The sequence below is a fragment of the Tenrec ecaudatus genome, chromosome 11 (assembly GCF_050624435.1).
Source record: "Tenrec ecaudatus isolate mTenEca1 chromosome 11, mTenEca1.hap1, whole genome shotgun sequence".
Classification (NCBI taxonomy): domain Eukaryota; kingdom Metazoa; phylum Chordata; class Mammalia; order Afrosoricida; family Tenrecidae; genus Tenrec; species Tenrec ecaudatus.
This window is the reverse complement of record NC_134540.1, coordinates 15,448,808-15,570,703: the sequence shown is the minus strand read 5'-3', so window position 1 is coordinate 15,570,703 and position 121,896 is coordinate 15,448,808. Positions and strand designations below refer to the sequence as shown.

Here is a 121,896-nt window from a genome sequence, read left to right as displayed (position 1 = left end):
AAAATCCTAGAATTACTGATCACATGTGCTTTCAACAAAATGTTCAAAGCAGAAAGAGTTGGCTCTTGAAATTGTTTTTAAAAAATGAGTGCTAAGCAAATTGGTTGTCCATCCACACAGTGGAGTATTAATCAAAGATAAAAAGAAAGAAGTTATCGAGTGTGGTAATTACATAATCTGGTGTCACTTTGAGGATTAAGAGTGTAGGTGTAGAGTCTAGCCTGTCAATCAGGATACAGCCAACGAGGCCTCTCTGTGGGCATGGCCTTCTCCTGAGGATTCTGGGAACTCCTGTATTTCCTCCTTGGAGGCTGGAGACAGTCTCTCTACATTGACCCACTGAGAGATGCTCTACTGACCAGACACATGGAACTGTACTAGAGCCTCGCAACCAGAGAAGCCACATGGAGAGGCCTGCCAGCGCTGTGATGCTTACAACGCCATTGGATCCACAAGGCTTTCCACCCACTAGTCTGTGATCTTTCTGGATTCGGCATCATTGCATTTGTTTTGTGAGTCTGAAGAGAACTTTATAGATTGGTATCAGACATATGGGCTCATAATGGACTTATGATGTGGACTGCGCTGGCATGTTTTCTCAATATTCAACAGCTCTTGTATATAAACCCCTTTTTGTTGTTGTTGTTGTTGTTTTCCTCCTGTACAATTTTAATATTAAACCTCTTTTTATATACACATATAAGTGTCTATGGATTTGTTTTTCTAGTCTACCCGGACTAACACATCAAGCTTCAAAAAGATGTGAAGGAACTTTACATGTATAGGGCTGAGTTAAAGAAGTCCGTCTGAGAAAGACATATATTATAAAATTACAACTGTATGACATTATGGGAAGAAAAATCCAACAAGAGACATGGAAAGAACAGTGAAATGGATGTCTTAGGCAGCTTAGCCTAGGGAATTGGGAAGTCCATTTACGCATGCCCAGGAGAGCCAGCATAGGAAAGCTGGATTTTCCCACTGGTGGGTTCGGATGGGTGTTACACCTGGAGCAGCCCACCTGGGCCAGGTGATTGCAATTCAGCCAATGGGATCGACCTGGGGTCGTTCACCACACCTCCCCAGGGAACCCTTGAAAAGGCAGGGACCGGAAGGAAGAGGGGCTGGTCTTGCTTGGGTGGTCTGGTCGTCTTCGTGGGAGGAGAGAGATCCTTGCATGACCTGGGGCAGTCTCTGCCAGGCCACATGGTCAAAGGAATCCTAATGGGTGCAGCGTAAAACCTGAAACTTCTTTTAACTCTCATTAAATTCACTTGGATCACGAGCCCAGCTTCGGCGTGAAATCTTTCTCGCACGGAGCCAAGGACCGAGGCTGAAATCTAGTCCCGGAGAGAGAGACCTAACAGATGTACACGGCCAGTAACTGATGCAATGTTTATCGGGAGTGGGAGGGGTGGGAAGGTGAGGGGAATTGGACAGTAATCAATGAATGTGGGAGAGGGGAGGGAGCATGAGACCTGATGGTGATGATGCATATACAACTGTTTTAAAAGGCGATTTAACTACGGAAGTATACGATATGCGACTATTATATCAAGAAAACTGCTAAAGAAGAAAAGAGACCAAACCTGACCAACCGTGACCCTTGATAAAGGAGGCAGAGCGTTTGTTTAGAGGGCATTAAGTGTATGTTAATGGTGGTGAAACCATTTGGAGAGGGATATCAATTATGGTTGTACAACAAGAAGAGTCGAATCGATGGCACGGAGTTATACATGGAGAAGCTGTGGAATGGGAGAACGTTTTGCTGTGTAGAATTTTGCCTACAATTGAAAAGATTAGTCACACAAACCGCAAGGAGGATGAGGAAGAAGGAAATGTTCTCAAACAAATTGTGGCAGAGATTCTACAACTCTCTTGATATGTATGACCGAACTATGGAATGGCAGGACATGCGGATGAAGTGCCAATAAAACTGTTAAAAAACAAAACCAAAAAAACAGTGCTAGTTAGGGGCTAGGCCCCAGAGAGAAGAGCGATGGATGAGTACTAGGGTGAAGGCTAGGGCATGGCCATGTTGCAATGATGGACTCATGACACTACGCTTCTCTCTTCACCCGTGGAACCATACCGTGCAAAGGACCATAATGTAAACTATGGGTTTTACGTAGTCACACAGTAGCGCATCAGTGACATTGTAATGTATCTGTCCTGGTTAATCAGCTGTAACAAAGGTCCCTTACCCATGTAAGGGGTTCAGAGTGAGAGAAGTTGTGCGTAGAGAGGAGGGAAAGGGTGTATAAAACTCTCTGTCCTTTTTGTGCAAGAGCCCTTGTGGGTCAGTGATTACACGTTGGACTTCGGTCCATGGGGGCAGCAGGTTGAAACCACCAGCAGCTCCACAGGGGAAAGACTGTGCTTTCTACTCCCATAAACAGTCAGCATTCATTCAGTGGCAGCAACTGCTTTACTCAAAAGCTGTCTGTAAACCCCTAACTGCCGTAAAATATAAGGTCTGCTTTTTAAATGAGTGCGTCATCATGATCTATTTCAATGTTTGTGAGCTGTAGAGTGTCCAAAAATCATACCAATTCTGAAATAGTTCCTTGAAGAAAAAAAATGAAGATACAAAACTTAAGATAGAGTGAGATCCCTGTGGGATTATAAAGAGACTTTTCCCCAGCTTTGTCTCCCCCAAGGACATGCCAAACATCAGAGGCTGGTTGCCAGCACATGGTGGGAGGTCAGATGCTTAGAGACATCCTCCCTGGAGGCAGTCAGTTGCCAGACTACTGACTGGTCCCACCACTGGTAGGGCCCACTCCCTGCTGTTAAGGACAATGGGCTACTTCTTCCTAAAGGCTTGGGGCCATCAGTCTGGTCCCAGAAAGTGAGGTTCACAGTCTACTGATAATGGTTGCAATAGTGAGCCAGAGAACAGGTCAAACCTGCTCAGTGATATCCAAAATTAAGCTGCCTCCCTGAATCTAGGATTCACCCATCTTGTCACATGTGTACCCCCAATACCTCACCTTCCTATTGCGTGGGTCCCCCTAGATTATCCCCCTCTCTTTACTGTATTACATATAGCACAGCCCATTCCTGTGACATATCTTTACCTGTAATTAGGGGGCTTGCACACCCCTCAAAGAAATATAAGCCTGGGTTAGCAATAAAGAGGTCTCTCTCTCTCCGCTTCCCCTTCCTCTCCACCAGTTCCTAGCTCCCCTGTTCCCTTACCCCTTGTCCTCTTTCCCCTCCCCCTCTCTCCTGCTCTCAGGTCTCCCATCTCCATATGTACCACCAAGTGGGCTGAGGTGAGCATGTTACCATGAAATGTGTCTGACTCCATTATTTCAATCTCTTTTATCTTTCATGCTTGCTATGACTTTATTATAATCTCTATGTATAGATTTTATTATATTATTTTATTTATATATTATAATTTACATATACCCATATATTTTAACCATACAATTGCACCTATCCGAGCCGCGATGAGTTGTGGGGGGCTGGCCTTTCCCCCACAGGTCCCTATTTTTTTAAAACAAAAACTTTATATGTAGATAATGTGAGGCCTCGCTGGGTCCGTGTAGAATTTTCACCTTTTAGTTAGGAGACCGATTCCCAGCCAGGGCAGCTCATGTGTAGTAGCTACCAGCAAACTGTGAAAGGAGGCTGGTCAGCTGGTATGATGCTGAAAGAGTCTCCATGGAGATTCTGATTAAATCTGATTAAGACAGACCAAACAACAGCCAAACTCACTGCTCCCTTTGAGTTTTCAAATGTGTCAATCTTTATGGGAGCAGAAAGCCTCATCTTTCTCCCAAAGAGCAGCTGGTGGCTTCAAACTACCGACCTTTAAGTCAGCATCCACTATGTGGAAGTTAATAGGATTTTATGTCAACTTGGTAAATAGGTCTATGGGTGGAGTCTAGCCTGTCAATCAGGTCACAGCCTGATGATGCCTCCTTGTGGGCGTTGCCTTCTCATGAGGATTCTGGGAACTCAATCTCTCTCTCCCTGATGGTGAACCACACTCTCTTTCTATTTCACTTTCCTGCTGTTGAGACACTTAGAGAGATGGAAGAGCCACGTGGAGACCTTCCCCAGCCCTGAGTCATGGCCACCCTATAAGATGGGGTAGAAGTGCCCATGTGTGTGTGTGGCTGGTGGTTCCAAATTGCAGACCTTGCACCCCAATGGGTAACCCACTACACCGTGGGGGCCCCTTTAAGACACTGTGGGAAGAAAGAAATGGCAAACTCCTTCCAAAAATCAGCCAATGAAAACCCAGGGGATCGCAACAGTCCATGCCCATCACGGGTGACATCGGTCCGGGCCTCATTTTGTCTCTGGTGGGGTGGCAAGGAGTTGGGGACAGCTGGATGGCAGCTAAGCACCAACACAAGGCACATGTGTTGACAAAAGGATACGTGCGAAGGTATCCAATGGGAGTGACGTGGACAGAGATGGGACACTGGCAGGGGTGGGGCGGGGGGTGGTAAGGCTACGTGGAGCGTCTATGTGGCATGCGTGTTGGAAAGTGTTGAAGTGTTTGTGTGTACATGTGCGTTCCCATGGGCTCTCACTCTCACCGTCCTGGATAGGTAGAAAGCAGCTAACTGCCTGGCGTTTCAAAATCACCCTCCATCTGGAAAGTATGAGTTGTTCTCCAACTCCAGAGAGGGCGGGCGGAGCACAGGGGAACACAAAGGAGTTTCAGAACCACTTCCAGGTCTTGTCAAAAAACTGACCCCCAAAGGGAATTGTACCCGTTGGCAGCAAAGTCACTTTGAACAAAACACTTTTTCTTTCAATTATATCCACTTTCCATCGCTTTTTAATTTTTTATGGGTTTCGTTTTGTTTGGAGTAGAGGGTACTAAAACATGCTCCATTTCCTGCGGCTTTGGGAAATAAAGAGCAAAGACCTGAAATCGACAGGATGATCTTCCCCAGTGACACCGACCTGCTGGCACATGTCAAGCCTCTCCCTTGGGAGAGAGCCACCGGCCGGCACTTGCTCTCCACATGTGCCCTGTCTCCCCTCAGACAAAGGTGCGCCACCGAAAAGCCACACTCACTGTTGTCACACTGTCATTGCCGACTCGGGCCACCCTAGAGGACAGGGTAGAGCTGTCCCTCTGAGACCACAACTCCTTATGGGAGTAGAAAGCCCTGTGTTTCTCCCGTGGAGAGTTCGGTGGTATCCAGCTGCTGACCTGGCAGTGAGCCGCCCAGTGGGTGCCTCACAGCTGTGCCCCACGGTGCTCCTGGACAAAGGCCTGAGGCAGCTGAGCATTGGCCACCAGTCCCACCAGGAAAACCTACGGCAAGAGCGCGGGGCTTGTGATTTGAGGACCGTGTGTCTTGTGTGATGGGAGAGGACATTGCCTCGGGAAGTCAGGGCCACCCGCTTCTCTTCCAAACCCACACCAATCATCACATGAGTCACCTTGAAGCTTGTTTTATTGTAAGGAGAAGTGATTTAAGAATTCGTTTAGGATTATCCAGTAAATATCTACTGAAATAGGAGACCGAGGCTACTCTACAGAGGAGTTGAAGTGCGTCTTCAAATAGAAAGCTGAAATCTTCATCATTTGCGCCCCGCCCCCCCCCCCCCGCCCCCTCCCCAACGAAAGTTTCCACTTCCCCTGCTGAACACTGCCTTGCAGCAAGTCAGAGGCAGGTTCAGTGAGGGGCGGCTAGCACAGTACAAAGGTGTCTAGGCTCTCACAAAGAAAAGTCATTTCTGCGGCGTTGCTCCTGCAGCCTCCCTACCATCTCGTTGCTGGTCCTGCACCAGCTGTGGGGTTACTCTGCTTGAGCTGCCTGTAATGGCTGGCTGCTCAGTCGAAATAGATCAGACTCCCTAGGCAATGGGCTGGCTACTTGCAGGGGGAACCTCAGGCTTTCTGGGGAGCCTTCTTATGGTTGTCGTAGCAAATCCCCCCAATGCCCTCCAGGATGTTCATGGGCAGAGGAAAGACAATAGTGGAATTCTTCTCCGTGGCCACGGTGGTCAGCGTTTGCAGGTACCGCAATTGCAAAGCAATGGGGGACTCAGCCAGCACCATGGAGGCTGACTTGAGAGATTTGGAAGCATTCATTTCGCCTTCGGCTGCCACGACCTGGAACGACAAGAAAGAAGCCAATTCAGACACAAAAGTTCACTCCTGTCGGTGAGTGGATTCCTCCAACTCTTAGCTGGTACCCTTAGGATCCACTAAGCTATTCAGCTCACTGCCATCGAGTGGATGCTGACTCATAGCGCCCCTACAGGACCGGTAGAACTGCCCCTGTGCGTTTCTGAGAGTGTAACTTTGCACGGGAGTAGAGAGCCTCGTCTTTTTCCCATGGAGCAGCTCATGGTTTCAAACTGCCAACTTTGAGGTTCGCAGCCCAATGCATGGCCACTACACTCTTTATGGTGCTGGCGAAGAATATGGAAAATACCATGGGTTGCCGGCAGAACAAACAAATATGTCTTGGAAAAACTACAACCAGAATCCTCCTCAGAAGCAAGAATGGCAGGACTGTGTTTCCCGTGTCATGGCCATGTTATCAGGAGAGAGCAGTCCCTGGAGAAGGACATCGTAGCTGGTGGAGGAAGACCATCAGCATGATGGATAGGCACAGGGCTGCAACATTGGGCTCAGCTGTAATCACGCATGTGAGGCTGTGCAGGACCTATTGCACATAGGGTCGCTCTGAACCAGAACTGCCTTGAGGACACCTAATACCAAGAACATATTGGTCCCTTTCTGTCCACTTGCACTTTGCTTCCTGAGGTTTATCTACTTACTTCTTTTGCAAAGAAAAGCATTTCACATCCTTATGGGATTAGAGAGATGGCAGGAGGTTGCAGGAAGCGGGAGAGAGCTTTAATAAACCGTGAGTCCCTGGATTCAGGAATAAAAACACCACCTTGAACACAATGTCTATTTGGCCATCTATCCTGACCATGTTCTTGGATACCTGGCTGCTTCGTCATCTTGGCTGCCTCGTTCCTCTTCAGGGAGTCTGAAATCCAAGTCCTGAACAACTGACTTGGTTGTTGTTACTTATCACGGAGATGGTTCCATTTCATTCTGTTGCCAACTGAGTGTCATGCACACCAAGTAAGATTCGTTCCTATTCTTTCCGCTCCTGATTACAAATAAGTAGCAAGTGCCAGTCTTGATAACAGCCACTGGAAATCTTTTAAATATTGCCACTCCTCTTCTGGTCTGTAGATTTTCCAAAGAATGGCTTGGAACTTGGCCACAACCCCAAGGGGGCGGCTGGGGGTGGGGGTGGCATTCACTGCAGCCATGGCCAAGTTTAGGTTTGGGCTGCTGAAGCTTAGCAGACAAGGTAAGGGGGTAGAAAAAAGCCACGTAAATACTGCAAGAGGGTCCAATAGAGCTTCTCCGCTCAATCTCACGAGAGGCCTTGGGTGGATGAGAACCTCCAACCTTTCAACTAACAGCCAAGCATGCTATTTATACTTCTTGATCTCAAGCTGTTTCTTGTACATATGGGAGTGTCACTGGATTTATTTTCTCGTCATCCTGGCCTGACCAGGGCAGACCTGCCCGTGGGGGTTTCTGAGACTCTGTGACTCTTGACAGGAGTAGAAAGTCTCATCTTTCTCCTTCAGGACAGCTGGTGGTTTTGAACAGCTGACTTTGCAGTGAGCAGCCCAACGCATAACCACGATGCCACCAGGGCTCCTTGATAGGTCATGACTTGAGCGGTTAATTGAGAGGTTCAAATCTACCCAAGGTACCTCAGAAGTGTCTGTTCTTTTCTTCAGTCTACTGCTGAGCCCTCGCAGCTGCTGAAAATCTACGGATTGCAGGCCTTCTCCAAACCACACGGAGGTCACCAGGAACACAAATCAAGTGGATAGAAAAGAATGTTTTCCTTGTAATAAAAATGATGGTAAGCCTCGCTTTCCTGCTTCAGCGCCTCCTTGTCTGCTCCCTGGCAGGCAGCTTGCCTTCCACGTGGTGGCTGCTATTGAAGTGTGAACAGCACTTACCCTGGCCCTGGCTTCCCTCGTAGCTTCGGCTTCGGCCGCCATAGATCTCTGCAATTGCAGTGGGATGCGGACGTCTTTGATCTCCACGCGGGCCACCCGGATTCCCCAGAGCTCTGTGGCATCGTCCAGTAAGGTCTGTTTCCGAGTCAAAATAAACAACAGTGACCAGAAGACCGGCGGCACGATGTGAGTTTCTGATGTGTTTTCTATTGGCAAGGGAAGTTTCCCCCTTCCCCCTCCTCTGGTAATGACTTCACACAAGTAAAGGAGGCCCAGTGGTACTGTGGGTTAGGTGCTGGCTGCTACCTGCAAGGTGGGTGGTTCAAATCCACCTGCTGCAGCTGCTGGAGACCCAGGAGGTTGTCTGGAAGCCCTACAGGGGGTTGCAATGAGTTGGGAATCCCTGGAGGGTGGATCTGTCTACTATGTTACAAGTATTTTGATGAGACATGTTTCAGAGGGGAGCTACCCTGGGGGTCACATTTTAGAGTTAAACTCAGGAAGGTTTCAGAAAAAAAACCTGAAAGATCTTGCAGAGGGCAGCCTCCCACCACTACCTTTGCCCCCCATTCCTAAGGAAATAGAGGACCCAACCATTCCTAATTAAATGGAGGATCTCCATCTAGAGTTGAGCCGACACTCCAATCTAGCTTTCATTGATTTCAGGAAGCCAGCAATGACTGCTTGGACTCCTAGACGGACCTGGACTTTGACCTGGCCCTGCCATGGCCGCTGTGCCTCTTTGGACCAATTACTTAACCTCTCTGAGGCTCACTTTTCTTATCCGTGAAAGGTTTCCTTTCGAGATTGTTCAGAGGTTTCGAAGTAATATAATTTAGCTTTCTTTCGGTGCTTGGCAGTGACTCCATGGATGTTGTTGTTGGGTAAGTTTGAGAGGTTCTAAGTCTTTCTCTGGGGCCAGTTTCCAGTAGGTGGTTGCTGTTGTGAAGTCATAGCGAGGTATATATAAATATATATGTATGTATGTATGTATGAATATTAATTAAGCAGAAGGAGGCCCAAATAAGGAAAGCCTTTTTCCTCTGCAAAATCTTCGACCCATTGAAGCGGTCATGCTAGGTTTTAAGCATTGAACTGTGTCCCCCAAAATGGAATGTTGTAAATGCTAACTTCTATTCCCCTGGTTATAACCCCACTTGGAAATGGGTTGTCTTTGTTATGTAGGTCCACTTGGAACTGCTGAGATTAGAGAAACAGTTAAAAACCAGTCGCCGGTGAGTAACTCAAGTAGAGCTGTGTTCTGCTTCGTAGAGTTTTCTTGGGCTTCTGAAGCCCTGCTTTACATGGCTGGTCAACTGTCTCAACAATAGGCTCAAACGTAAGAACAATTGTGAAGGTGACTCCTTCTGTTGTGCTTAGGCTCTGCTGTGACACCTACCACCAACAAGGACAGACCTCCGGGACTTTCTTCTGAGGGACTGCTGGGTGGACTTGAACCTCCAACCTTTGGGTTAGACTCTTTGCACCACCCAAGGACTGAGACTCAGGTGAAATGAATGAAAGATGCAGGTCATTTGCCCTTGCTCTCTTTACCTGAATGCTATGGGCAATCTCTTCACGGCCGGCCAAGATCTGGGACAAAGTCTGCGTCCCCAAGACGTTTCTCAGCGTGGTCTGGGCCAGCAGAAAGGTGGCTTGATGGACATCGTTGACGTTGGCCACTGCCGAGACGGCACTGTGGATCCTGTAGTAGACGACTCCATCCACTTGGGTAGTCACGGAGTCTCTGGTGAGGATCTATGGGACAAGAACAGCGTGAGGGCACATGGAGTACATTCACAGCAAGTGACAACTGGATTTGGGGCACAGCAATTGCTCAGTGGCAGAATTCTGACCTTCTACCTGAGAGACCCAGGTTCAAGTCCCAGCCCATGCACCTCATGGGCAGAGCCACCACCTGTCTGCCGGTGGAGGTGTGGGGGGTACTATGATGCTGAAGCGGTTTCAGTGGAGCTTCCAGATTTAGATGGACTAGAAAGAAAGGTCTGGTTATCGACTTCTGAACATCTCCCAGGGCAAGGCCTACAGATCTCACTCAAAAACTCACTGCCGTCCAGTCAGTTGTGCCTCGTAGTGACCCTGTAGAACAGAGTAGACCTGCTCTGTTGTGTTTCTTTACAGGACCCGACAGCCGCCTCTTTTAACCTAGTACATCCCTAGAGATCTCTGGATCACGCGGTCCAATATGTGGTGGGGCTGGCGCAGGACTGGGCAGCGGTCTGTGCCTGGGTTAGCCTTAAGTCAAGGGCAGCTAACAGCCACAACCTCATGCTGCCCCAGCGGTTCTCAACCTGTGGGTCACAACCCCTTTGGGGATTAAACGACCCTTTCACAGGGGTTACCCGATTCATCACTGTAGCAAAATGACAGTGATGGAGTAGCAATGAAAATAATTTTATGGTTGGGAGGTCACCAGCACATGAGGAATGTATGAAAGGGCCGTGGCATGAGCAAGGTTGAGAACCACTGGGCTAGCCAGTCCAGGAGCTTCCTCCTCTGGAGACAGGAAGAGAGGGTGGACCTGTCGTGATAACTCTTGCTACCCATCATGAAAAGCCTGTCTTGGGTTGAATATCATGTCATTCTAATGAATGGCACAAACTCTTCCACCCTTCTACCTTCACCTGTTTTTGTAACAGTTGTATAGGATGCTGACAATCTCTCCCCACCCCTCCAGGGCCTCTGGGGTGTGGGTAAGGAGAACAGGTAATTCCAACGTAAAACACAGCACCCAAACTCGGCGCGATACACAGAAGTAGACCTCGAGGTTCCCTGAAAAGAACAAGCTTTGCTTTTCAGAACTCGTCCGACTTGACGAACAGCAGTGCTCTTTAGAAAACATAGATGGCACCAGAGACCGTGTTCCGTCTCAGGCAGCTGAACAGAGACCTGGCCTCTCAGAGAGGGTGGCCACAGTCATGCTGCGGGATTTACCAAGGAGCCTTGGAGCCCATGAGAGGTTTCCAGTAGCATCTTGGAAGGCAGGCAAGCCTGTCAGGGTTTATAGTAAAGCCAGAAAACGCCCACAGTCTGAGGCTTCTGTGATTGGCACTGAATTATACATTCAGGCTCTGAGCGACTTCCCTGGGGAGTATGGAGACCTTCAGCCTGAGAGTGGCCCTCAGGCCCCTCTGGAAGTCCCAAAAGACCCACTGGCCCCCAGCTGCAGCAGCTCCTGGACGAGGGAGCAGGAATCCCAAGCACGTGGAGACGCTGGCTCTCTGTCTATCCACGTCCTCATCACGTTTCCTTTCCTCTTCCGGAGGCATTTTGACGTGAGAGGGTCGGGTAGTTACCAGTTAAACCCTATTTCTGTTTCCAATTATTACTTTGGACCATTTAACAACAGTGCCTCCACCACTGGTGGCGGTGGTGGTGGAGGGGGGTGTTATTGAGAGTCTCGATGCAGGTGGACCACGGGTACAATCTCTGCCCTTTCTCCAGGCTCAACCCATGTGCTGCATCCAAAGATTAAAAATAAAAAAATCAAAAGCCCAAACCAGAGGGGAGGCAAGTACATGTTACTGGGAGAAGTTTCTGAGTGGCTGATGGAGAGGGTTGTGTCCTAACCACAAGGCTCCTCAGGGTCATGAACGCATCGTACTGCCCCTGTCCTCCTGGCCCCTGGTCTCGTCCACCGTGTCTTCCCCCTCTCAGCCATTCCAAGTTTTCCAGTAACTCAACTTCTGGCCTTGGCTGCCATTCTGCACGACAAAGCACAGACCAGTTCATTTACTCCCCGCCCCCTTGAAACACCTAATGTCGAGTTTGCATTGGCCGGGCGAGGGGAGGATGCAGGTCGGGCTCCCGGGAGATCTTCAAGCACCGTTACCTCTTGCGGGGGAATGTTGCAAGTAATCGTTCGGAGATCCACTTTGACAAACACGTCAATGCAGGGCAGGACGAGGATCAAGCCTGTGGAAAAGAGAGCACACTGTTAAAGTTCACCTCATTGAAAACCATCTCAAAACTGGTAGCTGTCTCAGACGTACTGCCCAAACTCACTGGCTCGTGGGCATCCTATCGGACAGGGTAGAGCTGCCCCTGTGGGTTTCTGAGACTGTAACGCTCAGGAGCAGGCAGCCTCATCTTTCTCCCCTGGAGCGGCTGGTAGTTTTGAACTGCTCACAGCTGTAATGAATTGTCTCTTAGCTAGGGAGTACATTATTATCAAGGGGTTATGAATATTTCTCAGGTGTTCTTTAAAATAGGCACCTATAATTGGGATATCCCCCCCATCGGTCAATAATAACTAAAGGGCAAGGACTCCCTAGGAAACTATTTTTAATAAGAAGCTGAAGCCCCTCAACAGTTCATTTTTAGATTAAAAAGAAAAATCTCCTTCTCTCCAAGTCTTGAATAGAGCATTCATTTAAAGGGACACTGCAGACATTTATTTCCCTATAATCAAGGTGTCCGCATTAAAAGTTTCAAGCAGCAAACTTGTGACTTTGAGTGTCAGCGACTGCTAGGATCCATCGTCATCGGCAGTAGCACTGAAATGAAAATCTGCCCCGGGTTTCAGATTTCCTGGCGCCAGCCTGCGGCTGAAACAAGCACTTCTACTTCTAGTGTTTTCCTTCAAGTGAGTGGCATCCTCCCAAATGCAGACTCTTCGCTTCACCTGGGTTGTGAAGGATGGTGGGTGTAAGAAAATTTGTTTGAGGGTCTGATGAATCCTTCACACTACCTGGGTGAATCTTCTTTTTCAGCATGAGTTGCAAAGATTAGAACCCAAAGTGGTCAGCAGGATGGGGGAGACAGTCAGCTCCTATTTATCAGGAAGGTTTGTGTTCTTGTTTTCAGACTCCAAAGAGTTTTTTGAGGTTGAGTGCCATGCAAAGGCCTGAATCGCACCAAAGGACAAGGCTGCAGAGGGGCTTGCTTCCTCGCGGTCCTAAACGTTTCTAAACCATGGGTTGCCTCTATTCCGCTCCAGCCAGCCCAGGACTGGGGAGTGTCTCTTAGGGATTTGCCTAGGTGTGTCCTTGATGGACAGTCCCAAGGGCTGCAGACTCCTGAGTCAAGCCTTAACACTCATGCCCTGCCTGCCTTGGTCAGAGGCCCTGGACCAATCTTCTAAGCTCTGCTAGCTAATGTAATGCATGTGCCCCACTCACAGCCCTGTTACTGCTTCTAAGTTGCACCTGTCACTGGGATGTATTGTTCTGCCACCAACCATACCTTGGTGACAGCTTCCTTTGTTCCGTGCCTATGTAACGAGCTTCCTGACTGAATCCACAGACTCCGTCATAACCTTGTGTTGAGGGCCTTCCTCCTCGGGATGGTGTGTCTGCATCTTTGTGTTGTCTTTGCCCCTTTTAAGACTTTTAAAATATGCTTCTTAAATTATATTTGAGATTGGGGTCTCTTTTGCACCCTAAAATAATACTCAAGAAGTGACATGTTGAAACCAGGGGTTGCTCCATGCCAAGAGGCCCCCTACAGGAGGTTGCTACAGAGAATCAGGCAAGCCCAGCCAGTCATAAAGGCTAGAGGACATGCACAAATTCAGGCCCTTGAGCCAGGAAGCCAGTACACCTGGGTGGGCCGAATCTAGGCCAGGTGGACTTAATCAGCCAATGGAGTCAGCCAGTACCATTGACCACGCCTCCCAATGGAGGGTCCTAAAGAGCCGGAACTTAGAGACCGGCTGCTTTGCCTTCTGCCCAGCATGCTGTGGTTTCTCTCTTCTCTGGCCTCAGGGGCACCACGTGTGGGTGTGCAGTGCCCTGAAGGTGCCCATGTACTGAACTGTAAAACCTGAAAAAATCCTTTATAAAACTCACTTGGATCACAAACCAAGCTTCAGTGTGAATTCTCTCACATGGGAGGCCAAAAATCGACTTCTTTCCCACCCGAGGAATCTAACAACATCTCCTAGCACCAATTAATCGTTTGATTACTGGAGAGTAAGTAATCATTTCCAAAAGAGGAGAGGTTTTCCATTAGCATTTGGATCACTTCCCTCTGGCCCTTAGGGCATTCTGAGGTAACTCTACAGCCCCAGAGGCACGCATGACGAGAGTGGCTATCGTGGGACGGTGAGTCGGAAACCTTCTGGGAAATTCGCTTCCATGAGCTACCTCTTTCTCTGGCGTCCTCTCACCTATGACTGTGCTGCCTCTGCAGAGCCAGTTGGATTTGAACTGGCCGTTTTAGTGCCGCCAGAGGCAATAAAGCTGGGAAGGGGCCCGCCCTGTTCTCTTTGACTTCACTCGGATGATTCCAGCTCTTCAGTTTCCACCAATTCTTCATAACATCCTCCTATGTACAAATACGCCTGAAACAATTGACGCATGCCATGTTATAAGAGCTGTAAGCACCCCGATACAATGATTTTTAAAAGAACGTCCTTAATTGATTCTTAGCGTCTTGCTCTGTGGTACTTCGTGAAGTTGGGCAAACAGAACGAGGTTGTTTGAATCGACCTCACCTGGAAGCTTCTGTTAGAAGTGTTTACTGTGTCCTGTATGTCACTAACGACCATCGGAGTGCAAAGCAGAGAGTGTCACAGGGAAACTTCCAGCCCCCAAAGATCTCACCACCGCCAAGTGGCAGAGGGGAAAATGTAAGCAAGGGAACCATAACCGCTCAGTCATTGAGCCCCCGCCGACGCATAGCAGCCCTAGAGGCCAGGGTACACTTTCTGAGACTAACTCTTCACGGGAGTTGAAGATGCTGTGCTTCTCCCTCAGAGAGGTTGGTGGTTTTGAACTGCTGACCTTGCAGTACAAAGTATGATGCATAACCATTACGCCAGGGAATCATAGCAGGAGGCAGAGAACCTGTGTCATCAGAGAAATACAGCTAAGAACCATAGTTTTGCATGTCTTCAAAGATGCTGTTTTTGATAGCCCCTCTTAAAAATATTGTGATGAACCAAATCGAGTTGCCTTTTGGTGACGCCAGAGGAGTCGTATATTAGAAGTTTTATATGAGTCAAACAAATAGGGTATGAGTATTAAATCAATATCTTATTTTTAGAGGGTTTTTATCTCTCGACTACCTTCCCACAACCCTTTCTTATCCACTCTTATCCGGGGTGACTTCATGGGTGTTACGCATGAAAAGAGCTGCCCTCCACGGGGTTTTCAGAAGGATTGGTATTTTCAGTAGTCCAATTTCCAGACCTGTCTTTGGAGGCACCATTGAGTGGACTAGAACCTCCAACCTTTCAGTAAGCGGCCAGGTGCATGAACAGTTAGCACGAGTCAGAGACCTGGTGCCATCTCTAAAAAGAATTCTCTTCCTCTGGCTTCTCTTCAACTTCAGACCCGGTGTCTACTCTCTGTGTGGGATTTTCCTGCCCAGGCTGGTGTTCCAGACTGTGTCTCTCCTTTGCTCTTCCTCTTCCTCTACCTCACTCTGCACTCTGGTCCTCAGTCTCTCCGCAAAGACCCTCCATCCCTATCTGAAGCCAAGTGTTTGCCCACGGTGCCACGCTCTGCAGGAATAGTCAGGCACCAGATGGCATGGCATAGCATCTCAGGAAACACGGTTAGAACACGGGCTTCTTCTCTAGCCTCTCCCTCCCATTCCCTACCAACAGTGACATTTAAGAAGGCACCAAGACGCTGGAAAGAAAACAAGGGGCCAGAGAAACGAGACGCTTGGAAACGGTACAACGAGAATGGAAAAAATGATGAGGTTGACACCTGGTGAGAAACACAACCAAGGCCGGTGAACAGATTGTATGGAAATTGCTAAAGGAGAACCTCACCCGCTAGGTAAACTTTTGCAGGAAACAAAATTATATTTTAATAAAATAAAATAGTTTCATTTGTTTTCTAAACAAGGAAGAGCCTGGTCAGTGTTGTTTCTCCACTTTCTCCTGGGAAGGATGATGACAGCCTGAGAAGAGCAGATTCTAAGGAACCTTCTGGAATGGAATAGTATGGAAACTTTAATGAAAAACAAAAAAAGCACCCGCCATGTCTTGTTACATTAGAACTACCATGTATTTGCGCGCCAAATTGGGATCTATTTGCTCAGCATCCAAAGATATTCCATGTCCAAACATGTGACAAGCTGATTATGTTGTCTGTCTGAGGGAACTTGCTAAAGGGTGGAAGTCCGCTGGAGCACCGTTCCAGGCTAACACCTGCGGATTAGCCATGCATAGGGCTGACCCCATGGCAACTGGTTGGGTGATTCTGTTGGACAGAAAGACAGTGGCTCCAGCCCCCCGCCCCCCTGATTTTTCTTCAGCTCTTATTAGGTTGCTAGTTAGGGACCAAGGAGGTTGTCGCCACATGCCTGCAAAGGGTCCCAATACAAGGGTTGGAAAGAGATCAAACACACTAATTGGACACCTATTCAAACTGAGCATGCCCAAACCAAGCCCCCTAGTGCAGGTGAGACCCATGCCTAAAGCCACCTAGACCCGTGACATCGTGCAGGTGTGGCTGAACTCAGCCAAGAGGGTCGACCAATACCTTCAACCATGGCTCCCCAGCTAGAGGCGTGAACTACCCCAGCTGCGGGAAGGCCTGGCCTCTTCACTCTGCTTCTCTTCAGGGGCAGGCGGAGGGTGGAGGTCTCACCCCCCTGCCTCGGGACCCACATGCACTTCGTCTCCGGGGACTCCCCAGTGCCCCATGTGTGGGTGTTCTTTTCCATGTGGTTCCTGGTGCCCAGCTTGAACCCCAGCACGGCTTCCACGAGGCTCAGCATGCTTTCCAGAAACAGCGTGTATCCTTTTGCGACTGTAAAACCTGAAACTTTTCCGTTCCTTCATAAAAACTCACTTGGATTATAAAACAGGCTCCAGTGAGAACTTTCAGCATGCGAAGCAAAGAACCAGGGTACAACCCACTCCAGAACCCTAACACTCTCAGTAGGCACCACTGGGGGCAAGCCTGGTGGTAGTCTTCCCAGCAATAGGTGCCCGCTCATCTTTCTAGGAGCAGCCCCAGTGTCATACCTGGCCCTTTGGCTTTGTTGGCTTGGATGCGTCCCAGTCGGAACACAACAGCTCGTTCGTACTCCTTAATGATCTAAGGAATTAAGAGAGAACATTTAGTCTTAATGGCTCATCAGCTCTTAAGGAGAGCCTGCTGTATTTCCCAAGGCATTACCTTCAAACACATCCATATGGAAATGGGGAAGGTAATGATCATCAACAGCATAGAGAGGGACCACAGGATCCAGCCGCAGACGCCCAGCCGTTTACTGTTGATGCCTAGGGGACATGAAGGAAGAAGCCTGTAATGGGCGCGGCTCTTAGAAAAGCAGTCAGTACCTGGGAGAAGGCACTGATCAGAGACTGGCCAAGGTCACCATTGCTGACAAGGAGAACACGGTCATGAAGGTCATGAAAAGGAACAAACATGAACACAGGCAAATAACAGATCTCCCTTTGTGTTTAAAAATTAAAATTGACCCGCCTCTCCCAAGAAGAACCTCACGGCAGCCAACAGTGGTATTTACCATGAAATTGATAGGGTTTATCATTCGCAGCACACTGTATCAGCACTTAAATTCTGAGCACCCTGGTTTACCAAGGATGACGATTGTGAGGATGGGGCAGGACCAGCAGTGTTTCCTTCTGCTGTGACGACAGCACCTACAACAACATAGGTGGAAGTGACAGCCCCAAGTCCATGTGGAGAGTCCTCATGGAGATTGGTCTCCATTGAATTCTCTCCTATAAGGAAGCAAGAATGGAGACGGCCATGACCTCAGGCAGAGTGCATAGGAAAGTAGATGACCTCCACTCCTCTGCAGCCATCCCAGGTAGGTGTAGTCTCTCCTGAGGGCTTACCTAGGTGTGTCCTTGACGGAGGGCACTGTACTGAGAACAAACAGGGGTCAACTAGTCATGAGTCGAGTCAAGCCCTATCAGTCGTGTCCTGACTGCCTTGATCGGAAAGCCTGGAACAATCTTGTAAGCCCTTCTATCTCATAATGTACATGTCCCAATCAGGGTCCCATTCCCCCATTCCTGCTTCTGTGGTCCCACCTGTAACTGTGATCATGCCTGTTTCTATCCTCACTAGGTACTTTCTGGTCTTTTTGGTTGTTGCATTCTGATGCATGAAAGATCTCAGCTTGAGATACATTTTTAGTATTAATATATTTCGAGGACAAAAGTCCTTTAAAAGACATACGGAGTTAGTTTATTGTGCCAACCTGGCTGATTTACACATGTGGGGTTAATTGAATGGCACAGGGATAAATGGCTCAGTAAGCCTCGCCTTTCTAGTTCTCGGGTCTCTTGCTTTCTGATGGTCGGACCAGGGTTCAGCTGCCTTAGGCAGTTCCCTGATTCAGCTGGCAAGGCTCACTTCCTGCAAGACAACCCTAAGGTGAAGTAATATGGACCTACCCCAATGCAGCCCTGGGTGCTGGAGCAGCCGTGAGGAGACCCCTGCCAGCGCTGAGATGCTTACATGCTCACTGACTCGGCTTTTCTCCTGCAGTCGGCATCATTGCCTCTGGTTTGTGAGATGGAGGAGGACTTTGTGGATTGGTGTTGGACATATGGGTTAATGTTGGACTTGTGGGGTTGGGCAGCACTGGGTTGGGATGTTTCTCGATGCGCACTTAACCTTTTCGTAAAACTCTCTCTTATACATGAGTTTCTGTGGATTTGTTTCTCTAAAATATCCAGACGAACTCACATAATATTAGTAATCGGAGCTTTCTTTAATCACCCTTTAGTCCTGGAAATGAACTCATCCTCATGGATCCCTGCTCAGCCAAGCAATCGACAACTTCAAGTGACACTCATGATGTAAGCTCACCTGAGACTAGCTGACAGTTGAAGGTCACAAGGGAAGCATCGATTTAAAGACAAAGTTCAAAAGAGTTAGAAAAGAAGAAGGTAGGAAACCAGGAAACCAGAGGCAAGTGGGACCGAACAGTATTACATTGTGTAGACTCCAATCAAGGAGATGAAACAAAAAGTGTAGGAATTGGATCATGGAAAACTGATACAATGTGCAAGCCTTCAACCAATTCACAGAAAGTTGGAATGGGGGGATGTTAAAACGGAACTTGTTTACATACTCAAAAGTTTACATTCCTAAAATATAACCTTTCGGTCACATTGAGATAGGTTGGAGTGTCATTCATGAAAGAAAAAAGACATAAGATCTTTGTTGTCTTTTGCTTATTAATGAGTTTTTTTAGTTGTTAATTGCTGTTTTGGGTGTCTGAGCATTCTGACCCATAGCGACCCTTTATACCACAAAATGAAACACTGCCCAGTCCTGTGTCATCCTCACAATTGCTATTATGCTTGAGCCCATTGTTGCAGCCACACTGTCGATCCATCTCCTTGAAGGCCTATCTTTCACTGACCCTCTATTATGCATAATATCCTTCTCCGGGGACTAGGATATCATGCATGATGATAACATGTCCAAAGTACATGAGACGTAGTCTTGTCCTCCTGGCCTCTAAAGAGCATTCTAGTTGTTCTTCCTTCAAGATGAATTTGTTTGTTCTTCTGGCAGGCCATGGAACATTCTCCAGTTTCACAGAACAAAACACTGCCTGGTCCTGGTGCCATCCTCCCAGTGGCTGGTATGCGTGAGTCTATTGTTTTTGCCGTTGTTTCAACCCATCTCATTGAGGGTGTCTTTTGTCTTTGTTGATCCTCTATGGATGTGCTTCTCCTGTGACTGGTCACTTCTGATGATGCATCCAAAGTTAATGGGCCGAGGTTTCCAATGATATTCCTTTGTGATCTGTGGAGTTGGGGGGGTTTCCTGTTTGTGTGTTTAACTTTTTGTTATGAATTGGGTGAAGGTTTACAGAGCAGATTGTCTATTCTACTTGGACAATTCATACGCACTTTCTTCATCTCATTCATTGCCATGCCCCTCACACAGCACCCCTCGTTCCACCTCCCCTGTTTCTTGCCTCCTTCTCTCCTCGCCCTTCGGAGGAGAGCCTTGTCCTTGTCTTTATCTCAAATGTTGGATTGCTCTAAGATGCAAGTATCTCAACCAGGATGGTTGTTCCCCTTGTCGACTGTGTATCTGTTGTGTGTCAGGTCTATCTATAGTGTGTCTGAAAATTGAGCCATAGGGATGAATTCAGTTCTAGACCTGAAGGGTCATTATGAAGGCCTCAATCTGCGGGGCCCCAACAGGCTCTCTTCCACCAAAAGCCTAATCTCTTCTATGACTTTGAGTTTTGTTCCACCTTTTGCTCCCATTCTATCCAGGACCTTCTAATGTGATCCCTTTCAAAGCAGTTGATAGTGGTAGCCGGGCACCATCTAGTTCTTCTGGTCCCAGGGTCTTGGAGGCTGATGTTTGCATGATTCCTTGGCCTGTTAGATTGTTTGCATGCGTCTTTAATTTTCATAGCTCTCCATTCCTCCAGACAGGAGGCGATCCGTATCTGTACCTTAGATGAATGCTCAGTCGTGGGGTTTTAAGAAAGACGCAGTGTTTTTATTGGCTGGTGTGGGGAAGTAGGTTTTTCTCCTTATTTCATCTACCTGGTTGATATTTGAAATGCAGACAGCATAGCTCGCAGCGTCGCAGTAACATGCAAGCCACCACAATGCAATACTCTGATAGGCAGGAAGTGGGGACTTAGTGTACCTTGGGTATATGTCCATGCCAGCACAGAGAGATCAACCTCTGCCTTCATTCTGTATCATAAGCATGTGTCTCAGTTTATTAGAACAAGTGTCTGTAACTTGTTCTAATAACATAACTTGTTCTGATCGATGTAAGGCTGCTTTCAGGAGCTCCGGTGATGTAGTGGCTTGCATGTTGAATGGCTAACTGCAAGGGCAGCTGTCTTAAAGGCTGTTTCCCACAAGCAGCCATCTAAGTGAGATGTCAACAAACACACCAGCCTGCGTGATCCAAGGATGGTGAAGAATCAAATCCAAATCTGAAGAATGGAAGGGTGTCAGAGCTAAAATTGTGAACACCTCATTCGCAGAAGACTCTGGGTGACAGAGGAAGCCCCAAATCCATTTGCAGGGTCCCCACCTGGACTAAGCCTCCAGAGAATCCCTCTGATCTTAGTTGAAGGATACGAATAGACTTATTATCAGACGGAGAGCATTGTTAAGTTGATTATGGGAGACGTAGTTAAAATGTAATAGCTTATCATGTGATATCCCTTTGGACTCATTTTAAAGTTGTTTCAATTAAAAAAAAATGAAGGGGGAACCCATGATTTAAACTAAGGCTCTGGTGCATTCCCTCTGACCAAAGACCGGGCATGGGGACAGCCTGGCTATCGTGCAGAGTGCACTGGAAAGAGGATTGTTGCAGATGCAGTGAGGTCAAAATGTAGCACCCTGTCACTTGATCTCTAAAACTTTTAATACTTTCTGCTTTCTTCTCAATTGATGATTTTATCTGTTTGACTTTGCTTTTGTTGTGCATTTTTGTTTTGCTTTTGAATGTTTTTCTGAAGATGAAATCCAGGAGAGACCTTAAGGTGATTTACCTCCGTAAATCTACAGAGATAGTAACTGGGTTCATGGCTCCTTAGGGGCTATGCTTGAGGGTAAGCTCTGCCAAGACCTGAACTGGTGGAGAGAGGCGAGGCTGGGCTGTGATTAATCTTCTGAGACGTACACCTGGGCTCTGGGATTACCCATGTCTCTGCTGTTCTGAGACTCGGTAGAGCCTGGGGTGTCATTAGCTCTGGTTAGAGTGAAGTGCAGTGAGAGTGAGCTCCTCCCTGCAGGCTCCATGCCTGGTAAGAGCCCAGCATGGCACTGTGGGGGACCACAGGCTCCCAGCCCAGCAAATCTCTCACAGGCTGCCTTTGACGTCGCCCACCCCCTAGGAGCGAAAGCCAGGAGAAGTGGATTTGAGAATTACAAAGATAACTGAAAGGACAAACTGGGGCTGCGTGGCAAAGGACCATCCGAAAGCCCAGATACCTACCATCTCTGACTCTGCCCAAACATGGCACCTTCCAGATGCTGAAAGATGGTGGAACTGGACCGGGGCAGCCGTCCACAGAGTGCTGATGACAGCTCATCATTTTCTGCTTGATGTGATATGGGAAGGTGCTATGTTCTGTGGGTAACTGTCACACGGCCATAGAACACTAATCACATGCTGGCTTCCTGGGAGAGCCGTGGATTTGGGCCATCCTGGTCAACCTCCCCGGTTTCTCATTCAACATTCATTCACGTAATGTAAATCTAAGGAGTTGCGCGCACCCCAAGCACAGCGACAACCCGTCTGTAAGGGGATGGACATTTGGGTGTTGCTGTGAGGCTGAACAAGTGTCAGCAGAACTTCCAGGTCAAGACTAAGAAGAAAAGCCTGGCAATCTGCTTCCCCACAGTCAGCACGGTTGTGCAAGCTCACGGCAGCTAACAGCCACAGTCATGTTACAAGGTGTCCGAGGTGCAGGTACCAGGAGGTGCATGTGTCCAAAGTGCAGGTACCAGGAGCGAACACCAAAGAACGTGTCTTGGAGGATGAGAGTCTAACAAGGCACAGAGATGACAGCAGCGGAGACAATAGAGACGAGCCAGTCCACTGCTACCCTGGGCTTACTTCCAGGAAAGTTCAGGGCTGGTTAAAAAAAAAAAAAAAAGTGGTGACATCCCTTCTGAATGTGGTGGTGACAAAGAGCAACAGCATGCTTCCCAAATACCCTCCTTTCATTCTGCAGAGAGGAAGGGGGAGCGAAACCCAGGGAGCGGGAGGCCCCGCTGTGGGGCGTCAGGTGCAAGGACTCTCGAGATAACCAAGACCAACCCTCCTCCTTCCATGGTGAGTGCTGCCATCACACCGCCACCCTCGCAGTCTTTTTAAAGTCAGGTGACACCCGCACGGTGCTCGGACTGGCAGCAAGGCTACAATCCTGATGCATCATTTCTTCCAGCAGGGGCCAGTGCCATCGTGGCTCCTTGGATTGACGTAGATGATGAAGCCAAGCTGAGCTTCACTTGCGGAGGCATGTCTCTGGGGCATGGTTACTGGCACTTGGACACCACTCAACGTCACCAGGGGAGGCTCTGATTCTCCCCGGGGACCAGGGGTAAACACTCAAAGTTATTTGCCTGAGGCCAGGAACCAGAGGAGAAGCTCCCCAATCACTAACCCCACCTAGATGATATTCGAGGTGGAAATGGATTTTAGTAAATTAAGTGTGCTAGGGTGACTAGGTGCACCTGACCAAGCCCTGGCATCTTCAATCCCCTCATATTCACCTGAAAGCTGGGTGGCGAATAAGGAAGGCCGTAGGAAGCGATGCATTTGAACTACAGCGTTGGCAAAGAATGCCGACCCGGTCACGGACCGCCGGCCCCATGGTCAAATCTGTCCTGGGAGGTGGACAGCCTGAATGCTCCTTGGAATCCAGCGCTTCAGACACAGTCCTTGGACAAGGTCTCAGGAGAATCGAGTCTCTGAGGAAACACAGCATGCTTGGCAAAGTGGAGGGTCAAGGAAAAAGAGGAAGGTACTTCATGAATCGGGCTGAAGGAGGAGCCGCGATAATGGGCACAAACATAGGGGTGACTGTGAGGACAGGGCGGGACGGCGCAGTGTTTCTATTGTACGTGGGGCCCCTATCAGAACCTACTCTAAGATCCTGAACAACGACCACAGAGCGGTCTGTTGCTGACTTCCCAACTTCGTCGAGGCCATCAGTGTTTGCAGACCAGTTGAGTGACTCAACTCACTGCCAATAGCAACCCGAGGTGTAACCGCGACCCTACTGGGCTCCTTAGTACAAGCTCTGCCTCCATTCCTGCCTTACTGTAGATGGCTTTTTCCTTGCGGAGCCGACAGCTGTTTACAAGTAGCAAAACTGTGCAAAGACAACCAAAAAGCTTGGCGTACGTTACTCATCTGGGAAACGAAAACTTAAAAATCAAGCCCAGGGTAGCAGTGGACTGATTTGTCCCTATTGTCTCGGCTGGTGTCGTCTCTGTCTCTTGGGGCTTGTGACTCTTGTGTCATGGCAAAAACGAAAGGCTGATGAGCCCAGCTTTCCCTCCTGTGCGGAGCACCTGGGATTCCCATCTGCAGTGTGGGGAGTGGACATGCGTACAACCACAGCGTTTGCCAGCATCGATCGAAGTCACGTATGGTGTACATCTACTCAATGAGTCAGCATTCCACTTGTTGGGGAGACCTGGGAGAAACCAGTGCTCATGACAATTTAAAAAAAAATGTCGAGGACGTTCACTGAAACTTTCCTCATCAAAGCCAAGAAATAAAGAGCAGCCCAAATCTACCGAGTGCAAAAGGGCCGGATAAAATCAGGGTAGAGCCATACAAAAGAATCACATTCAAAACATGAGCAGAGCACACTACTGCCACAGGCCAAACAGGGTTGCCTCTCATCAACAAAATACGGAGCAAAAGAAGCCAGACATGAGAGCACATACCTTTGGGATTCCAAGTCTAAGAGTCTATCCCATTCGGTTTCGTGTGCGTGATCCCACTCAAGGACAACCAAAATGAATCCATGATGTGAGAGGGTAGGAGGGTAGCCATTTCCGGGTGGCGAGACTGGTGATGGTTGGGGTACTAACTGGGAAGGAGCCCCTTTTAGGGAGCTATCAGATATGTTCCATATCTTGATTTAGGCGGTGATTACACATTGTTGTTAGCTGCCAGCACATTAAAGGGCAACTCCTCGGCGAGCTTCTGTGTACCAGAATGACATTTGGCCCAGTCCTGCTGCATCCTCGTGATGTTGGAATCCGTGGTGGGGAGGGCTGAGTCCGTGGTTGTGGCTATTGAGTCAATCCCGCTAACTCTCAGCTGGACCAAACATGACTTCCTTTTCTTAATATTATTGTACCCCAAGTTATTTTACTTACGGTACTTAGGGGGGGACCCCTTGCTAAATGCAGTATCTGTGGGATTTTACATCTTATCCTTTGCTCACAGGCAAATAGGCTCAATGCAGATGTCACCTAGAAGGGCCAGGGGACTCTGAGCATCTTCCCTTATTTAGCTGACTGTTAGTGATTGAGGGAGGCCTGGTGGTATAGTGGTTACCCACTGAGCAACCACCAGCCACTCCTGGTCCATCTACTCCCATACAGAGTCTCAGAAATGCACAGACAGTTCTTCACTGGCCTCAGGTCACAATGAGTCATATTGACGGTGGCAGTGAGTTGGGGTTTTATTTATTTTTTTAGTTAGTGATTAATAGTGAGGCCCTGCCATCAAGGTGCTCAACAAAGACATCCTGAGGCTGGCCTAAGACTAAAGGAATCTGACTGTTGGCTTCTCTCTCGCTCTCACTCTCTCTCGCTACTTTCTTTCTGTTTGCTTGCTCCCGGTCAACAAGTGTTTCCCCCTGATTACCAGTGAACCTTGAGTTAATGTAAAAACATTCTATACATAATTTCCCAAGGTGAAAATTCCAAAGTAAGAGTACATATTCTTTCTGGAGTTTGATCTCAAACACTGTTGGTCTCCTTGCTGGTGGCACCATTGAATAAAAGTTATATTTCTTCTCCCAATTGGAATGACAAGATTGGCTGCAGGGCTCCAGGGCAAAGGCCTGCCTTTCAGGTGACAATGCGTTCAAGGTGGATGACACGAGATATATAAGGACTGGTTGCTGTTGTTAAGAGCCATCAAGAAACCAGTTGAAACTCCGCCCAGTGCTGCTCCATCCTCACAAATGTCCTTATGTTCGAGCCCAACGTTGCAGCCACTGTGTCCGTCCATCTCATCGAGGCCCTCCTCTTTTTTCTGTGCCCCTGCTGCCCCTGTACTTTACCACGCGTAGTGACTGCCCAGAGACTGGTCTCTCTTGGTAACATGGTCAAAGTACGAGACACAAAGCCTCGCCATCTTTGCTTCTACAGAGCACTCTGGTTGCATTTCTTTCGAGGCAGCTTTGTTTGTTCTTTTAGCAGTCCATAGTACTTTTAATATTCTTCATCGTAATTCTAAAGCCTGTCTTCTTCCTTGTCTTCCTTATTCAACGTCCAACTTTATCACATACATATGAGGATATTCCAAACACCATGGCTTGGGTCAGGTGCACCTTTGACCTCAAAGTAACATCCTAGCTTTTCAACACTAGAGAAATCTTGTTGGGGAGAGGTGGGGGAGGGGAAAGGGGAACTGATATCAAGAAGTTCAAGAAGGAAGAGAAGGTTTTGAAACTGATTACAGTAGCAATTGTACACTACTGCTTGATAGGACTGAACTGTGGAATAATATGCTATCTGTATTAGCTCCCAATAGAAGGGTTTTGAAAAAAAATTAAATGAAATTAAGCCTTGTGCTGCAGATTCACTCAATGTTTGATCTCGTGAGCACTGTTTCCATGAACACTGACTGTGATCCAGGCAAAATGAGATCCATGATAGCTTCAGTCTTTTCTCCATTTATCATGATGTCACCTATTGGTCCACTTGGGAAGAGTTCCGTTTCCTTTACATTGAGTGTAGTCCCCACTGAAGGCTGCAATCTTGATCTTCATCAGCATGTGCTTCAAGGTTGTGTCATCTGCATCGTGCAGGCCTTCCACGGGATAGCATGTCCCAAACCAAACCCGCTGCTGTCTGCTCAATTCCAACTCCCAGAGACCCTATGTAGGATTTTTGAGGCTGTAAATCTTTGTGGGGGCAACAGCCTCGTGTTTCTTCTGAAGAGCAGCTGGTGGGTTTGAACCATCCACCTCGGGTTGAGCAGTTCAAGGCTTATCAGACAGCACCAGGGCTCCTTTGGCTAGTATGTAGGGTGGAAAAGTCACTGCCTGCTCCACATTCTCAGAAAGAAAACAGGAGGGTGGACACCCTTCAGCCAAGACACCCATGAACAGGCAGGGCCAGTACAGAACAGGGTGGACTCAAGGTGTACGCCTCTACTGAAAAATCAGATCCCACCATGCTAGTCACTCAACCAGCTTATGTCTTCATATCCTCTCATTAGTAACGTGAGGACAATGGCAGTGGTAGTGCTGTGGGGTTCCATGAAGGAATCATGAAGCCCTTCTTAGCGTCCAGATACCTCTGACTCCTCGTGTGTGTCCAAGATCTGGGAGGGCTTCCAGGACTGGTTTTGGGAGGCAGATCACCAAAATCTGGCTTTAGAGGCACCTTAGGGTGACATCAAACCACTGACCTTGTGTTTAGCAGCCGAACAGGTTGACCCATTTGCACCATTGGGAATGGCTGCCGTGAGAACACACCCTGCTGCAGAGACAGCCACCACCCAAGGTCAGCACACTCTCATGTCCTCTCACAGTCTTTGCACAGGCCGCTCTCCACTTCCCGCTCCACTCCCTCAGCTCACCCCTCACCTCCTGTCGCTGGAAGGATCTGCATCGCACAGGGACCCTCTTCTGTGCTCCTCTTCAGAAAGCCATCCCACCCCTCACATCCTTGTTCAAGGCACGTGGGACTGTTTGGTGAATGCATGCCTCCTCTCTGCATATATTCAGTGCTCTGCGAACAGACATCTGCTCCCACCGCCAGCACCGATACAAAGTCGATGGTGAATTCTTTCAATGAGTGAATGAATACATGAAGGAAGGAATGGCCCTGGACACACCTCTAAGCATCAGAATGATGCTCAACTGCACTGCAGAGTTATTAACCTGTGTAACGGTCCTGGCCTGGAAAGGTGATCTATGAGATGAGAATCCTGTTTTCTCTCCAGAGAGTCAGTCATGCCAGAACTAGATGCCTCCCAGATGCCTGCTGTCCTGCTACCCTCAGCCCCACCACACCAAGAGGAATTGTCTCCTGCCTCCCTTCCCACCTTCCCCTCACTTCTATCCAGTCGATTCTCACTCCAAGAGACCCTATAAGACATCGAAGAATTGTGTGCTCTCCTCCCAGATACAATCGCTGAAGACAAATGAAGACAAATGAAGAAAGCTAATGGTACCCGGCTATCAAAAGATCTAGCATCTGGGGTCTTAAAGGCTTGCAGGTAAACAAGCAGTCATCTAGCTGAGAAACAACAAAGCCCAAATGGAAGAAGCACACCAGCCTGTGTGATCACGAGGTGTCAAAGGGATCAGGTATCAGGCATCAAATAACAAATAATCATATCATCGTGAATGAGGGGGAGTACATAGTGGGGACCCAAAGCCCATCTGTAGGCAATTGGACATCCCTTACGGAAGGGTCGCGGGGAGGAGATGAGCCAGTCAATGCAGTGTAGCAACGATGAAACATATAACTTTCCTCTAGTTCCTAAATGCTTCCTTCTTCCCTGCCCCCCACCCCACTATTATGATCCCAATTCTACTTTACAAATATGGCTAAACCAGAGGATGTACACTGGTACAGATAAGAACTGGAAACACAGGGAATCCAGGACGGATGATCCCTTCAGGACCAGTGCTGTCAGTGGCAGATACTGGGAGGGTGGAGGGAGGTGGGTTTGAGAGGGGGAACCAATTACAAGGATCTACATATAACCTCCTCCTTGGGGGATGGACAACAGAAAAGTTGGTGAAAGAAGATATCGGACAGTGTAAGATATGACAAAATAATAATTTATAAATTATCAAAGGTTCATGAGGGGATAGTGAGGAGGGAAAGGAAAAATGAGGAGCTGATGCCAGGGGCTTATGTGGAGAGCAAATGTTTTGAGAATGATGAGGGTAACGAATGTACAAATATGCTTTATAAAATTGATGTATGTATGGATTGTGATAAGAGTTGTATGAGCCCTCAATAAAATGATTTAAAAAACAAACAAACTCCAGCCTATAAAACTCTCAGGGGCAGTTCTACCCTGCCATGCAGGCTATGTATGAGTCAAAACTGACTAAGCAGCATAGAGTAACATCCAGTAAAATAGAAGGAATTTGTGACTGAAAATTGAGGTATATATTTAATTTCATGTTTTATAAGTTAGAACCATATATTAACAAAAAAGATCATGGTAAGATTTATAATAAAATATATATAATAAGATGTATAATTAGAACAGGCAGGGAGGGAGGGGGAAAATTGGAGCTTATATCAAGGGCTCAAGCAGAAAATGTCTTGGAAATAAATGATGATGCAACATATGTACAAATATACTTGATACAATTGATGTATGGAATGTTATGAATGTTATGAGAGTTGTAATGAAATGATGGGAAATATATATATATATATATATTTTTTTTTTAAAGACATAGAAGAACTGACCTTGTGGGTTTCTGAGAATATAAATCTTCATGGGTATAGAAAGCTTCATCTTTCTCCCACAGAGCAGATGGTGGATTTGAACTGCTGACCTCGTAACCCACTAAGCCACCAGGATTTCCTCCCACAGGTCTTATTTCACCTGTTATTTCACATTTCAAGCTCTTTCTTACACATATATGAGCGTCACTAGATCTGTTTCTCTAGTAAACCCAGCCTAACTCAATAGGGTTATGTATAATGATGATGAATAGAAATACCCCAAATGTACATTCATGGAGGGATAATTAAACACACCAGGATGCATTTACTCCATATAATACTGTGCATACCTTTTAATGGTTTACAAAAATATGTCAAAGGCATGAGGAAAATATTACAATGGGATATGAAGCGAGGAAAGAGAAGTAGGATAAATCACACGGACAGTGTGGGCCCAAAGAGTGGAAATACATGTACCAAAAAATAGGTTGGAAGAAAATTCAACAAACTACAATTTGAAAGCATTTACTTCGGAGGGGAGAAAGCATGAGTCATTGTTCTCTGTACTGTTCTGAGTTTCTGTAATGTCTTAACACCTTTAAATTTCCATAATACTGTGAGAGATCATTTGAAAATATTGGCCATGCCCAGAAAACAACGACCAGAGTGTTGTTCATTGACTAGAGCAGAAGCGACGTGTAGGGTCGCCTTCCCTGGGCTCAGGGAGGTAGCTTTAAAACCAGCCCTTCCCTTTCTCTTTATCACCTGTAATCCTTTTGCCTCTCGCCTTTTTCTTTAAAAATTTTTAAATAGTTTTATTGTCACATGCTTCACATAGAATAACATTTAATCCTTCCATCGGGGGGCCAAGAGTTACGCCGTCATCACCGCAATGAATTGCAGGACATTCTCTTCTTGTACTCGGTGTTGGTAGCTCCCAACCCCACCCCATTCCCCAACTTCCCTGGCCATGCCGCTCAAGAATTACTAATCCAGTTATTGTTTCCGTACATTTACCTATCCTGGATGTCATAAACCGAAAGTCATACAGGGCACAAACAGGAAGCAAACAACAACAATGACTGGACAAACCAGGGGAACAGAAAGCGGAACATATTAAACACTGAAACAGATAGATGCTAATTAAGTTGTTACATTTTAACCAAACCGCATTGACTTTACACTGTTCGCTTATAGGATTCACCAGAGGCGGAATTCACAGGGATGTAAGGACCCTGCACGTGGATTTCGGGCTCCCCCTGTCATCCATGGCTTTCTGCAAACCAGCGTTCACAACTCCCGCCCTGACACCATTCCCTCCTGCATTTTTCTTGAAATGGTGCTCGGAGCTTGCAGTTAGGAAACCCTTCTCAGGGAAGGGGCCAGTTGCTCTGCTCAGAGTGGTTCCACAGTCTTTCTACCTCCCGAGAGCCTCTTTGTCTGCACCCCACTCTGCCTTCTGGAGTCCTTCCTGGAAGTCCTGCTGGTGGGGCGCACGGGGTAGGGAGGAGTTAGTTAAAAGTTTATTGGGCCAACCTGGCCGATAAACACATGTGGGGTCAATTGAAGGGCTGAGAGATAAATGACTTCATCAGCCTTGCTTTTCTAGTTCTCGAGTCTCTTGTTTCTGATGGTCAGGCCAGGGTGCAGCTGCCTTAGCCAGTCCCTGCTTCAGCTGGCAAGGCTCACTTCCTGTATGACATCCCGGAGGAGAAGCCGCAGGACCTACCCTGATGCAGCCCTGGGTGCTGGAGCAGCCGTGTGGAGACCCCTGCTGAGATATTTGCAGGTTCACTGATTTGGCTTTCCTCCTGCAGTCAGTATCATAGTGTGGGCTTGTGAGATGGAGGATGACTTTGTGGATTGGTGTTGGACATATGGCTTAATGGGTTAATATTGGACTTGTGGGCTTGGGCAGCCCTGGGTTGGGATGTTTTCTTGATGCGCAATTACCCTTTATATAAAACTCTCTCTTATACATGAGTTTCTGTGGATTTGTTTCTCTAAAGTACCCAAATTAACACAGGGGGGTAGGAGCCAGGTTCTGTGTTTAACCCAGCTCTCGAGAAAGAGTCTTCTGCTTATTCCATGTTAATAAGACGTAAGTGATGGAGGCTCCAATGAACTCTCAGCACAGAAAAGGGTGCGAGAGAGTTTCAGAAAGCTTATTGCTGAACTAGGAGCCTGGGCGTGGGCCAAAAGGAGACATCGTGGTTACATGTGGGCCTGCTATCCGAATTGTCAGCAGGTCAGAAACCACCAGCAGCTCCGGAGAAGATGAGGCTTTCTACTCCTGCCAACAGTTGCGGTCTTGGGAACCCACAGGGGGTCAGTGTGAGTCAGCATTGGCTTGAGGGCAGCAAGTATGGAGTTTGGTTTGGGTGCGAGGGAAAAAAGGGGTCCTGGGCTGGAATGGGTGCTAGCAGGGACGTCAGCGGTTTGAAACCCCCAGCCTCTCCAGGAGACAATGATGAGGTTCTCTGCTGTATTAGAGTTTAAATCCTGAGCACCCTGGCTTGCAGAAGGTTATGGATGACAGGGGCAGCCCCAACTCTATTTTCAGAATCTCCACACGATTAAGCCTCCATTGAATTCCTTCTTCTCGTGAACCAAGGATGCAGATGTTCTTGGATTACAAACTGCACCCCCCCACACACACACACACACATATACCCTACCCCAGGCATCCCAGGGAGGGACGGTCCCTAAGGGGTTGCAGAGGTGTGTCCTTGGTGGACAGTACTTGGGGGCAAAGAATCATGAGTCCTGGTGATCCAGCCAACATGTCAGAGGAGAATGGGCTTCCATGGGGTGTTTGATGCCTGGTGTTTTCAGAAGTCAATCGCCAGGCCTTTGTTCTGAGCTCCCTCTGCGTGGATGTGCCCGTCCAGTCTTTAAGTTTGCACTGCCCAGGGATGCCAAGGAATCAGATAGTCCGTGGGTTCCTTCTCCATTTGTGAATGGAAACCACTGGGGAGTTTGAGGCCCGGAATGTTGTCTTGTTTAAGGCAGAGCCCTGGTGGCAGAATGATTATGAGCTGGGGTGCACAATCTGCAAGGTGAGCAGTGTGAAACCACCAGCCCGCCCGAGGGAGAAGGACTATAAACAGTAAGGACTGTAAACTGTAAACAGCTATAAACAGTTACAGTCTCGGAAACTCGAAGCACAAGAGCACTTCTTCTCTGTCTGTTAGACTCATTATGAGTCCATGTTGACTTGATGGCAGTGAGTTTGGTTTTTTTGGTTTTTTGGTTTTGTTTAAGGCAAGCAGTGTCTGGAAGGGCAGCTTTGGGGAGAGCTCACGCTCAGACTCCAAATGACACATACTTCCTTCGGCGTCTCAGTGTTGCTCCGCCGGCTGAGTGGCTGCCAAGGGGAAGGTTGGAGGACAGAGTTTGCATGGAGGTGAGGCTGCACCAGGTGCCAGCATTTTCCTGTGACTTCCTGTACTTTGTCCTCCCTTAGTTTTGAGACAGACTCCTCCTAACCACTGTAAGGCCATCATGTTGACTGCTGAATGACCTGCCTCCTTCCCCCTTCCATCTCGGAAAGTCCCACTAGTGATTGATTTTAGAATATACTCTCATGTCGAGATCAGAGAATTGTAATTAATAAAATTGTTCCTTTTGAGGTTGTAGCCGGGAACCAGGTTGTTGTAATCAGTGCTGTACCCTGTAACGCTCACTAACTCTAAAGAATAGTAACACTAATTTTTGCTTTCTGCTTCTGCCCACACTTGCTAAGTCCTAGACAAATGATAATTTTTCTTTTCCTTCAAAGATGAACTGAAATGTCCACTCGGGACTGCAATCAAGGAATCGCTTTTAGATTCTTTGTGTTCTGATTATAACCAAATGAAGAATCTTCTAAATTATTAAGACATTATAGAGGCTGTCATTTATTTGAACCCGCAACAGTTTCAATCTTGCAATTCCGTTAGAATTCATGAAGAATGACAACCTTTGCTGTTTCCCCTTTAGAAGTTGCAATTAATCAGTCTCCATCTGAAGGACAGAAATCCCTTCTGCTCCATCTGCAGCTGAAGTGCAGACCCACCCCTCCCAGCAAAGGCAACAATCTGAAAAGCAGACAGCCTATCTCATGTCACACACACACACACACACACACACACACACACACACACACACCTTGCCCTGTGTATAAAACATCCCTGAACCAGCCACTGCAAGAAGCACGTTGTGTTGGACCCAGTCTACACAGTCTTCATTGGGCACTTTGCTGTTACTGTTGGCTCCCACCTGGGAAGTTCCAACGCATACCACCCCGGGTTCAGTGGGACGCAACGCCCCGGTCTTGCGGCAGCCTCCTGAGCATTCCATGTCTGAGCCCATGGTTGCAGCCACTTTCCAACCCATGTCTTCGAGGGCCTTCCAGTTTTTTGCTGCCCCTCCACTTTACCATGCACGATGGCCTTCTCCGGGGACGGATCTCTTCCGACAACACGTCCAAAGTATATGGCACGAAGTCTCACCATCCTTGCTTCCACAGGGCACGCTGGCTGCACTTCTTCCCAGAGAGTTGTGCTGGTTCTTTGGGTAGCCCATGGTACTTCCAAGATTCTTCCCGGGCACCATCATCTAAATGAATCAAGATTCTTCCTCGCCCTACCCCCCTTCTTGAAAGCCCAACTTTCTCACTTGCATAGGAGGAGACTGAAAATACCATAGCTCGGGTCAGACCCACCTTAGTCCCCAAGGTAACCTCCTGCTTTTCAACACTTTGAAAAGATCTTGCACGACAGACCTACCCAACGCCATCCATCGGTGCTCTCTTGCCTGCTACTTCTGTAAGCGCTTGCTCGATGGTGACTCCTAGCAAACCTGCTGGACAGGGCAGAACTGCCCCTGTGAGTTTCTGAGACAGTAACTCTTTACAGATGTAGAAAGCCCTGTCCTTTTACCCAGCACGCAGCAAACACTCTCCCTGTCCCATCTGTTCCTGGCTCATGCATTGGCTCGCTGGTGACAGGCTGCCTGAGTCATCCACTTTGTGCAAACAGAGGCACCTCGGGAAGACCCGCCATTGACAGCCCTCTGATGCTCAGCTCTGGTCTCACACACACAGGCGCTGTGGGCTGGGGCCTCTGAGGGTCCGCACCGACTGGCTGGTCGTTTGGGTTTTTTTAAGGGAAAAAACATATTTAATTCATTCATAGTATCACCATATCAACAATGCAATGAACATAAAACATGACTCCAAATTATGGTATTAAAAAAAGAATAAAAACAAAATATGAAGTTTGAGATTAAAATGCACACATATTAAAAATATATTACATGAAAACCTATAAATCAATAAAGCACTGACATTGAATTAATTGTGACTCATGGTCACCCTCTAAAGCAGAGTAAAAATGCCCCTGGGGGTTTCAGAGACTGAAACTTTTTAAAAATTTTAATAAATCATTTTATTGGGGGCTCTTACAGCTCTTATCACAATCCATACATCAGTTGTATTAAGCATATTTGCACATATATTGCCATCATCATTTCCAAAGCATTTTCTTTCTACTTGAGCCCTTGGCATCAGATCCTCTTTTTCCCCCTCCCCCTTCATGACCCCTTTTATGAACACCAGAGAATAGTCACTTGCCCAATTCACATTGGTTTCTCTTACTGTGGGGGAGGGGTCTCAGGAAGTTCATGGGGACATTCCTGTATCCTTCGCCCAATGTTTCCATGAACTTTTGGAAGCCGCCTGCTCTTCTCATTTATACTTTGATAATGCCAACTGATGTGTCCTTGAGTTCGCACCTGTCTCAGGTCTCCTTTGGCACCGCTGCTCTCGGCAGTCACCCTCCGGTGCCTTCTGGCACTTGGTGACCTGTGTGCAGAGTGGAGTCGCTCCAGAGGGTTTTCACGGCCGCTATCTCAGAAGTCAATCAATCATCTTCCGAGCGGCCTCTCAAACCAAACCAAACTTGCTGCCATCAAGTCAACTCTGACTCATAACGACCCTATAGGACAGGGTAGAAGTACCCCTTTGGGTTCCCAAGACTGTAAATCTTTACAGGGGTAGAAAGTCTCATCTTTCTCCCATGGAGTGGCTGGTGGATTCGAACTGCCGGCCTAGTGGTTTGCAGCCCAATGCATAGCCCACTACACTGCCAGGCCCCTAGAGAAATGTCTACACAGGTTGAACTGCCAACCTCTCTGCTAGTGGGCCAATACTTACCCTCCAGGGGACTTCTCTCTGACAAGAAGACAACCCAACCAGACACACCACCACGGGGTCGAGTCCAACTCAGAGACCCAAACGTGGGTTTCTGAGACTGGAAATCTATATGGGAGCTGACAGCACTGTCTTTCTCCCTCAGAGCAGCTGGTGGGGTTGAACCATCAACCTTTCCATTAGCCGCCCAATTCCTCACCCACAGCACCAGCAGGACTCCTTTCTTTGACAACCAATACCAAAAACCAAACTCTCTGCCATTGAGTGCGTTATGATTCACGGCCACCCAACAGGACAGGGTGGAATGGTCCCTGTGAGTAACTTTACAGGAGTAGAGAAAGAGGCCTCTTTCTCCCACAGAGTGGCTTGTGGTTTCAAACGGCTGACCTTGTGGTTAGCAACCCAATGCTTAGCCTCTCTGGAACCAGGGCTGCTTCTTTGACAACAAACGGAGACAATAGCAGGGATTAGGGAGAATCCAGACTCCAGAACTAATTCACAGGAGGGAGACACACACACACACACACCACCACCACCACCACCACCATCATCATCATCATCATCATCATCATCATCACCTCTCTGAACCTCAACAAGCTTTTAACCAGGCCCAAGCTCCCTCATGCCCACACATCCACAGGAGCATGATGAGAACATTTGAAACACTGTGTGAAGGACACAGAGACCTTGGGCGAACGTCTGCTGCTGGAAATGACTTGCTGACCAGCAAGGTTCCCGCAAACCTTCCATTTGTGGAAATCTCAGCATCTGTAAAGTGCGCTAAAGCAAAGCCCCGTGACGCATGCCTCTAGATTCGCTGCTAGCATTTGAGGTAGTATTTGCTACCACGGGCTACGCTTTTGCTTTCCCAATCTCTCTCCATGTATCCAGCAAGTTGCAGCTCAACCAATTTTCCATGTAATGTCACTGGGTGCTATTTGAAACTGGAGCCAACCTACCCTCTTTGACAGACCTTTGCTATTTAATTGAAAAGTTCAAGGTGTATTAGAGTTTAAATACTGAGCACCGAGTTTGCAAAGGTCTAGGGAAAGCAGCCCAAATCCATTGTCAGAGACCCATGTGGCTTAAGGCTCCATTGAATTCTTTCTTATCATTACCAAAGAGTTAGATCAGCTTGCCCTCAGGCAGAGTGCTTCATAAAGGAGATCACCTCCAGTCTTCTCTAGCCAGCCCAGGGAGGGGCAGTCTCTCTTAGGGAATTGTGGGGTGCGCCCTTGATGGAGGCTACCTCAGTGGGGACAGAACTGAAGGGATCGAATAGTCATGAGTCATCCCCGCCCAGGCTCGCCCTGAGGGCCCTAGTCAGAGGACCCTGGACCACTCTTGCAATCCCTTCTCCATCATGGTCCAGTTCCTGCCGCTTTAGTGCCACCTGTGACTGTGATATATCGATCTGCCACCAATCGTGCTTTCGTGACAGTTTGTTGCCCCCTTCCACACCCTTTTTTTAAAGCTCTGTATGTCAACATACCTCGGGTGCCATTTTGACCTCCTGCTAATGGCCTCCTCATCTGGATGATGTGCCTGTCTGTGTCTCTGTTTTGTCTTTGTCTCGGTCTTTTTTTTTTAAGACTTAATACGTGTTGTTATTGTTGTTAGGTGCCACTGAGTTGGTTCGAAACCATAACGACCCTATGCACAATAGAACGAAACACTGGCTGGTCGTGGGCCATCCTCACAATTGTTCCTGTGCTTGAGTCTGTTGGTACAGCCATGGTATCAATTGTCTCTCTGCGGGCCTTCCTCTTTTTCAGTGCCCCTCGGCTTTACCAAACATGATGCCCAATACCAGGGACTGGTCTGTCCTGCTAACGTGTCCAAATTATATAAGACTCGTCTGCCAGTTTGTGGAACTCTGGTGGCTTGTGTGGTGCAGTGCGACTGGAAGCGATGTCACAGGCATCTCAAATGCCAATTGTGTCACCCAACGTGAACAGGTTTCAGCCGAGCTTCCAGACTAAGAACAGACAACAGCAGCGCTGAAAGCCTTGTCTCCACACTTCGGAGGAAGGAGCCTCTGAAAATTGTGTGCACAGCTAATATGTGGTCTCCTTAAATTATATTTGCGATGGGCGTCTCTTGTGTTGCCTAAAACAAAAATTTTAAATTCCATCTGGAACTGGAAAAAAATGCAAGTTATCTCTATCACCGTTCAAGAAATACATTGAACCAGCAGAGACAGTCAGGCCACACTCGGGCTTTACCTGAAATGGAAGCCAATCACTGTACGCATTAATCCATCCCAGGCTCACTCAACAACGCCGCAGCTCTCCCTTTGAGTAATGTCCATGGCTCAAGCGTAAGACAGGAAAAGAAACTTACCCACTAGATTGTCTTTCTCCTGCTTCTCAGGGGAGGCCACTCCAGAATCCATCTCATTCTTGAGATGCTGTTACCCTTGGTGAACTTTCATGTGCTGGGGGCCGAGACTGCGTCGCAGGCAGCCACCCCGAGGTGTCTGGAGAGAAGAGCAGACACAGAGTGACAGTGTGGGTGAGTGAGAGGCGTTCCTTCTCCGGAGCGTACACCCTAAGGAGTCGTCACCTTGGTGAAGAAAGTCTGTTTACAGAATACAAACCAAACGGAGTTTGTTCATGAATTCAGACTGCCTTTGTTCTCAAAGAAAATTCAAAAGCCTGTGACCTTCCCCACCACCTGTCTGGTCAGTTTGTCGCACTGTGATGGCTTGTGCGTTGCTATGATGCTGGAAGCTTTGTCACCAGTATTTCAAATGCCAGCAGGGTCCCCCAAAGTGATGACGATAGACCGAGAAGAAGGAATAAGCTGTCTGTTTGGGCCGGGGCCGGACCATGCAGCCGCCTCCCCTAGCTCTCCTGAAAGATGGCCTGCTGGACTGTGTGGCCCCTTCCCCCCGCCCCCGCCCCCCCTCTCCCCCCAAGGCCAGAGCTGGGGACTGTGCAGTCCCTGCCTCCAGCGTTCCAAGGAGCTTCTCTCTCTGGGCCCGGTCTGTACAGCCCCTTCCCTCTGTGTTCCAGGATGACTTACTCACAGATGACATCCTGACTCAGACCCTGCAACTGCAGCCCCAGAAGGCCTTCCTTCCCCTTATCAGTACATGCGTCCTTGGCTCAAGCCCTATACATGTCCCACTGCCAGATGCAGTTTCCCTGACCTAACTCATTGGGTCTCGGAACCTGGCTGGGGGCTCTAGATGCCCCCGTCCTTCTCTGCTCTCCCTTCCCTCCCGGGAGTTCTTTCCCTGCCTCAATAAATAAAGCCTTCCTCAACTTCACATTCCTGGCTAAATTCTATGTCTGTTCTGCGCCTCTGTCTCCAACCTCTCATCTTGGTGCCGAAAGACCAGGACGGACAGGAGGGGCCTCGGTGCTGCCCCAGCCTTCCTCTGGCCGCTGCGCAGCCCCGTCCTCCGCTTTCAACCTCTCACTGTCCGCTTCAGAGGAATTAGCCACAGTAAAGCTTGTGGACAGAATGGAAACATTGCCAGAGACTGAAAAGCTCGTGACAAGACTAGAACGTTGTGGGAGAAGATGAGCCCCTCTGGCGGGAAGGCACTCAAAACACGACTGGGGAAAAAGAGGCAGGGCTTGGACAAGATGGATGGACAGCAGGGCTGCATGGACGGGCTCACACAGGACCATTGTGAGAATGACCTGGACTGGGCAGTGCTTCCTTGTGTTGAACATCGGGCGTCATAAGTGAAGGACACCTAACAGCAACCACAGGAACGTCTAGTGTGGTGGCTTCCTGAAGAACACCCCTCGATGCCTCATTCGCATCTCAGGAAACATTTCTAATGCAAGCCCTGTGTCATTTGTTCACCCCAACGACCACCAGTCTCACAGGGCAAGGTCTTTCATCTGAATGGTTCAGGTACAGACCCCACACTGCAGCTCACTCTCCACACTGCATGAAACACAGCACCTCAGAGCCTCGTGCCAATCCATCCATCCAGGAGCCAGTGTTTCCCAAAGTGAGTGATGTCAGGTGACCAGACATCCTGCTTTTGGCGGGAACAGCCCTGCTTTTGAACAATTTGTCCTGTGGCGTTTTTAAAAAGTCCCCATTTTTGGAAAGTATGCATGATAAGCTAGGGAACGGCGGGAAAGCCGGAAGGGAATATACGGTTTTCGGCTGCCATGTGGCTGTTTTGCCAGGATATGAGTTTTATATTATTTTTGTTCATTTTATAATGTTAAACTTTAATAATAACAAATAATTGTTGAGAACCAATTATCGAGAACTGCTTATCAAAGTTCACATTGTTGATCAGTTGTTAGAATTCGACCACCATTGTTTGGACTTAATGAACAATGACATTTTTTGGCATTGGCAACGGTGAAAACATTTTGTAACTGTCTCTCAGATGATGCACATCCTTCTGCGTGCTAGTGCTAGTTAAACAAGTGATGTCAACAAATCAGCTATTCAGATAATTTAGGGAAGCAAGTTATTTATTTCAGAAATACACAAATTTTCTTGAATTTAGCAGACACTCCTCATATTATTTATATTTTATAGTGGCGGCAAAAAGTCTAGCGCCGGCCTTGAAAGTGACACTTACGACTTACGTTACGGCAAATTCAGAGAAAAAATAATACAAATTAGTATTGTTATTTAGAAAGAAATATAGGATTAAAATTAAAATAATTTAAAATATATAGTTACTTTATAACAATCAAATTAATTTAATTTATAAAATAATAAAATATGTTCATGTAATTATGTACCTACTTGCTGTGTTTTTAAGCAATAGGTATATAATAATTTATAATATAATTTTAAATTACTTTATTTAGATTTTTAACATAATGAGTAAGAAAAGAGGATGCAAATTCAACGATGATCTAAGAAGTCAATTTCCTTTTATTAAAAAAACTAAAATCAATTACATGGTAAAATGTGAGAAATGTAATGGTGAATTTTCTATTTCACACGGAGGGAAGAATGATATTTTGAAGCACTTGGAGACACAGAAACATAAAAGAGATTTAAAAACTGCTGCATCTTCTCCAAAATACAGGAATTTTTTTCAGAAAGCAACTTGTGGAGATGAAGAAAAGAAATTAGCATTAGTAGAAGAACATGTCTTTTCATGCTATTAATCACAATCATTCCTTCAGATCTATGGACTGTACATCACAAGTTGTCAAAAAGTTAATCAACAAAATATTTGCCTGTGCTAGAACAAAATCTGAGGCAATTGTGTGCAATGTGCTTTCCCCATATGCATTTTCAGAATTAAACAAAAATCTAGAAAAAATTAATTTTATATCCATATATTCTGACACATCTAATCATAAGGATATAAAGTTATTTTCAACCATTATTAGATTTTTTGATTCAGAAACTGGAATAAAAATTAGAATTTTAGATTTTGTTTCTGTATCCGGCGAAACTTCTGAAATAATTTTCAGTTCCATTATTACTATTTTGGAAAAAAATTTTAAACATAAAATGATTGCATATTGTGCAGACATCACAAACACAAATTTTGTAGGAAAAGCGAGAAGAGGTATAAATAATATTTTTCATAAATTAAACAAAAACCTTAATCAAAACATTATTGGTGTTGGTTGTGCAGTGCACATAATACATAATGCCATTCAAATAGCTGCTGGTTTGTTGCCCGTAGATGTGGAAAATATTGTTATTAAAATATATTCTGATTTCTATATATACACTGTGCACGTTGAAATGCTTAAAGAATTTTGTGAAACTGCAGAAGTTGAATATCAGAAAATACTTGGATACAGTAAAACGCTCTGGTTAGCTCTTTTGCCAGCTGTCAAAAGAATTTTGAAAATATACGATTCTTTGAAATTCTACTTTCTATCACAGGATAAATGTCCTAAAATTTTAGAAGAGTTTTTGAAAAAGAATCTTCAAAAATTTGGCTAGAGTTTGTACACAATCAAGCAGCTCTTTTTCAAAATGCTATAAATCTTATTGAAGGTGACAAAATTTCGGTAATTGAAGTAGCAAATTAAGTTAATTTAAAATTTCAGTAGAAAATAATTTTCATCCATTAAATATCCATAATATTATAAGCCAGCTAGAAGAGCTAGGTGCAATATAATAGTGCAGATATCATGAATCACATTAAAAAGTTCTGTAGTAACTGCATAGATTATTTAGAAGAGTGGATGGTACATTACAATGATATTGAACATTTTCATTGGGTTACATTAAAACAAGAACTTAATTGGAATGATGTGCAAAAATCATTCGATCATGTTACTCAAAATTCCCCTTATAGTAATATTTCTAAAAATGATCTTTTTAATGAGGTATCATTATTAAAAATATATATTGATAAGGATAAGGTTAAATCTTGGGCATCAGCAAAAATCACAATAGAGAACAAATGGTTAGAAATATTTCATCATTTTGAAACAAACCATGTTCCATACAATAATGCACTAAAAATTGTGGAATATGCACTGTCTTTACCAGGATTTAATGCTGAACACGTTTTTTCTATGGTAAATAAAGTGTGGACATCAGAAAAATCACAAGTGTTGAGATTTTGAAAGACATTTTATGTGTGAAATATAATTTAACAAATTCTTGTGAAAATTTTCAAGACCTTTAAAACAACGACAACAATCTACTAAAAAAAATCACTCAAATGAGAAATATGCCAAAGAATAAAATAATACTATACATAATTTTTAATGTATTATATTTTAAATTGTATTTATGTTGAAATTTAAAATATATATATTACAATACTATTTTTGCATTCTATGAAAATTTTTGTTGCTCCATATAGGCCAAATTTTTAATGAAGAACCACACACACCCCATCAATGGTGTCCCACTTTACCAATGTTTAAATCTGGTCACCTTAGTGATACCACACCCTGGAAGTTTCTGGAAAGATCCAGAGTTGGGGGATGGGAAGGGGGGACAACTCTGCAGAAGGAGATACCTACACTTTATCCTAGATTATGGGCTGTTGTAGGATTTTAAAAAATTATTATTATATTATTTTCAGGATCATTATAAAGTGGATCTTTATCTCTGGGAGTTACAGATATTACATATAAATTTATAGCTTTAAAAACATGTATAAGGAGACATAAAAAAAGTTAATGGGGAAAAAATCCATTACTTTCAATTCCATTTTTCTTTCAAAAGCAAACATATGAGAGCAGTTGCCTTTGGTTCTGAGCCCCATTTTACTAGCACTACCTTCCCCCCTAGTAGGTTTATTGTGCCGTAATGCACCTGTCAGACACTTCCAGAGTTCAGACACATTAAAAGTTCCAGACCACCTCCTCCTTCTGTATTCCGTATTTGCTCCCCAATTCCCTCCAACATCCCCCACCTATCTCCAATAAGTAAAAAATATATATTTGCAAAGTTGTGCTTAGTTTTGGGTTTTGTTTTGTTTTTTCTGAAAAGGGGACGGTAGGCCAAATAAGTTTGTATGGCTACATAACCCAATGACTGCCAAGTGGTCACCTCAAAAACACAAATCACACTGCCCATTCCTGGTGAGCCTATAGGACAGGAGCCAACACTGTAACTCCTTATGGGAGCAGAGAGCCTTGGCTTTCTCCAGCAGAGCTGCTGGTGGTTTCAAACTGCTGACCTTGCAGTTAGCAGCCCAAGGCTTAAGAACTATACCCCCAGGGCTCCTATAACTTGATAAAGTCTAAAGTGACCATCCTGGTTTGTGCTGGCTCTGCCCTTCCCAGCCTCCCCCACCTAACCCCATTCTGAATGAGGGGGATGGGAATGGGTGGGGCCTAAAGCTTTCTGGATCCTCATGCTACAGGGTCTTTTCCACAAGTTGTCAGGGGTTGAATGATTTGGCTGATGTCTATTGCCTCCTCTGGACCAGAGCTTGTTACTCTATAGCTGCCAGCCCATTGGGTTCACCTCTTGTTTCTATAAATAAAGTGATATTTTTAAATCATTTTATTGGAGCTCATGCAACTCTCATCACAATCCATACATACATCAATTGAGTAAAGCACCCTTATACTTTCGTTGCCCTCATCATTCTCAAAATTCACCTTCTGCTTGGGTTCCTGGAATCAGCTCGGTTTCCCTTTTTTCCTCCCTCCCCCTCCCTCCCCATTCCCCTTCCCTCATGAACCCTTAATAATTTATAACTTATTATTTTATCTTATCTTACACTGCCTGGCATCTCCCTTCACCCACTTTCCTGTTGCCCATCCCCCAGAGAGGAGCTTATATGTAGATCCCCGAGGTTGGTTCCTCCTTTCTAGTCCCCCTTCCCTCCCCGTATCGCCACTCTCACTATTGGTCCTGAGAGGTTAATCTATCCTGGATTCCCTGTGTTTCCAGTTCCCATCTGTACCGCTGTGCATCCTCTGGTCTAACCAGGTTTGCAAGGTAGAATTGGGATCATGATAGTTGGGCGGAGGAAGTGTTTAAGAACTAGAGGAAGGTTTTGAGTTTCATTGTTGCTACACTGAACCGTGACTCATTTCCTCCCCACTACTCCTCTGCAAGGGATGTCCAGTTGTCTACAGATGGGCATTGGGTCCCCATCACGCACTCCCCTCATTCATGATGATATGATATTCCCCCCCTGCCTTTGTTGCTTGAAACCTGGTCCCCTCAGCCCTTCATGATCACACATGTTGGTGTGCTGCTGCCATGTGGGCTTTGTTGCTTCTGGGCTAGATGGCCGCTTGTTTACTTTCAAGCCTTTATGTCCCCAGACACTATATTCTCAATCTAAAAGTTTTATTGGAACACAGAATGTCCATATGATCCTGTTGTCCAAGGCTACCTGTGCACTACAGGGGCAGCGTTGTGTGGTTGCTATGGAGACTGGATTGCCAGCCCCTTTCAGAATGAGTTTGCTGACTCCTCCTGTATGCTAACAAATTCCATGAGTTGCTGTGCCAAGCCGTCGGGTTGCTTCTGAATCACCCTTACCGGAAACTCACAGGGGCAGGTCTACCCTAGCCTTCAGGGTCCCTGTGGGTTGGAATCGGCAGTGGGTTTTTGTTCTGGCTTTTGAAGCTTCTTTTTTTCAATAGGGTCATGAAGCATCAGAGTCGGTCCAATGGCAGTGAGCGAAAGACAACAGAAACACCTCCCGGTCACACGCCATCCTCGCAAGTGCTGTGACGGTTGAGCCCCTTGTTGTAGCCACGCCTCCATGTTTTTCGCTGCCCTCCTCCTTGACCAAGCATGCTGTCCTATGCCCGGGACTGCTCTCTCCTAATAACGCGTCCAGTCCATTGGATGGCACCATGCCATCCTCGTCTCTAAGAAGCATTCTGGCTCTCCTTCTCCCAGACAGAGCTTGCTTGTTCCGGCAGGCCACAGAGCCTTTGCTACTCCTTGCCCGCATCTTCATTCAAATGCATGGATTCTTCTTTGTCCCCCTTATTCATTGTCCAAGTTTCACATGCATAGGAGGGAATCGAAATGACAAAGACTTGGGTCAGGTGCTCCTGAGACTCAAAGTAAATGCCTTGCTCTTTGTCACTTTGCTCAGTGCCCAGTTGGGGTTTTTAACTGCTACTTCCATGAATATTCATGGCAGACCCAAACAATGAAATGCTTGACAATTTCCGTCTTTGCTCCATCTGTTATCTAACAGGCACCGAGAATTCCACAAGAGAAGCAGCTATGCCACCGCATTGGCAGACTTAGACCATGCAGGCGCATAGTTGATGCACATAAGGTATTGTTGAGTGAGCAGATATGGAATGAATATATTTTCAAAGATGACAGCTCACAAATGGCAAAGTTTCTTGAATCTAGGTCTTGGGACAGCAGGTTCCTTTTGATATCACACTATGGGGGGATCAAGGACAACTGTAAATTTACTTTCGTGCTGGGAGCACCAATTTCCAAAGATTCTCATGATTTTATCTCCCTGATATCAGTATCCCAAGTAAGGTCTTCTTTTTCTTTGCAATGTAACAAAACCACCTTTGAGTCCCCCCTGGAGATCCTGCTGTGCTAGTCATTTTTACCTTTTCCCCCCTCTGCCTTGGTAGCATAGTGGTTATGTGTTGGGCTATGGTATGCACGGTTGGCAGTTCAAAATTACCCGTAGCTCTACAGGAGAAAGACGAGGCTTTCTACCCCTGTAAACAGTTACAGTCGGAAACCCACAGAGGTCGCAATGAGTCAGCCTTGATTTGGTGGAAGTGAGTGAGTGAGTGAGTGAGTGAGTGAGTGAGTGAGTGAGAGAGAGTGAGTGGGTGAGTGAATGAGTGAGTGAGTGGGTAAGAGAGTGAGTGAGTGGGTGAGTGAGTGAGTGCGAGAGTGAGTGAGTGAGTGAGTGAGTGAGTGAGTGAGAGAGTGAGTGAAGGAGTGAGTGAGTGAGTGAGAGAGAGAGTGACTGAAGGAGTGAGTGAGTGAGTGAGTGGGTGGGTGGGTGAGTGAGTGAGAGAGTGAGTGAGAGAGTGAGTGGGTGAGTGAGTGAGAGAGTGAGAGGAGTTCCATTTATACAGTTATTGTCCTCTAACAGCTTCCTCTTTAAAAACGACCAGATTGTGAGTTCCTTTTGCCAACTACTTGATCATGTTAATTGCCCGCCTCCTCATAAATTCAGATTGTAGCCCTGGTGGTGTAGAGGTTATGATGATAACTTCAAAGTCAGCAGTTCAAAGCCACCAGCCACTCTACAGGAGAAGGCCAAGGCGTTGTACTCCTGTAAAAAGTTACAGCCTTGGAAACCCAGAGGGGCAGTTGTACCCTGCCTATAAATAGGGTCACTGGGATTCAGAATGGACTTGATGGCAGTGGGGATTTTGGGGGTGGGGGTATGAGTCCTAACCACGAATGCTATACACATTTTGTCATGAGAAGAACTAGCACAGCAGATTGGGACTTTGGGCGAGGTCCTGGGACCCAATAGCACAGGCTCACACGCACTGTAGAGAGAGAATCAGTATCCATAGGTACTTTCTCGAACTTCCTTGCTTATGGCTCAGTGGGGTAAGGACACCAGAGGCATAGCAAGTGACAGGACACTCAGGGGCTCATACTGCCTAAAAGAGAGCAACCCTGGCCCTACCATGAACTAGCTGTGCGGCGCTGGGTGAGCTAGTTTAACCTGGTCTGGTTTCATCTTCTCATCCGTAAGATGGGATAAGAATGGTTATCTAGCAGTGTTGCTCGTGTGATCTTTTCATGAAAAATACACGTAAAAGAAAGAAAGGTACACACGAACTATTCAGAATAATGATGACTGGCCTTATAAGTGGGAACTGTCAAGTCCCTGTAATGGGTTATATGTTGGCTACTAACATCAGGTTGGTGGTTCAACCCCACCAGCTGCTCTCAGGGAGAGTGACCAGGCTGTCTGCAGACTGTGAAGATTAACAGTCTCCAAAACCCCAGGCAGCAGGTCTACTCTGTCTAAATGGATTCACTATGGTGGTTGGTGGAGTCCCTGGGTGGGGCAAAGCATGACGGGCTTGACACCCATGTAAAAGGTTAGAGGTTACTGTATGGCCAGAGGCACCTCAGAAGAAAGGCCTGGCTATCTAATTTTTAAAAACCAGCCCCTCTCTGAAGCTCAAGTGATCTCCTAACATGCTTGATGTCTCTCTGAGACAGATTTAGCTCCACAACCACTGGTATGTGTTGTTAATGTTGCCCTCACCACTGAATGGGAACTGGGCTATGTTTCTCACACCCTAATTATTTCCTTTCTGAAGCTGGAATGTCTTCCCCCCTACCCTGCCACCCCTGCTTCCAATGAATGGAAAATTAGTGTTTTTTTTTTTAAAAGGAAGAAGAAATGAAACCCGCAAACCCACTGTCATTGTGTTTGTTCCACCCCGTAGTGACCCTCTTCGACAGAGTAGAAGTGCCGCCGAGAGTTTCCAAGACTGTAACTTTACAGCAGGAGAAAGCTTCACTTTTCTCCCCAGAGCGGCTGGTGGTTTTGAATAGCTGACCTCAAGGCTAGCAGCCCAACAAATAACACCACAAGGGCTCTTATATAAGGCTTCGGAGCCCAGATATCTTTATAGGAACAAGCAGTCTCATCTTCCTCCCTGGGAGTGACTGACGGCTTTGAACTGTCAACCTTTACTCTTCTCTCTCTTGGGATGCTACTCTAGCCCATAGATCCCAAGTCAATTCTGACCCATGGCACGCCTGTGGAGCCTTTCCCAAACTGCAGGTCCTTCTGGGAGCAGGGAGCCTCATCTTCTTCCCAAGGCGAGGAGGGTAGGTTGGAACTGCTGAACTTGCTATTGGCAGTCTAGTGCCTAACCCACAGTGCCACCAAGGTTGTGCAGGGTTTAAAAAGTGTGTGTGTGTGTGTGTGTGTGTAGGGGGGGGGGGCGCGACAACCTTTTAGCCACTTTTCCTGGTTCCTGGTCAGTCAATAGATTCCCTTGGGTTTCTTCCTGGCCTCTTTAATTGGCGCTCCATCATCACTTTGTCACGGAGAGCGGAGGGACATCTCCTCTGGAGCCCTTTCCCCCTGACCAGTCCCCCCTCTGCCCCCAGAGCTGAAGGCCTAGTCCTCTGAACTAGGTGCTCTTCCAGATCATGCAGGACAGGGCTTGGGAGGGGATCGCTTAGCTGATTGTGAAATACACTTTCCCCTGCCTGTTGGCCCAGTACCACTTAAGTTCCCACTGCCCGTCACTAGACGCCAAGTTCAAAACAACCCTGCTGGTAATTGCTCCCTGGAGACAGATGGCGAAGATCCCTGGAGCTGCTTGCTACAAATGCATCCCCTTGGAAGATGACTAAGCAACTGTTTTTCTTCTTCCTGCAATAATGCTCCGCAGATCTCCATGTAGAAAGCTAGCAGGATTTTGACCAGTCACACGCTGCGTCCCACACTCGGGACTTCAGCCTGCTTTCAAGCCTTTCCTCTGCCTTTGCTTGCACGTCATAAACTACCAGGTCCTAGTGATTTACCTCGTTCTCAGTGGGCTGGGTTAGGAGCTCTGGCGGTGTTGTGGTTACCCATTGGGTGGCTTCGAAGGAGAAAGACCGGGCTTTCTACTCCCATAAGGAGTTGAAGGCACCAAACCCACAAGGGCAGTTCTACCCCCATCCTATGAGTCAGCATTGACTCCATGGCAGTGAGTTTGGTTTGAAGTTTGATGGGATTTTCTGCTTTCCATTGGGGAGGCTGGGAATCGATGGAAGATTTTCCTGGGTGTTTCCATACGTTCATCAATCAGCTCCTGCACTAGTCGAAGTCTTGGAGTAAGGAGAGCTATGTTCTGTATTTAAAAATACTGAGCGCTTCATGAATTTGCGTGCCCTTCTTGGGAGGGCCATGCTGGCTTTCTCTCTATCATTCCAATGTTAGTACACATGCAACCATGCGAGGGCTCTTTCATCTTTCCATGTCAAATCACTCCCCGGGATCTGAGGCGTTTGACAGGAATGACCGCGTCATGCTATTTTCAGTGGCCCGCCCCGTAGCTTGAGAAGGCTGGCCACGACTGAGGAAGAGCACAGGAGAATTCATGCACTTGAATTAGTGTTGGCATAAGCTACTGAAAGTGCGGTGGACTGCCAGGAGGACATGCCAATCCGTCTTTGAAGTGCAACCAGAACAGTCCTTGGAAGTGGAGATGGCGAGACTTGATCTTACATGCGTTTGACATGTTGCCATGGTTTGTGAATATGCTCAAGAGAGAAGTGTCCATGGAAAAGGGCATCCTGCGTGGTCAAGCGGAGCGGCAGGGAAAGAGAGGCAGACCCTCAGCAAGGTGGATTGACACAGTGGCTGCAGCAAGGAGCTCACGCACACCCACAGTTGTGACGTTGGAATAGGACCACGCAAGGTTTTGTTCTGTAGGACATCGGGGTGCTATGAGTTAGAACCACTTCAAACTACAATTCTGACCTAGACCTCTTCCCAGGAAAAAAAGATAGGCATTTCCCAGAATCAAATGACTAGATGTCTCCATAGTTCATGTCTCCTTCATATGGTGGCCATTAGAAAATAATCTATTGGATGAAAACATTTCTAGCATAGCAATGTGTTGACAGATAGAAACGATTATATACAATGAATATATGTATAAATGCATTGTGTGTATGCATGCGTTTGTGGAGTACAATGCATAACACTGAATCTACCATCCAACCTGAGAACTGGAATATTAGCAATACCTTTGAGGCTGTTTCAGTATTTATTCCCAGGTTCCATGCTGCGCAGCCTAGAATTTTATTTATCATTCTTTTGCTTCTAAAAGCTTCTTTCAAAAATCACATGTTCTGCTAGCCCTGCGTTCTAGCCATCTAGTGTAGCAGAGAAAATCCACTCAGCCCAGAACTATTGAATTTTAGAGGATTTATTCAGCCAAAAACAAGTAAGAAGCAAACAAAGAAAAAACCCAGATAGAGGAAGATGCTTGTCTACACAGGGAGAACAGATGACCTCAACTAGAATTCCCTCACACAGAGCGATATGGTTCATTGGAACAAAGAAATTATACTCCCATCATTTGCTTTTTTCATATTCCATCGGGATTACACTTAGAATAGGCTAGTGATAGGCAATGGGCTCCCGTTGGATGATTAGCTATAAAAAGGTCCAGTGATTGGTCTCTAGGATCCATTATAGGGGCTCTGGATCTGGATCAGAGCTTTATAATGTTCAGGTGGGATCATGCAGCGCCACAGGTGGACGTTTACACAGCTTGAGGCAGGTATGCGAGTTGGGTGAAAAGATTCATCCTGGTACTGGGGCTTCCTTTTCTGAAATAGCTTGTTAATAAAAGCCTTTAAAGTGGTCTGGGAAACTTCAGATAAACCACCTCCAAGACGCTTTGAGCAATTCTCTTATTACATCTTTGTCCTAAAGAACTATTTCTGTGGCCCACTTTTGAAAAGATCAGACATATATCACATTCCCATGAGCATTACACATTCGAAGAGTAAATAATCCTCTCAACCTTCCCTTTAAGCCCAATGGGACTGACTCCGCACACTAATTATTCCCATGGCTGACACAGAGCAGAAGAAAGAATGCGGGTGTCGCCATCTAGTCTTCTTGTAGATATACTTCTTTATTTCAAATGCCGCTCTAGACATATCAAGTTTGCTCTCAAAACTCACTGCCACTGACACAAATTTGCCTCAGAAAGACAGGAAATAGCAGTCCCTGGGGAGGGACAGCAGAGGGCCAGCGAAAACAAAGGTGACCCTGGACAGATGGATTGGCTCCTGGCTACAACGGGCTCAAGCATCAGCATACTTGTGAGGATGACACAGGACCGGCCCTGTCGCCCCTGAAATGGCTGAGTTGCAACTGACTTGATGGCACCTAGCAGCGACATGAAGGGGAGCAGAAACGCCTCTGTGGGTTTCCAAGGCCCAAATTTTTATGGGAGTAGAAAGCTGTTTTCCTTCTGAAGAGCAGCTGGTGGATTTCAACTGCTGACCTTGTGGTTAGCAGCCCAAAGCATAACCCACTGTGCCACCAACTACCAAGCTTACTCTGAACTCCAAACTCACTGCCTTCCAGTCAGTTCTGACTCACAGTGACCCTGTAGGGCAGAGGAGAACCGCCTCTGTGGGTTTCCAAGACTGTGAGCTCTTGACAGGGGTAGAAAGCCCTGTCTTTTCTCCACAGGGGCTGGTGGTTTTGAACCTATGGTTGGCGCGGCGTGTAACTCACTACGGCACAGGCACCCACAACCTGTGCTTCTTTTAGAATCTCTCTGCTTCATGAGGGTTCCTATCACTTAACCAAGTCAACGAGTCCTGGCTTTCTCAATTCAACCTCCCCCAACCTGGACATGCTTCTGTCATCCCTTTCTTCATTTTTGAAGTTCACAATCTCTAATCCGTCTGCCCTACTGCAACCTAAGTGATTTCCGCAAAATGCTGCCCCCAAAGTTTCCAGGTAACTGTTGATTGTAGAACAGATTCCTAACTCCCAACAGACTCCTTAGTATTATTTATTAAGTATTTGTGTTTAGTCCTTGCTTTTTAAGCATATCCTATGTTCCATCAAGTTTGAAGATGGAAAACCAAATCGAATTCACTGTCATCAAGCCGATTACAACTCTTAGAGACCCACACGACAGAGAACTGTTACTGTGTTTCTGAGGATGAGAATCTTTTACGGGATCTGAGAACCTCAGTTTTTATAATGTTTTTAAAGGGAATCAGTGAAATATACATATACCATAGGTATACAAATGGATTTTGAGTTCAGACTTAAATCCAGTCCTAATCTAAGAACAATTCATTTTTATGACATGGACCTACCTGATACCCTCATAAAGACATCACTTAAGATGTGGGTGCTGTAGCAAAGTGTGGTGAAGAAATAAGGTGGTGCTCAGGTATCAGAAAAAGTAGCATCTAGGTCCTTAAGACTTGTCTTAAACTAAGGCCATCTAGCTGAGAAGCAACAAAGCCTACATGGAAGAAGCACATCAGCCTGTGTGATCATGAGGGCGAAGAGACCCAAAGCCCATCTGTGGACAATTGGACATCCCCTTACAGAAGGATGACAAGGAAGAGATGAGCCAGTCAAGGAGTAGTATAGTACTGAGGAAACATACAATTTTCCTCAGTTCTTTAATGCTCCCCACACCCCCTTCCACTATCATAACCCCACTTCTACCTTAGAAATCCAGCTAGACCAGAGTTTCTACACTGATATAGATAAGAGCTCACAACACAGGGAATCCAGGACAGATAAGCCTCTCAGGACCAATAATGAGAGTAGTGATACCAGGATTGGGGGAAGGTGGGGGGAGAAAGGGGGAAACCGATCACAATAATTAACATATAACCCACCCTCACCCACCCCAGGGTTGACAAATGGAAAAGTGGATGGAGACAGTGGACGATATAAGATATGAAAATGTTAATTTCTAATTTATCAAGGTTTCATGAGGGAGGGAGGGTGGGGGAAGGAGGGGAAAATGAGCAGATACCAAGGGCTCAAGTAGAAAGAAAATATTTTGAAAATGATGATGGCAACATGTGTACAAAAGTGCCTGACACAATGGATGGATGGATTGTGATAAGAGCTGTAAGAGCCCCCAATAAAATGATTAAAAAAAACAAACAGTAGCCATCTAGGTGATGTGCTAATCCAGTCCACATGGAATAAACAGACCAGTCTGCATGACTCAGGGATTGTAAATAAAATCCAGTCCCAAGGAGGGAATGATATCAGAGCTTAAATCCTGTACACCCAGTTTACAGAAGGCGATGGATGACAGTGGAAACCCAAAGAGCATGTGAAGGGTCCCCACATGGATTAAGCCTCTGATGAATGCCCTCTGATCACAGTTGAGCGATGGGTCAAGCCTTGCGAACAGACAGGGGCACTGTAAAGGGGATTATAGCAGATGCAGGTGGGGTAAAATAAATACCTTACCATCCGATCTCCCTTCTGATCCATTCTAAAGTTGTTTCCAAGTTTTTAATATTTTCCACTTTTTGATTGAGGCTTGTTTGATCCAGGCGTTGGTGGTTTTGTTTCCTGTTTGTTTTGTGGGATTTTCTGTATATGAATCCAGGACAGGTGGACCTCTAGATAGTAACTGACTTAACTGCCTAGGTGCAGGGCAGAGGTGCCTGGCTGATAAGAAAATGTTCTGAAAATGATAGTGCACAAGTATCCTCAGTATGATTGAATGATTTAATTGTAGGAGGGGTTCCATCACCCCCACCAAAAAAACTTGGAATTTCACTGGGAAGAGGAGAGCTTCCTCAGTAAGCATTTGTCTTGCTAGGTGAGCACTGAGCAACTTGTTCTGATTTAGTGCACCCAGCGGCATCGCCTGGGGAAGTTTTCTGGTCACAGTGAATTTTTTCATAAAAGCAGTTTCACTTGAACTTCGCTTGTTGTGATGGTCGATTATGAGAACAGTGTGTGGCTGTGAAATTTTGTTTTCTGCTTGGGGAAAAATGCCTCAGAAACTGTTGTGATGTTGAACAGAGCTTACAAGGACAGCACTGCGAGAAAACCTCACGTGGATGAGTGGTTTTCACATTTCAAAAAGGTGAAGTGTCGACTGATGACAAACCTGGTCTGGGCGTCCATCAACTGTCCAAACACGAAAATGTCAACTCGCAGTGTTTGGATTTCATTTCACCAGGTCAGTCTGTTAACCAAGCTTTCTACTTAGAGGTTCTGCAAAGATTGCTTAACATATTAAAAAATCCTGATTTATGGCAGATGAAGGACTGGTTTTGTCACCATGACAAGGCACCTGCGCATGCAGCCATCTCAGGGCGCCAATTTTTGGCAAAAAACAGCGTGCCTCTCTTGTGCGATACCTTATTCACCTAACCTCGCTCTGCGTGCCTTCTTTTTGTTTCTGTGAATGCAGAGGGAACTAAAAGGTCAGCAATTTGATCAAGTAAGTGAGGTGGAGAACAAAACGAGGGAGGTGTTCTCAGCCATCCAAACAGATGAGTTTGAAAAATGTTTCCAAGAATAGAAGGGCAGGTTTGACAAATTTATAAAATGTAACGGAGAGTACGTTGAAGGTGATAAAGTTGTTTTTGTAAAAAATGTAAACATACAGCTTTGAAAAAAATCCATTTTTGGGGGGGTACCCCCTCGTATGATTTATGAAGGATATGGCAATAAAACTAAAAACAAAAAAGACAAGGAAAAAAAAACCCTTCATTTTTCTCTAAGAAAGGGCAGGTTTCAAACTGCAGCTGGTCAGTTTGAATGGAGCAGTCCGCTGTGTAACCACTACACTGTTGGATCCCTGTCTTGGTTTCTCCCTACGACTGCAGTAACGTAGCACGAGTCGTGTCTTTTAAAGAACTACTCATTTTCTCACAGCTGTGGACGGTGCAAATCCAAATCCGAGCGGTGGCCCAGCCATTCCAGGATTCCTTGGAGATTCTCACCTGTAATCCGTTTCTCTGTGTGTACATCTGTCTGTGGGCATCTCGTCACTCTTTTAATGACTCTTAAGTGATTAGATCGATTAACTTTTGCACAGAGTGAACTTATTTGGTGATTGCTGCTGCTAAGCATTTTCCAAGAGAGACAGGATGGGAGAGGTGCCATTGACAGCAAGGGAGCCTGCGGGGCCACCATCTCACAGGAGCAAAAGGTACAGGGCCCTGGGTACTGCGCAGGAAGGGCTGCCCTCGGCCATTCAGCACCATCCCGGTTGACACAACCCCTGCTGTCCTCATGCCCTGCCAGCAGCATCTCTGCCTTCTTCCTGTCATCTTCTCGCCTGTGACAAGGACATGCCCCACGGAGGTGCTGTTCGCGTCCCTGTCAAATCTCCCCCCCACCCCCCGGCCTTCAACGTAGTCCTCATGGGCACCCTGGTCCTTGTTCTTGGCCAGTCTGCAGCATGGACAGGAAGCGCTCAAAGTCCAGCTCTTTCGCGTTCATCTCATCACTCGGGGCTCCCCCAGGACCTTGAGCACCTCAGTGTTGGGACCCTCAACACACCCCCACACTGCCTGTCCCATCAAACAGCTGGGAGGTCTCCTGAACCTCCGTAGTCCGGTCCTTGGTGAAGCCACACATCCGGACTGCTCAGGTTCTATGACCATGCCCCGCAATAATGGCCCAAGTGATTAACTTTCAAACTCAACATACCTGGGTCTGATTTAATGAATAGAGCAAAGAAAAACGGGTTTCCAAACTGGGGCAACACACCCAGGTGTAGGTTTTAACACATATTTGGGGGGAACACAAACACAATGTAACTCCTGACAGGTTACACCTTTCTAGAGGCTAGTACTACTTACTTGTCCCTTGGTGCCACTGGGAAGACTTTCTTGCCATCGCCAGGCATAAAGGTACGCCCCCCCCCCCCCGCAGTAGTACCAAAATGCGCGATGGTACTGTGGGCTGCTAATTTCTCATTGGACCCATTGTGAGCTTGCATCTTAGCTTCCTCTACGTTGTGAACAGAAGCGGTCTTCAGAGGACCGGTTCCCGTCTCTTTCACAGCAACAGCTGGCATTACAGGTGCGCCCCCGAAGCTGTCCACGTTTATAGCAACCGTTTGCCCAGTCTGTGCAAGAGATGCCCAGAGTACATTTCAATGGCAAAAAATAGACAGTTCCTGTTCTCAAGGGACAAGGCCACCCAGGCAACTGTACACAGTGACCTGCTACAGGTAGGGCACAGCAGAAGCGCCCGCCAGGACTTCCAAGGTTATCAGCTGTCTGGGAGTGGCACAGACTGCCACATCTCTCCCCCCATGGAGGGGCTGGGGTTTGAAGCACTGACCTTTGGCTTATCAGCTAAGCGCTTAAGCCACTGAGCCACCAAGCCTCTTTCAAGGGGGTCTATGGAACCAGACCACAGCAGCCTCACAAGACACCAAGTTTCCTCAGCAACTGTATTCTGGATGAGCGGCCAACGTACATCAAGGATACAAAAGATCTTTAAAACGCTTTGGCAATGTTGACTTTCAACAGAAATAAACCAAGAGCCTATATTAATGTATTTAATAAAAACATACGATGAAATAAATAGTTGTCAGAACCATAAAGTTTATTTTAAAAAATTGTTAAAAACTAATCATACAGGAATATTTATTAATATACTTAAAAAGGTTTGCTCCCCGCATTGAAGGAAAATACATTAGTAACATCTTCCAGACACCATCTTTATAAAAGTAAAACTTCTAAGATGCTGAAATGCACTACAGTAGACTCTCCAGTTTACGCTCGCAAGCCCAGGATGGGCACCATCCTCCCCACTGCTCCCCGCCAACGTGGCTGGTTCTCAAGGGCATCCTGTCTCTTCCTCGAGAAAGCACACGCTCAAATCTACTAACAGAGCCAGTCTTCCCAACGTGTGGCTGCGTGATCATCTTAGGTAAGCGTCTTACTTTACACACAAGAGAGAGAAAGCATCCGTGATTGTAAACATTCCGCAAGCTTCCAGAGCACAGCGTCTGACAGAGGTGGCCTAAGAGTCAGTCATTCACACGGTCCTCGTTCATTTGGATACTGCTGACATCAAGCAAGGGCAGGTTTTGAAGGCAAATCATTGTAAGCCTTACTCCTATTTCAGTTAAGCAAGTTCTGAATGTAGAGTTTAGTGAAAACACCTGAAAAGTCATTCTAAAGACTATATATTAAGCACCATTTTCACTTACCTGAAGTATATTGAGTTAAATCCTAGCAGTATGTGAATGATCACCGATACTGGAAATTAACAGTGACGGAGGGAACGGAGTCCCTCCTTGGACACTTCTGAGTACTGATTCCCAGCGGATGCGAAGAGGAACTGCTCGGCATGCCAAGGGGAGCATACCCCAGTGCCACATGCAACCCACGAGTCTGAGGCACAACTACTCCTTCGGTCAGTGGAGGCGACACAAGCAGATTTAAGGCTGTATTCGGCTATAAAGAGTCCATTCTCTTCTTTAATATTTTCTACATAGCTTATGTAACACGAGGCAAAAATCTCATTGCACGGGAGATGAAAGGTCTCCAGAATGCTTTCTTAATACTATTCTTCATGTAGTTTACTATCAGTGTATTTACACAGGGGTGTCTGAACTGACAATTGTTAACCATGATTCTCAAGCTCTCGTGACAATTGTCCTTTCTCGCTCTCTCTCCCACTCCGCACTTGCCAGGCTGCTCATGGCATTCCTCGGGCACTTCCAATGCCGCTCCAAAGGAGAATCAAAAGGAACACACGTTCACTGCCACCCACTTTGGGAGAGGCTTGGTTGCAGAGAAAACGGTGTTCCTGGAGCTGAAGGGTAGCTGGGGAACCCGTCGGGCGGAGCAGGGTAGCTGTCCAGGGCGGACGCGGAGTGGACCTGACCCGGACAAGAGCAAGAAGGGCAGCAGGTTAGCAGGCGCCGCAGGCGGCAGGCCACTCTGGGCGTGTCCTCCCGCATTGCACAAAGAGCAAAATAACCCCACTCTGGGGCAAGAGAAGGCCTGCCCGGCTTCTTGAACTCTTCACCAAGTGTTGGAGTGTCTTCAAGGTGGCACACGGCCACACCCCTCAAGTAGCTAACACCCTGTCAGGGAGCGGAACCTCCACAGCAAATGTGCCTCAGGGGTCTGTAATTGTAGCATACATTGCAGAAGATAAATCAAAATTTAACTGACTTGGATAACAGTATCATTTTAGTTACTTCTTTAAAATGAGTTTCAAACTACATCAACAGAAACTAGCACTTTGCAGGCCTGATCTGACCCTACTGCCACGTGGTGGATTTTGACAGTGACTCAGCCCCCTGCTGGGATGGGGCAGAACTGCATTTTGGGCCACAGGAACTGTGAATCTTTGCAGCCATGGCAGTTTCATCGTTCTCCTGAGGGGGTCGAACTGCTGACCATGTGGTTAGCAGTCCACATATTCCACCAGTGCCACCGGGGTTCCTTGCTGTGATGAGCACCTTCTTCCACAACAGCCTTCTGAGAGACTAGCTTCATTTGCAAATCTTGGAGGACTAAGGGTCACCCTTCAGCCATTCTGGTGAGACCCACTTCCCCAGTGTTGGTCTATCAGTGACTGTCATCGCTCTGCTGGGGCTGGCAGCCGTGGCGTTGCCCGAGCTCGTGACCACGCCATACTCCACAAGATTGGACCAGTGGGTTTTTACAGGCTGTGTTCTTAGTTTGCCAAGCCATTCTTCCGGAGTCTGTCTGAACTAGCACCACGGCAACACGCACAGGCCTCCCCGGCAGCTGGGTGAGGGCAGGGCTTGGGTATACTGGCTGGGCAGCGGGCGAGTCCACAGTGAACAAGCCCTGCGGCTGCAGGTCGTCAGCAGAGCAGCTCACCACCTCCCAGCCCACCACTCGACTCCTGCTTACCTGCTGCAACAAGGCCGACTGGGCGGCTGCGTTATGCTGCAGTTCTTGCAGAGAGGGCTGCGAAGGATTCTGGGAAAACCCTGGGATACCCGGGAGCGACAGAAGGCCTGGAAAAACAGAGCCGCCCGCAGCTTGGAGTCCGGATGAGAGACTGAAATAGCAGACGGAAAAGCAGGTGAGACGGCGGGGAAGACAAGGGATATGTTGTTCTGACTAGCCAGATACCACCGTGAGGGGAATTAAAAAGACAAACCTTGAATTCCCCTGACGGCAGGAAACACAAACGTGATCTACTCATCCATGTACAATTTACTTTCTACATGGAAAACAGCCCTTTCCGAATCCAGCTAGTCTAGTTTTAAGGCAAATTGTTGAAATCTTGGAAATTAAACGAACATTAGTTTTACGTACAGTCACGTGGGTTAGACCATAAAACATTAATGATGCTTCAGCCAAGGAAAATATGTAATTTAATAAATTATAACTGGCTTTTGAGTAATTAAGTAAGACCGTGAACAACTTTCAATTGAAAAAGAAAAGCCCGTCCGGCACCTTCCCAGAGTAGCCACCTACCCGGCCTGCGCCACCAGGGCGGAGTTGAAGTTGGAACTGAAGGCCGACGCGAACCCGGGGAGGACGGGGGCAGGCGACGGGGCGGTGGCGGCGACGGGCAGCGGGGTGACCGCCGCCACCGTGGAGGGCGCCTGCAGCCCTGGGAAGGACGGGAGAGCGGGCGCGGCGCTGGGGGCAGTGGAGGCAGAAAAGCCGGGGTAGGAAGGATTCGAGGATGGCAGCGGTCCCTGGGTGACCGAGAAGAGGGAGGGGACGGCGGTGGACAGGTTGAGGGGGAAGGAGGCGGCCGAGGTGGGCGCGGAGGCCGGGAGCCCGGCAGCCGTGGAGCTGGGGTGGGGGCGGGACGGCGCCGTGGAGGTCACTGCCAGCGAGCCGGGCGGGTTGGCGGCCAGCGGGAAGCTGTTGGCGAGCGAAGTAAAGGGAGGGAGGGCCGTGAACACGGGCGCGATGGCGGCCGAGGAGCCGTGGGGCGGCAGGGCGATGGAGGAGAGCGGGTTGGCCCCGTTCAAGGGCGAGCTCAGACTCGGCAGCCCAGACAGGGCGGGGTTAAGGCAAGTGGGCAGGCTGATGGGCGCCGACGTGGACGCGTACGTGCGGCCCAGGGAGCCGGGCAGGCCCAGCGCGCCGTGGGGCGGGTTAAGGGAGTGGGGCGGGCCCTTGAAGGCGGACGGCGTGGGGCTGGTGGGCTCGGTTTTGATCAGGACAGGATGCGCGGCGGCGGCGGCAGCGGCAGCGGCAGAGACCGAGACGTGCAGGTCCGTGGGACCGGGGCGGGCGCCGTGCAGAAGGGGTGTGGAGGAGCCACAGCTGGCCGGCCCGGGCGTGGAGGCGGCGGCAGTCGTCAAGGAGGACGGGGAGGGCAGCGGGCAGGGGGTGGCCGTGGAGTTGGCAGCCGGCGAGGGTAGGCCTGAGAAGAGGGCCAGGCCAGGCGTGGCGGATCTCTGTGCCGATGGGAGGGCCGAGGCTGTGGGGTAGCACTTGCCCGGAGCCGAAGGGGGTGCATCTGGGGTCCGGTTGCTAAGAGACGGTAAGGCAGCCAGCCCGCTGGTGGCAGCAGAGGAGCTGAGACTGGTGTCACTGGAGGTCAAGAAGCCTTTCAGAGCGGACAGGAGAGGGCTGTTGACAGCCAGGGGGCTGGCTGCGGACCTGCCCGCGATGACAGAAGGGGTGGGGTTGGCCACCCCTTGGGACGCTGGCGCCACGGGCAGCCCTGCAAAGCCCGAGGACAGGGCGCCAGCAGAGGAGGTGGCAGGAAAGGGGTGGCTGGAGAAAGGCGCTGACGTGGAAGCAAACGTCTCACTGGTGGCTGGAGTGGCCCGAGGGGCAGACGCAGCCGGAGCGGCTGGAGTGGGGGTGGCACAAGGGCCTGGTGGTGGGACAAGGCCAGGAAAAGCCGACGGGACAGGGGTAGATGCTGTGCTGTGGATGGAGGTGGCAGGCATGGAGGGCAAGGATGGGGTTCGGATGACACTTTGATTGGGCGCTGACGGCTGAGAAGTATGAACAGCTGAGGAGACCTGCCCTGGGAACACGGGGAGGACGGTGTGGCCAGTGTTGGGCAGGTTCATCCCTGGAGTGGTGGCGGTGGCTGATGCTGAAGGATGGCTGACAGCCTTGACGGGGGAGGCTGTTGGCGCTGGAGTTGCGGCAGGTGTGGAAGGGTTAGACCCATGAGGAGAAAAGAGCTGATTGGCTGGCGTCGAAAACGCTGCGAGAAAAGAGACATGAAATGAATGCCATGCTGGAATGTCGAAGTGTTACCCAGAAACACAGCCGTTTGTCACCGTTAACAAACAGCAGGAGGCAATCCACAGCTCTAACAAGGTGCTGCCACAAGTGCACCGCAGCTTGCCGCTCCCTAGAATTTCAGCACAGCCCCTCAGCCCACCGACTTCCCACCCATGGAGTTCCCTGTGCTGCCGAAACATTCACGGAAGCACAGGGACTGGAAAGTTACAAAAACTTCTTCACCATAGCCAACCCTCTTGAAGGACTGTCACCTGGGGGGCCTGAGCAGTCCACAAAGACAATGCTTTACATTCTATTGTGATGAGTTAGCAACTGGGGCTTAAAAGCTTGTGCTTGGCAGTCTAAGGTACAATGATTGGTCTTTCCTCCAGAGCAAAGGTTGAAAAAAATAATCAGACAATTGACCACACGAGGGACAGACTTGTGTCCCAGAGACATGAAGTCCATGGTACCTACGTATCACTACCAACCGCTCTGAAAGAGATGGCAATAGAAGGTTCTGGACAGAGGGGAAGAAAATCAGGGTTCTCAAATAGACCAGGTGGAACACCTGACTATGGATCGTTCTTAGTCACCCTTGAGGTATGGGACAGTTGAATAGTTGAATGCAGGAAGCATCAAGAGATGGAAGGAAGAGTCACTGCTTCAGTCGACAGGTGACCATTTCAGGAGGTAGGGAGCAGATGAGCAAGAACCAATGGTGCTGAAGGAAGAAGTTCGAGCTGCAGTCAATGCATTACGCTCAAAACAAAGCTCCAGGAATTGACAGAACAGCCACAGAAATGTTTCAGAAAGCCGAGGAAGCACTGGAAGGCAGCTAGCTACCTGGCCAGCCGACTAGAAGAAACCCGTATCTGTGCCCGCTCCAAAGGACGGTGACCCAGCAGAACGCTGACTGTAGAGCACACACAAGGAAAACTGTGCTCAAGACCACTCAGAGAATTGCAGCAGCACACGGACAGGGAGACCACTGCTGTTGTCAGGTGGCTCGTGGCTCAAAGACCACGAAAAGAAGACCAGAGAGACATTTACTGTGTTTCATTCACTGACTGGACCAAGGCATTCAACTGGGTGACCACAATAAACTGGATGATCTTGAGAAGAATGGGAATTCCGGAACACTTCGTTGTACTCAGGAAGAACCTGTATGTGCATCTAGAGGCAGATGTACAAACAGAACAAGGGAATAATGCATGGTTTAAAATAAAAAAAGGTGTATGTCAAGGTTGTATCCTCTCACTATACTTATTCAGTCTTTATGCGAAGCAAATCACCAGAGAAACTGGATTATATGAAGAAGAGTGTGGCATCACGATTGGAGGAAGCCTTATTAACAACCTGCGATACACAGATGACAAAACGTTGCTTGCTGAAAGTGAGGAGGAATTGAAGCATTTGCTGATGAGTGTAACTCAATGTAAGAAAGACTAAAATCCTCTCCTCACAACTATACCAATAAGTACTGTCATGATAAATGGAGAAAAGGTTCAATGATTTTGTCATCTCTGGACCCACAATCAGTGCTTATGGAAGCAGCGGTCAAGAGATACAAGACATTGCATTAGGTAAATGTGCTGCACAAGACCTCTCTAGAGTATTGAAGAGCAAGGATGTTACTTTTAGGATGGAGCACCTGACTCAAGCCATGGTATTCTCCATCGCCTCATATGCATGTGAAACTGGACCTAGAGTAAGACCACAGAATCGATGCCTTTGAATTGTGGTGCTCAAGAAGAATATTAAAAGTACCATGGACTGCTAAAAGACAAATCGATTTGTACTGGAAGGCCAGCGTGCTCCTCAGAAGCAAGGATGGCAAGACTTTGTCTTACATACTTTGGGCATTATTGTCATTTTGAGAGACCAATCATGGAGAAAGACATCATGTTTGGTACAAGAGGAAAGGCTCCAGCAAGGTCGGCTGACACAGTGGCTGTCCGGTGTCCGTGGGTTCAGGCATAGTGGCGATCCTGCGGATGGCGCAGGGCAGCGCGGTGTTTCACTCAGCTGTGCACTGGGTCGCTGTGGGCTGGAGCCTCCTCGATAGCACCTAACAAACGGCACATGCCGGCCGGCCGGCCGTGGAATAAGAACCGTTTGAAATTAGACAGAAAAGCATCTTCCCCAAGACAAAGTTCAGAAGGGTTGGAAAGAGGAACGGAAATGGAGAACACAGAAAGGGAGGTAGATCAATAATCTACATGGTGGAGTCTGCAACAAAAACAAAATGCCTATGAATTACTGAACGGAAATCTAATGTGCTCTGTAAAGTTTTACCAAATCCTCTCTCACACACACACAGATTTTATCTGTCAGAACCCGTGGGAAGGGTTTTACATGTAGCCTTTCATTTTCTCACAATAACCCTTTGAGATAGTTACCAGCGCCTCCCCTTTCAGAGATAGGGAAGCTGAGGCTATAGGATCCCCGGTGACATACTGGTTGCATACGGGGCGGCTAACCTCCAAGTCAGTAGGTTGAGGCCACTCACTGTTTCGTGCAGGAGAAAGACAAGGCTTTCTACTCTCATAAAGACTTAGTCTCAGAACCCTACCTGTCCCATTAGGTCACCGTGAGTTGGAATCGACACCCTGGCAATGAGTTGGTTTGGTTGTTCAATCTGCAGTGCGGAGTGGTAGAGAAACCTGCTATAGACAGTGCAGCCTTTAAAGCAGGGTCCTCAAACTTTTAAAACAGGGGCCAGTTCACTGTCCCTCAGACTGTTGGAGGGCCGGACTATAGTTTGTTTTGTTTTTTTAAAAAACTATGAACAAATTCCTATGCACACTGCACATACCTTATTTTGAAGTAAAAACAAAACGGGGCAAAACCACCCGGCGGGCCAGATAAATGTCCTCGGCGGGCCGTAGTTTGAGACCCCCAGTTTTAAACCATGAAGTGGCAGTCAGGATGTGGCCCTCAGACAATGCTGCCATCACTAGGAGACCACAGTAGCTACTAGCCCTGGCAGTACCACCGGCCCTTACAGACACTTACCCTGACTATTGCCTTCACGAACAGCTGTATTCCGGTAGCTGGACAAAACCAACCAGCCCACACAGTACTTTTCATCTCTTTTTGAAGAGTTACACTACCCGCCCAAGGCTACAACTTATCTGCTCCAGATCACACGAAGGAAAGAAACAATGTTAGGGTACTGCTGCCACCTGGAGGCGTCCTGTGGACCACACACCACCCCAGGAATCAATTCCATTTTCTGCTTAACCAAAACTCAAAACTAAGCTCATTGCCACTGACCTGATGCTAATTAGTGACCTATAGGTCAGGGTAGAACTGCTCCTGTGGATTTCTTTACAACACTGCACTCTTTACATCATAGAAAGCCTCATCTTTCTCTGAGGAGTGGCTGGTGGTTTTGAACAACTGACCTTGCAGTAAGTGGCTCAATGCATGCGTAGCCCACTAGGGCTCCTCAGAATAAACTGCAAGCAACATAAAAGAGGGCACAAAGTTGTACGCTGAATTAAATACAGCTAACGTGCACTTCATGCCGTGTTAATAAAATGCATCAGTATTAAACTACTTTTAGCAGGTATTAATTGATTAGAGGTAGACTTTCCTACCAGGAATTTTTCTCAAAACACAAGAGTTCAATCAAATCCACTCAGCTCCAAGTGAGTAACCGAAACAGACAAGATCACCAGGCCACACTTGGTCCTTACCTTGATGCTGGGTAGGTTTTGACTGACTGGAAAGGTCTTCATTTTCTATATAAAAAGAAATAAAGGTTGATTTCAGCTTTAGTCAAATCATTAACTAGCATATTAATCAGAGATGAGACAAAATGGAAAATCCAAGGTATAAAGATCAACGGTACACTGTGCTCGAAAAGTTAAAAACTAAGTCGCAGACCAGTGAGGTTTGACATGAGCACAGCTATGTTGCATACTGAGTCCTTTACAATCGTTCTGGAGAGATGATGGTCTCAGCATGCTGGCCCCTGGCCCAAGGCTACTGACAAACCCACGGCTGCCTGACGGTGTCCAATGCAGTGACCGCGGCAAATGGAAGGAAACCTGCACCTGCCCAGTGGTACACAGCTGTGAAAAGCGTCCAATGTTAGAGCTGACAAGAAAAGCAATCCTGTTTGAGACCCTCCCTGACCCTCCTCCTGACACATGCCAGGGGAGAAGGGACCTGTCTAACCAGGCAGCAACTAATGAGGGAAAAGGTGAGCAAAGATAAAGGAGTCACTGCAGGGCGTGGCCAAGGACCAACAAGCACACACTCGAACAGATGGGGTCTGCCAGTGGGGAGTCAATGCAAGAAAAAAGAACCTAAACCTATGACCTACAAGCTCCGGCGCTGCCTCACACAACTGGGAAAGGAAATTCCATGTGATCCAGCAATACTCTGCTGGGTATACATCCTAAAGAATTAAGAGCCATAACACGAACAGACACATACAGATCTTCATTCATTGCAGCACTGCTCACAATAACAGCAAGAAGCTGGACACAGCCTAGATGCCCACTTGAAGAATGGATGAAGAATTTTGTTGTGTGTACACACACACACACACACACACACACACACACACACACACACACACACACAGAGTCGAGAAGGTGACTAGATGGCAGGACAGTTTTTAAATACAACCACGAATCTTTTTAAGTGTCCAGAATGATACTAAGTTTCTAATAAAGGGAGATGGCATGGAATTTAGAAGCCAACCAACCAACTAAGGAACCAAAACTTCAAAAAAACAATTAACAATAAAAGTACTGGCCAATTACTTTCTGTGGGATGAAAACCAAAAGGAGTTAGGATCAGGCTGGCATCAGAGGGCCCAAGAAAAAGACAGTTTACAGTCGGAATCCAAGAATCCTGGTGGGTAGGGTTGTGAGCTGGGCTGCTGAGTACCAGGTCAGCAGTCAAACCCACTGCTCCTCGGGAGAGAATAGTATTTTATAACCTAAACTTTCAAGGAAAATCAACAGCACAAACTAGAATAGGAATTTTGTCAATAGTTAAAAAAAGCCACCAAACCCCACACTTCCCCCCCACCTTAGTTTTTAATAAACACCTAGAAAGGCAGTATTACAATTACAAAAAGAGGTCTTCTAAGAATCTTCACAATAAACACCATTTTATGAAGAAAATGATACAATCTCCTCAAAAGACATTACCTCGAGAAAGAAGAGAGGAAAACTTGACACCACACCTGTCATGCATGCTAAGACTCCATGCCACACCAATGCCGAGTCTCTGAAACAATGACCTAACTATCTGCACAATTTCAGAACGCTATATTAGAGGTCACGTGAAAGAAACCATTTCCAAAAGTAAGAAAAACCAGGGAAGGAAAGCGAGGAGGACCTTGCTTATGAAGTACCAGGGCACACTATCCATCTGCTCAGTATGTCAACTCACTGGCACCCATCCATGGGACTGGGCACAACTCCTGTGGGTTTCCGAGAGTACCTCATCTTTACCCCATGGTGGGGCAGTTTACAACGCCTTGTTTCCTGTCCACCCGGCCTCCTCCTCCCCTCTGCATTTGATCTACTTCTTTATCCTTTCTTTTGAAGCTCTGGGTTCCACCCATCACTGTGCCCTCCGAGTCTTTACTGGAGAAGGAGTCTATCTGGCTAGCTCCTCCCCTGGGATCCGTACTACTAGTCCACCGTCTGTCTTCCCCCCCAACTTAGCTCAGTTAGCCAGCAGCTGTCACTGAACGGACACACGTGGATTACCTGCACAGCTTGCCCTCACGGCCGACCGCGCTGGAACAACGTCACAGCACTTACCGCCCCGCCAGAAATCGGCAACTAAGAGTCGATGAAGCAGCATATACTGAAACTGCCTCTCTTCTCATGTACAGAAGCCCTCATCTGGCAGTGCCGGTGAAGTGTTGGCCGTTAACCTCAAGGTGGATGGTTTAAACCCGCCAGCTGCTCCACTGAACAAATAGGAGGCCCTGTGCTCCTGCAAAGACGGACAGCCTCTGAAACCCCAGTGTCACCCAATGGGATTTACTCAGTGACAGAGAGCTCCGTTTTCTTCCCCTTTCACATGTACCTCTTCCTAGACTGTGGGTAGACTTTGTTCACCTCAACAGCCAGAGGACAGAACACGGAAAGCAAACCGTTACTGAGATGTCTTTCCATGTGACAGGCAAACATGAGATACACCCACTGCTCCCTGTCTCTGAGGACTCCCACGCAGCGCCACCAAGCGCAGGAGCATGGTGCGCTCTGCTGGAACCCAGCACTGCAAACCAGTCTTCTCCCCAAGCACACGTCTGCACAAGTGAGCCAACAACCCTCAGCTCCTTCCGCCCTTTACCTGCTCCCACTGGATTAGGAGTGTACGGTGGTGGAGGAGGGACACCCGGAGCTATGACATTGGCGAACGGCACCAGGCCTGCATTGTTAAAAGCACCTACAGTGAAAACAGAAACAGAGTTAGTGTCAGAGTTTTCTGCAGCCAGGAGTTCAAAGGGTCATCTTGTAGCTACATATATTCGGAAGATTGTTTCATGACTGGTGATTTTCACTTGGAGGCTTGGCCTTAAGGGTAGATCAGTCATATATAAAAACGACCCTGCAGAGTGTCCTTCTGGAAATTCCTGTGATTTAAACAGACCAAATGGGAGAAGTGGAGGTTCAGTCTGGATTCCACACTCACTGCAGGTCTACGCTCGCAAAAATGCAGTGGGTGGCCCCACCTTGCTTTTCTGCCAGGCACGTTCACCTGGCTTTTCTAAGGTAAAGGGATTAACGATGCCTCTCATTGAATAGCAACCATGCAAAATAGCAATTCAAGAGGATTGCTATCAATTCACCAGTGAAAACTGGCAGTAATCACTAAAAATAATTCCTGTTGGCAAATGTTGTCACATATTTACCACTTTAGTCTAAGAAAACCCCTGGATAACAGGTCTGCTACACGGCTCTGCACAGTATGGGGAACAGCGACTCTGGGCCAAAAGGAACCCACCCCAGCCCACCCCAGTCCCTTCTGAGCGCTCCAGTGGTGCCCCAACACGGACTTCCAGTTTAATAGAGAAGGCAGACAGACAGACACGCACACACACACACACACACGCTCTCCTCCTTACTTGGTGCAATGGTTGCATGTGGCCGGCATGGAGGTATTGGATAAGGAACAGGTCTGTGTGGATTATATGTTGAAGGCGGCTACATGAAGAGGAAAGTATTTTCGTTAGAAAATCAATCTAGTTGTCTCCTGACAAAATGTGCCTTTCTAAAAGCTTGTCTGAATTATTGTCCATTAATTTGGACAGCAGAATTTGTCAAAACGGACCCAGCACGTCAGATCCCACTGGACGGACACAGGACACAAATGAGAGGCTGGGCTGTGGCGCTCATGAACCTGATCAAGCTCCCATGGCTGATTCTGGCTAAGACACCTGCGGAGGTGGCCTCCCTGGTGAAGGGTCAGTCCTCAGCCCCGCAGTGATGATGTCCCCTCAGGCCCAGCGCGGTTGCTCCCACCAACCTCCCTGGCAACACCCTCCAAGACTCATTACCCATCCCCTCGACACCCATCCTCTCCCCACCTGACGGCAAGAAAGGGCGGGGCTAGCTCGAGCAGTTGGCATTCGGCAACTCTCAGACTACAGACTGGGCAGCACTGCTGTTAATCGTCATCCAGGCTCCCCGAGGATGCACCACATACAGGGGTTACTGGTGGAGTTTCAGAAGCGCACCAGTAGGCCTTTCTTCCTAGTCTGTCTGAGTCTGCAAGCTCCACAGATAGCTTGCTCAGCACTCGGTGACATGCAAGCTCCACTGACAGAAGGCTGGGCTCCAGGTGCACTGACCAGGAATCACATGTGGAAGAGTGATTTCCACTAATGGACTACCATCACCCTGACTAGACTACGGAGCTCCATTATCATTTGAAATAGCCACAACCCCAAATACTGAAGAGTTAAGGGAGCATACACAGCACCCGAAAGTCCTCACAGACACGGTCTTCAGAGTCTGGTCTCTGAACCTCAGCTGAATGCTGCCCACTCTGACTACCGAGAGGCAGGGCCCCTGTGCAGGGACATAGAACTCAGATTTCTTCAACTTTCCCACGCCACACCTGTCTGGGGCACTATCCTTGCGCCAGGAATATGGAGTTTGTGCCTGGTTTATCACTGGAGTTTTTGCCATGCGGATAGTCAAGGACTGACTCTGAGGTGGCTGTGTTGGCCTCTGGTATGCCCACACCCCTCAATCCACACGGCTGTCCACTTCTATCCAGTTGCATTTCCAGCAAAGCATTATGGTCACGCCTGTGAAACGATACTCAACCACTGCCTCCATTAGCCCACGGGAAACTCCCATTACCTATTACTATTATAAAACTGGGCAGATGAGCATCTTCGTGAAGGAACCCCCCTGATGCAGTGAGCTCAGGGTCAGGCTGCAAAGTGCAGGGATGGTGGCTTAAACCCACGCAGGAGAACAACGTCGGCGCTCATCAAGATCAGAACACTCAGCTACCTAAGGAGCAGCTCTATGCTGTCCAACAAGGCTGTCATGGACGGATCAACTTGGCGGCAGTGAGCGATAGGATCCAGCTACAAAGACATTTCCTCATGCCTTACGTCACATTTAAATGCGGCAGGACAGGACTTCATATCGCTCTCACTTTAAAGTCAAATATTTAACCTCAAAGGGGTCCTTTCACGCTGCTGACCAAGCACTGTACTGGCACCGCTCTCTGTTGACTCATCTAGAGTTTTTGTATGTTTGGAATTTCACAACACAAAAACTATACATGTTTGCTTTGTGTAGTTAGAAAAATTTAAGCAGGCGTTAAGACTTGCCGAAGCATTTATTTTCTAAACATACCGGTTTGGATGGTCCCAGGATCCGGGCAGCTATGCCTTTGCCTTCATTGGTACACTCATCTCCATCCTTTTTCAAAGGGGTTCCCTAGTGTGTGTGTTTTTAAAAGACACACAAAAGAGAAGGTAATTCAGACCAAAATGAAACCCAAACCGATCACTACCAACACAACCCCAATAATGCACTGAAATAAACTTAAAACTTGGCAGGAGCTTAGGGGTTTGGGTTCTAGACGCAATCTTACCCAGGCTAATGAATAGCAGTGTTAACCAGGCCTTCACAACCTTTATACACCACAGAACATCCTAACACTGTTACTCAGAAGTACGCAAGCGACCCACAATGGGGAGAGGGGAAGGGGCGCACACAGTAGGCTCTCCTTGGGGGAAGGTGAGGAGGGGCCTGCTAAAAGAAGCAACCACAAATAAGACTTTTCTTGGCACAGCACATAACGCCTAAGTGATCCGCTGAACTATGGGCTCTCCTTCACCATTAAGTGCAACTGCTTCCATCAGACAAGAGCAGACTCATGACAAGACGGCTGCAGTCAACAGTGCAGGCCTCAGGTCACTGCCATGTGTACTTAAAATGGCACACACCTGTAAGGAAGCCACCTGCCCAGATGGTACCAACGCTCCTTGCTTCCTGTCCCTAGGGCAGTCCCGTCCAGGAACATCTGAGAGGGCAGCGTAGCGGCAGAGCAGCTGCCATGTGCCTTCTCTCGATCGCTTGCCCTGCCTGTGCAGGAGGTGGGCACTCGAGCAAAGCGAGCACCTGGGAAGCATCGCCCTGAACTCCGATCCAGCCCTCAGGGGACTGGAGCCTAAGCCAGAACCATGGGGGGCGGGGGTGGGGTCAGCCCCAGGTTTCTGGCCCACACTAACTGTAGAAGATAGTACGTGGGAATTTCTACCTACTAAGTCCTGGGGTTCCTTGTGACAATGGAAATAAACCAGCCTTTGTAGAGGGCTTTTACAAAGGGGTTCGAGGACACCAGGCAGGGGCTGGAGGTGCCAATCCTTTCCCTCACAACTTACTCGAGCGCCATAAGTACATTTTACAAACAAGTGAGATCACCATTATCTGAATAATGCCCCTTAGAGTTCGTTTTCAATCTGACTTCAGAGCCACAGTATGCAGAGCACAAGCTGGCGCACGGCTTAGCAGATGATACAAATGGGTAACATCAAAATGTCTCTGGAACATACCCCTTTCCAGAGTCTCTATTAATACAGGCAACGTGATTCTCCAAGACTGGACCGTTACACGCAGTTTCCCAAACACACTTATAGTGAAACCAGCTACAGAACGCAGAACATTTGACAATGTCAATCAGTGCTTCTAAAATGAATGCAAAGATAAAACAAAATAAAGCAGAAAGCACCCTCTTTTCTGTGTGGCTTCTTTTCAGATTTCACACAAATCCTTTAATGCAGCTTAAACTTAGCCTTTCCATTAGTGGTCGACCTATGACTTGAGTTATTGATGTGATAGAAAATGCCTTTCCATGGTGAAATCGTCAATCATCATTTAATTCTTTGCCACGAGAAATTTCATATATAGTCATAAAATATGCTTACAGGAAAAATTCCATTTATGCGGCTCGGTTTTCCTTTGGGATATGGGTTTCCTGGAATTGTCCCACAGGAAGATATCATAGCATGAGGTGCTTTGCAGCCTCCCTTGAAAGCCTGCAATACAGAAAACAGGAGGTTGGTGGAACGCCAACGTCTCCCAGCCCCACCAGACTCCGGACCAAGCACTGTGGGCTAGCTGAGAAACATGTATGGACAAACAGTACCACATTCACTCTGTTCACACACCATGTAAGTAGGTGAACATGACCAAATTCATTGAGGCAAATAATTTTACTTCAAAGGCATTATGAAACCGGCCACACACAACACTGTCAATGTTGCCAGACTGACTCCTACACAAGAATATCTTCACAATTGATTTTCTTAATTGGGTGCAGCGAAGTCCATGCCTCCTTTTCACTTCCAAAAAGCAACGCTGCTCACTTCTACCCACATCACGCCCATGCTGCAGACAAGCAGAGAGGGCTGAGTTCAAAGAAACAGGCCGCCTCCTGCCCTGAAGAGCTCTCAACCCAGTGGAGAAAATACAACGTCAAGTGGGTGATCAAGTGTCCAGTTGTGCTACTGAAAAAGCCAGAGCTGTTTGTAGAACACAGTGCTACACACAATGTAATGTATGTAACAAGACCACCAAGGAAAGGGGTTTTTGTGTCTCGCCTGCTGAAGTTGTTACATCCGGACTTCCAAGACGCGCGGACACATCTCCAGTCATGCTCACTATTAATTAAGTGATCCAAACACTATTCTATTACATGTATTCTGAATCCATACAGGAGAGTTACAGTATATACAGTTATGTTAATTATCACAGTTTGCTAGAGTCATATTAGTGACAGGGTAAAGGAGGACTTGTTTGCAGCCCATGCGTAGTAGTACACCACACTGTTAGTTGAACTACAGCTGAAAAAGAACTGTATCAACTTGTTCTGACTGACCGAAAAACTCCCAACTGTGGGAGCAGGTGACGCCCGCCCGTGTGGCTAGCTCCTGCAGTTTACGCACACTGACCTAGCGTCTGCTTTGGATTCCCTTCTGTGACTTTCATCAGCACACTAGATGGCAGAGCACAATTTCAACGTCTACAATTTACCTGTTCAAGAACTCTCTTACAGCGTTTCTTCTCTGACATACTTATCCGGAATAAATCTTCAATGGGCCGAGAATTCTGTGCATCCACAATGTTTCTACCAAGGAAACGTAATTTAAAGTAGCATTTAAGAATCTGGACACTATGCAGGGGAGCAACATTTGCTTGAACACAAAGGTATCTGAAGGAGTGCTTCTCCATTACACTGGGAGAAAGAGTTCATATTTATTTTCTCCATATCACAGGAAACATAAATGTCCTCTTTACCAACAGCTATAAAAATATGTAACTCAAGCTATACAGTGTAAATAAAGACCACCACTTGAAGAGACACCCTCCCTCCACTAGGAGTGCTGAGCGAGAGGAGGAGGTAGAGTGAACCCCTTTAAAACAACCTAACAGTCACGGTTCCTTCTTATCCTCTCCTTTAACGTTGTCCCTTTGTGGACGTCTATTTGTACGTGAGGGATTTGAAAATGTGCCTTTCTTTTCTTTGAATTTATATTCATTGATCGTTGATCAGACGCTTGCTAGCTGTTTTCACACACCTCACAGGATTTAAAATGCACACACATCATACCAAGTAGGTGAGAGTGTAGCTTCTGCATGTGAGGAACATAAGACTCATAGAGTACTTGTCTTGCCACAAAAATTTGGTCTCTAAGTCCCACGTCTTTGACAGAGCGGCTTTCCCGTGACTCCGAGTAGACAGAGCAGCAAGTTACAGAAATGCACGCAAGCTCCTGATTGTGAAGAGCACCGTCTTTTCTAAATTATAACCGTGTCTCAGAAGTCCTCTCTACATTCACCTGCTTTCATAAACCAGAGTCCCGGGTCACTGAAGCCTAACCCGTGAACACGCACCACTGAGTTAACAGACAGTTCACGTCTTCAAATCTGTTCTCCAGTGGAGCCCAAAGGCAACGGAATACTTACGAAGCCAACAGTTCCAGAGCAACGAGTTTGTCTTTACTGAAGGTGAAGCAGTTGAGTATGTTGACCACTTCTGCTGGGTGGACAGCCACCATTTTCTAGAGACAATAAATGACTTGGAGCATGAGACAGCTCGTATCAAAGACCCAATTTAAGGTTAACATTCACATTTTAGGTGAAAGCGACTTAGTCAAAAGCAAATACTAAAATGTATGTGTTCGGCTCCAGCACGGCCGATGTGCACGAGAGCTTCATTCTGCGAGCTCTCTGTACCGTTTTCAATGTGTTCCGTACAAGCAACCAAGAAACCCTCAGACGAGGCTAAATCAAAAGGGGATGTTTGCACACAGGGAGGACTGTCCTACTCAAGGAGTTGCGGGACAACGAACACTCCTCCATCCGGAAACTCAGCACCCAATAGAGACCAGCATTTCCCAAAGTGCGGCCCACCCAGCATTAAACACATGAAAAGGACACTGTCACGGGAGAGCTGGGCTAAGCAGTTCCTGAGGTACAAAACTTTCTGTGAGCTGTGTCAGTGTGCACTGTGACTCTACCTAGAGACTGGGAGTGCCAGATTTATTCAAAGGCATTTTATTTTGAAAAACACATTGAAGACCTGGCCAATGTGTAGACTTATGTGAACAGTAAAGGCAACTCCCCAATGCACAGTAACTACAAGCCAGATGGACCAGTACCAACACCTCAACGTTCCTAAAATCGCAATACAAAACAAAAGTACTGATAAAAAATGTTCAACTTCGCATCTAAACATTTTATCAGATATTAAGATGTTCTCAAAAGACCCATTTCTTAGTATGCCCACTTTACACTCTCCCATGTGGTAGCTTCCAAAGACCAGGAAGCGATGTGAAAATTGATGCTCTCCACAGACCACACTGGAGAATGCCACTGGCAGCCAGGCGCCAATCCAGGGAAAACCAAGGCCCTGAGCCATAACTCCAACCACACAGCCGCTGGTACCCTCGACCTCCCACCTCAACATTGGTCACTGCCAGCTGCATGCTGCTAATGTGCAAACACAATGCTAGGGACACGGGACGTTCACTACTGTTGTACATGAAAGACTCTAGCCAAGGGGATAGCCGCTAAGTGTTGGTATGTGTGTTTCTCCATCTGCATAATGAGCTCGCCGCTGCCATTGAGTCCGTTCCATTTCATGGAGACCTTATGTAGCTTCCTGAGATTGTTTAAGTCTTCACTGGAGCAGGCGGCCTCAGCTTCTGTCCACTGAGGAGCTGGTGGGTTTGAACTGACATCATTTTGGTTAGCAACCCATTGAACCACAACCATGTTGTGAATAGCTACCATGTTGGACGTTCAAAAACAATACATTCCTATCATTTAAAAAGTCCAGTTGGGCAGTGCATATCTCAGGAATTGATGTATGAATCCATCTCACATTTCTAAGACTAAATATAAAAAGGTATTCAAAAACAGAAGGAAGTACCTAAGAACTCTTAAAATTAAAAAAAAAAATTAGGTTTAAAAATTTTAGGTTGTCAAGGACTTCAATTTACTTAAACTTTCAATTAATGTTTCTAGAAGCTGAAGGCAGGACATTACAATGAAGCACTTGATTGGGCAATGCTGCTGCACAAGACCTCTTTGAAGTGTTAAAGAACAAAGAGGCGACTCTGAGAACTTTTCAGTCAGTACATCTACATGTGAAAGCCAGAGGATGCATCTGAATTTTAGGATCCTGGTGAGCACACTGGAAGCACCACTGGCTGGCAGAAGAACAAACAAATCTGTCTTGGATGAAGTTCAACTTGAATGTTCTTAGAATTGAGTATGGCAGACTTCAGTTCCTATACTCTCCATAGGTTGTCAGCAGAGACCAGTCCCTGGGAAGGACAGCATCCTTGGTAAACTGGAAGGGAAGACCCTCAGGGAGCTGAATTGCTCATGGCTGACTCCATGGGCTCAAATAACGCAGGGATTGCGAGGAGAGGCAGGAACCGCTCAGCAGTGGCTGGTCCACTGGACTCAAGGTCACTGGGCTGGAACCAACTCAATGGCACCTAGAGACCATATATTTTGAATCAACAACATAAAATTTAGGGTTAGCTTTCTAATACAAGTGAGTTATGGAAAGTTGGGAGAATTCAAAATACTTAAATTCAACATTCTGAAGAAAAAGAAACTACTTACATGCTGTAATGCTTTCATTGCCTTTAATTGAGGCTCCGCCCAGGAAAAGTATCTCAGTAAATCAACCACCTGAAAGCAGAGGACTCAGTTAGCTCTACCCACAGCAGTTTTGCAAACATAACAAAGGTATTTTCCCCCAGGACTTGGAGTGACTGTTAGGCATGTGCAAATGGGACCCAGACTGAGGGGCAGTGGGCATCAGAGAGCCCACACTACAGCACCCAACAGAGGAGCAAGGCGTGGCTATTTAACTTTACATCAACCAGAACTGGAAGAGGAGTTCAGTTCCAGGGCTGCACTGCACACAGGTGAACAGCTGCCATGCGGAAGGGGCAGAGAGAACACGCCCAGCACTGCAGGAAGTTCAGCTGGCCAGCCAGCACTGGTTTGGAAAGAAAGGCAAGTATACGATAGAGGGAAAATAAAGTGCCGCGTATACTCGAGTATAGGCCAGCCCACATATCAGCCGAGGCACCTAATTTTACCAGAAAAACTGCATTTAAAATATGCCGAAAAACTCGGCGTATGCACAAGTATATACAGTATATTCTCATAAGAAAAAAAAGTTAGAAAAGTAGGGTATAGAGATAAGAAGTCAGCTCAGGAACAAACAAAATTTTCAACGAACTATCTCAAGTCCCCATGTATAAATATGCCCTTCACCTTTATGGGAAGGGTGGTTTTGCTGTCTGATAAATGCTGACCAACTAGGCTGTCCTGCACAGGAAGGGGGGAGTCTTCAGGACAGCAAGGGAGCTAGCTTAGAATGTCATACTAAGAAAGTGGCTTAACACAGTTTTGAAAGACTTTAGCAAAGTAGAGTAACCGACGAGTTTTTAACAAATTAGAAAAACATTTAAATCTTAAAAACAGCATGATTTTGAAAAGCGATGGAACAGCTAGAAAACACTAGGAAGCAACAAGTTAGATAATAAATCAACTTCTAAGAATTTCACATCTACAACTACAAAGGCTTAAAATTATTCAAACCTTCACTCAAGCTCTTGAGAAACGGAGAACTTGGTGCATTTAGTAACTAAATCTACAGATTTACTGCCTTTCACCCAAACCTCTCTTCAGATTCACACTGCTCCCTGACTGATGTTCCACTGACACTCTGAAACCGCCCTCCTCCAAGCCTGCACGTGCACACGCAATTTTTGCTTTAGTAGCAAACCTACTCTCAGGAAGTTGACACACAGTGAAACAATGGGACAGAGTAGCATCCCCTCCCTCCCAGCATTTCTGAGGCTGCATTCTTCATGGACCAGACTGCCTGCCCCTTTCTCCCTCAGTGGCCAGTGCATTCAAACTGCTCATCTCCACATCACCAACCTCACTGCCATGCAGCCAATTTCAACTCAGTGACCCTTTAGGACTGTCTCCCCGGGGGATTCTAAGGCTGTCACTCTTGATGAGTGTAGAAAGCTTTCTTCTCCCAGGGGGTGGCCAACGGTTTCCAATGGGGGATCCTGTGGTTTGCAGCCCAGTGTGAAATCACAACCGCCATGCCAACAGGGCTCTTCAATCAGCAAACACTTCAAGGGTTAGCCACCAGGCTGAACCCACTAGACTTGTGGCGGTTAGAGAAACTATTTACCAGACATTGTCTTTTTTTCCCCCCCTGGCTAATGAAAGCTTTATTTAGTGGCTTATATATAACCATTTATTCAAGGCTACTTCTTTTTTCTAAAAATCATTTTATTGGGGCTCGTACAACTCTTACCAGAATCCATACATACACCCATTGTGTCACGCACATTTGTACATTTGTTGCCATATCATTCTCAAAACATTTGCTTTCTACTTGAGCCTTTGATATCAGCTCATTTTCTCCCTCCCCTTCCCCCTCATGGGCCCTTAATAATTTATAAATTATTATTTTGTCATATCTTACACTGTCCGACTTCTCTTCACCCATTTTTCTGTTGTCCATCCCCCAGGGAGGCTATATGTAGATCCTTGTAATCGGTTCTCCATTTCTACCTCACCTTCCCTCCACCCTCTCAGTATTGCCACTTTCACCACTGGTCCTGAAGGGATCATCCACCCTGGATTCCCTGTGTACATCTGTACCAGTGTACATCCTCTGGTCTAAACAGATTTGTAAGGCAGACTTGGGATGGGATCATGATAGTAGGGGAGGAAGCATTTAAGAACTAGAGAAAAGTTGTTAAGTTTTATCGTTGTTACCCTGCACCCTGACTGGCTCGTCTCCTCTCCGTGACCCTTCTGTAAGGGGGTGTCCAGTTGCCTATCGATGGGCTTTGGGTCTCCACTCTGCACTCACCCTCATTTACTATGATCTTTTGTTCTTTGATGCCTGATACCTGATCCCTTCGACACCTCGTGATTGCACAGGCTGGTGTGCTTCTTCCATGTGGGCTTTGTTGCTTCTGAGCTAGATGGTCGCTTGTTTACCTTCAAGCCTTTCAGACCCCAGATGCTGTATCTTTTGAGACGGCACCATCAGCTTTCTTCACATTTGCTTATGCCCACTATAGTTTGTCTTCGGCGACCGTGTCAGGAAGGTGAGCACCATGGACTGCCCATCTAACAGAACACAGTGTCCTTGCCTTGAGCAGGTCCTTCAATTTCCATGTGCTGCCGCAAGGCTACTTTCATATTCAGTGGTGCGTCCTGTTATTGCTCACTCGGGGCTAAGTTTACCTACTATGAGGAACCTTGGCCTCCTTTCATGAGAAAAACTCCATCTGAAAACCATGTGAGAATGTCAGCGTGGTCAAAGCGGGTTGAATTGGAACTGTGTCAAGTTTTCTGCTAAAACGGAAAGCTTCTAAAGTCCCTGAATTAACATGTCAACAAAATGAGACAGTCTCACGGGCAGATAAACACAGACATGAAGCTGGGCATTGGCGTGAGAAGGTTTGTGCACAAACAAATAAAGGGATACCTGTTCACTAGAGAAGTATCCGTGCACGTATTCGATTGCTTTTAGTTTGTACTCTGTCAGAACAGCCTAGAAATATAGAAAACCATATTAATACATGAAAGCAGCACAGTAATACAGACACCTACACTGCTGAATCACAACAGGAAAAATGACTGCCACCCCCCTTGCTCCCCAAGTCCCACTGAGCCCCTGGGCTTCCCTACTCACTCCATTCAAAGGAACAAAACTGCAATGACAATAATGCTAAAGGGCAAGGTTCTCTTAATATCACAGTTCTATAAATGTGATGAAAGGATTTCAGAACACCACAAGCCCATCTAATTTGTGACTTTTAACGTAACAGACAATACTCATTCATCAATGACCTTTTGAACACTTACTACGTGCTAATGGTGGTAGCCAAGCGCTGGGCTGCTAAGATGTACATGTGGTCATCTATTTCTACAAAAATACAGCCCCCTCCCCTGCCAATTCAGACCCATAGCTTCTGATTTCCTGTAAGTAGGAATTGACTCAATGGCATTAGGTTTTAGAGGCTGCTCTCAAAGCTCCCAGAGATGAGACAGCCCCTGGGCTCTGAATTCAATCCTTGCATCTGTCCCTAGCTGGGCAGCTTGGCCTTTCAAACACCATAGCAACTTTTTCATCTGTCACCCATTTCAGAGTTACCATTGAGTTGGGAGCACTCAACATCCGAACTGACACATACTAGGTGTTCAGTAGATGCTGGCTCCTATCTTCATCTTCACAGGAAACCAATCAGAAGCTGGGGGAACAGTTGGCAGCTCTGACCCAGCACTGTATAGGGCAGCGGTAGTGAATGTCTGGCCCAAGGGCAGAATCAAATCCAACCAAACTCACTGCCATTGAGTCCATTCTGACTCAAGGCAGAACTGCCTCTGTTTTTCCAAGACTAAATCTTTATGGGAGTAGAAAGCCTGATCTTTCTCCTGTGGAGCCGCTGGTGGTTTTCAATGGCTCACCTGGCGGGGTGCCAAAGGGGCTGCAAGCAGCTATTACCACCTGGCTCACCAAGGAGAGGCAGTTCCAGCCACCCCACTAGGGGTGGGTTAGTTACATGTTTCACTGGTATGGCCCAGGAACCATGCTGTAAATACCTGGGAATGGCCTTGACAGAGCGGCACCATCAAAACCTAGTGAACCACCACAAGAGCAACCCCGAACAGAGCCGATTTGGGCTCCTTTAACCCTGTCACACTTCTAATAATTTAAAAACACCCCCCCCCCCAACAAATCCTCTTGCTCACTATGAAATCATTATAGTATTATTTGTGCTTTCCACCTAGGATGTCTTGCTAGATATTATGAGAAACGCCTAGGAGACTTAGTTGTTCATTTCCCACTGAACAGGGAAAGCACACGATTGTGGGGGATTTGATCATCCTGGACACCCAGTTAGGGCTGATTTCTGGGCCAAGACCCAGATCATAGTGACCTCCGTTATGTCCATCTTTGGCGCTGAGAGAACTCGCTGTACAAACAAGGCTCGGGGCAAGACTGCTTGGGGGCCCTATGTCCAGGGGCCAGGCTGAGCCTCTGTGAAATAAAGCCAGTCAAACTGGCCTCACGGATCTGGAGGATCAAATCAGAGGGTGACCGAGAAAGCAGGGAAGCGCTAATCTGTGTCGGCCTCTATTCCAAAACCAAACTCAGGGCCATAGAGTTAAGGGATGCAGTGACCCCACTGACTGGGTGAAACTGCCCCACAGGGTTCTGAGGCCGTCGGTCTTTAAGGGAGTACAGCCTCATCCCTCTCCTGTGGGTGGTTTCAAACCGGTGGCCCTTGAGGTTAGCAGCCCAGCACGTACCTCACTACACCTTCAGGGCCTCATACCTCCTTTTAGGAAAGACAAATTTAGCATGGTTTTCACCTCTCTCCCTTCCCCCACTTCCCATTTTTGTTTCCCAGTCTCTTCTTACTGGCCTCTGCTTTCTATATGCCAGTGAGGCTGAGGACCAACCCAGCACCACCCCTCCACCTTCGGTGATGCTCGGGCAGCGACAATAACTGATTTAAAGCAAAAACTTACAAAGCATAAAGGAACTTCTTTCAAACATTAGCAATAGTTACATAAGCTTACACTTTTATTAGAAAAAGGGACCATGCTAATATATCCACTATCTAATCATCTGGCACAGTGAGTACAGGGAGTGTTCTGCAGAACAGAATGAAGTTGCCATCTCTTGTCGGTATTAATTGGATTCTGGGAAGTTTCATATCCCCCTTATTGGTACTTATAAAGGTGGCATTTACACCATACTTTCAAGGAAGAAATTAAGTACACAGTCTTGTCTTCCAAAAGCAGAAATCTACCAATCTACCTGAACACACATTTTGCACTAAGTGTTACAAAAATCATCCTGTGACCGGTGTGTGTCCAATTTACGTATACAGCTATCAGCCAGGCTTTTCAGTGCCTATCTTAATTCAACAAATCGGTGGGTTTGCAAAAGCAGAAATTCTCTTCAACAGAGAATATGCAATACATCGATGCTGCAAGCTTAATGTAACAAGCAAATGCGGGTTGATTTTTACATGTGGAGGATGAAAAAAAGAAAAATTTGATTCAGAAAAAAAGCTTTACAAACAGTGAAGAAAACCCGTGAGTTCAGAGACAATTTAAATGGACTGGAATAAGTAACAGAGGCATGGTAATGTATTCCTCTTACCTCAACGATTTTAAGATATGTAAATATAGAATGGCAGGGAGGCCTCACTGAAGCACCTTTCCTTAATAAGGGTACAGTTAGGTCCTTTCAGCTTTAAATCAATGTTTTTACACCTAAGAAGACATTCCTGGCCTTCACCCCCACTTCCCCAAATCTTAAAATTAGCAAGAGAATGGAAGTTGTGTGCTTCCTCCGACCAGGTAGGTAGGTGACAGAGAAAAATTTACGTGACAAGTCAACTCCACTTCTCTTGAGGGCACTATTTCCGGTCCAGTCCAGGTAGCAATCCTATTTTGTTTTTAAAACGCATAGATTCCAATACCTCTGCCATAAGCACAGGTACCTTTAGAAGAAATCCGGATCTCCAGTGATCACTCACTTGGGCTAAGAATGAAAGACCCGAAAACTAAGTTCCACGGTACTCTTTCACGTACCGACGACAGCACTATTTGGAAAGCTGGCTTTAGAGCCACCCGCGTCTGACTCCGGGTTCCAACTCACCGCGACCATAATCCCCACAATGCCGCACGGATTCTCCAGACGCATTAAGCTATTTCACCACGTTATATGCATCGTGAAATGCAACCTCAGCAACTCGTCTAAGCCCACACTTTGCCAATTCCAGGGCTCATTATCTCATGCAACGTCAAGAGAACAAAAAAGTGCAACGGGTTAGCTCTCGAAGGGAATGTAAGGAATCACGGGCACTTACCTTTCTTATTTCATCCAGCACCGTTTCAAAGGACTTCTTGTCCATCTTGAGGCGTTTTCACAACAGCTACACTTTCGAGGAGAAAACGTTCATGCCCCGTGGATGGTAAAACTGTTTGCAGTTAATGGTCGACGGGTTTCCACGGGGAGAAAGGGCAGTGAGAGGTAGGAGCACGGCAAAAACGGCAAAAGACGAAGACTTGGGAAAAGTTTTTAATGAAACAAGCAGCAGTCGCCTTGGGGCGTCAGCGGTGCCCAGCTTCAGCGCAGAGCTTCGGGGCAGCTGGGGGACGAGCCGGGTCCACCGGGGCGGCGCGGATCAGCCTGGGGCTCCGGTCCCGGAGGCTGCGGCCGACGCGTGGCCGGGAAGGTCGCGGAGCCTCTGCACCCGGCGTGGCCGCGCCGGAAGGAAGGAGAGGCCGGCCTGGCGGCCCACACCTGCGCCTGGGCCGCGTCGTCAGCGCCGCGAGCCCGGACTCATGGCCCGGCAGCGCTCACCCCCAGCCGTTCGGCCGACTGCTCGGTCCCGCGCCCGGGGAGGCTTTGTTATCAGCTGCCGCGGCTTCCGGGAGCGGGCCGACGGCCGGAGAGAATCGGGAGCCGGCGAAGGTGGGTACGGCCACAACTAAGGGGACTCCGGAACACCGCCGCGCTGGTCCCTACAGGCGCCCGGTCGGGGCACCCTTCTAACCCCCACCCGCAACTGGGGGCTTTCTATGACGCCCGTCGCAGCCGTTACGCACGCACGCTGCGCCGCCAGTTTGGGCCGCACGTTCCCGAAAACCCGAGGACGAGGGTCCTGGTGTGGGAATGTAGGCGTCCACTGTGAATGCCTGTATGCTTCGGATTCCATGCCGCCCGAACCCCTGCCTAGAACCGCTCAGTCCCTTTTAGAGCGTCACTCTCATCGTGCATCGGAATGGCACGGGCGTTTGTGTCGAGGTTTTAGTGTGAATTTACAAGGGACGGACTGCGAGTGGCTCAGGCACGGCTGCGGGCGCTCCGAGACGGGGAGAAGGAAGTCCGCGGCTCGGACCGCCCCCGGGGGCGGGGAAGTGCTGTCACGAGCCCGTCACGGGGCACCGGCCAGGGGCGGGGTTCTGGTGACGCGCCCTCGGACGTCAGAGGGGTCTGCGAGGTTTCTCTGTCCCCCGGGTTTCAGATCCGTTCGTCGCACCCTCGGGGAGTGGGTGTGGGTGGTGCACGTCCGGCCCGGGGCTGACCCGAGCCGCGCCGGGACGCTGGCGAACCTGTCTCGAGCCCCGGGTGGTTCGCCTCTCATGGCGAGGTTCTGGGTCTGCGCGGTCGCGGCCGTCTTCTCGCTGGCGTTTCTGATTTTGCACTCCTGTTACTGCGGCCCTCCAGTGAGTCCGGTGACTGGGGGCGAGGGCGAGGGCGAGGGGGGCGGCGTTGGGGGGCGACGACATTACCCTGGAAGTGAGCGTTTGCACCGTGTCCTCTTCCTTACTTCCTCTTTTTCCCACCCCCGCGCGCACACACCCCTCCCCCTATTCCTAAGTAATTTCGGGATCTGAACGGCGGTCGTTTTAATGTTCTGTAGAAATGATTCTTGGGGAACCTGGGTATGCGTTGTCAGTGTTTTGTTTGTAAAAAAAAAAATTCGTGCTGAATCCCGATTTTCCACCCTTTAAGATGTTCAGGAACTTTGTTTTTGTAAATCGCTGGACCACTGAGAAACCTCTTTACCGACTGGACCTGGACTGGCCGAAGTACTCCGAAATGTTCACTGGGACACCGTTCTGCGTTGCAGTTGATTCACCCAACGGGTTGGTTTATGTAGCCCAAGTAAGTAAGACAAGACCCTGGCGCAGTGGTTTCAGTTAAGACCGCGAGCATCTCCCTTTTGTCACCACACGTACTTGCCGCAAACGTGGGATTTGTTTTCAGTCACCATTTTTGAAAGTGTGATGTTAATATTTGGCGTGGAGGATGGTTTTGAAACATTACTAAAAATTCTCAGTTAAGTCTTACTTTTTACAGCCACCCACCCACCCCTCCCCTGCCAATGTTAAGATTACTTTTCCTTAAAGCCGATGCCGTCTAAGCAGTTATTTTTGTATGCCTCTAGAGAGGGGATAACATCCCAAAGATGTTAGTGTTGTCAGAGGACGGACATTTACTGCGAGCCTGGAATTACACAGTTGACACACCTCATGGCATGTTTGCAGCCAGCACACCATACGAACAAACTGTCTGGATCACGGATGTAGGAAGTGGTATGTGTAGCAATGTTTCTTACACTCTGTCGCTAGAAATCACATCTGTGCCCGCGTGCTTGCTCTCCACTCAAAAATCCGAATTGCTGAATAGAATCCTACTCTAGCTCTAAACAGTCCAGTGCTTCTTCATGAACCCACTTTCCAAAAATCTTTCATTTGCCCTCTGCAGAATCAAGAAACTTAAAAGGGCAGCTCTGATTGTTAGCGGGTTTTCTTCTTGTTTCCCAAAGGATTTTTCCATTTCCAACCATGGGCTGCTCTCCCCGTTGAGATGACTAATGCGGTGGTATGAACACAGGCAGGATGGCACTCACCAAAGTTGCATGGAAGACTGGGAACCTGACCGCTACGGTTTGCTTTCAAATGCGATACTGCTAAGATAGCAAGACTCCTTGATTGCCCCAAAGTGCAAACATTTGCAGAAATTGGTGTCGAGGTTTTGAAATCCCACTGACGGCAGCATGTCTGGGAACATGTCTGCATGCAAATATTTTTAGTAGCAGATGCTGAAAAGCAAAGTTGAGTTTATAACTTCGGGGGATTTTGCAGAGAAGCAGTTTACAGGTGTTATGACTCTGGACACAGCAGTGCCAGAGATAGCCTGGCATTACCTTAGGCTATCAGACAGATACGGGCAGATAAGAACAAGCTTTCTAATAATCCTTAGCCCAGCTAAATGTACAACTTAAACGAAATCTGTTTGCTCCTGTCTGGCTAATTCTAGTCACTCTCATTAATTTTTTTTAATGAATGAGGTTTCAGGGGAATTCTACTGCTAAAGACCTTTAGTTTTTACTTCATTCCATCTGTTTTAGTCCTGGTTGACCAGAGAAACAAATTCAGAGCCACTCCTATGTGTGTAAAAGAGAGCTTTATATAAAAGAGCAATGGTATATCGAGAAAACACTCCATCCCAGTCCAGATCAAGTCCATAAGTCCGATTCTAGTCTAGAAATTCCTCTTTAAACTCACACAGCACATGCAATGATGCCAAATGCAGGAAGTGCACAGGCCGGTGGGTGAAAATTCTTGTGGATCCAATGGCAGTGGAAGCATCTCCAAGGCTCTGGCTGCCCTCAGCGTGACTCCATGTGGCTTCTCAACAGGAATGTGTAGCAGAGTGATTGTGTCCTGGGAGGAAGAAAGGAAGTTCCCAGAATCCTCATGAGAAGGCCATGCCCACAAGGAGGCATCAGGATGTGACCTGATTGACAGGCTAGACTCCACCCCTCCTTTCTTAATATCCTCAAGTTGACACCAGGTTATGTAATTATCACACCATCCATGTGATTTTATTTTTTAATGAAAGACTTCCCTTGAATTCCAGATTTGAAAGAACAAGGATCTGTTCCATTCCTTTCTATTTTTCAAAGAATATGCTCCCAACAATAGAAAGGGTGACCATTTTAAAAACCATTCTTTATGTTGATTAGCCTTTGCTAATTCTTGAGAACATTGAGATTATCTTTTTAAAAATAATGCTCTTTTTTATTCTACAAACATTAGCTAAACCCCAAAGCCAAGCATAATAAATGTATTTTCATGATAACACATACCATTCAATTTATCTATTTTTGAGGCTTGTGACAAGACCTTATTTTAAAAAATAGCTCAAAGGACACAAGATTACCATCTTAGCTTTCTGCTTTTACTAAAATAAATCAGTGTGTGTACTACACTATGAAAAAGGCCTCCCCAAATCAGGGGTTCCACAGAAGGTAGAACCTGAGTCCAGAGTCTGTGGGTAGGTGGGCATTCAGGAGGGGGGGGGTGCTTGGTCACCATGCCTGAGATGTGGCTACAGGCCCCTGTTACCCACAAGGGACAGATTTCAAAACAAACTGTCATCTATTCCCTCCGACTCAAGGCGACTCTGTAAGGAAGGGTCGAATTGCCCTGTGGGTTTCTCAGACTAACCCTTTAGAGAGTAGAAAGCCTTATCTTTGTCCTGGTGGTTTTGAACTACTGACCTGGAGGTTAGCAGCCCAATTCCATAACCACTGTGCCACCAGGGCTCCTAGCTCAGGGACAAGGCATTTATAAAAAGCTGATTCGGTTTAAGTAGGTTTGGAACCACACACCTGTTGCCTAGCTGTGGCGGGTATGACGAGAGAGCACTGTCCTGGCGTTACAGGGTTGTAGGCTGTTCTCTTCATAGTGGGAGCATGCCACATTTTTCTCCCACGGTAGCCCCCATTAGAAAGCTCTGTCAGGCAATTGGCTTTTTGAAATTGCTTCTAATCAGTAATTTGTTCTTGTATGCCTTCAGAGTGATTTCTACTAACTTCTTATTACTTTCCCCTATTTATTAGTATTTGTCTTTATACTTTGGTTTGTAAGATCATTTTAACAGAATGAGCTTTTAATGTGAGAAGATAGTAGTGATTTAGAAAGCTCATTTTCTAAGGTAAGAAAAAGTAGTTGAAATTTCAATTTATTTTAAGCTACACTTTTTAAATTTATTTTTTTGATTTAATTAAGTAGTTAAAAGTCATCTGCATCTTGGAGAACATGACCTACTGAAATTCAAGATCAGTGTTCCACCAGTTGAACTAACCATTTTTCACACATGCATTGGTAGTCTTGCGTTGCTTTGGTGTGCTTATGCAAGATCATGAGATTCAAGAAGAAAATGATTTCACATCATTTCTTGACATCATTGGATTTCTCGAAAGCTCACTGCCATCAAGTCAGTTCTGAGTCACAGGCCATAGGACAGAGTAGAACCCCTCTGTGAATTTCGGAGACTGTAACTCGATAATGGAATAGAAAGCCCTGCATTTCCTCCCTCAGAGCTGCGGGTAGTTTTGAACTGCTGAGCTTGCAGTGAGCAGCCCCACACATAACTATGCACCACCAGGGCTCTGGATTTCTATATATTTTCTTGCTCATGTAATTTGAAGTTTACTTATTCTGAAAGTAGCTAAGACTTCAATTCATGGACAAATGACTATACCTAATGAAGAGCCTCTATTGCTTGCTAAGTCTAACATTTAATTATCTAAGCTTAGCAACTACTTATTACTGTTGACTCCTATCTGCTTTTTATTACTAGCTCCCTGGTGATAGAGTGGCACCATGGAGCTAGTAGTAATGGTTGGCAGTTCAGAAGCACCAGCAGCTCCGAGGGAGAAAGACTGGGCTTTTTACTCCTGTAAACAGTATGGTCTCATGAACCCACAGGAGAAGGGCACTGTGAGTTGGCATGGGCTTGAAGGCAGTGACATTGGTTTTTTTTAAATCTGGAAAAATAGCAATGTTTGTACAGTAGTTAACATTTGTGCACGTCTGCTTTCACAGGATCCTTTGGTCATACTGTTAAAAAGTACAATTCATTCGGTGACCTTGTCCAAATCTTGGGCACCCCAGGCATAAAGGGCACAGACTTGAATCCCCTGCAGTTTGACAACCCCGCAGAACTGTACGTTGAGGACACGGGCGAGATTTACATTGTGGATGGAGACGGCGGGCTGAATAACAGACTGTTGAAGCTGTCCCCAGGTACACGGCCTGACCTGGCACTCTAAGAACATCTTAAGTCGCGTTTAGAATTCGAAGCTGCGTATAAAAGGCTCAGACGCATGCCTAGAAGTGAGCTAGAGAGTAAATTCTTGGGATGGCCAACCATAAATGAGTCTGAGTATAGGCCTGGTTATTCTCCACCAGAATACGTAGGCCTGTTTACTCTTCATTCAGGTGTCTCCTCCAAAGTCAAGTGGCGGCGTGGGCATTGACAGTGGGCTGGAGAGCAGTGGGTATTCTGTGCAGTTGGAGCAGTAGGACACGGCTTGAGGAGGGAATTGGTTCTTGAACTCCAGTGCTTTGGTAGGGAGAGCAAGGGTGTGAGGGGAGCGCTCCTGGAGAACTAGGTCAGAGGGCCTCATCGTTAGCCTGGCTTCTAGGAAAGGAGTTGGCCATATGTTATTTGAACAGTAGAAACGATGATTAGGGATTTATTTGAAAGCTTATCTAAGGGTTTGAAAGGCTATTTCTGCTCACAAAGAATGTTAGGTTTTTCATTTAAACACGAAGGTGCTGGAGGCGGAGGTTATAAGCTACAGTGCAACATCAGGAACTAGTTGGAGAGGGCTCACGCACCTGGAGGCTGTGCAGTTCGTTTATCACCCAGTAACTGACGTTTGGTTCGTAGCACTGACAGTAGGTGGGGGTGAAGAAAAAAGCAAGAAGCCAAATTCTTGGATGAAACACATTTTTTAATTTAAGAAACATTGGATTTACTTAATTTGACAGTGACAACAACCCCTACCCCCCCCCCCCACACACACACATACCCCTTTTCCCTTTGTTAAAAATACTGTGTTACTAAAAGTTTATGTAGCCAGTTAGGCAACCTCAGAGCCCCTCAAGAATGGATGAGTGACCGTGGCCTGTTTCTAGTGGGTCAACATTCTACGTGTGTTGTGCTGGTTTCCTCTCCTTATCTCCTAGTGTCGCTTCCTGCTTGAGATTCGGCGTTGAACTCTTGCCCTTAACCAGCTGGTGTTGTGTGGCAGCACTCTCTCATGGGTCTGCTTGCATTTTGTGTGCTGGGCTGCTTTTCTGCTCAAAAGTGACCTTGGGATAGTTTTGGCTTAAGGTTTAAAAAGTGTTAGAAGATAGTCCAGAGTTTGAGTTTTGTTTACATTTTTTCACACTCTGTCTGGGCTGATCTGTGTGATTCCAGTCACACCAGTCAGTGGGGGGATCCAGGTACTCTCTAGTTCTCTAGTCTCGATGTAGTTGCGGTGGTGGCTGGTGTAGGCTGTCAACTTCGAAGACGTGTTTCTTCTCTGAGCTCTTGGTCACCTTCTGACTCTTTGGCGCCAGATGAGTATAGACTAATAGATGTCTGCTCCAAAGCGTTGGGGCCTCCGATCCTACTCACGTCACTAGGGTGCAGAGCATAAACTCTGTGACCCCAGCTGACTGAACTGTCCTATGAGACTGGTCGTAAGCTTCCAAATTTAGTTGTCATGTTTGGTTCAGCTCAGTCTGACAGTATCAGTAGTGTCTTCAGTGAATCTATTTCTTTTCTGTATTTATATACATATCTGTATTTACACACATATGTAGACAGCTGTACCTATGTGTGTATACCCACACCTATTCTTATCTATATATGATCCTACTCTCAATTTTTGGTCATTGTTAGTGTTGCTGTCTTATACCAGAGGTCTTCAAACATTTCATGGTAATTGCCTCTTATGAAAAGAAACTGTGCCTGGATTTCAATTTCCTTCTTTTGCACCCAAGTAAACTCATACCAACTTACTGTAAAGTGTCTGAACAAGAGCTAGTGTGAGGTACTCAAAAGGCTGGCATCGGTTTGAAAGGAGCTCCTATGAGACCAACATGAGTTCTGTTCAAATGAACGCAAAGCAGACATCAAACTGGTGGAGAAGCTTGGGGAAAGGAATGGGGAAATTATATGAGGAAATGCCCCAGAGCAATCATCAGCTTACAAATGGAGAGCTCATTGTAAGGCAGGAGAGATGCTTTTGAAGACCACCCACATCAGTGTACAAGGAAGTGATCTTGTTCATCCGCTAATTGAAGAGGACATACAATGACCAGTGGCAACTCCCGCCAACACCTTAGACATCGCATCTCCACGGACTCAGCTCACACAAGTCTAACTGGGAAATGTGAACCTTTCTGCCCAGTGGGTACCAAAACGGTTGCACCCAGAGCAGCTGCTGAGCAGAGTTTTCATGGGGATTTTTGACAAGTAGAATGATGAGCTGAAGCATTTCTTGGGGAACGTGCGGCAGGAGATGACCCACGGCCTGACCGGTAGGATCCCAGAGAGAGCGTGGTCAAAGCAAAGACCGACAAGGGGCGATGTGGTCAAACAAGGGGCGACGCGGTCAAACGAGGGGTAATGCGGTCCAACGAGGGGCGATGCGGTCAAACGAGGGGCGACGCGGTCCAACAAGGGGCGATGCGGTCCAACGAGGGGCGATGCGGTCCATCAAGGAGCGATGCGGTCCATCAAGGGGCGACGCGGTCCAAGAGAAGTGATGGTGGCAGGAGCTTTGTGATGACCCTCAAGGCATTTTGCTGGTGGCCCTCCCGGAGGGCCAAAGAATGACAACATTCGTGATCTGTGAGACGGTTTGGAGAAAGTTAGCCGCAGCGTGGGCAGAAAATACCCAGGGAAGCTCCGCCAGACGGCCCTTCTATACCCCAGCAACGTTCCTGCTGCTCATGCCTCTCCTCACGCATTGCTCCATGGACGTGGAGCGATTTTGTGACGGTTTCCATGGGAAATTCTTGGGCATCTACCACACAGTCCTGATTTGATGCCTTCTGACTTCTTTTGTTTCTGAATCTTAAAGCACCCTTAAAAGACACCCGTTTTTTTCTTCAGTCAATAATCTAAAAGACACTGTGTTAACATGGTTAAATTCCCTGGACCCCTAGTTCTCTAGATAGAGCCAGTGGTTAATATCATCACTTACTTGAACTTGATGGAGCTTATATTGAAGAAGTTTATATTTAAAACTTTTAATATTTAAAATCCATTTTCCCCTAGACTTTGAGAACCCTTCATATAGGTTCAGTTCTTTAGGACAGGCCTCGTAGAAACAACTCAATGTAGGAAACAGGTTGACTAGGGAGTCATTAGGTGCTGTCAGGCTGATTTCAGCCCCCAGCATGCCCCCGTGCCGGAGCGGAGCTCCTCCCTGGGCTCTCTGGGCTGGGGCTCGGTTTTCTCCAGAAGCAGATTGCCAGGGCCTGCTTTCACCTGGAGAGCCACAGGGCGCATTCGAACTGCCAGCCTTTTGCTATCGGCCAAATTTTTAAGCCATTGCACCAGGAGGCAAACAGTGAAACAATTTTTATCACACGAAAGGTGATAGCAAATAAGAGAAAGTTATAAAGAAAACCAGTTTAAAGGTGAGGATGTTCTGAAACTTAAATTGAATAATTTTAAGACAGTAATGAAAAACAGGACGTGGCAATAATAATTGGAGAAGCAGATGCATTGCTAAAGCAGAGAAGGTTTGTGTGTGTGTGTGTGTGTGTGTGTGTGTGTGTGAGAGAGAGAGAGAGAGAGAGAGAGAGAAAGGCCTAAGAATTCAGGCAGTGAGTTTGTAGGCAGGATGCCAGGAAGGCATAGCCTACGGGGAGTGTCATCAAGGAATGTTTTTATAGCTTCTGTCACAAATGCATGAGGCATATCACATGATGTTCTGACCAAATCTGTTTACCTTTCCAGATTTCATGATGCTCTGGCTGCATGGTGAAAGTGGCACAGGGCCCACTCACTTCAACATACCTCACAGTGTGACCCTCGACTCTACTGGCCGGGTAACAAAGTACTACTGTCTTATGTGGAACAGTGGGTCGGAACCTGTGTGTGCACTTGGGGTCGGGTGGACGTGTCTGGTGGATCTTGGTCCCCTGTGGGCCGGTGGCCATGGGTGTGTTCTAGTGAGTAGGTCTCTTTGGGTCTGACTGGACGGCTCCTGGAGCACAGACACACGCACGATTAGAAATCGTGCAGAGGAGCACTATATATCTAGAATGGACACAATAGGTATCCTGTACCTCGGGGTTGATTTTGCTGGGCTGCGGCACAAATGGCTAAGCCCGTGATTGCTGATTGAAAGGGTGACCCTTTCCACCTGCCCCGAGGTACCTCAGAAGAAAGGCCATGTGACCTACTCCTGAGAGGGGCCAGCCAGGAAGACCTGTGGCACACAAAGAGCCACCGGGAGTCCGCATGGACTCAGGCTCCTGTTTTTAAATCCTCAAAAGGGTAAAAGGAACAAATAGGGATTCGAACATGCAGTTACTTGGGTGGGGAGGGGGCATGACTAACAAATTAGCCATCTGGTAGAAAACTGTACTGGAAGTGCTTGAATGTATTTTCAAGTCTGGGTAAAGGCTGTGTTGATCAAAAGAAGGGAAGTGAGTGAGGTTGATGTTTGGTGGCTTGAAAAAGCAGCAGCAAAGCAGACCCTAGCCACGCAGCCACGACCACCTCGGGAGAGTGAGCCATTGCTTGATTTTCCATCCCGCCCTGCCCCGCCCCCCCACCACCTTGTCACTCACTTTTTGGGATCTACTATAAATATTGCTTCTCTGGGGTCACACTCCTGCATCCGTGCCCCGCTGTCAGTGCAGCTGTGACAGAATTACCACAAGTGGGGGCTTTCATATGCAGAAATCTCTTTCCTGATCAGGAGACTAGAAGTCCAGGCAGAGTGCAGGCTCCAGGAGCAGCTTTTCTGTCAGTTCTGGGGCGGATCTGGCATAAGCTTCTCTAGCCGGCCACCCTTGGGGTTTCTGGGCCTCTATCTTCTTTGGACAGTGCAAGGTTTTCCTGTGTCTGCTTTTTGTCTCTGCTTACTCTGCATTTTATGCCTCAGAAATAATTAGCTTAAGACACACCGTGTACTGACATGGATTCACTAACACCTAACAGAGACTCTGTTCCCAATGGGGTTATAGCTGCTGGTGCAGGGGTTATAGGAGCGTGAGTCAAAAGACATTACTGTAAAACCATAGAGACCCATAGGAACAGAAACCTCGAAATGTGAAGCTGTTGCTTCTCAACATATCCCTCCTTTAGGCCCATACATTTGAAAGAGTGGCTGTTTGATTAACTGACCAGCTTACAAACGTAATCATGGCAGAAACCTTAGCCCAGCCTCCTAATAAGCCTGTTGATCGCTCTTCCCTGGACCAGCACCTCCACCTTCTTGAACTGGGTGGTCTTTTTCTTCACCCCACCTCGCGGAGAAGACCGTGTGAAGGGCCACAGGAAGGTATTTGCTTCTTTGAAGCGTTTCCCAACAGTCCAGATCTCATGGAGCAGATCCTCCGTGCAGGTGAGGCCGCATTCTCCCCAGAGATGCTGCCATCGAAGTGTTACCTGAAAGTCAGGGCAAGACGCTTCTTGGTGATGTGCCATGCCACGCTTGTAGATCAGCTCATTCACGGACACCAGCTGCGGGGACCCATGCCCTGCGTGGTTCCACCGTCCTCCGCATGTTCCCTGAAGCCTTGCTCCGCTTCCCAAAGGAGCCACTGAACACCGGCGAAGGCGGAGAAGCTGCAACACTTTCCAACCTGAGGGCTCACGCCATTGATACCTCTGATCCTGATGACAGCCGCCGGCGCGGGCTCTCCAGGTTCACGTCGAGGCTGCCAGCTCTTCTCGCCATGCGAGCCATTGGGATTCTGTGACGCCCTCCGCGGCCGCCGGCTTGAAAACGAAGGACACCCATACGCCTTTGAAGGCAGAGTTTCCAGCTCCTTCCCAAAGAAGGCTGCGCCCCTTGATTCCGGCCGCTTCCGAGTGTCAGATCGGGCCCTCCAGGGACTCAAATCTGCGCTCTGGAAATGTTTCCTGAGTGTTGGGAATAAAAAAGTCTGCAGGGGTAAGATGAGGCTGAAGGGCGGGCGAGGGACGGTTTCCCAACGAAAACCTCCTGGGACTGGCCTCCAAGAATGAGCAGGTGCCTGTGGTGGGGGAAACAAAAGTCCCTTAGCACCGCTTTCCTGGCCCTTTTCTCACCTCTGCAGCAATCTGATGTCTCAAAACCTTCTTCTCCCTAAGTCCTTAGGATCATCCGTACAGGAGCCCTGGTGCTGCAGTCAGTTGCACACTGGGCTGGTACCTACAAGATCAGCAGTTCAAAACCACCAGCCGCACAGTAAAAGAACAATTAAGCTTTCTATTTCCGCAAATAGTGTCCGAAACTCAACAGGGGCAGTGCTATCCAGCCATATAGGGTCGTTCCAAGTCGGAGTGGAGTTTGTTTGGTTTTGTTTTTTCAGTGCTTTGTATCATCCTGTGCCCTTCAAGAAAATCTTCCATGGTTTCCCCTTTGAGATCTCAGAAAGGAGGAACTGACCGCTGCTTTGCATTTAACTGGCCCATCAGTTCCCCTCGGAAGCCACTTTTGTGATTGCACCCCTTTATTTGAACCTCATGAGACTAAGACAGGTGGGCTTTGAGTGGGTTTCAAAAAGCTCATGGAAAAATTCCATTTTCTTTGATTCCATTCTTCTACCCACTTCCTGAAGCCCCCGTGCCTGAGAAGAATCCGCTGGCGCTGTTCACTGATCACAAAGACTGGGCTAACCGTGCCTTGTGGTGGTAAACCTGTGCAGATATACACTGGACTTCTAGTAGCAGCCCTTTCCCTTGCTTTAGCTTCATATTTTTGGGGGGTGGGGTTGGGGCCACAATTCAATCCTTAACACTTCCCACCCCAAAATTGGATATTTATGTTTTGTTCCACTCTCCTATGATAGCCTATCCTTTTCCTTTACAGTGCCTGTCATGCTACCATAGACACATTTGATTAGCCTATCTGTTGCCCCGGTAGACAGGAGGTTGTGAGGACACACACTGAGTCTGTTTTCAAGCCCAGCACGTGCTTGTGTTTGTCCGATGATCACAGATCTTACAGGAAGGTGGAGAGCAGTGGCCGCAGGCTCTCTTGTTGCATGCTAGTAGCTATTAAATTCATGTCTGCTTCGGATTCTGTGTCCAGCAAGCATTCTCTGGATGATGTAATCGTCACATGTTCTTGGCCTTTTTATTGTTTTATAACTTGGAAAATCTGCTCTGGACAGAAAGGGACTGTAGGAACTTTACACATAAACTGGAAACTAGCAAGTTGGGGTGGTTTCACAGTACTATTGGGAGCTGAGTTAATTGCATACCTCTTGGGATAATGAGATGTGGTGGTGACACAGTGGGTTGTGTTATGTTGCTTATCACAAGGTTGAGTGGTTCAAACCCACCAGCTGCTCCTCAGGAGAAAGATGAGGCTGTCTGCTCTCCCATACAGATTATCCTAGAAACCCTGCATGCGTTTCTGTGCTGTTGCAAAAATGGCACAGGGACTGTTCTGGCTTTGGCAGGGAGTAGAACCCAGCTGTCACCAGCCTCTGGCCAATTCCCACCTGATTGGTCAGACCTACTAGCCCCCTGGTTGTATGATTGGTCCAGTGTTTGCGTGCTTCATGAGTCTGTGCAGCCCAGCTCAGCCCAGCCGTGGTTCATTTAGATTGTGGCTCATCTCTTCAGCTAGCTGGTTCGCCTTCCTGAACCTGAGTTTCCTTAGCTGAACATGGGCCTCCTACCACCTTCTTGGGTCCTCTAAAATTAGATGCTTAAATGTGCCATGATCAAATACATATGAAATCAACATGCATTCTCTCAGCCGGTTTTTCTTTTCTTCCCATCTTACTACAGGGTGGCTCTTTCTCAACTGACAGTTTTCCGTGTGTTTCTCAGGTGTGGGTTGCCGACCGAGGAAATAAAAGAATCCAGATGTTTGATAAAGTCACCGGGGAGTGGCTAGGCATGTGGGATGATTGCTTCACAGAAGAGGGGCCGTCTTCAGTCAGGTGAGGATGGCTTTTTTGTTTAAAAAGCATGTGTAATGCTGTTGATATGACTTAGTTTGGGGGATGGTTAAGTTGGGGTTTTAAATCATTAGTGTTTGTTTTAAGCAGGGGGCAAAAGGGAGAATGGGCAAGAAACAAGATTGCGTAATGGGGACATTAATGGTATCTTGGGTCTCAGGCGAAATGAAGACATTTAAACTCCCAGTACGCTCGGCTAGTACGCTACTGCCTCTACCTTCCAGATCACGTTTGATTTTCACTCTCTTCAAAAATTTACCAAAGTCTAATGCATGGTCCCATACCCAGTTTAACACCATGACTTCACTTAGAGCACCAATTAGGGTAAAAGCCAAAACAAAACACCAAACCAAGTGCACTGCCATTAGTCGGTTTCGACTCAGCAACCTATGGAACACAGTAGAACTGCTCTTTGGTGTTTCTGAGAGAGAGTGTCCAACTCTGTGGGAGCAGACAGCCTCATCTCTCTCCCCTGGAGTTGGTGAGTATGAACAATCCACCTCAGTTAGTTGGCGGCTTGACACTTCATCCCCTGCATTCCCAGGTTCCCTTCTGGCACTGCTATTTTAAAAGTTCAACAGTTCAAACTGTAACTCAGGAGCGCACGTAAAGATCTGCAGCGTCAGAAACCCACGAGGCAGTTCTACACTGTCCTGTGAGGTTCACTCTGCATTGGAGTCTACTTGATGGCAGTGAGTTTCATTTTGGATGTTAAACCTTGGCTGTGCGCCCATCACAGCACATACAGTCCCTACTTAGATTAGCTCGATTCTCCTGTATGAGCCATCCAGCAAGGAGCATATTTGTGTCTCAATATAGGGGATAGACCTGTTCAGAAAATAAGCATCGAAGTTTCTGTCCCAGCCATTTATTGTTTAAGATGTCTGCCTTCTCAGGTTTACTGCCGATGGGAAGTACGTGTTTTTCGCCCAGCTAAATCTCAGCCGCCTCTCCTTTGTGGCCGCACCCCCAGCAGGAAGCGTGGGCCGCTGCTCTGTGGTCAGCACCATCCAGCTTGCGGATCAGGTTTCGCCCCACCTCGTGGACGTGGACAGGAAGACGGGAGCCATCTATGTAGCAGAGATTGGAGCCAAACAAGTACAAAAATATGTCCCTTTGAGTAGCTCTTCCTCTTCCCTGGGCTCCTAGTTTTTCTTTGCCTGGACATCGATCTTTCTTCGTGGAAGCTCCAATTCTCATGTCCAACGCAAGAATACATTCCTCTGTTTTTACCAGAGTTCATATTAGAAAGGTTTATTTTTTATATTGGGATGAGTCAGATTTTGCTGCTGCTCTTGATAATTCATTTTACATCTAAGTGCATAGGAAAATATGATAAAGCAAGAAATATAATTCTAGGAAATATATCCAGTGTAAGGACGGATGGAAGTCGTGACTTAGTTTCCTGGGAAATCCAGAATGAATGTGAGCCTGGAGGATGTTTTCTTGAATTCCACGGGGAGTACTGCTGACCTCACAACCTGAGCACTCTTTAGAAGGCAAACACTGAGAGATTAGAGGCAGGTGTGCTCATTATTTTAAATACTAAATTTGAGATTCATAAATGGAAAGACGAGGGCTCCTCTGCCTTTAGATTGGCTTTTAATCCAACGCAGAGAAACAGTTGTAAGTTTACTGTGATCTTTGGCCTTTTTTCCTTCCCTTTTAATAGTCCAACTTTATGTTGGGCTTTGAGCTTTAAGATACTGAATATCACCTTTTAAATGAAATGAAAAAGCATCTAAGCACTTTATTGAAAGATTTTTACAAATAATTGTATTTTTAAATATATATTAGAAAACCTCAAATATGGGGCCTCTGTGTTTCCTCGTTTCTTTGTTTACCAGCAACGCCATTCCTTCACAGCATTGTCTACCTCTAAGAAGTGTTAGGATAATTTTTATATGGAAGTGTGTGCCAAACATTCCCTCCCCGAAACCCCCGAGTCTGAGGATTGGGTCCCAATTAAAACAGTTTTCTGGTTGGTTCTAGTATATTCCAGGTTGTGGTGAAACATTTGAGATCGTTCTTTGCCTTTCATTCCACCAGCCTCCCACCTGATTCCAGATTTCAGTAAATTCAAGCTGATTTCCCCGCCATCATCCATTATTGACGGAGTCTTTTCCTATTCCTGGGCACTCCCACTGCCTTGAGAGCTTGGATCATATCTTTTTAAAATTATTTTGGATTTACTACATATGTAATTCCATATATATCAATCACGTAAAATAGAATTGTACAGTTGCTACCAGGCAGTTTCCAAACATTTGGATCATACCTTAATGTGACTCCGAAGGCCAACCTGCCAACAGGATATCCTGTGCTGCACCCCGAGGCGAATTATATCAACATTGTGCCTGTGATCCAGCTGCGTTATAGTGAAATTCACCTCTAGGTTTCCTGGGGTCCTTGCCTCAGTACAGTGGGAATGTACTTCCTCCTCCACACAATGCTGTGGAGATCATACCTGGACATATTTAGCTGAAGGTACCACAGAGGTATTTTATTAACAAAGGTTCTTTGAAATGTGCTACCTACCTGACACCGGCTTATCTGGTTTGCCTTACTTTTGCTATTCCTTTAGCCAAACATAGCTTCGCAAACATTAGACAGTTGAGTTCATCAAGTAAGTTTATTTACCCAAAGGAGAGTGCTGTGAGGTCTTTTGGTTGTCAGCCGGGTTGATAAGTGCCAGTGTCTCTTTTTCAGAATGTAGGCTAGGTAAACTGATTTTGTCATTGCTGAAATGTTTTATGTAACTAGTTAGCACCAAAGTTTTAATGAAAGTTGCTGAAGATACGGTTTAAGTTGCTGAAAGTGATCATTACGCAATGTAACACAGTAGTTTACTTTCTTGGGATTGACTGAGGATATTTTTTTTTAATAAAAAATTCTGTGGAAAGAAGCATCATTTTCTGGCTTCCCAGTTCTGTCAGTATGGCACATGAGCCACACACTCTGAGGGCTCTTTCGAACAAGCCGGCCTTAGTGTGCAGGTAGCTGGGTTGAAGGATTCTGGTGAGGGAAAGATCCCCCTGGGACAGCACCCCACCCCCGCCCCACGCATTTGTCCTGAGCCTGGGCCTCAGTGATCCAGGATCCAATTCTTGGGACATCTCAGCTCATCAGGCTGAGTGAGCCCAGCATGAGCCGCCACCACTGCCGCAATCAACGATAGACCCACCCCACCCCACCCCCAGACCAGGGTTCCACACTAGGAGTTGCTAGGCTGCACTGCCGAGACACACGCAGCTGTGGCGGGACCCCCTACAGCAGCTGCCCACTTGTGGGACCCCACCAAGAGAGAAGTTTCCCTTTCCTGCACTTCCCACCTCCCCACGTGGCAACGATCTGCCCTTGGGCTCCAGTCCCTCCCTCCTTTGACCCATGGCCCCAGGAACTGACCTGCAATTCATTGGTGCCTGGCTGGGCAACCTGCACTAGGGACGATCCACCCCCATTGCTGCCTGGGACCTCGCCACCAGCACCCTCGTTTGCCTACCTGCTCCTGTCAGCTTCCTTCCCACTCCCAGCATGGGAGACTGCTGCAGCGCATTCTCAGCCACTGGTGCTGGGCACTTCCTGCCAGCATGAGCCTGTTGGCTGGGGTCCATCCTACTTGTATCCACAACCCTGCATTTACGCCGTAGCCACTTCAGCCTGACCCGCACCACTGCGGGGCCCAGTGCCATTCACAGCGTCGGTGGCCTGGAGGGCAAAGCCTGCCCGCCCAAGCGAGTTCCCAGTGTGGAGGGCTGCCACCACCACCCTCTGTTTCCCGATGAAACTACTGCTGTCCGGTCCTGGCTCTGCCCATACCACTTCAGAACCCTGCATCGTTCACAGTGCTGGCGGCCTGAACAATACGCATTCCTGCCTACTAAGAAGGCTAAAGACATGGCTTTGAGTTTCCCACCAGAGGCGTCTTTGTCTACTCTGGCCGGCCCATGCCACTGTTGTGCACTGCAGGGTACCCAACACTGGCAGCTCCGAGCACTAAGCCTGCCTGCCACAGCCCATTACTCCCAGTGCAGAGGGCTGGTGCCATTGCCCTGTTTCCCGCCTGAACCACTACTGTCCGTTCCCAGGCTGGTGCAGGAGGCTCACTGCTGAGGTGTGTCTCCTGCCGGTGTAGCCTCTGCCTACCGGCTTAACTCTGCAAGCCTGACGGGACCTGGGGAGTATATGCTTGATCTGAAAAGCATTTTCCCCCATACATAGATCGCCTGGTTCTGGAGCCCTAGTTCAACACCACTTCCTGTGGCAGTGAGACCTTCCCCACCTCCGCCTTCTATTAGGCATCTTTAGAAATTGGAGGGGAAAGAAGGGGGTGAAATTTTGTTTTTATTTTTTCTTCTCTTTCATTATAACCTTTTTCTCCTCTTTTATGCTTTTCCTTTTCTCATTTCTTTTCCTCCATTTTTTAATTATTATACAAGAAAAAAGGCTTCTAAGTGTGCCCTGACAGACCAGGTCAAAGCAGCCTAGGGGCATTCATTGAGGCTCCATCCCACACTCCAGTCACTATAACTTCTCACCACTGTTGGCCACTAAGCCATCGAGGAACTCTGCCTACATGGCAGTCAGACCCACCTCTATAGTAGGTCATAGGCACCCCCCTGAAAGCATCCTTAATAGTGACACAGAGAAGGGCCCCCGACCTTCAAGAAACATGAGGCCTACAAAAGAATAGAAAAAAAAATCAACAGACCACAACACTCCCAACAAAAAAACTGGAGACAAAACACAATAGCAGAATTAACGTCTCTCATAGAAGAATCAGACAGGGATCTGTCACAGAAGGAAATATTCAGAGGTCTGCTCAGTAATACAGGATTTGAGGGAAGCAACGCAGAATGAAGATGCAGTGATAGAGGAGATGAAGTCCACACACCAAAGGCAATTATAGGAGCTAACAGAGGAGGTAGCAGAAACCACACACAAGGCCACAGAATTTACTATTAGGTTTGAGGAGGCAGAGGACCGTGTCAGTGATCTCAAGGACACTCAGACCTAAGCAAGCGGGAAAAACAGGAAAACTAAAGAGGCAGAAGATAACTTGAGATCAATGGCAGATGCTATGAAGAGGAATAATATTCAAATAATTAGTCTACTGGAGCACAACACACCACACAAGTTGACAGCCAAGATAGTGAAGGAATTTCTGGAAGAAAACTTTCCCACCCTAACGAGTGAGAATCAGGCACTCCTACAGGAAGCCGAAAGGACACCAGCTAGATTAGACCCCAAGAAGAACACACCAAAGCATATAATAGTAAAAATATCAAACTTCAAGGAGAAAGAGAAAATTTTAAGGGCAGCAAGAGAAAGGAAGACAGTCACATACAAAGAAGCTCAGGTAAGAATATTCTCAGACCTATCAGCAGGTACCATGAAGAGGAGAGAGTGGAGCAACATCTTCCAAAAGCTGAAAGAAGAAAAATAAAGCCTCCCCCAAAATCTTTACCCTATCAAGTTATACATTTAGATGGGGAGATAAGGGTGTTCTAGGACAAGGAAAGACTCACAAAGAATATTCTGCAAGACACCCGACCCTGTGGAATAAACTGACTGACTGACAGTGGCCAGGGGATCAACCTCCACCAAGTACAAGCAGGAGACTACCATTTAGCTCAACTCCATCCAGAAGCCAGTATGCCAACAGCAATTACCAGGACAACAGGGTCTCAGAGGGAAAAGAAGACAAGATAGAAACTCTCCACTCAACCACAGCACACTGATATGAAGGGAGATAGGAAAACACCCCAAACAGAAGACAGGGTATGATAACTATGAATCCACAGATTGTGATAATCACTCTGAAATCCAATAGACTCAATTCATATATTAAAAGAAAAAGGCTGGAGGACTAGCTCAGAAAACATAGTCCATCTGTTGCCCGCAAGAGACACACCTTAAGTACACAGACAAAAATAAGCTAAAACTAAAGGCTGGTGGGAAGTATATCAAGCAAATGGCAACTTAAAAACAGCAAGTTTGGCAATCTTAATCGACAAAATGAACCTCAAGGTTCAAACCATAAAAAGACACGAGGGCTCAGTAAACCAAGAGCCAGTTTGCATATTGAATAATTACACACCCACCAATGGTGCGGCAAATTACATCAAAGTATTAAAAACAATTTTTTAAATCACAATTCAACAATCATAGTAGGTGACTTTAACACTGCTATCAGAGAAAGATCACTGGGAAAGAAGCTCAGCGAAGAAGCTATAGAGTTAAACAATGTAATTAGGCAACTGGGCTTGATACTTATAGAGCTTTGCAGCCAAACAAAATAAAATTCACATTCTTCTCAAGCCCCCATGGATCATTTTCAAGAATAGACCACATGCTGGGACACAAGTCAAGCCTGAGTAAATTCAAACACATCGATATTATTCAGAAGTCTAATATCACCATGCCATAAAGCTGGAGATTAATGAGGATGTACGGAAAAGCAAGGGCAGCCAATTGGAGGATGAACAAATATCTGTGACATGAATGGGTACAGGCCCCAATTAGAAAAGATATTAGGAAGTTTCTATAAACTAATAAGAACGAAAATACAACGTATTGAAACTTACTGGATATTCTGAAGGCAGTTAGCAGAGGTAACTTGATATCATTAAATGTATATATGAAAATAAGAGAGGCTTATGACAGATACTTTATCACAAAACCTCCAACAACTAGAAGAGTCAGCAGAACAACCCCTCCAATAGCAAGATAAAATAAATAATAAAAAATAAGGGTAGAGTTAAACCAGTGGGAAGTGAAGAGAATGCTTCAAAAGATAAATGCAGCTGAAAGCTGACTATGAAAGGATCAACAATATAGACTGCTGGTGAATCTGACCAAGGGTAGGAAAGAGCAAACATCAATAGCCAGGATGAGGGATGACAAAGGGGCAATTACAACAGACCCCAATCATATTAAAGGGATAATCACAAAGTACTAATAAGGTCTATATTCTAATGAATTCAGAAATGTGGAAGACATGGATAAATGCTTGGAAAGACAGTCCCTCCCTAGATTCTCTCAGACATCGGTCAAAAACCTCAACAAACACATAGAGAAAGAAGAAATAAGGTCATCAAGAAGCTACCAACAACAAAAACCCCTGGGCGAGATGGCTTTACAGCAGAATTCTACCAGGCATTCAAGGAAGAGTTGACCCCCAATCCTCCACAAAGTATTCCATAGCATAGAAAAGGATGGCAAACTTCCAAACTCTGTCTATGAAGCCAGCATAACTTTGATACCCAAAAAGGGCAAAGACCCCACAGGTATCGAGAATTATAGATCGCTATCTCTAATGAACATAGATGCAAAATCCTTAACAAATATTGGCAAATACAATACAAAAGTATATAAAACATATCATCCACCATGACCAGGTAGGATTAATTCCAGGGATGCAGGGATGGTTTAACATCTGAAAATCCATCAATTATGTATCACATCAATAAGAAAAAGAATATAAACCATATGATAATATCCATAGAAACAGAAAAAGCATTTCACAACATCCAACACCCATTCCTAATTAAGACGCTCACGAAGATTGGAATGGAAGGTAAATTTCTTAAGCTGATACAAGTTATCTATGAAAGGTCAACGGCCAACATCATAATTAATGAAAAAAGACTAAAACAATTCCATTGAAAAAGGGTACAAGACAAGAATGCCCCTTGTCCCACTTCTATTCAATATCGTTCTGGAGGTTCTAGAAAACAGCACAAGACAGTGAAAGGACATCAAAGGAATCCAAATGGGAGAGGAGGAGGTGAAACTATCACTATTTGCAGACGACATGATCCTGTAAATGGAAAACCCCAAAAGCTCCACAACAGGAGTACTTACAGCGATAGAGGAATATGGAAGAGTGGCAGGATACAAGATAAACAGAAGTTGGTAGGTTTGCTATACACATGAGACAGGACCACGGAAGAGGAGATCATGAAGGAAGTACCCTTCACAGTAGCTAAGAACAAACTGAAATACCTAGGAATATATTTAACAATAACAAAAAAAACTACGTATACAAGGAAAACTACAAGATCCCACTACAGGAAACCAAAAGCAACCTCCACAAATGGAAGAACATCCCATATTTGTGGATTGGAAGGCTTAGCATAGTAAAGATGACAATCTTACCCAAAGCACTTTACAATTTTAATGCAATTCCAATTCAGATACCAACAACCTTCAAAGAATTGGAAAAACTGATCACCCATTTCATATGGAGAAGGGAAGAAGCCCAGAATTAGCAGAGAACTCAAGAAGGACAAAGTTGGGGGACTTGCCTTACCCGATTTTAATACCTATTACACAGCTACAGTGGGCAAAACAGCATGGTAGTGGCACAGCGACAGATACTCAGGCCAGTGGAAAAGAATAGAAAGCCCAGGAATAAAACCAACAGCATATAGACAACTGATCTTTGACAAGGGTCCCAAAACCATCAAGTGGGAAGCTGATGCCCTTTTTAACAAGTGGTGATAGAAACAATGGATATCCACATGTAGAAAAAAAACATGAAATGACGTTTACCTCATCCTATGCACAAGAATAAACACAAGGTGGATCACAGACCTAGAAGTTAGCCCCCAAACCATCAGGACCATCAAGGAGAGAATCAGTACAAACATAAGAGCACTGGCCCAGGGAATTCAGAGGCTCACTGCAATAGGGAAGTGTACACACACAGATGAACTAGAAATTAACAAATATGATTTGTAATAATAAAACATCTATGCACCTCGAAAGACTTCACCAAGAGGGTGACAAGACAACCCACAGACTGGGAGAGGATTTTTAGTAATGACACATTGGATAAAGGGCTCATTACTAAAATCTATAACCCCCTCATGGCCTGAAAAAAAGAGGAAATCAGTTAACCCCAAAGGAAGTGGTCAAAAGAACTGAAAAGAACTTTCACTAGGGAGGAGACCCATATGGCCAACAAGTATATGAGAAGGTGTTCCTGGTCATTAGCCATAAGAGAAATGAAAATTGAAACAACCATGAGATACCACCTAACACCCCTGAGGCTAGCCCAAATCAGTAAATCAGAGAGCAACAAGTGTTGGAGAGGTTGTGGTGAAGTAGGAACCCTCCTCCACTGCTGGTGGTTGTGTAGATTTGTACAACCACTGTGGAAAGCAATCTGGAGTTACTTAAAGAAAATGGAAATTGATCTACCTTATGACCCAATAATCCCTCTACTGGTCATATACCCAGAGGAAGTAACAAATAAAACACGACCATTCATCTGCGCTCCAATGTTTTTTGTGGTGCAATTCACAATCGCAAAGACTTGGAAACAGCCTAAATTCCATCAATAGATGAGTGAGTTAGTAAACTCTGGCACATACACACAGTGGAGTACTATGCAGCACTGAAAATCATGGCCAATCACATGAAAAGGAATCATGTTAAGCAAGGTAAGCCAATCTCAAAAGGACAGGTATAACATAAGTCCCCTGAGGTAGGTACAATCAGCACAGCAGGAATAGAAGAGTAGATATTTATCTTGCAATAAAATGTTTAGAAGCGTAGGTAGGGGGAGGGCAGACCACACCCAGGGAGGTACATGTGAGTCCAACATAAAGAAGGGGGAAGGGGGAGGGAGAATTGGGGTGGGGAGAAACCGAGATGATGACATGGGAACAGGGCACTAATGCACCCAGGGAGAGAGTATTGGTTGTGTCCCCACAGAACTGGAATGTGCGTACAGACTCTACCATGACGCGCCAAACCAGGAGGGCAACATAACACGCGGAGGAATCCATTAAAAGACTGGACTATTTTCCCGGCACCAACCTGAGTCAACCTGACCCCCACCATGGAAGGGTGTGCCACAGAGAATGACAATAGACCCTGTGGCGAGGGAAGGGAACCAACCTACCATACCCAGATGGAAGCGGAAGCAAATGAAGGGGGAGGAAGGGAGTGGAGCACACCCTGGCCCACCAAGCTCAGAGGACAATAGCCCCACTCAGAGCGGCCAATGCACAGAGAGGACCATATTGCCGGCCCCACTATGAGATGTGATGTCCTGCATTGACCCATATCCCTACATGGGACAATGGAGACAGTGTGGGATGTGTGACACAGCTGACCCCACCACACCGAGGCAAAACACTAAAGGCATGCAATAGATCAGCAAGGGAAGCAGAACAAGGAAGTCACCAGGGAGTAATAAAAATAGACTTTGGGCCAGGGCGTGGCACCCCATCAGACTGGTCAGGAAAACACTCCTAAAGGTCAACAAACAGACCTTGAACTATTTACAGGCTTTTCTTTCTTTTCTTCTTCTTTTAGATTTTGTATGTCATTGGCTTTTTGTTTCTGTCGCTGCTGTCATCGCTTTGTTTTTCTGGGTCACTTTGTTTGGTACTGTCGAGATTTTATGTGTATATTATTATCCCTGCAGGTCTATCTGGATAAGATAGGCTGAATAAACATTGAGGAGAAGAACACAATGGGACCAATGGTTCCAGGGGGACATGGGAGAGTGGCAGGTCATGGAAGGGAAGCGGTGCTAACCAACCCAGGGACAAGGGAACAACGAGTTATTCAAAACCAGTGACAAGGAGGGGGTAGGAGAACTGGTAGAATCAAGGGCAATGTAACCGAGAGGAATGACTGAAACCCAAATGAAGACTGAACATGTTAGTAGGACAAGAGGAAAGAAAAAGGAAATAGAGGAAAGAAGTAGAAGGCAAAGGGCATACATAGAGGCCTAAATACAGGCATGTACATATGTACATATATTTATATATGATGGTGAAATAGATCTATGTGCATATATTTATAGGTTTAGTAGTAAGGTAGCAAATGGACATTGGATCTCCACTCAAGTACTTCCTCAATGCACGAACACTTTGCTCGATTAAACAGACATTCCATGATGCTCACTTTCCCGACACGATCGCTGAAGACAAACTGGGTGCATAAGCAAATGTCTTGAAGAAAGCTGATGAAGCCCAGCTATCAAAAGATATAGCATCTGGGGTATTAAAGGCTTGAAGGTGAACAAGCAACCATCTAGCCCAGAAGCAACAAAGCCCACAATGTTGAAGGGACCAGGTATAAAGCACCAAAGAACAAAACATCATATCATCATGAATAAGGGGGGGCGGGCGGGGGGATCCAATGCCCATCTGTAGACAACTTGACATCCCTTTGCAGAGGAGTAGCAGGGAAGAGACAATTCACTCAGGGTGTGATGTAGCATCGATGAAACACACAACTTTCCTCTAGTTCTTAAATGCTTCTTTCCCCTCACCCCCAACTATCATGATTCCAATTCTACCTTATAGACTTGGTTAGACCAGAGGATGTACATGATACAGATAGGAACTGGAAACACAGGGGATCTAGAACAGATGATCCCTTCAGGATCAGTGGTGAGAGTGACAAAACTGGGAGGGTGGAGGGAAGGTGGGTTACCTATTACAAGGAAAGGGGGAACCTATTACAAGGATCTACATATAACCTCCTCCCTGGGGTGAATAACAGTAAAGTAGGTGAAGGGAGAGTAAGACAGTGTAAGATATAATCAAATAATAATAATTTAGAAATTATCAAGGGTTCATGAGGGAGGAGGGAGTGGGGAGGGAGGGAAAAATGAAAAAATGAGCTGATTCCAAGAGCCCAAGTAGAAAGCAAATGTTTTGAGAACAACGAGGGCAATGGATGTACAAATATGCTTTACAAATTGACGTATGTATGGCTTGTGATAAGAGATGTATGAGCCCCCAATAAAATGATATTTTTAAAGAGGAAAAAAAAGGGAGGATGGCAAAATTGTATCTCATGTATTTTGGGCATGTGGTCAGAGAGCAGTCCCTGGAAAAGGATGTGGTGCTTGGTAAAATAGAGGCACAGCAGAGAGAGAAGACTCTCAAGATGGATCGACACCGTGGCTCCAACAATAGGCTCAAACCTAAGAACAGCGGCGAGGACGGCACAGGGGCGGGCATTGTTTCCTTCTGTTGGACACCGGGACACGCGAGTCCAGTCTGATTCCTGGTGCCTAGCAGCAGGGCTGTTTGTCTCTCCTCTCCCCGCCTGGTGAATTCGTTTGATCAGAGCTTTAGTCGCTCCTTGACTATTTTTTGGGCAGGTGCTGGCACGGTTTTGTTTCCCTTCTTTATTTGGTGTCTAATCTTTCACACATTCTCTTTGCGGTCATCATTTGTTCTCTGTTTAAGTTCTGATCTTTAAAATATCTCGGTTCCAACGGATTTCCTTAATGGCAAGCCTCTCTCTTTCTCTCCCTCTTTTCCCCCCAACAGTTTTATTGACACATAATTTGCAGATCATAGAAATAAACATTTCCATCGACCAAACACATCAAGGGGGAATTGTACCACCACCACATCCATCCTAGAGCATTCCTCCCACCGTGGTTGATTCATCCCCACAGTGAGCTGTGCAATCACGGTCAGCTCCAGTGCTCCCTCCCCCGCCCACCTTCACCACCCACTCCCACACTCCCCGGCCCCTCCCTATCACCCTGCCCCCTCCCTCACCTTCCTGCAGCACCTTGTATCCGTTATCTTTGTACATCCACTCCTCCCGGGCTTCAGAGCTGAAAAACCCACAGAAAACAAAACTAAGTCCCACCCCCCAACATTCAAGAAGTCAGGGAAGAAGTTTTTGTTGTGGAACATCTAAGGGATACTTGCCCCCCAGCACAAATCTAGGATGTGTTTGTGGGGAGGTCAACTGGCCAAGTATCAAGGGCACAAAGGTCTCTGCCAGCTGTAGGGCTATTCGTGACTCTTCTCTGCCCAGAGGGGATCTGGCAGCAGCTGGCTCTCACCATCTAATTTGCAGATGGGCTAAAGCCTCTCTCATGTGATGTAACCATCCATTCCACCTGTGTGTCCACCTCCTTGAAGTACACCTTTAAATGTATTTTGTTATTATATGCATTTCATTATGAATCTCATAGAAGTATGGCTGTGTGAAGGACATGCCATCATATTTACCAACAGCATCTTGCTCCGGGTGCCTCACATCAGGTTGCTTTCTGGAACACTCCCTTTGATATTTTTTATAGGGCTGGGCTGGTAAAAATAAAGTCCCTTAGATTGTACCTGTGAATGCCCTAATCTTGCTCTCCTGGTTTCAATGACAGTTGGGGTAGTGGTTATCCTTTGGGCTACGAACACTCCCTTTGATATTTTTTATAGGGCTGGGCTGGTAAAAATAAAGTCCCTTAGATTGTACCTGTGAATGCCTCCTGGTTTCAATGACAGTTGGGGTAGTGGTTATCCTTTGGGCTACTAATCACCCGGCAGTTCAACAGCACCAACCACTAAGGGAGAAAGACCAGGCTTTCTACTCCATGAAGAGTTATAGTCTCACGGGAGTAGAAAGTCTTATCTTTCTCCAAGGTCTAGTATAGTACCAAGGAACCACACATCATTCCTCTAGTTCCCTCTACATGCTTCCTCCCCCCTCTACCATGACCCCATTCTACTTTACAAATCTAGCTAGACCAGAGGACACACATTGGTGCAGATAAGAGCTCTTGACACATGGAATGCAGGACAGATAAACCCCTTAGGAACAGTAGTGGGAGTAGTGGCATCATGAGGGTAGGAGAATGGGGAAGGGTGAGAAACCGGGAACCCATCTGTGGTAGCCTGGGTACTTTAGAGAAACAAATCCACAGAAACTCATGTATAAGAGAGTTTTATAGAAAGGTTAAGTTCACATCAGGAAAACATCCCAACCCAGTGCTGCACAAGCCCACAAATCCAACATTAACCCATATGTCTGACACCAATCCACAAAGTCCTCCTCCATCTCACAAAACACACACTGATGCTGACTTCAGGAAGAAAGCTGAATCAGTGAACATGTAAGCATCTCAGCACTGGCAGAGTTCTCCACACGGGTGCTCCAGCACCCAGGGCAGCATTGGGGTAGGTCCATGTGGCTTCACCTTGGGATGTTTTGCAGGAAGTGAGCCTTGCCAGCTGAAGCAAGGAATTGGCTAAAGTAGCTACACCCCGGTCTGAAAGCAAGCGACCCGAGAACTAGAAAGGTGAGGCTCACCACCAAGCCATTAATCTCTCCGCCCTTCAAGTAACTCCACATTTGTTTATCGGCCAGCTTGGCACAATAAACTAACTACCTCACCATTACAAGGTTGGATATATAACCCCCCCAAAAGGTCCAGATAACAGAAATAAGTGCAGGGAAACAATGGATAGTGTAAAATATGAAATAATCACAATATATAATTGATCAAGGATTCACAAGAATGGAGGGGGGAAGGAGGGAAAATAGAGGAGCTGATACCAAGGGCTCGAGTAGAAAATGTTTTGAAAATGATGGTGGCAACATATGTACAAATAGGCTTGATACAATTGATGTATGGAATGGTATAAGAACTGTAAGAACCTCCATTAAAAATGATTTTTAAAAGAGTTACAGTGTCAGGGAAGATCTGCCCTGCGTTACAGGTAGCTACGGATCAGCATGGACCCAATGGCAGTGCATTTGGGTGGTTTTGATGTGGTCTGAGTTCCTTTTTGGGTGTGGTATGAAGGATGGATTGTTTTATTTCTCTGCATGTGTACATCCATTGTTGAAGAGAGTGTGTCTTCATTGAATAAACTTGATCACTTGCTTCAAATCACTTATTCATAGAAAGTGTTGCGTTTTATCTCTAGGCTCTTAATTCTATTCCCCTAGGCCTGTGATTCTCAACCTTCCTAATGTAATGACACTTTCATACAGTTCCTCATGTGATTGTGACCCCCTAACCATAACATTATTTTCGTTGCTACTTCATAACTGTCATTTTGCTACTGTGATGAATCGGGCAGCCCCTGTGAAAGGGTTGTTCAACCCCTAAAGAGGTCGTGACCCACAGGCTGAGAACCGCTAGGATACTTGTTGTTGGGCCAACCATAGGCTGTTCCATTTTCACTTTTTCCTGTGAATTCGGAAAGGCTTACAGAGCAGGTCATGGTTTTACACGCTGCAGTTCACACACATCCTGGTTTAGTTCCTTATTGAAATCCCCTCAGTTTGTCATTACTCAGCCCCCTTCCTCTCCGTCCTTCCTGTTTCCATTCCTCCACTTTTCCTAACCCTGTGAGCTTTGTCTTGGGATACCAAAGCTCTTCAATATCATCGTCTTTGCCAGCTCCGGAAAACCCAGCCTCCTTAGCCAAAGCCACGGTTACTGTAGTGACTGGCTGTTGTTGCTTCAAAGCTTGTTCTCTGCTGTGGGCCACTGTTTCCTCTGGACACCATTTCTCCTTGAGTCTGTTAGCCTATTGAGAGCATCCTCAGGGGAGATGATTGATGGTTTACTATCGTGGCTCTTGGCAAAGATGTGCTGGGGTTGCCCACCCCCCTTGGCACTTACAATAAAATGCATGGCACTGCACATAGCAAGCCTTACTTGTGGTTTGTCAGGACCTTGGTCACACAGCTGCAGCAATAATGTCATATTCAGCAGGGAGAGTACAGCAAGGACACCACTGCTGTGCTCAGTAAAGCTGCAGCCGAACCCAGAGGGCCCCTGCCCCTGAGCACAGCAGTCCAATCTCTGGACACCGGTCTTTGAGAATGAGAAAGTTGATTTACTGTGCAGCTCAGATCCTTAGCCCAGACTCCTGAATAGCTCACACATTAGTCATACTTTTATGGGTTGGGCAAAAGCTATGCCATGCATGTTCATAAAGATTTTCTGAAAGTCTCATGTTTGTCTATTTTGCGGTGGCTCAGTCTTGCACCCGCACACCCCATGTTTGGAACATGGTGCTCTTAGCGTAATCGGTCTGGGCAGTTTAGGCAGAGGGCACTTCCTGAGGTCATCTTCAGGACAAAGCTGAATGTAACTGCACCTGCTGCTTGCCGGGCCCATCTGGAATGGCGCCAGCTTGGGCCGGCCCCTACAGCTGCTTTTCTGCAATAGATCTTAGAAGTGAGCCAGCTTTTTGAGTGTCTGAGTTGAATCCAGCCTGAGTGGGCCTCATTGTCAGTGGATAAGCTGCAGTGCAGTTACTGACAATCACAAGGTGCCTGTTATTCATTCCCTTACAGAGGGGTCATGAGGAAGAGATGAGCCAGGCAGGAGGCAGTAGTATAGCACCGAAGAAACATACAACTTTAGTTCTTTAATGCTTTGATACCAATTCTACCTTACAAATCTGACTAGACCAGAGCATGCACACTGGTACAGATAAGAGCTCTCAACACAGGGAATCCAGGCTAAACCCCTCAGGTACAATAATGAGAGTAACAATACCAGGAGGGTAGGGGGAGATAGGGGGAGCCAATCACAGCCAATGGACATATTAATATCACCCCACCCCCCAGGGGTATGGACAACAGAAAAGTTGGTGAAGGGAGACAGCGGAAAATGTAAGATATGAAAATAATTCAAAATTTATCAAGGGTTCGTGAGGGAGGGAGGGAGGGAGGGTGGGGGAGGGAATGAAACAAAAATGAGCTGATACCAAGGGCTCAAGTATCAAGAAAATATTTTGAGAATGCTGTTGGCAACATATGTACAAAAGTGCTTGACACGATGGATGATTATGATAAGAGCTGTAAGACCTCCCAATAAAATGATTAAAACAAAAAGACACCTGTCATTGTGGTTACGTTCTTTATAGTATTTTTCAACAAAAGGACTAACGTATCTCCCATGTACTCAGAAAAAGTTACATGGTTATTCCAACCGTTTAGATGTTAATAAAACACAGCAAGATGTGTTTTCTTACAATGGGTTTAAAATACACTCTTATTTTCTGAATGGCACAGTAGAGGTGTGGGGACAGCACGCCCCCCCCATGGTATTAATGGGCGTTACTATAATATTAAATAGAATAAAATATCTTTTGTCCTTAGCCTGCTTTTCATCTTATTGAAATTAAATGGTTTGCTTGCCATTTCCCCCACTGAATTGCTTTTTCGTCACAGGTAAACTTTTGCTTACATGATTACCGTATATACTTGTGTATAAGCTGAGTTTTTCAGCATATTTTTAAAAAATACTGAATTTTATTTCACATGTATATTTTTGTCTCCCCACCATTTCCATTTGTCTGACCACGGCTAATACTCTGTCCTATCATAACATTCCATACAGACTTAGAACCAAGCAGAGGGTGGAGTTCCATCTTTACAAACTAAACAGGCATTTAGACAGCACATTCTTGGCAAAGGAACCTGGACAACATGTATCAGACACGGTAGGGGAAGTTCTCACTCTGCATTATAAAAAAGGATGGCCAGATAGCAACTGTTACAGAAATGAAATACGAAGGAAAATTTTTTTTTATTTTAACAGTTGGGGCTCATACAATTCTTTTCACAGTTCATACATATACATACATCAATTGTATAAAGCACATCTGTACAGTCTTTGCCCTAATCATTTTTTTCTCTTTTCTTCTTTTACATTTTATTAGGGACTCATACAACTCTTACCACAATCCATACATATACATACATCAATTGTATAAAGCACATCCATACATTCCCTGCCCCAATCATTCTCAAGGCATTTGCTCTCCACTTAAGTCCCTTGCATCAGGTCCTCTTTTCCCCCCCCCTCCCTCCCCATTCCCCCCTCCCTCATATGCCCTTGGTAATTTATACATCGTTATTTTGTCATATCTTGCCCTATCCGGAGTCTCCCTTCCCCCCTTCTCTGCTGTCCCTCTCCCAAGGAAGAGGTCACATGTGGATCCTTGTAATCAGTTCCCCCTTTCCAACCCACTCACCCTCCACTCTCCCAGCATCGTCCCTCACACCCTTGGTCCTGAAGGTATCATCCACCCTGGATTCCCTGTACCTCCAACCCTCATATGCACCAGTGTACAGCCTCTGTCTTATCCAGCCCTGCAAGGTAGAATTCGGATCATGGTAGTTGGGGGGAGGAAGCATCCAGGATCTGGGGGAAAGCTGTGTTCTTCATCGATACTACCTCACACCCTAATTAACCCATCTCCTCTCCTAAACCCCTCTATGAGGGGATCTCCATTGGTCGACACTTGGGCCTTGGGTCTCCACTCTGCACTTCCCCCACGAAGGAAAATTTTAACAAACTGTTCAAACTATTTTCTTAAAGAGAATGATTGGGGCAGGGAATATGCGGATGTGCTTTATGCAATTGATGTATGTATATGAATGGATTGTGATAAGAGTTGTATGAGCCCCTGATAAAATGTAAAAAAAAGAAAAGGAAAAAAAAAGAAAATGATTTGGGCAAAGAATGTACAGATGTGCTTTATACAATTGATGTATGGATTGTGATAAGAGTTGTATGAGCCCCTAATAAAATGTTTTTTAAAAAAAGGACGGCCAGATAGCAACTGTTACAGAAATGAAATACGAAGGAAAATTTTAACAAACTGTTTAAACTATTTTCTTAAAGAGACTTCCTCCACTGCCAGAGATCTTGAATAGCCTCCTGGTCAGTCATCCGGAAGCAATTCTTCACATAATTGATGAATTTGGCTTCCACTTTAGGAAGAGAACCACCTTTTTCTATACTTGCTTGCATTTTTGCTTTAATGTCTTCTACAGAACTAGGGCCTTTCGGTGTTTTCGGAGTTTTTTCCTGTTTTTTGAAAGATTCTTGACCTTTGGATCTTGGTGTTGATGGTTTTGAGTCTTTTCCATTCTGGTTTGATGTTTGTGCATTTTTGGCTGGAGTATCCCATACAGATTTCTTCACTGGAGATTTTTCTTCAGTTTCATCATCAAAATCATCATCATCTTCTTCATCGTCGTCATCGGCATCATCTTCTTCTTCTTCTTCATCAGCAGCAAGTTTTACCTTTTTCTGTGGAACCTTGTACCCGCTTGTGGGGCAGACCTCTTTCCTGATACACTTAGAAGCTTCACATCCTCCTCCTCTTCATCATCTGACTCTGCATCTTCTTCCACAGCTACTACATGCTGTCCACTACCACGCACAGGCCCTGAGCCACACTTCCACCGTAAGACTACTGGTGGTGTTATTTCAAAGCCCCCAAGGGAGACCGTTGGCTGTACAGACATTGTCAAAGTTGCCAATGTTACTTTAATTGGGCTGCCTTCATAATTCATGCTTTTGCTTCAACAACATGCAGCTCATCCTTTGCCCCAGCACCTAAGCTGACCACTCTTAAAGATAACTGGTGCTCATTTTCATCATTATCAACCTTAAAGTGATCATCTTTGTCGGCCTTTAGTTCACAACCGAAAAGATAGTTTTGGGGCCTCAGGGGCTCATGTCCATGTCCATCGAATCTTCCATGGGGTGGTGACACGCACTTCGGTGAGAGAAACATTAAACGGAGGTCAATCACTGCTGTCGCTACACACGGCAGCGCAGAACGGAATCACACCAGGGAAAAAGCTCAGCGTATTTTTAGTGCAGTGTTTGTGGTAAAATTAAGTGCCTTGGCTGATATTCGGGTCGGCTCATACTCGAGTATATATAGTAATCACAGACAATTATTTTCTTCAGTTTTTCTGGGAGCCTTTTGACACCTTCAGTATTAACTGAAGCACTCTGTCCAGTGACCTTTAAGCCCTGAAGCTGACCTCGCTTCAAAAAACCAACCCAGCCACCCTCGGGCTCCCTTTAAATGCCACTTGCACATTTTCATCACCGTTTTCCAGTGCTTGGGGTTTCATCTTTCTTAAAAAAGATTCACGATCAGCACTCCACTCTTTCGGCTCTCCCACAACTCTTCAACTGAACTGAAAAAACCAGGCTCACTGCCATCGTTCCATGCTGACTCATAGTGACCCAATAGGACAGGGTAGAATTGCCCCTGTGGGTTTCCAAGACTTTAACTGTTTATGAGTAGAAAGCCCAACATTTCTCCCAAGGAGGAGATGGTGGTTCTGAACTGCCGACCTTGCAGATCTAAGCTCAACTCCTAACCACTATGCAACCAGGCCACCCTGCTTTTCAACTCCGTTTTATAACTCACTGCAGTAGCCACACAGGAAACTCACAGACAGCACTCATGATTGAAGGGTTTGTTTGGAAGTCAACAGCTTACGGTTCAGGTGGGAATGCTCAGGATGGAGTTGATCACTGACGACTTAGTACAGAACTATTTTAGGGCTGTCAATAAATGCCCTAAGGGAGTCCACTCTGCCATAAGCTTCGACTAGAAAGCACCCAGCTCCGACTCCAGGGATCAGTACACATAAAGCCAAACAAACTTTGCTGGCGAGTTGATTCTTAGCGACCCTGTAAGAGGGTTTGGTAGAACTGCCCCTGTAAGTTTCTGAGACTAACTCTTTTCCCCAGCACTTTTACTGTCACATAATTTACATATCATACAGTCAGTAGTTCAGTCGTTCAATCATATCAAGAAGAATTGCATAATTATCATCCCCACATCAATTTTGGAACACCCCGTCATGGTTAAATTGCCTTTAAAATGATTTGTGCAATCACAATCCTAGTGCTCCCTCCCACTTCATTGCTTACTCCCCAAATCCCCTTTTCCCTCCCTATCACCCACAACCCACCCCTACATCCCTTATGAGACTAACTCTTTACAAGAGTAACAAGTCCCCGAGTTTCTCTAGAGGAGCAGCTGGTGGCTTCCAAATGCTGACCTTAAGGTCAGCAGCCTGAGATAGTTAAGGTTTCCGGTGCCAACCTGGCCGGTAAACACATGAGGGGTTAATTGAAGGGCGGAGAGGTAAATGCTTGGTGAGCCTCACCTTTCTAGTTCTCTGGTCTCTTGCTCTCTGCTGGTGGGACGAGGGTGCGGCTGCCTTAGCTAGTTCTTTGCCTCAGCTGGCAAGGCTCAGTTCCTGCAAGACATCCCTGAGGAGAAGCCACATGGACTTACCCTGATGCAGCCCTGGGTGCTGGAGAAGCCGCGTGGAGACCTCTGCCAGCGCTGAGATGCTTACATTGCCACTGGATTCAAAGACTTTCTACCCACTGACCTGTGTTCCTCCTGTATTCGGTGTCATTGTGTGTGTTTCGTGAGTTTGAGGAGGACTTTGTAGATCAGTGTCGGACATATGGGCTAAGTCGGACTTAAGGGTTTGGGCTGGACAGGGTTGGGATGCTTTCTGATTGTAGACTTACCCAAATATAAAATTAACTCAAACATATGAGTGGATTTCTTTGTGTACTCTACGCAGACTAACACACAGCCCTACGCATAACCACTACACCACCCAGTTCACTCCTCAAAATAAGTGCCCAGAGGCACCCACTCCACAAGCTAGCCTCCTGCCCCAGAGCACTCAGCTTTACTTGCTCTGTGGCCTGTGATGTCTGCTATCTCGTGCTGACTCCTGCTGCTGCTGGTCTGCCTCACCGTTGGTGTCAAAGCTGTCCCTGGATCCAGGAGGTTCCAGTGTGAGGATCTCAGGGTTCTGAAAGACAAGCTCCCCTCCTGGCTCCTGCTGGTAGATCCCTCTTCTGGCTTCCGAAAGGACTCACTGTATACCCAGGCGGATGGCCAACATCCACAGCTGCATAATCCGATTAGCATCTTCCCCCACCTTCTTCCCCAGACCCAGCAGGAATAGGTCATGTGGTGGGAGTTAGAGACTCTGGTTAGAAGAACCACTTTCAATCATTCACAGCTCTGCCAAAACACACTGCAGGCCCCTTTCACCTTTTGGTTAGCTAACCAAAAATATCAAATCAACTGCCATCAAGTCAGTTTTGACTCAGTGATCCTAAAGGGTGGGGTAGAACTGGCCCCGGTGGGTTTCCAGACTTCACGTCTTTATGGGAACAGAAAGCCACAGCATGCACCTGTGGTTTTGAACTGCTGACGTGGCGGTTAGCAGCCCAACCATAACCCAGTGCGGCACCAGGTTCCTTTGGTTAGCTAAGATCTCCAAACTTACTGACATAAGTTGATTCTGACTCATAGCAATCCTATAGAACAGGGTAGAACTGCCCTGTGGGTTTCCAAGACTGTAACTCTTCTAAGAGTGGAAAGCCCCGGCTTTCTCCCACAGAGCCACTGCGCCACCAGGCACACTACCAGGCATAACCACCACCCTACCAGGGCTACTTGCTTAGCTAACGCAGTTTCCCTCTGAATCCACGCGGCGTCACGTGAGCTTCGGGAAGGCAGGGGTGTTGGCACTCATGAAGTATTTCCCTTGATGATGGTGTCCCTCACAACCCGTTGGCCTTCTTAAATTTCTTTCGTTCTCTTTCTTTTTGAAACGGATTGTTCCTGGAACAAAGTAGCACAAAGGAATCTGTCCTCTATTTTTCGAATCTTTTTTTCCACTGATCTACTTCTACTTTGCCTTTCCTCGCCCAGGGTTGCAGGAAGCCAGCCAGGGGATGGTGTGGGAATGGTATAAGGTTTCAACAGGGCACTCAAAACAGCCCTCAATTTAAATGTTTTTCAACAGTAGTTGACTGTGAGTAACTATGACCACGTGAAGCATGAACACAGACAAAGGTGGAATACTCAAGACCCCTCCTTAAATCCCGTCATTCCCCACTCACCTAGCTGCACTCCGGGGTGTCTATAGTCAGTCTCCTATTGGCCATTCCAAGATGTTGCCTCTCTGGGCTTCCCACCAAGGATCACTGCTGGCTTTGCCCCATGGTGGCCGGCCAAGGTGTGCGTCCTGGAGGGCTTGCACCTTCACTCCACTGCCTGGTTCCCTCTGTTTCCCTGCAGTCTCGTTCTCCAGCACGCTGTCCCTGTTCCGACACCCGAGGCCATCAAGGCTTGGTCTCTTTGCATCACTGTTGTGGAGGCACATTATTTCTGCCACCATCTTGTCCCATCTCCTCCATCCCCAGTGATCCTTAGATTTGATTGTTGTGAAAGCAGCTGACAACTGACCGGAGAATTTAAAGAACTGTAACATTTCTGGTTGATGTTGAAGAAAAAATAAACAGCATGTGTACTCAAAGAGTGTAACACATAAGGGACTCCCCCAAAAAAGAAGTTCATAGAAAAAATTTTTTTAAAAGGATGCGATTTTCCCATGAACTTTTTGAAGTCCCCTCACATTGCTAGTTGCTTAGATAATGTAAGCCACCTGGCTTCTTTTGAGTCCTGAGTAAGTTCAACGGATATTAATAACAAGCTGATTGTCTATATTTCTGTATTAGAATCGGAACCTCTATGTTTCATTCTTTGTTTGGGGGTAGGGTGGGAACTGGGCTGGTGGTGTAGTGGTTACACATTGGGCTTCTGACTGCAAGGTCAGCTGTTCAAAACCACTGGCACTAGTGGGGAGAAAGACAGGACTTTCTACTCCCATAAAGAGTTACTTTCTTATAAGGTCCCTATGAGTTGGCACAGACTTGATGGCAATGTGCTTGCTTGTTTGCAGTGGCAGTGGTGGTGGTGGTGGTGGTGGTGTGTGTGTGTGTCTGTAAAATGGAATATTGCCCATCAGAGAATGCATTCTGTATACATTCTGATGCTAAATGTTAAGGGGCCCTATCATTTGTTCTTACATCACTTTGCAGATCAAATGACTGCTTCAGGCAGTGTGGCTGTCAGGGAAGGTACACAGCCCTAGATGGCTTTGCCCTCGTTGCTTTTCAATAGGATTGGACTTTAACGCAGATGGGATGGCACACCCAACAATGACACTGGAAATGCTCAGGCCTTAGCGTCTTAGGCTCACCAAAGTACGTTAGAATCACTTAAAACAATTTTGTACATTCATACTGCGACTTTAAAGGGTTCTCTCTGTAAAATAGCAATAACCAAATACAAAACTTTAAAAAAGAGACAAAATACATTTTATTTATTCAACCAGAATAAGCAACAGACAATACACCTCTAGCGAAGGCCACGTGTCTTTTGGTCTAGAGGTTTGTCTGGCTTGGTATCACCTTGGGAGGTGTCAGAGTGGTTGCCAGTTGGACTGCTAACCTGACCGGCTGTTGACGGAAACTGCCAGATGCGCAGTGGGAGAAAGAGAAGACTTTCTACTCTCATAAAGAGTTACACTCTCAGAAGCCCACAGAGGCAGTTCTACTCCATCTTCCGGGGTCGACATGAGTTGAAATGGACTCAAGGGCAATGAGTTTGATTTGGGTTTTGGTAGGAAAATAAACGACGCACCCCGTTTTGGCCCTTGAGTTGCGTCACATTCTTGCTCCGAAAGAGGGCAGTAGAGTTCTTCCCATCAGCATTTCTTGACCACAAATGAAGACAATTATCAGCTCTGCTTTACACTTTGAGTTTTGAAAATGAGTCCAAAATGTTAATCACACTCTTAATTTTTCCTGATTTTTCTGCAGTTTTCTTACATCTTCAGAAAATTGGCTTAGAGAGAACTCATGTTTTTTCTCAACAGTTGTTAGAAAATTTTGCTATTTCATCACACTTTTCCATTTCTTCTTCTTGTTCTTCCCCCTCCCTTCTTTTTCCTTTAAAAGGTAAACTTTTCAAGAACTCAGTAATAGTCAGAAGGGAATGACTAATTTTCAAGAGAGGTGTGACCAATTCCTCAACATTCATTCATAAAAAATAGATTCATTATTATCAGAGAGTTACTCTGTTTATTTATTCATCCAAACTCCAAACTTGCTGCCACAGAGGTAATTCTGACTCACGGTAACCCCATGGTTCAGAGTAGAACTGGCCCTGTGGGTTTCTGAGACTGTGACTCTCTATGTGAGTAGAAAGTCTCTTCTTTCTCCCAAGGAGCAGCTGGTGGGTGGGTCTGAACTGCTGACCTTGTGGTTAACAGCCTCACCAGGAGCCCTTGATCCATACTGATTTTTTAAAACACAGGTTGTCTGTGTGTTGACTTATATTTTACAAATTAAAAAGGAAGTAGTTATAAGACAAGGCTAAGTAATTTCTTTAAATCCTAAAGTTTGCTTTTTTTAAAAAAACCCAAACAATCTAGATACCTACCAGACACCTATCTATAAAAACCACAAATTCACAGTAAATTAATCCTTTAAACACTCAGTGATAAGTATATATTGCTTTTGTATGTAAGAACCTAATAAATTTTGAATATTGAGAAACAGCACCTCTTGAAACGTTTCCCCTTGCATTGTAAGGTAGAAATGGGATCATGATAGTGGGGGGTGGGGGGGGGGACACATTAAAGAACTAGAGGAAAGTTGTATGTTCCATTGTGCTATACTGCACACTGACTGACTCATCTTCTTCCTGCGACCCTTCTATAAAGGGATGTCCAATGACCTACAGATGGGCTTTGGGTCTCCACTCCGCACTCCTCATTCACAATGATATGATTTTTTTTGTTCTTTGATGCCTGATACTTGATCCTATCAACACCTTGTGATCACACAGGCTGGTGTACTTCTTCCATGTGAGTTTTGTTGCTTCTCAGCTAGATGGCCACTTGTTTATCTTCAAGCTTTTAAGACCCCAGACGCTATATCTTTTGATAGCTGTGCACCATCAGCTTTCTTCATCATATTTGAGTATGCACCTGCTTTGTCTTCAGCGATTGTGTGGGGAAGGTGAACATCATTAAATGCCATTTTAATCAAACAAAATGTTCTTGCATTGAGGAAGCACTTGAGTAGGGGCCCAATGTCCATCTGTTTCCTTAATATTAAACCTATAAATATATGCACATAGATCTATTTCCCCATTGTCATATATAAATATATTTACATATGTGCATGCCTGTATGTAGACCTCTGTAAATGCCCATTTGCCTCCTAGTTCTTTCCTCTATTTCCTTTTACTTTCCTCTTGTCCCACTATCATGTTCAGCCTTCATTTGGGTCGCACTGGGAGTTTCAAACTGCTGACCTGGCAGTTAGACGCCTAGCACATAACCACTGTGCCAGCAGAGGTCATCCGATAAAGTGCAGGTATCTGCTTCTGCAGTCTCCTGGATTGTTCCTGCGATCCCCTTGCGGGTGACATCTCCCACTTTGTGAAACACTGGTTCGAACGACTTACTTGGAACCTTGCTGGTCTTACATTTTTGAAACGAGAGAGGGCAGTAGAGTTCTAGTCAGATTCAATTCACTTATAAATGGCGTTCCACTCATGTGAACAGGAACCTGAGTTTGCTTACAAGAAAATACTTAGTGCATGAAAATAGAAAGAGAAGAGAGGGGGAAAATGCATAGAGGCAGGAAGGAACGTTTATTTATTTAAAACCTAGATTACATGTAGTCATACCAAGTCTGTTTATTTAAAAACCAAGATTACTAGTAGTTATGCCACTCACGCTGCAGCCCTCGTGGCATCGTGGTTATGAACTGGACTGGGCTAACCACCTCAAGTTCAGTAGTTTGAAGCCACCAGCTGATCCTTGGGAGAAAGAGGAGGCTTTCTACTCCCGTAAAGAGTCACAGTCTTGGAAACCCACAGGGGAAGTTCTACCTGCTCTACAAGGTCATGATGAATCCATGTTGACTTGATGACAGTGAATTTGGTTTTTGTGGTTTATGCCAATCAAGCTTTAAGTTCGGAGTTTTCTTGTAGTCATGACAAAGAAGGGAATCTAGATCCATTTTTTAGGAGATAAAAATGTTTTCCTGCCAAAGTTCTTAAATTATATACTGCATGGTTCCTAATAGATGAAACAAAACACTATATCATCAAGAACAAAGAAATGTAATAGTGCATGAAAAAACCCTTGTGTGTAGGGGTATATATCGATGTACAAATGTATGCACAATCCTTTTTAAATACTGCAGCCTGGGTGGCCCTGGTCAGTAAGCCTTGGATTCCTGCAAACTGCAAGACTGACTGCTCAGAGGGGGAAAGACGAGGCTGTCTGCTCCTGTACAGATTTACAGCCACAGAAGCCCGATGTAGGGTCTCTGAGTCAGAATTGCTGGCAGTGAGGTTTCTGTTTGTTTGTTCGAATATAAGATGGGAAACTAAAGATGGTGTGAAAAGAAGATTAAAGCTTTAAACTAGTTACACATCTTTGAGTTTGATGCACATCCCTGATTGGATGCATGACCTGTAGGGTGTCCAGTGCAAAGGACGGAGGCAATGTGCTACTTCTCTGCTGTCCCATACGGT

General features: G+C 46.7%; 3 protein-coding genes and 1 pseudogene across 4 annotated transcripts; 1 reads left to right on the top strand and 3 right to left on the bottom strand.

Moving 5' to 3' along the window:
- Positions 1 to 5,727: 5,727 nt before the first annotated feature.
- On the bottom strand, positions 5,728 to 25,778 carry STOML3 (stomatin like 3). The gene is made up of 8 exons (XM_075563564.1): positions 25,705 to 25,778; positions 17,777 to 17,806; positions 17,091 to 17,184; positions 16,937 to 17,009; positions 11,843 to 11,925; positions 9,544 to 9,747; positions 7,990 to 8,124; positions 5,728 to 6,094 (listed from the first exon to the last, which is right to left on the bottom strand). The coding sequence occupies exons 1-8, from the start codon at positions 25,776 to 25,778 to the stop codon at positions 5,870 to 5,872; spliced, it is 918 nt and encodes a 305-aa protein (XP_075419679.1). The 3' UTR covers positions 5,728 to 5,869.
- Positions 25,779 to 55,696: 29,918 nt separating this feature from the next.
- PROSER1 (proline and serine rich 1) lies at positions 55,697 to 81,973 on the bottom strand. The gene is made up of 13 exons (XM_075562899.1): positions 81,268 to 81,973; positions 77,865 to 77,930; positions 74,951 to 75,019; positions 72,779 to 72,873; positions 71,846 to 71,939; positions 70,738 to 70,848; positions 69,161 to 69,244; positions 67,411 to 67,489; positions 66,636 to 66,731; positions 64,007 to 64,051; positions 58,575 to 60,282; positions 58,002 to 58,152; positions 55,697 to 56,992 (listed from the first exon to the last, which is right to left on the bottom strand). Exons 1-13 carry the CDS (start codon positions 81,310 to 81,312, stop codon positions 56,870 to 56,872), a joined length of 2,766 nt encoding a protein of 921 aa, XP_075419014.1. The 5' UTR covers positions 81,313 to 81,973; the 3' UTR covers positions 55,697 to 56,869.
- Positions 81,974 to 82,352: 379 nt separating this feature from the next.
- NHLRC3 (NHL repeat containing 3) lies at positions 82,353 to 97,811 on the top strand. 2 transcript variants are annotated; one of them, XM_075562897.1, is made up of 7 exons: positions 82,358 to 82,630; positions 82,920 to 83,072; positions 83,356 to 83,503; positions 86,807 to 87,007; positions 90,729 to 90,820; positions 94,770 to 94,882; positions 95,797 to 97,811. In XM_075562897.1, the coding sequence occupies exons 1-7, from the start codon at positions 82,547 to 82,549 to the stop codon at positions 96,047 to 96,049; spliced, it is 1,044 nt and encodes a 347-aa protein (XP_075419012.1). In that variant the 5' UTR covers positions 82,358 to 82,546; the 3' UTR covers positions 96,050 to 97,811. The 2 variants fall into 2 exon arrangements, with proteins under 2 accessions (XP_075419013.1, XP_075419012.1); XM_075562898.1 differs by lacking the exon at positions 86,807 to 87,007 and having other exon boundaries at positions 82,353 to 82,630.
- A 15,505-nt stretch (positions 97,812 to 113,316) lies between these two features.
- On the bottom strand, positions 113,317 to 114,206 carry LOC142461655 (nucleophosmin-like; annotated as a pseudogene).
- Positions 114,207 to 121,896: the final 7,690 nt, after the last annotated feature.

What these genes read in the sequence shown, in the direction of transcription:
- NHLRC3 (XM_075562897.1), top strand. Translation starts at nt 82,547, where the DNA reads ATGGCGAGGTTCTGGGTCTGCGCGGTCGCGGCCGTCTTCTCGCTGGCG. An exon ending in CCTGTTACTGCGGCCCTCCA is followed by an intron (nt 82,631 to 82,919) that starts GTGAGTCCGGTG and finishes CCACCCTTTAAG; the next exon opens with ATGTTCAGGAACTTTGTTTT. An exon ending in ACTGTTGAAGCTGTCCCCAG is followed by an intron (nt 87,008 to 90,728) that starts GTACACGGCCTG and finishes TTACCTTTCCAG; the next exon opens with ATTTCATGATGCTCTGGCTG.
- STOML3 (XM_075563564.1), bottom strand. Translation starts at nt 25,778, where the DNA reads ATGGCGAGGCTTTGTGTCTCGTACTTTGACCATGTTACCAAGAGAGAC. An exon ending in CCATATGGATGTGTTTGAAG is followed by an intron (nt 17,010 to 17,090) that starts GTAATGCCTTGG and finishes TTAATTCCTTAG; the next exon opens with ATCATTAAGGAGTACGAACG. An exon ending in GCAACATTCCCCCGCAAGAG is followed by an intron (nt 9,748 to 11,842) that starts GTAACGGTGCTT and finishes CTTGTCCCATAG; the next exon opens with ATCCTCACCAGAGACTCCGT.
- PROSER1 (XM_075562899.1), bottom strand. Translation starts at nt 81,312, where the DNA reads ATGGACAAGAAGTCCTTTGAAACGGTGCTGGATGAAATAAGAAAG. An exon ending in GTAAGAGAGTTCTTGAACAG is followed by an intron (nt 70,849 to 71,845) that starts GTAAATTGTAGA and finishes TCTGTATTGCAG; the next exon opens with GCTTTCAAGGGAGGCTGCAA. An exon ending in ACATGCAACCATTGCACCAA is followed by an intron (nt 66,732 to 67,410) that starts GTAAGGAGGAGA and finishes TTTTCACTGTAG; the next exon opens with GTGCTTTTAACAATGCAGGC.